Consider the following 137,705-nt stretch of genomic DNA (forward strand, 5'->3'; position numbering starts at 1 on the left):
TTATAATAAAAAACGCATTATATTTAATTTGAGTTATTTTTAACCTTAAATAATACTGCCAGCTGATAGGGCTGTCGCTATGTTTACAGGTTTAGGTGAGTTTTTTTTTTTCTTGAGAAAAATTAAGGCCTATCTTGTGTACCTAATATTTATCCAAATGAGTCAATATTAAAACCAAATCACAAGAATTGAATTGAAATCGTGAAATTTGTGTCAAGCAATAAAAAAAGAAATTGTACCTTGTAAACATTGTCACTAAACCTAATAAAATTCAGTTTAGTTACTTAAATGTTTAGACAATCACAATACACTTATTGTGATACAATAATTATATATATATATTTTTTTACATCCCCCCGATCGCATACCTAACCCCATGGGGTTTTTCCTATGGGGTTTTATAATGGCGTTACAATGTTTCACAGCGTTAATGTTCGCTGTGATTTCAATTTATGAGTAAAATAAAGCCTGTGGTAAACATAACTTGATGATACTTTGATGTTTTGTTGTACAAAGTACACTACACACACACTCATACCTCAGCTGTCTTTTCTAGTTAGCCTACTTATTAAAAATGTACGTTTTCAAAAATGAGCATAACTGTTTTAAAATTCACGTTTTCGCTATGGGTGTGTGTAATTTACTTTGTAGAACAACATGCCAAAGTATACTGAAGTTCTGTTTACCACAGGCTTTATTTTACACATAAATCAGAAAACTCCATTATAAAACCCCATAGGAAAATCTCGAAGGAACCATAGGCCGCTGTACGTGAGCTGTATCGTTCAGTTTCGTTCCGACAAACGGGGCACTAATTTTTCTTTTGCTCAATATGTTCAACGTTAATAAAAGGTATCCAAGCAAAAAGTTCTCCACGCATTATCCTGCAGGCTGCAGTTAATGAGAAATTGTATTGGCGCACTATATGGGCTCTATGCACGCATCACTTCCGCATTGGCTTAAGGATGTTTGGACATTTCCGGTTAACGGAAGAAAACATTAAACAGTGACAGTCGACATTTACGATGGCAGAGACGAAGTTCACAAGGTGTTTGCTGGAGTTGCCGAAAGTGTCTGTTAACGATATCCGGAGGATCGTCCGGGCATCCAGTACGACAACACGTAGAAAATTAGATAAAGGCTTTAAATTTTACGTTTCTTCATTTCTTTGCAACTTTGAAGGTAATTTGCTAACGCTAGCTAGCCAGAGCTAGAAGTCTAGCTTTGGTGTTTTAAGTCATGACTCCATCCTGCTTCAGGTTAATCATGCTTTAAATAAAGTTTAATTATATACCTCTCACTTCATGTGTTTGTACTTTTATTAAAGTATCAGGTAAAAACAGGGCAACAAATGAGATATCTGTGAGAGCCCACTGCTACCGCTCAATGAAGAAGCTAAAGCCACCACACCAGCTGAAAGTAGGACTAGATTAAGAGACACGTTCAAAGTTCTGTTGAACTTGTTTAAGGTTCCGTTCAACAAAAGTTTTACTCGTTTAATGTTACCACATTTCAGCTTTGATTACAATTTCTAAGAGCCACCTTTGTGGTTTTCACGAAAGCTGAACAGTGGTAGCCTAATACAGAACAGGGTAGCTGAGTGGGAATTGCCATGCTTTGTTGTTGGGTCTGTTAAACAAATTGGAGTTCGGTTTAAAATGTAAACAATAATGAGTTTACAATAATTACTACTTTTGCCTGACTTGATGACTGCAAAGACAGTAAAATATTCCACTCAGATGTTCTTCAAACTGCTGTTGTTCTACTCAAAACTGTCCTGTCATCTTTACTTTATTCTTTATAAACATAAGGCCCAACTTCTTTCTTTTGTACTTGATGTTTACACTTCAAGAGGAATTAGGAGAAAAAACCTGAGCAACTCTTTGCAACACTGCATTTCGGTCGTTGCTTTTACCTTACCTAAACAGAACTTACGTTCGTACATTTACCGAGACAGCACTGTGTTAAGCTCCCTGAAAGAGAGATGTGATTTGTTTTTCTTTAACACATACATGCCCAAATACCTCTCTATGAAAAGTAACTGAACAGACACATGAATTGTTGCATCATTGTACAATCATGTTAAAGTTTATTTTGTCTTATTTACAACATTTTAATATTAATCGTCACATATACAAATTGTAACATATCAAATTGTAAAATAAATTGTAATTGTAAATTAAATAAATGTAAAATAAGTAAAAATAAGTTTTGTACAATAAATCGTAAAATAAGTGATATGTTCATTATTGTGTGTATGTTTTGTATATTCAGTTGTAAGGCATTTACAATTGATTAGTTAATGATTAACTAATCATTTACAAAACATGACTATGCGGTTCATAAATGTTTAATACATTTTTACTTTTTTTATGTTTTGCTCACATCAGGTGCACAGTGGTTAAAGACTCCATGTGTGTCAGAGAAGACAGCTGTCTATACCCTCACCAGTCAGCACCTACACTGCAGTACACACTACCTGTTATAGATGTGTAAACACATGAATAAATCATTTACAACACTTTCTGCATCCCTAATCTAAAGTGTAAACTATTCATCACTTAAACATTTATGAACCGCATAATCATGTTTTGTAAATGATTAGTTAATCATTAACTAATCAATTGTAAATGACTTACAACTGAATATACAAAACATACACACAATAATGAACATATCACTTATTAATCATCTATGAACACATAGTCATGTTTCGTAAATAATTAGTTAATAATTTACTAATCACCTGTAAATGACGTTATGAATGTTTTGTAAATTATTAGTTCATCATAATCGGACGCTCGGTCCTTTTCCAAACTCCGGGCCGTGGGGCTGGCAGACTGAAATTGTTCCACTGAAAAAGCACTGGAACAGCTCCCTTCTTTAGACGTATGCGCCCAGCTGGAGTCGGAGGCTCTATCATGTCTTCACTTTGAAAGTATCGGCTGCAGACTCGTGTGTTTGTTGTAAGAAACTTGTCTCGTCGGATGTTAATCACCCACCGTTTATGTAATTCGATGTCTTTGGGAAAAGTAAAAAAACTCACTGAAGAATTGCATGTTGCAGACACTGTGCATTGCGGAACACAGCAGTGGTGGCTAGAAGAGCCGTCTTCCCGCCTTTGAAAGGACAATTTTGTACGTTTACATGTCATCGCGTTATCAGTCAAGACGAAGTACAAGTAAAAACATTAACATAAACAACACAACAACGACGAAAATTAACAGTTTTGGGTGTTTTGACGACAAGTATTCAATGGTAGCATAGGTAGCACTTCACTCGACAATAACCGGATGTTTACAACCATCCTGAGATTAAACCGGAAATACGTTATGCTCGCCAGTGCATACCGCCTATACATAGTTCCCACAGGCCAATTAATGTCACGTGACCTCCCCGGAGACGCCATCTTTGAGGGCAAAAGCTGCTGTGTTTACAATGTTTTACCATACTGTCTATGAGTTTTACAAGCAAATTTCGAATATTTCTTTCCATTTATAATGTTACGAAAATCATGAAGAGACAAAGTGACAGAGATTATAAAGAGACTCTATTAACACAAGACAGAGAGAGGTAGAATGCGAAAATTTCAGTCATAAATGGTGTGGATCCGTATGCGCTAACAAAGGAAGCACTGAGCACTGATTATGCAGCTTTGCCTCAGATACAGACAGTATTATCATGTGTATCATTATCTGGTATTGGCTAGGAGTTTTAATACATGTGAGCAATTCCGAGCCTGGAAATATGTGCATGAATATGAATATACACGGTATGAAAATAAATAAAACTCGCATGCAAATTAATTAATGTAATGCGGAACTACTTTATACGCGGGTTCTTTAGGGCCATAATCTGAGATTGCCGTGCTGGAATGTGTGTGTGTGAGTGTGTGTGTGTGTGAGAGAGTGAGAGAGTCGAGGGCGTGATCGAACAGTAGAAACAGAATGTTGTTTTTGTATGTTTTTAATATCTCGTCATTTTGTTCATACAGGACATAATTCAAACTGCAAAGTGTTAACTTATATTTGTGTACACTTGCAATAAAAAACAACAAATTCTTGCGTGTTTTGAGGGAGTTTCTTTCCTGTTTATCCTCGCCAGCCATAACCTCCGTCGTTGTTCTGACAAAAGCTTAGTCTTCTCACATTCATGAAGTCTAATGACGGGTATACTGTAAAATCCAAATTTAACTGAACCTCCGACACGATTTAAACATCCATTGACCCAGCAGGAGATCACCATTTTCACTTTTTATCTCGAAATTAACTCGCTTCAGCTTCTTCTTCTATTGTTCTGCCCACAGAAATGGCGCCGGGTCGGCAAATGCTAAAAAACTAAATTTAACTGAACCTCCGGCATGATTGGAACATCCATTGACCCAGCAGGAGATGACCATTTTCACTTTTTAATCACAAAATTTCCGTTTCAGCTTCTTCTTCTCATGTTCTGCATTGTAAGAATGGTGTGTTCTGCCCTCAGAAATGGCGCCGGGTTGGCAAATGCCCGTATGTTGTGACATCATGTGGGAACTATGTATTGACTGCGTATTGAGACATATAAAACTGTTGAGCTATATATCTATCTAACTAGTCTATCTTTCTTTCTTTCTAACTAATCTATCTTTCTTTCTAACTAATCTATCTTTCTTTCCTTTTTTCTTTCTTTCTTTCTTTCTTTCTTTCTTTCTTTCTTTCTTTCTTTCTTTCTTTCTCTCTAATCTATCTCTTTCTTTCTCTCTAATCTATCTCTTTCTTTCTTTCTTTCTAACTAATCAATCTTTCTTTCTTTCTAACTAATCTATCTTTCTTTCCTTTTTTCTTTCTTTTCTTTCTTTCTTTCTCTCTTTCTTTCTTTCTTTCTTTCTAACTAATCAATCTTTTTCTTTTTCTTTCTTTCTTTCTTTCTTACTAATCAGTATTTCTTTCTTTCTTTCTCTATTTCTTTTTTCTAACTAATCTCTTTCTTTCTAACTAATTTATCTTTCTTTCTTTCTTTCTTTCTACCTAATCTATCTATCTTTCTTTCTTTCTAACTAATCTATCTATCTTTCTTTCTAACTAATCTTTCTTTTTTCTAACTAATCTATCTTTTTCTTTCTAACTAATCTATCTTTCTTTCTTTCTTTCTAACTAATCTATCTATCTTTCTTTCTTTCTAACTAATCTATCTTTCTTTCTAACTAATCTATCTATCTTTCTTTTTTCTCTTTCTAACTAAATCTTTCTTTCTTTCTTTCTAACTAATCTATCTTTATTTATTTCTACACTCTAAAAAATGCTGGGTTAAAAACAACCCAATTTGGGTTATTTGGCAACACAGCACTGGGTAAATATTGGACAGAACACATGCTGGGTTATTTTGACCCAGCAGACTGGGTTTTTATACATTAACCCATCTGCTGGGTTGTTTTTAATCAGTGCTGGGTCAAACAACCCCCATGCTACACGTTATTAATTTTAGATTATAATAATAAAAAAAACGAATAAAAAAATACAAAAATATTAATAACAACTAGATGTACCGCATCGCGGTACAAAATATGACCGCCGCTCAGGCCTGCACTGGCTTTCCACAAAAATAAATGACGTGGAGTAATTTGGCTGTATTGCGTGTTTATGTATATACCTAAAAAAAGTAGTAGTATGTGCATGTCTGTCTGTGTGTGTGTGTGTGTGTGTGTGTGTGTCTGTGTGTGTGTCTGTGCGTGTATGTATGTGTGTGTACATGTGTGCGCGTGTGTGTTTGTGTGTGTGTGTCTGTGCATGTGGATTTGTATGTGTGTGTATGGGTGTGTGTCTGTGCGTGTGGATGTCAGTGTGTGTGCATGCTTGCGTTTGTTTGTATTCCTGCATGTGTGTGTGTGACAGTATCATCCTAAACCAGCAACCCTTCGCTCAACAGCACCATCTACAGGCCGATGAGTGTACAGTCACTAAATGTGCACATAAATGAATTTATTTTATACCCCCCCATGGATGAAATTCTACGAAACTTAGCAGAGGATACCCCCAGAGGATGTCAAGTTAATCATACACATGAAATATGGTGCAGTTCTGAACATCTCCACTGAAGATAGGCCCCCGGGGACCAAACGAAATTTTTCCGTAGAAGTCTAGTGGGGCTACATGCCCACCAAATTTCATGTTCCCCGGTGTTTCGGTGTCCCTGGTATCGTTGACGAAAAATTTACGGGGGCCCCAGCGCAGGGGGGAAGTGGCCCCCGGGGACCAAACGAAATTTTTCCGTAAAAGTCTAGTAGACCAACATACCATAAAAATTTCTTCATCCTCGGTGCCACGGTTCAGGTAGTTATTTAGGAAAAACTTGGGGGGGGCCCAGCGCGGGGGGGGAGTGGCCCCCGGGGACCAAACAAAATTTTTCCGTAGAAGTCTAGTGGGGCTACATGCCCACCAAATTTCATGTTCCCCGGTGCTTCGGTGTCCCTGGTATCGTTGACGAAAAATTCAGTAAGGTGACGAAAAAAAAAAAAAAAAAAAACTTTGACAATCCCTATATGACCGCTTTCGCTAGCTACGCTAGCGGCGGTCATAATTAATTTATTTTATACCCCCCCATGGATGAAATTCTACGAAACTTAGCATACCCCCAGAGGATGTTAAGTTAATCATACACATGAAATATGGTGCAGTTCTGAACATCTCAAGTGAAGATAGGGGCGATTAAAGCAGAATAATATTGCATTTTCATTTTTTATGGGAGGGGCGCAAATCACAAATGACTGATTATGGGCTAGGTTGATGTGGGCCCTTAAGAGCAACATACCATCAAAATTTCTTCATCGGTGCCACGGTTCAGGTAGTTATTTAGGAAAAAATGCATTTTTTGGGGTTTGGGGGGGCCCAGCGCGGGGGGGGGAGTGGCCCACGGGGACCAAATGAAATTTTTCCTTAGAAGTCTAGTGGGGCTACATGCCCACCAAATTTCATGTTCCCCGGTGCTTCGGTGTCCCTGGTATCGTTGACGAAAAATTTACGGGGGCCCCAGCGCGGGGGGGGGAAGTGGCCCCCGGGGACCAAATGAAATTTTTCCGTAAAAGTCTAGTAGACCAACATACCATAAAAATGTCTTCATCCTCGGTGCCACGGTTCAGGTAGTTATTTAGGAAAAACTGAATTTTTTGGGGTTTGGGGGGGCCCAGCGCGGGGGGGGGGGGAGTGGCCCCCGGGGACCAAACGAAATTTTTCCTTAGAAGTCTAGTGGGGCTACATGCCCACCAAATTTCATGTTCCCCGGTGCTTCGGTGTCCCTGGTATCGTTGACGAAAAATTTACGGGGGCCCCAGCGCGGGGGGGGGAAGTGGCCCCCGGGGACCAAACGAAATTTTTCCGTAAAAGTCTAGTAGACCAACATACCATAAAAATTTCTTCATCCTCGGTGCCACGGTTCAGGTAGTTATTTAGGAAAAACTGAATTTTTTGGGGTTTGGGGGGGCCCAGCGCGGGGGGGGAGTGGCCCCCGGGGACCAAACGAAATTTTTCCTTAGAAGTCTAGTGGGGCTACATGCCCACCAAATTTCATGTTCCCCGGTGCTTCGGTGTCCCTGGTATCATTGACGAAAAATTTACGGGGGCCCCAGCGCGGGGGGGGAAGTGGCCCCCGGGGACCAAACGAAATTTTTCCGTAAAAGTCTAGTAGACCAACATACCATAAAAATTTCTTCATCCTCGGTGCCACGGTTCAGGTAGTTATTTAGGAAAAACTGCATTTTTTTGGGGTTTGGGGGGGCCCAGCGCGGGGGGGGAGTGGCCCCCGGGGACCAAACGAAATTTTTCCTTAGAAGTCTAGTGGGGCTACATGCCCACCAAATTTCATGTTCCCCGGTGCTTCGGTGTCCCTGGTATCGTTGACGAAAAATTTACGGGGGCCCCAGCGCGGGGGGGGAAGTGGCCCCCGGGGACCAAACGAAATTTTTCCGTAAAAGTCTAGTAGACCAACATACCATAAAAATTTCTTCATCCTCGGTGCCACGGTTCAGGTAGTTATTTAGGAAAAACTGCATTTTTTGGGGTTTGGGGGGGCCCAGCGCGGGGGGGGAGTGGCCCCCGGGGACCAAACGAAATTTTTCCTTAGAAGTCTAGTGGGGCTACATGCCCACCAAATTTCATGTTCCCCGGTGCTTCGGTGTCCCTGGTATCGTTGACGAAAAATTTACAGGGGCCCCAGCGCGGGGGGGGAAGTGGCCCCCGGGGACCAAACGAAATTTTTCCGTAAAAGTCTAGTAGACCAACATACCATAAAAATTTCTTCATCCTCGGTGCCACAGTTCAGGTAGTTATTTAGGAAAAACTGCATTTTTTGGGGTTTGGGGGGGCCCAGCGCGGGGGGGGAGTGGCCCCCGGGGACCAAACGAAATTTTTCCTTAGAAGTCTAGTGGGGCTACATGCCCACCAAATTTCATGTTCCCCGGTGCTTCAGTGTCCCTGGTATCGTTGACGAAAAATTTACAGGGGCCCCAGCGCGGGGGGGGAAGTGGCCCCCGGGGACCAAACGAAATTTTTCCGTAAAAGTCTAGTAGACCAACATACCATAAAAATTTCTTCATCCTCGGTGCTTAGTTCAGGTAGTTATTTAGGAAAAACTGCATTTTTTTGGGGTTTGGGGGGGCCCAGCGCGGGGGGGGAGTGGCCCCCGGGGACCAAACGAAATTTTTCCTTAGAAGTCTAGTGGGGCTACATGCCCACCAAATTTCATGTTCCCCGGTGCTTCGGTGTCCCTGGTATCGTTGACGAAAAATTTACGGGGGCCCCAGCGCGGGGGGGGGAAGTGGCCCCCGGGGACCAAACGAAATTTTTCCGTAAAAGTCTAGTAGACCAACATACCATAAAAATTTCTTCATCCTCGGTGCCACGGTTCAGGTAGTTATTTAGGAAAAACTGCATTTTTTGGGGTTTGGGGGGGCCCAGCGCGGGGGGGGAGTGGCCCCCGGGGACCAAACGAAATTTTTCCTTAGAAGTCTAGTGGGGCTACATGCCCACCAAATTTCATGTTCCCCGGTGCTTCGGTGTCCCTGGTATCGTTGACGAAAAATTTACAGGGGCCCCAGCGCGGGGGGGGAAGTGGCCCCCGGGGACCAAACGAAATTTTTCCGTAAAAGTCTAGTAGACCAACATACCATAAAAATTTCTTCATCCTCGGTGCCACGGTTCAGGTAGTTATTTAGGAAAAACTGCATTTTTTGGGGTTTGGGGGGGCCCAGCGCGGGGGGGGGAGTGGCCCCCGGGGACCAAACGAAATTTTTCCTTAGAAGTCTAGTGGGGCTACATGCCCACCAAATTTCATGTTCCCCGGTGCTTCGGTGTCCCTGGTATCGTTGAAGAAAAATGTACAGGGGCCCCAGCGCGGGGGGGGAAGTGGCCCCCGGGGACCAAACGAAATTTTTCCGTAAAAGTCTAGTAGACCAACATACCATAAAAATTTCTTCATCCTCGGTGCCACGGTTCAGGTAGTTATTTAGGAAAAACTGCATTTTTTGGGGTTTGGGGGGGCCCAGCGCGGGGGGGGAGTGGCCCCCGGGGACCAAACGAAATTTTTCCTTAGAAGTCTAGTGGGGCTACATGCCCACCAAATTTCATGTTCCCCGGTGCTTCGGTGTCCCTGGTATCGTTGACGAAAAATTCAGTAAGGTGACGGAAAAAAAAAAAAAAAAAAACTTTGACAATCCCTATATGACCGCTTTCGCTAGCTACGCTAGCGGCGGTCATAATAATAACACTACTGTTTATTGATTCAATTAAAGTGTTTATTCCAGGAAATTAATATAATCATAAATACATTAATGTAAAAAAAAAATATATATATCTGCAACATAAACCCACAAAAATCATTTGTGCTAAAATGTTGGTATGTTAAAATATTATAAAATGGTAAGATTCTCAAAATTCAAAACTCTACACTTATAAACTGTAAAATAGCCTACAGCTTAAGATTCTATTCACAAAGAATACAATAAAAAACACATAAGTACATACATTGTAATTCACTTAAATAAGCAATCATTTAGTCCTGTGCAGCAAAAATGGGAGGCACATCTCTGCGTATAAACAGTAAGTACATACATTGCAATTCATTTTAAATAAGCAATCATTTAGTCCTGTGTAGCAAAATAAAAACATGAAACTATACCTATAAACTGTAAAATAGCTTAGCTAAAAATTATCTAGACTTAGACTTATCTAGAATAGACTTAAATGGCAACCAACTATCCCAATGTTCAAAGAAGGTTCAAATGTCCGTCTCAATGCAGCTTCAGAGTCTCTACACAATCCCAGTTGAGAAATAAGGGTCTTATCTAGCGAAACGATCGGTCATTTAAAAAAAAAAAAAACCAATTATATACTATTAAACCACAAATGGCTGATGGTTTAGCTATATAACACCCTTATTTCTCGACTGGGATTGTGTAGAGTCTCTGAAGCTGCATTGAGATGCACATTTGAACCTTCTTTGAACATCGATAGTTGGTTGTCATTAAAGTCCATTCTGTGTAGAATAATCCTGAAATGTTTTCCTCAAAAAACTTAATTTCTCTTCCACTGAAGACAGAAAGACATGGATATCTTGGAAGACATTGGGGTGAGTAAATTATTAGGAAATTTTCATTTTGGGGTGAACTAATCTTTTTAAGAGTTGTGAGAAAATGAAATGCATGTCAGATTCAAGCAGCAATAAAACGATTTATCGTGCAGCCCTACAAACAGGTGTAAAGAAATGAGCCTGCTCTTTTTGTCCCCTGTTGTTTTACTTGCCGGTTGTACATCAATGAATGAGGTTCTTGTCTCTTGAATAGTTGGCCGAAAGGTTTTGTGGCCAATCTTGTACACAGGCGGGGGAAGAATCACAGGCAGGATTGTAAGTGCTAGTATGCCTTTGGAATCTAAGAATAGAAAAATGACAAATTAGAACTTGTTCGTTCATCAGCTTTTAAATTAAGAAAAGTGCATTTCTAACTAAGGTCAACTTAGAATGAGTGAAATTAGCTTAAATATATAACAGTTAAATATGTACTCTGGTAATCTGAAAACATTTAGTGTTATTAAAGGTATAGTTCACCTTAAAATGCAAATTTACTCATCCTCATGTTAAATTTATTCGCCTCATTTACTCACCCTCATGTTGTTCCAAACCTTTTTTTGGAACTTTTTAGCGCAATTTTCCACCGGACAAAATTGCGCTTGTTAACTCATGATTTCTGTTCTGTGCGTCTGTGCGCACCAATCTTGCACTTCTATCTACTCCTCAACCAGACCACCTAGAGACTTCGGGTTTTCGGCATTATGTTAAGGAAGGTCTAATCTCGGGAACGCACAAAAAAAATCCAGGAAAAGATTTACTATCTCTTAGTGTTGTGATCCCATGAGGTGAGAAAATTGCGCTAAAACACTCACTGAGTTTTTATTACTTGTTTTGAAGTTTTTTTCTTCTGCTGAACACAAAAAGATTTTTTAAAGAATGTCAGTAACAAGATAGTTGACGGTAACCAATGACTTCCATAATAGGAAAAAAGTACTATAAAAGTCAATGGCTATTGTTAACTGTTTTGTTACCAACATTTTTTCTTTTGTGTTCGGGAGAAGAAAATCATTCAGGTTTGTAATACCATGAGGGTGAGTAAATGACGACAGAATTTTCCTTTTCAGGTGAACTATCCCTTAAAGCAGTGCTTCTCAAACCCGTCCTGGGGACCCCATACCACTGCACATTTTGTATCTCTCCCTCATTTAACACACCTGATTCAGCTCATTAGTACAGACTGCAAAATTTTAATTGGGTGAGACATCCTAAATTATGGGGGTCCCAGGACATTTGAGAACCACTGCCTTAAACCAAGAAAGGGGCAAACAAGCAAGGCTATCTATGAAATTACACTGACAACGACTAGGCACAGAAGTGGTACCCTATGTCGGTACCCTATGTCAGCCCTACAATGTAACTGATTTAAATTGTCTTGTCATGTGCTTGTACTTGGACAAGTAAATTGGCCATTCATGTTTTTGAGCTTATTGTGAATGGTGTAGCAAACTTTGTTAAAGGGATAGTTCGCCCAAAAATGTTATTTAAGCCATGATTTACTCGCCCTCAAGCCGTTCGAGATGCATATGTCAATCTTTTTTCAGACAAACACATTTTCAGTTATTTTAGAAAATGTCTTAGATCTTTCAGTGGTTATAATGTGAAGCAATGTGGTCCACCTCATTCAAGTCCCAAAATGTGCATGCATCCTTCACAAAAGTAATCCGTAGGACGTAGCGTAGAAAGCGTCGTGACGTAGAACGAATGTGACAGCGCAGCCAGAGAGCAGAGCAAAACAAAACTCTACGTTCGTTCTACGTCACGACGCTTTCTACGCTACGTCATACGCCAGCATCCATCTCCATGAACGCGCGTCGACCGCTACCGGAAGCCAGTTATTTTCGTTTATAAAGTTTTAAATATGTATATTTTTACGACAAAACCGCACGGATAACCCTCAGAAGGCCTTCGTTTATCCCCCTGGAGCCGGATGGATTACTTTTGTGAAGGATGCATGCACATTTTGGGACTTGAATGAGGTGGACCACATTGCTTCACATTATAACCACTGAAAGATCGAAGACATTTTCTAAAATAACTGAAAATGTGTTCGTCTGAAAAAAGATTGACATATACATCTCAAACGGCTTGAGGGTGAGTAAATCATGGATTAAATATCATTTTTGGGCGAACCATTGCTGTAAAAGAAAAGAAGGAAACATCTGATTAGTAATATCTTTACAAATTTAGCATGTCTTATACAAAAATATTAAAAAAATATTTTAGAAAATTACCTGTAGATAGCCTATTTCATAGAATATTTTTTATTCATTCCAATGTATTAGTCTATCGGTATAACAATTGCCCATTGCGCCCATTGACTTATTTGATTGCAGTTTCAAGATAAGTAAAAATAATAAATAAATGTTGTTAATGTTTATTCTTCCTGGCAGTTTTTTTTTTTTTTTTTAAATCATTCACGATTCAATGATCATCATAGTTATTTTAATGACTGTGAACCAAATTGCATGACAAACCAAAATAATAAATTGTATTAGGCTATTTAATACATAAGCTTGGTTCCTCCTAAGGTTTTTTTTCCCTCTCCATTCTGTCACCTGATGGAGTGTGGGTTCCTTGCCACTGTTGTCTCTGGCTTGCTTAGTTAGGGGCACTTAATTTTCAACAATATTATTGATTTAATTGCACTGACAATATCAGATGAGAACTGAATGACTCTTTTTTTTCAGAGCCGGTTTAAGACCAAATTGTACTTCAGTAACTACTTTGATTATCTTTACATAGTTTCTGAACGTAACTGAAGCAACAATGAACTGACTTCAAATGAACAATGACAGTTTTTGATAAGAAGAATTGTACTGAGCTGGACGATGACACTGTTTTCTGCAGAAATGCTTAGCCAAATTGAATTAAGGCACACGCACCCAAACACAGAGAACATACTGCAGCATAATTCAATATTTTATGTAAAGCTACCTTTCGAAAATGACTAACAAACACAGTTAAATAATAGGTAACGTTTGACTTACAGCTTCTTTAGCATATCCAGCCACTAGCCAGTGACGTTACACTGCATCCATCCAACACCGCCGAATCAAGTAACCCGCAACATTTCTGGAGATAAAACAGACACCAACAACTGTACTTAGACATTGTGACCGTGTTTTAAGTGGAATAATTGATTACAGACCGTGTAAAAATAATGAATGTTATGTGTAACGTAACGTTAACGTTAGCATAACGGTCGCTAGTTCGACAGACGTCGTCAATAATTCATAGTTCATTTCAACATAACTTCTTGTTGACTTTCTGACTTCTTTGACTAACGTTACTTAACATTAGGAAAGTAGTTGTAATAAAACAGGGTTGCTCACCTTTACACTCGCTCCTGCTTGAACCTCTCGTCCTCCTGTTGACAGTGATTTGAACAGTGTGGACAAAAGCGCGCGACTCGCGAGGAGGCGCTGGGTCAAAATTTCCAAAACAAACCCAAATGCTGGGTCATTGTCAGCTGATTACGGAGAAAATAACCCAGCAACATAGTCAAAATGCTCAACCCAGCATTTGGGTTGAAAAAATTATTCTTTCTCTTTCTAACTAATCTTTCTTTCTTACTCTTTCTCTCTTATTTCTTTCTAACTAATCTTTCTTTCTTTTTTCTAACAAATCTATCTTTCTTTCTTTCTTTCTACCTAATCAATCTTTCTTTGTTTCTCTCTTTCTAACTAATCGTTCTTACTAACTTATTTCTTTCTAACTAATCTTTATTTCTATCTATCTTTTTCTTTCTTTCTTTCTTTCTTTCTTTTTCTTTCTTTCAAACTAATCTTTCTTTCTTTCTAATTTATATCTTTTCTTTCTAACTAATCTTTCTTTCTTTCTAACTATTCTTTCTTTCTAACTAATTTATCAATCAAAATTTAAACTACTTTAAACCTCAAACTACTTCAAACTTCTAACTACTTTAAACTTCTAACTACTTTAAACTTCTTCAAACTCTCTGGTCCGGCTTTCTCAAGCCAACTTAAAGTTTGTCTCAAACTTTTTTTCTAGTTACACATTGAAATAAAGTGTTTTTTACTTTGACTTTGATTATTTGTCCCAGACTCATTTACTTTCCTGTTCAACAGTTCTTCTGTATTAGATTCAGTCCAAACTCTCTTTTGATGAAGATTCATAAAGTGATTCAGTCAAAACTGGACATTAAAAAGCAAACGTGTAAAAACAGTGAAACTCAGGGTGACAAACGTTTATCATGAATGAAAATAACAGTCAAAGATCAACAACTGAAGAAACATGTTCAGACTGAAACAGGAACAAGCGTTTATTGACCATAAACTACAATAACATGATTAAACTGTAATAAAACATGTGAATTAACAGTGAAATACTGGAGGTGACAGTAGATTAATGTTCATTTTACACTTATCTCTATGATTATATAGATGATGTGTTATTCATTTCACACTATTGATTATAATAATCCTGTGAGATCCAGCAGTTTTAATCAGATCATCTGAAGGATTTTAATAACACATTGTGCACAAATAAAGTGTGTGAAGATCAATAATGGTGATAATGCAGTAACACACATAATCAGTTACACAACTGGAGAAATGGCAATTTAGTGAGTGTGTGTGTTTATGTAATTACACACTTCTGCTTAAAATGAGAAATTGTTAAATGGCACCGCATTTTCTTTGTTTTTTTTTTTACAGTGTGTGTGTGTGTGTGTGTGTGTAAGTGTGTAAAGGTGTGTGTCAGTCAGTGTGTGTGTGTTGTTTAATGTGACACAGAGACACAGAGTTAGAAGAGTTAAGTCTAAATCCAGCACAGAGGGGTTCAGTGAATGTGTGTGTGAATGTGTGTAAGCGTGTGAGTGTGTGTGTGTCAGAGACGCTGTAGAAGGACAGAGTGCCGGCCGACACGTCCACAAACACTCCTGCTCTCTTACAGGATCCTGGACCAGCAGAAACAGCAGTGTAGTTATTATTGTGAAGCACATAGAGTCTGTGATTATAGGAGATCAGACTCCAGGACTTCTCATTACGTCCAAACACACAGTCTAAACTCTCTCCTTTCCTCTTGATTCCTTTATATGACACTGATATATCAGGATAATCTCCACTCCATTCAGCCTCCCAGTAACAGCGTCCAGTCAGACTCTCTCCACACAGAACCTGAGGATGATACTCAAATCTCTCTGGATGATCAGGATACGACTGACTCTCATACACACTCGACACCTTTCTGTTCTCCTCAGACAGAGCGAGTTGAGTATGTGCAGTGTTTGGATCCAGTGTGAGATCAACGGCATCTGAACACAAGAACACACATTACAACAGCAACATTTACAACAACACACACTAAAACTGTGTTTGAGGACTTACATCTGTGTAGTCTTGATGTCATCATGAACTCTTTAACTTCTGAACCGTGATCCACACTAGAAAACACACACACACACACACACACACACACATTAATCTTACTAGACAACAACAGTTCCTATATCAATATTTTAAATAATGTATAATTAAGACTGTAAAGCCTGTGAAAGACATTTCAGTAATGAAATATTTAGATATTATAAATTGATTGAAGTAAAACAGAAACATGAGACTGAAAAATTATTAGGGATGCACCGAAATGAAATTCTTGGCCGAAGCCGAATAATAATGAAATGCTTGGCCGAAGGCCGAAGGCCGAATACCGAACGCGGTGTTTCGCATTTTTTTCCATTTATTTTGCCAATTTTTTCACCATTACAATAATTAAATAGAAAAAATTAGCTTTTTACTATTTTGTGTTGCTTTTCAGAGAAATAAATCAAAGAACATAAATACAATTTCAAAATATTTATTTAACACTGAACATTTTTTTAACATTCCAGCAGATATTATACAAACAAAGCCAAATATATAACTTAAAATAAATAAATTAGTAAAATAAAAAAAATATTTTTATTTGGCCATCTTTGAAGCCCCCCTTCTTGAATAGCCTATGTTAGGCCTATAACTGACTGCTGAAAGTAACTCTGTATGTCTACAACAACAAATGTGCATTGAATAGTGCAAAAAAAATGTGGATGAACCCACAACAAATGAATAACTGTCCTAGACATAAGCCTACTTAGCCTACTTCTTCAGGAAAAGTGGCAGGTTCTTCTTTATAAAATAAAAAAGAATGGCAGACAGGGACGAAGATAAAAATATTTGTCATTATTTTCTTTGTTATTAAATATTAAGATCAAAGATACACATTACACATACACAAATTAATATACAAATTAAATAAACAGTGCTTTATGTTTTCAGCTACAGTAGGTGTATTTAACAGTATAGAAGAAAGTAATTAAATGAACAAATGAAAATAAAACAAAACGGACTTCACTGTATAAATTATACATTGATACTTATTAAAGCTACTATTAAAGTGTCAGTCAAGAGCAGTGAGTGATTTTCTCTTTGCATTTTGTTGTTTTATTAACATTAAAGGGATAGTTCTCCTATAAATTCAAATTGTCATAATTTGCTCTCTCAAGTTGTTTTAAACTCAAATAAGTTTCTTTCTTCTGTTGAAAATAAAAGTTACTGAGCCACATTCTTCAAAATATTAATATTAGAAAAATATTAGAAGGAAATTAATACAGGTTTGGAACAACATTAGAGTGCGTAAATAATGAGATAATTTTTATTTTTGGGTGAACTATCCCTTTAAGGATAAGCGGCAGCGTGTTTTCTATTCAGCTACTGTCTCTTTAAGAGCTGCGCGCGACGCGTCTAATATACACGCATTTGACAAGCAGATTTTCTCTCAATTTTCTCAAGTTTGCTTTCACTTTAGACATAACCGACTTTGTTTATGTAAACCTTGTGTATTTAAGACTCGAAAGATAACTTTGTCCAGTATCCAGGCACTGGTAGACAGGCTTTTAGTGCATGTGAGCTTCACATAACTTAACGTACGGACTGAGAAACGCGCATCAGCACGCAAATTAAATGTTTAACCGACAAGTCATTATTGCACATGCAAATTATGAACTTTTGCGAACTGCAGTGTCCCGTTCCGCTGCGTAAACATTTTATGTGAATATACGTCGTGTTGTTCAGTGGGACAAAGGCGCCAGAACAGCAACTGATAGAATGCACGATACTACGATATTACTTAAAAAGCAGATCGTGGAGACATTTTAATGGTCCACGATCAAAAATCGTCATATCGCACACCCCTACTTTCTCGTACTCTGCATGATGTTCGGGGTGTCTTGATTTTAAGTGATAAATTAAACTTGAAGTGCTGTAGGCTACGTTTTTGCAGATGCACCCCCTCTGGACAATTCAGCAGAACAGTGTCTGCAAACGGCCGTTTTTGCCTCTTTCTCTGACACTTTAAATTGCTTCCACACTGCCGACATGTTTGCTGCATAAAGCGCGCGCCTCTCACTCTACGCGGGTTACTATTTGATCGCGTCATTAAAAACGTCATTGTTCGGCAAATTTTATTCGGCCTTTTTACTTATTCGGCCGAATAATTTCGGTTGCCGAACATTCGGTGCATCCCTAAAAATTATAATTCAACAAAACTTTAATTAAAGTTTAATTACACCTATGAGTCGTATTCAATATCAATACAGTTCTTAATATTTCAATATCTTCAAAATCAATAGAGATTTTCTTATTTATAAGGAGGATCAAAGGCTTCAGGAAAAGAAATTAAAATTCAAAAGAATAGAATCAAATCTAAAATCAAAATTATGCATGTATCGAATCAAAATAATATTCAAAATCGAGAATTTATTTTCACTCACTCACACACACACACACTCTCTCTCTCTCTCTCTCTAGTATCCACGTGGCGAGTACAGGGATGGCATCGCACCTGGATGTGCGAACGCCGTCGCTGTCGCGCCGTTACAGAATTAGATGCATCTGTCACCGCTAGGGCCGAGAACAACCACCACTCCGGAGGAGCTACACCAACGAGGCCAGACAACGGCGTGATATAAAAGCTTGATTCCTTTCATTGAATACAAAAAAACTTTAAGAAAATGTCACTGACACAGGACTCCTCGTAGCGGCCGCTCGTTAAAACGGGTCAAAGGAGTCTTCAATGGAGGAAGACTCAGGCCAGCCTGCAGTTAGTCCTCTCCTTTTACAGAACAGCAGTGTGGGGGGACAAAGGGCATTAGCTTTTGGGTAAATAGCAGCGGAGGACTGGGTATCTCCGCTTATAGGACCACAGTGGGGAGATTGGACAGAGGACCAGGAGCTTCCAATGAAGAGCAGCAGACAACAGTATGTGGTGGGCAGAGCACAATTACCGTCAGATAAGGCGCAGCAGACAACAGTAGGTGGTGGGCAGGACACAAGGGACTACAGGTGGGTAGCAGTAGACAGTGGGCTTTCTCTTTTCACAGGCCAGCATCAGACAACTGAGTGGCACCTTTCTTTCACAAGGTAGCGGGGATTGGACAGAGGGCCAGGACCTTCCAATGAAGAGCAACAGACAACAGTATGTGATGGGCAGAGAGCAATAACCATCAAATAAGGCGCAGCAGCCAACAGTAGGTGGTAGGCAGGACACAAGGGACTTCAGGTAGATAGCGGCTGACAGTGGACTTTCTCTTTTCACAGGCCAGCATCCGATCACTGAATGTCACCTTCCTTTCACAGGGCAGCGGCGAATAACAGGATCTCTCTGTTCACAGAACAACAATGGTGAGTACAGAAGCCAGCAGTTAGTAACTGAGTCTTCTCTTACCACAGGACAGCGATGGCAGAATGCAGCGGCGGATAACAGGATCTCTCTGTTCACAGAACAGCAATGCTGAGTACAGAATCCAACGGTTAATAACTGAGTCTTCTCTTACCACAGGACAGTAATGGCAGAATGCAGCGGCGGATAACAGGATCTCTCTGTTCACAGAACAGCAATGGTGAGTACAGAATCCAACGGTTAAAAACTTAGTCTTCTCTTACCACAGGACAGTAATGGCAGAATGCAGCGCTTCACAACGACACACCGGGCTAAACGATCCCCGACAAAGATTTCAGAGTGCTGATAACGTCTAATTTTCCCTTACTCGTGCATGCATCAAACCACTGTAAATCCTCACACGTGCTCACTTCAAACTTCAGACACTGCAATGACACACCACTTTACAGTGAAAAGTATACCTTCACTCCCTCTTGTCGGGGCCGGCCAGTCCACCGTCGTGATCTGTATATCCAACAATGCTTGCGCTCGTTCCGTTCTCCCAGTCCTACTGGCCAATCTCTTGTCCGTTCTCGATCTCAATCGTACCCCGCGCCTCAGCCGCACTTTATCCTTCCCGTCTCCGATTCCGTGGCTGCCCCACCGCTTTTGCCTCTCTTGCTCTCGTGACTCACACTTTGATCGTGACCGCTATGCCTCTCGTGCATCTTCTTCTTCTTCTTCTTCTTCTTTAGGGTTTTATGGCGGTTGGCAACCAACTTAATAGGAGCATTACCGCCACCAACTGGGCTGGAGTGTGGAACAGGTAGATCGGATCAAATGAACAAAACAATAAAAAAATTAAATCCTCTGGGCTAGTCCAGTCTCTTTGAGAAACCTGAGAACAAAATGATATATGTGACTAGATGCCTTACCCAAGATGCCAGATAGACTAAAACTGTTGTGTTTTACTGTGCTTAATGACTGACAAAGGTTTCTTCTTTCCTCCTCATACTGTTTGCAATGAAATCTCTCGTGCATCTTCGAGCCGCCACTTTTAAATCCCCCATTGGAGACACGCGCTCCAATGGCTGCTTGATTAGCCACTGCAGCTGCCGCTTGTCAACGCGGTCGGCCATGACAGGCCGCCGGAACCGGCCTAGTGTCGCACCGGAAGTCTCCCCCCAGGGCAACTCGTTCCACTCCCAAAGTTCCTTCTATGTCACCCGGTGACACATCACTCAAGTTGGTATAACAGTTGAGGATGTGTTGCTGGATGTAGCTGAGCGTCTCGAATGAATAAGGCCGTGGTGGTCTTTTTGAAAGAGGAACTACTGGTCAATCGGTTGGTAGAGTTGTGCTCTAAGTGGAGCTTTTGTCATTGTTCAACCTTTATTATCTCCAACTGTAAAGGTAGTAATTTCAAATGTGCCGCCATTTATTCCTGATGAAGATATACAGCATGAGCTTTTGAGGTATGGAAAATTTGCAAGTGGAATTAAGATGGTAGCCTACTGCTTGGATGTAAACATGAGTCTTTGAAGCATGTGTTGTCTTTCAGATGGCAGGTGTTTATGTTTTTGAATGCCCCAACATTAAATGCGTCTTTTCGTTGCGTTTATGAAGGAAAATCATACATGTTGTATGCGAACACTGGATAAATGCGTTGTTTTGAATGCGGTGCTGTAGGACATGTAAGATTGTCATGCCCATAAAGAGAAGTGATGAATGAGACAAGTCAAAGTAAAGATACGAGTGGTAGTGTAGAGAAAACTGTGGAAGAAAGAGTGGAAAATGAGGATCAAAATGTGCATAATAACAAGGATTTAGGTAGTGTTGTTGCTGAGAGGGAGACTAATACTACTGAAGTGTCTAAAGTGGTAGAGAATTTTAATGGTGAGACACAGGTGATTGAGGAGATGGTGATGACGGAAACTGAGAAGAATACAGAGCAAGTGGAGAAGGTAGAAGTGATGTTAGTTGATAGAGATCAATCAAGTAATAGAAGGATAGTGAATTCAGAGGGTTAGAATTCAGAAGAGATGGTTGAAAATGAAGGAGAGGAAGAAAGTGATGATGATTTGTCACCAACTTTTAAATGCATTATTATATTCAAATTGCAAACACATGAGGACAGTCTCCATGAAAGACCCACTGGCAGATGAACGTGCAACTACATTTCTCTCCGAAACGGTAGGAAATTAAATTAGATTTAATATAGGATTATAACTGTGACAAGATGATTGACAGGGCAGTTTACATGATGGGATGCACGCGACAGATGCGTCCGATAAAGATGACGAAGTAGTATGTCCCAAAGTTGCCTACTTTTTTGCTACACATTCAAAAGTAAATACATTTTCTGCACAAAAAGAGTACATATGGCGTAGTGTAACATAGGCGAATTGGGACGCAGCATATGGCTTTACACATGACGATCTCTGATTGGTTTTAGGAGTTTTAGGTCTATCCAATTGCGCCCAGAGGCATTTGAGCAACGCCTGTTGGTGACGCCCCTTTGGAAATGAGTTATTAAAGGAGCTTTGCCAGACCATAACTCAGTTACTACTGAGAATGGTCTGGTTTTAACCAGGCTAAGGAAAACCCAGAAAAAAAGGGAAATTTAAATGATGTATAATTCACTAAGGGTGTTTCTATTTCTTATTTTCTCTCTGTCTTTCTTTTCCCTCCATTGGAACCTTATTATGGAGTTTGTAAGAGTAGGATCCTTAAACATTAATGGGGGAAGAGATAAGGTCAAAAGAGCTCTGATTTCTGAATTTATTAAATTAAATGATGTCAAAGTAACTTTCTTACAAGAAACACATTCTGATAGTAATAATGAATTGGAGTGGTTTAGATGGTTAGCCTGGTTGTACCAGACTCTCGTACATTTCATTTGTACAGAGAGACTGGCCTCTCTCCATTGACAAGCGTTAACTTCCTTGTAGGTGGGTACTCTATTGGATCTGCCCAGAGTCACTCTGGATCTGCCATAACCAATCGCTAACCTTTGGTCGTGACGTAACCCTACAACTCAAACTAGCGCACGACCTCAACGTCATTGTTCTCAGCCACTCCTTCTGTTCACTGATTGGATCGCCAAAAAAATGATCGGAGAAAACCAAAGAATACACCACAATCCCAGACGTAGTACTGAAGGGAAATAAAATTGAGCGGAAGTACGCAGGAGGGCGGAGCCAGGCTAATAGATGGTGGGAAGGAGAGTGTAAATTAAGTCATGGAACAAGTTTGAGTATGGGTGTTGCAATTCTCTTCTCAAAACATTTGGATTTAAAAATTGTGGCAACAATAGAGATAGAAAAAGGTAGAGTTTTATTAGTTATAGCAGAAATTAAAAGTGTTAAATTCCTTTTTGTTAATGTGTATTCTCCGAATATAGGATGGCATCGTGAAATAATATATCAAAAGTTAAATGATGCAATAAAACAATATGATGATGGCAGTACATGTGTTGTAATAGGAGGTGGTTGGAATTGCACAACACATTTCTTATTGGATAGGAATGGGGATGAGCCTCACTCGAAATCTAGTAAGTTACTACTTGATATCACAAATAATTTAAAGTTGGTGGATGTGTGGAGAAGTAGAAATAAGTTGGTGAAGCAATATACCTTCACCAGAGATATAAGATATTAGATTCTGTTGTGACAGGAGCGAGATTGGATAGGTTATATATAAGTAAATCAGAAATAAATAGAGTAACTACTACTAATATTTTACCAAATGGTTTTTCAGACCATCATATGGTTACTTTAGATTATAATGTTGTGAAAATTTCAAGACCTAAATTTTATTGGTGTATTAATTTTATTAATGTAAAATTATTACAGAATACCGATTTTTTTGGAGAAATTCTGTAGTTTTTGGGAAATTTGGAGACAGAGGAAAAATAATTTTGAAAATCTGACTCAATGGTGGGAGGTGGGAAAAGCACGGATTAAAGTTTTTTTGTCAACAATTTTCTTATAATGCTACTGCTACAGTGAAGAGAAATGTGAACATTTTGGAAATTGAGATTAATGAAATGGAAAATATCTTTAATTACAGAAATGGATGCTCCAACTGCTTATTGTTTTGGACTTGAACGGAAGGAAGCACAAAAGAAATGTATGCTTCAAGAAAAAATGGAACTATTACTTCAGATCCAACAGAAATGAGAACAATGGGCATTGAATTTTATAAAGAACTGTTTGTTAATATGGGCTGTGATGTTGGATCTATGGACCAGTTCTTAAGAGATCTTCCTAAATTAAGGCCTGAGGATAAAAATTCATTGGACATAATGATTTCTTTTGATGAACTTTCAAAGGCGGTCAAACAGCTCTCTACAGGAAAGTCGCAGGGATTGATGGTTTACCAGCGGAGTTTTATAAAACCTTTTGGGGTGTTTTAGGAGAAGATTTGTATAATGTATTTTATGAATATTTTAAAAGAGCTATCAAACAGCTGTCAAAGAGCTGTGTTATCACTCCTGCCAAAAAATGGAGACCTAGGCTTGTTGACCAATTGGCGACCAGTCCAGCAGGCGTAATGATGATATGACGCAGCACCTGAAAATAGGTCTAATAGGTTAGACAAACTTAGTCCCGGTCACGTTGGAAGTTATACTGAGCTGGGGACTATTTTCAGGCGCTGCGTCATATCATTACGCCTGCTGGACTCATGGTACTGCAGCAAAGTTTCTTGATTACTACGCAGGAATGAGTGTATAGTTCCTAGCCATATCAGCCTAGAAAATCACATATTTTCATTTTCCGTCGGTCTTAGTACACGATGTAACTACAGAAGAGTCAAGTTTTAAATAGGAAAAATATCGAAACTCTATGGTCATTTTTTTGAGAGAGATGCTAATGGTCTTGTCCGATTCAATGATCTATGCTAAGCTATGCTAAAAGTGGTACCACCAGACCCGGAGATCGGCTGAATGGATTCGAAAAAGGTAAAACTCAACTGTTTAACTCTGGGGGAGTTGTAAAATGAGCCTATTTCCAAAAAAAGTGGAGTATCCCTTTAATGTTGCTTGTGCTCTTCTGCGGAAAACATCTGGATTATTGTATGATAAACAGCTTTTTTTTACTGCAAAGTGATGAATTGGATTTGAAAGAGCTGACACCTTTTTATAAGTCAATGATAACAGCTTGGAGAAATACTTTTATTATACACAGAGATATTTTACAACCTGAGGACTGGATAATGGGAGAACCGCTGTTCCATAATCCATTAATAAGAACAAAGATGTTGTCCTCTAAATCTGTGGAAAGCTGTTTTGTGAAGGCTGGGTATGTCAAGTTGGGGTATCTGAGAAGTGGTGATGACTGGAAAACAGCTGAGTCTTTGCAGACTGTTACGGGGTTGAGATCTCTTCGACTTCTGAGACGAATAATAGAGGAGGTGTGGGCAGCTCTACCTGGTGCCTGCAGAGAGGCACTGTCACAGGACTAGAATGGGCACTATACATTTCCACCCATCAAAGTATCTGCTGCTGTGCAAGAGGAGATGGAGGAAACTGGACATTCGATTTTATCATTTGAGTACCCCGAGTTGGGGAGTTTTCAAGATATTAAGAAGAAAGAACTCTATGTAATGTGTGTAAAAGTTACTCATCAGACTGTGCTAAGAGGAGTGAAGACTTGGAGGTGGTCAGAAGTGTTTGGGACCAATTTTAAGGCTTGTTGGAGGTCTCTATTTAAGTTGCCTGTTGAAAAGCATACTGCAGACTTGCAGTGGAGATTGATGGTCGGGGCTATTAAACGTGGGGACAGGGTGTTTATTTTGTGGCTTAGAAGAAACGGTTAATCATTTATTTATTGATTGGTTTAGGTTGGAGGGAATGTTTAATTTTTTTAACACAAGTTTTTATAAAGTTTGGGTAGAATTTTTCTTATCAGAATTTTATAAGTGGTCCAATTTATAATTTTCAAGAAAGGAGGAAAAAATGTTTACTGAATTTTCTGTTGGGATCAGCTAAGTTGTTCATATGGAAAACTAGAAAAAATAAAATGTTAGGTATAGGTCCAATTAATGCTGAAATTAATTAAACTAAAAGGGATGATAACTGCTAGAATCAAGATAGAGTATACATATTATAAATTGGTCAGTGACATTGTAATGTTTTCTGAAATTTGGTCAGTGGGAGGGGGGGGGGGTACTTTGTCAAATTGGATTTTGGTAAGATTATTGTATTGAGGTAAAAGGACAAATGGTCTAATAAAGATATTGTTAAGCCTCTCTCTCTCTCTCTCTCTCTCTCTCTCTCTCTCTCTCTCGCACACACACACACTTCCCTCACTCTCTCTCAAATTCAACTGAGCTTTATTGGCATGACTTGTACAGTATTGCCAACGCATTGGCGATTACATAAGCAATGAACAAATAATCAATAAAGTCAATAAATAAATCAGTCAGTAAACAAATGCATGAATACCTTTATTTATACCATGGTCTGGGTGAATACTCGATTCTGATTGGCTGCAGGCTGTCCATTAAAAAGTGATAGAGGACACCTAATAAATAAACCGTCAAGCGTAACCAGGGAAACCAAGTTAATGTTTGTAAAAACTTTAGATTTCGATTGTAAAACTAATTAAAATATAAACTAATGTGTTATTTGGCAAGTGACCATGGTATAAGCGGGTTAATGCCCTTCGAGGTGTCCATTTTCATGTATTAATGGACTTCGGCGGAGGCAATCGTCCGACGCGCCGTCGTCCATTAATACCTGACAATGGACACCTCGTCGGGCATTAACCCTTACATAATGTGGTTGGGCTGGATTGTGTGGATGAGAGTGTCAGTGCCCTGCATGCGTTGTTCGGCGTGTTCCTCTGTACTCTTAGGATACTCTTACAGAACTCGGCATGCAGGGTTTCAATCGGATTTTTGTCCCATTTGTCAAATTGGTGATTTAGGAGAGGACCCCAAACTTCACTGCCAATGCAATTGGTTCTATGACTGATTGGAATATTTTGAGCCAGATTCTGATAGGTATTTCAATTTGGATAGATTTTTTGATGGCATAGAAGGCCCTTCTTGCTTTCTCTATCAGTTCATTCACGGCCAAATTTAGGTTTCCATTTGGACTTATTTTCAGCTCGAGGTATGTGTAGCTTGTGACACGATCAATTTTGGTCATACCGAGGGTGAAATTGTGTCCCTTTCCCTGACATCTGGGTCTTTTCTGAAACGTTAGTACTTTAGTTTTAGTTGGGTTGATGGTCAGGGCCCAGGTCTGACAGAACTGATGCAGGGTGTTCAGGTTCTGCTGTAGACCCTCTTCTGTTGGAGACAGCAGGACCAGATCATCTGCATACAGCAGGATCTTTATAGAGAAGTCGTGAAGTTTGAGGCCAGGAGCTGCTGATTCTTCTAGGAGTTTCACCAATTCATTAATGTAAATATTAAAGAGGGTCGGTGATAGTGGGCAGCCCTGTCTCACACCCTGCCCTTGAGTGAAGAACTCAGTTTGTTTATTGCCAATTTTAATTGCACATTGATTGTTTGAGTACATTGAATGTTTGAGTACATTATAATGCTGTATGTTTTGCCCCCGATACCTGATTCTAGAAGTTTAGAAAGAAGGCCTTCATGCCAAATCAAATCAAAGGCCTTCTGGAAATCTACAAAGCAAGCGAATGTTTTGTTTTGGTTGATGTATTTATCAATCAGGGTATGCAGGGTGAAGATATGATCTGATGTTCTAAAATTTGGTAAGAATCCAATCTGGCTTTTGCTCAGGACACTGTGCTCTGTAAGGAAGTGAACGAGTCTTGTGTTGATGATGCTGCAGAACATCTTCCCCAGATTGCTGCTCACACAGATGCCTCTGTAATTGTTCGGGTCTGATTTGTCTCCACTCTTGAATATGGGCGTTATAAGTAGAGATGCACCGATTACAATTTTCTTGGCCGATTCCGATTTCTGATTTTTCATTGAGTTTGACCTGCCGATACCGATTTTAACCGATTCCGATTTCATTTTTTCTAACCACTTTACAGCACACACAAATATTTATTTTCTATCTTTTCTTTAATAGAACATTTTGCATTGAACATAGAACATTTTTTTTAAAAGATAATCGGTATAAAATGGAACTATATAAATTACTCATGCAGTGGGAAATTAAAAGTTAATTAAAATTAAACCAAAAGAAAGCTTATGCTGTACATTCTGACTAGTTTACTCATTTCTTTAATTTTTTTTATAAAACACCTTATAGTATTTTTACCCAAACTGAATAATAAAAACAAGTTTGAATGGGTAGATTTTCTATTAATACTATTTTCTGACATAGCCTACTCCACTTCTTGTTAAAACACACTAGACAACATGCAAATTCTGTGCATTTTGGGCACTTTTTGCGTGAAATAATACTTATTTTGTCCATCAAAAATGTGCTTTCACTGTAATTGACCGTGAGCAGCAGCAAAATTAGACTCGGCGCCGAAACCCGTGCTTCACTGCTGCTCATGCGACGCTCCTGCTTACTCACGTGCTGCTCCTGTTCGCGGTGTGAATGCACTCATTGATTAACATGCACGCCGAAAAAAATACATGCTGCTCATGCGCTGCTCACGCTTGCAGTGTGAAATGGCCGTAATTCACAAGGTTTCCTATTGGGTTCCGTTTGCACGTGTGATGCTGATGTTGCGCAATGTTAATCATGCGGTGCCCGGGTGCATTTGACCGGCATAAAATCGGCATATGTCAGACTAACCGGCCGTTCGCCGGTCATGGCTGATCACATGAAAATCGGCCAATTCCGGTCACCAGCCGATCAATCGGTGCACCTCTAGTTATAAATCCTCTATTCCAGGTGTCAGGGAAATGACCAACACTCAGAACCAAGTTGAACAGTTTCATGATGGCCAATTTAAATTTGGGGTTTATATTTTTAAGCATCTCGTTAAGGATGCCGTCTGGTCCTCTTGACTTTTTTGTTGGCAGAGCCTGTATTTTATCCATCAGCTCTTCTTCTGTGATTGGGTAATCTAGTGGATTTTGGTGTTTGCCAATTATGTTTTCTATATGGTTTAATTTTTCATATATTTGTGTTTGTTTTATATTCATGTCTAATTTGCTATAAAGTTGTTTAGTAGTGGTTGTCGTCTGGTTGTCTGTGTTTTTGATTTGCAAGCTGTCTTAAATTTTTCTTTATTCTTTTACAATCCAAATCAAACCATTTTTCATTCTTTTGTTTTTGCTTATGGTTTTTCTTAGTGGTTTTAAGATTAGATATTGTTGCCAGATAATCAAATATGTAATTTATGTTTTCTACAGCCAGATTTACGCCATCTTCATTATGAGGATGGATAATCATAATCTATGAAGTTATCCATAAGTAAGCACACTTGGGGATGGTCAAATGTGGTCAGGTATTTTTCAGTGCTGTTTTGAAACCATCTGTAAAAAAAAATTGATGTTGTACAGCTTAGGGTTGTGGTTGATGTTAATATTTTCTTTCCTTTTTAGATACAGAGTAATTTGGATGTGATCCGATAGGGGTGTTAGTGGTTTGACGGTGAATGCTCTGAAAGAGAATACATCTAAGTCTGTGATCATGTAGTCAACTGTTGAGCAACCATGAAATGAACTGTATGTGTATCTCCCTATAGAGTCCCCTCTCACCCTGCCGTTGACGAGGTACAGACCGAGGCTTTGACAGAGCTCAAGTAGAAGCCTCCCGTTTTTATTCACCTGAGCATCAGAATTAGTCCTGGAAGTGGTTGATTTGGCTGTGGAGGGTCTCAAAGATGTACTCATTATAGTAAGGAGATTCAGAGGGAGGAATATAAAGAGCACATAAGAATATATCTTTTGTAGTCTGACTGAGCTGTTTATTGATTTTGAGCCAGATATGAGATTCTTCTTTTTTGATTAGTTGGATGTACTTATCACTTTCAAGTTTGTGCCAGATTTTGATGCCTCCTGAATCTCTCACACGTGTAACTTTTTCATGTTTTTGGGACGATATGATTATTTCCCGATACCCTGGGGGACAAAGAGTGACCTCATCAGTTCTGCGCCACGTTTCCTGTAAGATTATTATGTCTATACCTAAAACACTTTTCTTAAAATCCAATCCAGTTTTGATTTTACATCCAAAACTTGATGAGTTAGGCCTAATGCCTTGGATGTTCCAAACTGTGATTGTCAGTGGTTTCATGCGATCAATAAACAATTTTAACTCAACTTGAACCCATTTAAAATCTATGTGCACTATGTAAACATACATACTTTTACATATTTGTATTGTTAGTGTTTTTTGTATTATTATTTTTTTTTATATACATGCGTATACACATACAGTGCTATGCATAAGTTTAGACACCCATACTAAAGTTGACTAAAAAGAGGAATAAAAAATCATCTTTTGGAAACTGAACTTAATGCCTTAATTTAAAAAATTAGGAAAAATCCAACCTTTAAGGACACCAATTTTCTTTGTGAATGAATAATGTATCGTAAATAAATAAATGTTCTTCCTTAAAATACAGGGTGCATAAGTTTGGACACCCCTATGTTAAATTCCCATAGAGGCAGGCAGATTTTTATTTTTTAGGATACTATGCATCCTGATAAAGTTCCCTTGGCCTTTGGAATTAAAATAGCCCCACATCATCACATAGCCTTCACCATACCTAAAGATTGGCATGGTTTTATTTCAGTTAGCCTAATAGCTGGTTTGATTTGCATTGAGAGATGATCTTATGGAAAGTACCCCATGCCAATCTCTAGGTATGGTGAAGGCTATGTGATGATGTGGGGCTATTTTAATTTCAGGATGCATAGTATCCTAAAAAAAAAAAAAAAAATCTGCCTGCCTCTATGGGAATTTAACATAGGGGTGTCCAAACTTATGCACCCTGTATTTTAAGGAAGAACATTTATTTATTTACGATACATTATTCATTCACAAAGAAAATTGGTGTCCTTAAAGGTTGGATTTTTCCTATTTTTTTTAAATTAAGGCATTAAGTTCAATTTCCAAAAGATGATTTTTTATTCCTCTTTTTAGTCAACTTTAGCATGGGTGTCTAAACTTACAGTATGCATAGCACTGTATACACATACATATATACATATATATACATACACATACACACAAGCATACATATGCATATATATACACATACATACATACACACACACACACACACATATATATATATATATATATATATATATATATATATATATATATATATATATATATATATATATATATATATATATATATACAGTATAACTTGCTATTTGAGCAAATGGGAACAAAAAAAAATATATATTTAATATTCTCTCATTCACCGCTATATTTTTGAGCAAAAGGTTGTTGTTTTTTTTACCACCGAGGGCCGGTGGTCTACGAAATTTCCCGGTAGATTTTTTGGTCCCACTCCGCCCCTGACTACATGTAACGTGTAACAATGCCTCTGTAAAATGTAAAAAGTGTTACCTAGAGTTTTTATTAGCCTAGATTTATGTATATATTTTATAGCTAAACATTTTATATACACATTTGGCTAATGATTGTTCGCTGAAGTAGTGTTTTTGTAGTTGGAATATATAAAAAATAAGTACCAACTCAAACTAGAATCTTTTGTAGAATTTTTAAACTTTTTGATACATCAATATAGAAGAATGTTTAAATCACTTTAGAAGGAAGCAAAGACGTTACTGGTCCAACTTCTCCCTCTTTTTAAAGTGTGGAAAAGGGAAAAGAAGTTCAAAGATCGAGACTCCAGCAACACCTGTAGTAGGCCTATATGCAACAACTTTATTGAAGATTTTTTAATACTAAAGGTCTTAAGCTGCATAGTGGACAAAAACAGTTAGTGCTCTTTTAAAATTTACAAAGCATACAGACAGTAATAATGATTCTTTTTGTTTTTATCTTCAGTTTGATGTCAGTTTTGTCAAGTTTGGTTCTTTATAGAGGTGAAAAAATTGTTGAATTTTAAGAGCTAAAGTGAAGCATGACACTCTCTATCTCTCTGTCTCTCTCTCTCACACACACACACACTCACTCTCTCTCACACACACTCACTCTCTCTTTGTCTCTCTCTCTCACACACACTCACTCACTCTCACACACTCCCCCCCCCAATTTTGGTTGTAGTTCCACCAGAGTTTTATTGGGGTCGATCGCCCATGAGTGCAAAATGAATGGGAGTCTATGGTGCTAGACGGCTAAATTTGTCTCTTTCACCCGATTGCCGTTGAGAAATCTCAGATTTGATTGTAGGTTTTGCAAGTTCAACATGGGTTATAGGTCGAAAGTTGAATGAACGAGTACTTACTGTATGTCCTTTCGATTTCTTACAGGTTGAGTTGTTGTTGCCCATAACACGCTAGCATTCTGCTAATGAAGGCTGATTGGTCAGTGAAAGAGTGACTACGACCAGAACAACCCCTTGATGGCATCGTGGCATCCGAAGCGGGACCAGAAACAAACAAAACAAAAACTCTTCTAGCACATGTGTTTACCTGTGTCAGCTATGTTGTCGATGCCTCGAGAGAAAAGAAAGTACAGAGCGCGAAAAGCACCAAAGTGACTGAAGGATTGCCGTAAAGCAGTATCTCTGGTCGTACGATGTGTATGACGTCATTGACACTTTAAAAGACTTTTTAAAGCAAATAAGTGACTCTAAAAAAATCTAACACCCAGCAATGTGTAATTTCTTTGCATCTCCTTTCGAATACAATATTCAAATTACTAGACAAAAAATTATATCCTGAGAAAAGTGGATTTTGATTGGTATAGCGCCATAGACCTCCATTCATTCTGCACTCGTCCTGTGAGCGCCCTCATATGGAACCAGAGTGGAACTGCAAGCAGTTCAGAAGCCGGAAGTTTACTGAGAGTGGAAGTTCTCCCCTTATTAGACATTCTCTGGTATAGCCCTATATATAAACATATCAAGATGCTGTATATTCCCTGGTTGCTAGGTTTTTATTCAGACATAATTAGTTACTTTTTGTCAAAGTTGAGTTTATGTTGATTTAGTATCAGTTTTTCATTACATTCGAATCATTTTGTTATTCATACGAGTGCCGATCAGCCCTATACGCACACTACAGCTACACCATTAGCATGCATATGAAATATTACATAAAAAAAAAAAAACTGGACACTGGGCTTCAACACGGAAATGCACTGTGACGCTATGGGAATGTATGAGAATCGAGTCAGCCGAGCTGCTATATGTAACTGATTCTGAACGAACTCGTCTTTGAAATGAACGTTTTCTAACACATTTTTAGTTAATAAAATGTTAACACAATAGTACATTATAGGGGAAGCCGAGCTTCCCTTGGCCTGGAAATCCAGACCTAAATCTAAAAGATTAAAGGGGGGGTGAATTGCTGTTTCATGCATACTGAGTTTTTTACACTGTTAAAGAGTTGGATTCCCATGCTAAACATGGACAAAGTTTCAAAAGTTAAGTTGTACGTTTGAAGGAGTATTTTTGTTCCAAAAATACTCCTTCCGGTTTGTCACAAGTTTCGGAAAGTTTTTTTCGAGTATGGCTCTGTCTTACGTAAGATAGAGCGGAATTTCCTTATATGGGTCCTAAGGGCACTTCTCCGCGGCCGCGCGCGCACTCGCAGACCAGAGAGAGAAGAGAGCGAAAGCAGTACGTTACCTCAAAGCGCTCTGCTCGGCTTTAGGGTAGTCAATGTCACCAAAGAAGTGGGTTTTTGGTTGGCAGGGCAAGACAACCCTGCACAGATTCCCAAAGAACCCAGCGTTAAGGGAATAGTGGATGGAGTTTGTTTTTTCGAAGCATCAACGGAGGTTGTGCACGACTCTTTGTTCCCTGCATTTCGACGATGATTGTTTTATAAACAAAGCCCAGATCGACTTATTTGCAGATCGTCTAATGCTTAAGGATCGAGCAGTCACGGTGAGTAAACTACTTCAAATGTCTCTCTGTGTTGTTGTTAGATCAGTTAGCACAGCTATAGCACACCGCCCACACGGCCCGCCCCCAGCCGCTCGGTTTTTTCCGGAAAGACTCGGTACAGCCAATCTTTAACTTATAAATATAATAAAACTAAAGACGTTTTGGAGATATGAAGGATGCAATACTACTCTATAGGTACTCAAGATTAACAGGAGATTGAGTGAAAATGAGCATTTCACCCCCCCTTTAATGGTCTGGTGTCGGTCAATGAAAATCGGCCAGCTCGAGGGGCGGCACCAAGCATGCATTTGAAAATCTCACTGCACGCAATTGGATAACACTACGACCAATCACAACAATAAAGCCCATATGCTACCAGCGGAGCTACCTGGTAGATTAGAATTCTTACCGTATCCGGTCGGCAAAACAGCAAAAACGTCCTTCTTGCAAAGGAACGATTCTAGCGCCGTCTTCTGTTCCTCTTTTAGGGAAAAAGCCAAGTCTAACTCGTTCATTGTAGCGGCCAAAGCCATTTCAAACAACTGCTATGTTTACTAATGACTTCGACGTCACAGCGCTGTCGTCATATGTTTAGCTCGCCTCTGGCCCGCCCATATCAGATAACCCGATGTGATTGGTGCAGCTCAGATCGAGGGGCATATTTAATGAGCTCCATTGCTCGACGCCAGAGTAACTCACTGAGCAAATTCAACTTGTGCTCTCGCGAGAACTCTGGATTACCAGGGTAAGCTTCCCTTGCAGTCTTAAAGAAATCCCCACTGGTGTGTGTTCATTCCACACTACATTAGTGCTCTAGTACCAGGCCTTCATTCAAATCTGAATCTCTGTGGGCTTTAAGAGGTTTCAGCCCTGTTGCTCAGAGGTCTTTAAAAAGAGGAAGGTCTGCTTTAAGTCTGTGTTGTGTGATCAAACAACCTCTGGTGTTTTCTTTGTGGTTTTCCTTGTGTGAATGAATCACAATAGCCGCTTTCCGACCGGAGGAACCTTTTCACAGTTCCTAGAACTATTGGCTATAGTACCCGGATGTCGGCGTGTTCGCACCGCAGGAACTAGGAACGATTTTAGTTCTAGGAACTCCATTTGTAGGAACTAATTTAGGTCCTACTTCAGAGTAGGGTCTAAACCAGCACTATAGGAACTATCCGTGACGTTAGTGTTCACTGATTGACCGAACGCACGCGGAACACCAGCACCTGCCATTTTTAAAACAGCTAGAATGTAAACACACAGATTATAGCCTATATATTTACTCCATAAACTAACTATACAAACATGGAAAACAGTGATAGATGGGTCTCTAAACCTTAAATGCTGAAGAGAAAATCCAACGCAACTTTGAGGGGACCAAGCCAAACATGATTAAGTATGCTAATAACCTTTTTTCATATAATGTCTACTTTCTATAACAGTTCTATCTAATAACATGTTAAACAGTACTGTTAGACAGATCGCTAACTAATAAACACAGAGAATGCGACCATTGTTTGCTCTGGCGTTCTCAGCGCCGCCAAAATAAAGGTCTGTTGCGCCGTCAAAATAAAAGTCACCGTGTTTGCGTCACTCCCTTACCCCTCCTACCAGTTCCTATGGCCACTTGGCCAGTGCGAACGCAAACAGCAAAACCGAGTTTGGGGGAGAGTAGTTCTTAGAACTGTTTAGAAGTGGACAGTTCCTAGAACTAAGTTCCTAGAACTACTTGGTCGGAAAGCGGCTTTTGTCTCGTACTTTGTTTTTTTTCTCACTGTTCTGTGTATGAACCTGGAACCATTCATCTTCACACTCCGGCTCTAAAATGCCTATCTCCTCTCGTCTCCTCTGCAGATTTCCCCTCTTAATGGTCCTTGCCTAGTTATTTCTTTTTTTTTTTATGCTGTAACAAAATGATGTGTTGTTCCATTTGTTCATTTCTAAATACAACTTTTAAAGGGGTCATATAATGCCATTTTTGTACAAGCTAATATTATTCTTTAGGGTATAAATTAAAAGTTTGTAATATACTTTAATTAAAAATTCTCATTAGTATTGTAAGAAAACACTCATTTTACCTGGTCAAAAACAGCTCTGTTTTCAGCACGCCGTTTAAGTGCATGCGTCTTTAAAGGAACACTTCGACTTTTTGGGACTTTAGCTTATTCACCATATCCCCCAGAGTTAGATAAGTCCATACATACCTTTTTCATCTCCGTGCGTGCTGTAAGTCTGTTTGACGCACCCACCGCTAGCCTAGCTTAGCACAAAGACTGGATGTAAATGGCTACAGCTAGCATACTAATCCCAATAAGTGACAAAATAACGCCATTTTCATTTGTATAGTCACAGTGTGTACAAATTAAAAGGACATATGAGACACTCTGAGAAAATAGTTCCCAGTATTTAAACGTTTAAAAAATGGCTGTGTCATATGACCTTGTTATTTGTACACACTGTGACTATACAAATCACAACATGTAAATAGGAAAATGTTGCCATTATTTTGTCAAGTGCAGCAGGAACACGAATAGTTGGTGTTAACAAAATCCTATTTTCAGGAACAGCTTCTTAGCAAAACCAGCTTTACTGACCCTCATTTGTAAAGCTGTCTGGTGTGAAATGATTCGCGCAAACATGAAAGCATGGACGTTGATCGTGGGGAATCCCCGCGAGGGAATCCCCGCATCAATGCTTTGGGAATATTCCATCAAAACATCAAAATGACTGCTGTGTTCCTTATTACACCCAAGAACAGAACGCCACAATCGCTTAGACGCCATTCTTCTCCAGCATATCAATGCACTATGATGACAGACAGCTCGCTCACGAGCGAGGGCGGTTCTGTGTTGAAACGCTGCTGTCAATCACAATCGTGAGAGGGGCGTCGATTTTGTGACATCACAAAATCGAACGGCTTGATTTCAGAGAGTGTAGAACATATATGGAGATTAAAAAAAAAAAACACTGGATGGATTTTTATCATTTTGTGATGGTTGTGCACAGGCACTGCCAACACACATTTCAGTACAATCAACTTGTAAAAGTGCATGTACCATTATATGACCCCTTTAAAGCCTGTTTTGTAATTGTATTGTCAGTCATTGTATTCAGTCTTGCCCAGAAGATTGCAACTCAAAAATGTGTAATGGTAAAAATTACGACAAATCTTTCATATTTGCATAGTGTCTTATCTGACTGCCATGTGGTGCAGCGGTTTGAGCGTGCTTGTTGGCTCCTAAGCATCGCGCCAGCCTCAGGATCTCCCACTGTTTTACTGCCTGATACTCCGATTGACACGCTGGAGCGAAAAGCAGACGAAGTGTCTTCACTACATCGATTTGTTTGTTTTATAGGCTATTTTATTTCATTTTATTTACAGAATATTACAGAATATCAACATTTAAGGATGAGGTCTTTGAATTTGCATCAGTGAGAACTGCAAAACAAACAAAAAACTTGTTCAGGCAAAGAACAACATTTTATTTTAATAATTAAAATTAATAGAAATTAGTGCATGGGGTTTTACCAATCTGTGACTCTACCAGTGGCCGTTAAAAAATCAACAATGGTACGGCAAATCCAACACAAATGGACTCATATACTGAATTTAGAGTGTGAAATTGACAGCATTTTAATGATTAATCAAAAATATTAAAATAAAAGAGAGGACACGGCAATATTTTATACTTAGTTGTTTGCCAGTTTTTCACACAAACATCTAATGCGAAAGATGGGAGCTATAGGACATTAATTACTTGGTTGACACAACTGTAATTTCTACATAGACCTTTATCAGAATATCGATCACAAGTAGCCTAATAATAATGATCTACAATAACAACAATTTGCAAAAAAATGAAAAAAATAAAAATAAAATAAAATAAAATAAATTCAAATAGATAAGCCTAGGCTATAAAACAAACAAACTGATGTAGTGAGGAATCTTCGTATGCTTTTCCCTTCAGTAAAATATCAGGCAGTAAAAGTGAGAGATTATAGCAACTTTCACAGTTCCTAGAACTATTGGCTGAAGTACCCGGATATTCCTGCGGTGCGAACATGCCGACTAGGAACGATTTTAGTTCTAGGAACTCCATTTGGAGGAACTAATTTAGGTCCTACTTCAGAGTAGGGTCTAAACCAGCACTATAGGAACTACTCGTGACGTTAGTGTACGCTGACCGAACGCACGCAAAACACCAGCACCTGCCAACAGTTATGTAAACACACAGATTATATATTTACTCCAGAAACTAACTATACAAACATGCAAAACAGTGATAGATGGGCCTCTAAACCTTTATTCTGAAGAGAAATAAAGTTAAAGTTTTAAACATATATATAAAATAACCTCTCTCACACACTCACCGTGTCATAAATGGGTTCACAGACATGTTCGAGAAGGTTATCTGTTTGGGTGATCAGTGTAAGATGGAGGTCTCTTAAAGAGTATGTTGGGAAATGGAGGAAGTTCCAGTACTACGTCTTTGTGAAGATTCTACAGCTTCTATATTATCAGAGTCTATACATTATTTTCTCAACACATTCTCACTAACAACTTGTCTGGATGCTTTGTCAGGACTGCTTGGTGTCACTTTTTAACACCCTGGGACCCCTTCAGTGTTCAAAAACTATTAAAAACTCTCAGTCTCTCTCACATACACACCAGCAAGGATGATTCTTACTGATCCACTTACTTGAGTTTGTCCAGTGTGCAGTCTGGATACTTCATTGTATCAGAGAGCAGCTTCAGTCCTGATTCTCCTGGGTGATTGTAGCTCAGATCCAGCTCTCTCAGGTGTGAAGGGTTTGAACTCAGAGCTGAAGCCAGAGCAGCACAACCTTCTTCTGTCACCATACAGCCAGATAATCTACAACAACAGTAAGTGTTCATGTCAGTGAATCAATTATCACCTAACGAAACTTCCCAATTCACATAATTAACGGAATGCATAGCTGATATAAAAAATTGGATGACTCGTAATTTCCTACATCTAAATTCTGAAAAAACAGAGATTCTAATTATTGAACAAAATACTTCCTCACGTAATAACCTAGAATACTGTCTAACACTTGATGGCTGCTCTGTCAAGTCTTCGTCGTCGGTTAGGAACCTGGGTGTGCTCTTTGATACCAATCTTTCATTTGAAAGTCACGCATAGTATCTGTAAAACCACATTTTTCCATCTTAAAAATATATCTAAATTACGCCATATGCTCTCATTGACAAATGCGGAACAATTAGTTCATGCGTTCATGACCTCAAGGCTAGATTATTGTAATGCTCTACTGGGTGGTTGCCCTGCACGCTTAATAAACAAATTACAGCTGGTCCAAAACGCAGCAGCTCGAGTTCTTACCAGAACCAGGAAGTATGACCATATTAGCCCGGTTCTGTCAACACTGCATGGCTGCCTATTAAACATCGCATAAATTTTAAAATATTGCTGATTACTTACAAAGCACTAAATGGTTTAGCTCTGCAGTACTTGAGCGAGCTCTTAACGCATTATAGTCCTTCACGTCTATTGCGATCTCAAAATTCCGGCCAGTTAATAATACCTAGAATATCAAAATCGACTGCTGGCGGTAGATCCTTCTCCTATTTAGCACCAAAACTTTGGAACAGTCTTCCTAACATTGTCCAGGAAGCAGACACACTCTGTCAGTTCAAAGCTAGATTAAAGACACATCTCTTTGACCTAACATTCACATAATACATTATAGACTTCTATAATTCAATGTTAGGCTGCATAGATTAGGTCAGTCGGAACCGGAAACACTTCCCATAAATCCTGATGTACTCGTTACATCATAAGAAGAATGGCATCTACACTAATTTTAGTGTCTTTGTTTATACCGAGGTTTTCCCGCAGCCTGCCGGATCCAGGCCATATCCAGATCTGACGAAGGACCTTCGCCTGGACCCGATAACAACGCAGTGCTGAAGTGCCAACTAGTCTCTCCCTATGGAGAATCCCTTTCCCTCTCTACAGATAAAGCGTTGTTGGGAAAATTCATTTCGCGTACCTACCCCGAAGTGACAAAATAAAATTCTGTGTCAAAATTTATAAGGAAAGACCAGTACTTTGTTTAGGCTTGGTTTGTAGGGAATTACAAATCTGCGCACATATATTCAAACGCACATAACTATAGAACCAATTCTTAATACGCATGTGAACGCCATCAGCATTTATCACAGGTTCGCGTTTAAAGTCTGTGTAGAGAGAATGGTGTCGTCTTGGGGGCCCCTAATTTAATAACAAATGATCGTTGCGACGGAATCAATCAAAACTAACTTTAGCTGGAAAATAACTTTATTAAAGAACCGCTATAAAGCCAAAACAATCTCTGTTACCTTAAAGGGATAGTTCACTTTGAAATTAAATTTTGGTATGTTTTAGCTTACCTCAAGAGCATCCAAGATGTAGGTGTCCGCAATTTTTTTCCGCAGTAGTTTCAATTTTGATATTTTTAGGTCAAACCGTTCTTGTCTGTCATTTAATGCAGGTCTGTGGTCACTGTCTCAAAGAGCATGCACAGAGTCCAAATTAAACAATTCCCCATCGTCCAAATTAAACAATTCCCTATCGTAAGTACACATTGATGGCCTAAGACACGAAACGAGCAGTTTGTGTGAGAAAACTAACAGTATTTATATCGTTTTTACCTCTTGTACACAGCCACATCCAAGTGATCTGAGGGCGCGCGCGCTTCCTGGTGTGTGACGTGTACCAAGACTGGTGCATAGATATATACACTAGATGCCGCCTTGGCTACGACAGTTCATTGGAACGAGGCGACATCTAGAGTATATATTTATGTACTAGTCTAAGCATCAGCAGTGTCGAAAACTGTGGCAGGTCAAATTTATAGCAGCCATAAACCAGAGTGCGCAGCGCCGTTGTTTTATCCATTAAGCACAAATAAAAGCCTGACACGGCTAAATATTCATTTTTCTGATAATATAATTGACATATTAAAGTGTTGCAGTAAATTAAATGTAATAATACTAATAGTAATAATTCCAATTAAGTTGTTTGATGCAAGAAAATGGTGCTCTAATTATTTTATAGTTTTAATAGTCTTTATATGGCAGAATATATGATCATGTAATATAGGCTATAGGCTTATATTTATAAAATAATGTTATTAAATGGACTTGAACCTCCAAAAACCCGTCTGGGTTCAAACATTACGAAATGCAAAGTGAAGCATTCACTTGACTAAAAAAAAGTGAGGCTTCGTTTTTCGTTGGTCACATGTTTCTCTGAAATCAATATGCGTTCCGACACGGAGCTTCATGAGAAATTGCACGGTGTACTCGATAAGCGTTTTGAAGCTTCCCTGTCATATGTAACATCACTAGTGAGTACCTCCATTGTTCCTGGTCATTCCACTTCATGTATAGAAGTAACTGTAAAGATAATGTTCTCTATGAATACCATCATTACTACGGCCCTACTTGACTCGGACCCTACTTGTGTGTAGTTGGAGTTCTACACACAGAGCAAACATGCTTTTACCTCAACCATTCCCCTCACAATCCAGTCATCATTGGTCTACCTTTTCTTCAGAGACACAAATCACATACATTAGTAACTGTCAGTATTGCACACAGCAAAAAATTGTGGACAACCCATCTCAGGCCTTCTACAGCCACTACCCATTCCTTGATGACCTTGGTCACACATTGCTATTGATTTTTTTCACTGAATTCCTGGCCTCCCAGGGTAACACCATTATATTAACAGTCATTTTTCTAAAGCAAGTCGATTAATACCTCTACCCAAGCTCCAAACAGCTTTCGAAACAGCAGAATATCTCTTCCACTACGTGTTTCGCTATTATCAACTACCTGAAGATATTGTCTCAGACCGGGGGTTTCCAGTTCATATCTCGGGTCTGGACAACCTTCTTCCGCCAGCTTAATTTAAATATAAACCTCACATCAGGATATCACCTACAATCGAACGGTCATACCGAATGCCTAAAACAAGAACTCACAAGGTTTCTTATAATGTACTGTCAGCAGAATCAGTCGGACTAGAGCCGCTTCTTACCCTGGGCAGAATATGCTCAAAATTCCCTTCAGAAACCCTCCACTGGCATTACCCCTTTCCAATGTGTCCTGGGATTTCAACACCTTTTATTTCAGTGGTGAAGGGTTAAAATTTAAGAATCTATTTCAGATATGCTTCCTTACATAACATCACAGTGAAGAATACTGATTTTAGCTTTTAAGGTTAAGATCTCAGCAAAGTTGTAATTCCTGTTTTCTTTAATGGCTCTTCGAGCCCCAGTTTCACTCAGACTGATGGGATTAGCACACGAATGATTCACTGAGAATCTCACCTTTTGTTCTGCAAATGGCTTTCAGACCCAAATGGCTCTTGGAGCCTTATGCTAATTAAATTAGGATTGGCCAGACCCTCGCAGGGTGTTACCTTAACCTGTATACTCATTTACATGCTTTGTTTGAATTTGTCTCCACCTTCAAAAGTCCCTCCTCCTAAAATGCCTATAAGATAACATGTAAAGTTATGTTAGATCAGATCATGTTGGAAGTTTCTACAGCCGCGTACAGAGGAGTTCTCAATAAAGAATAACTTCCGTTGAATGCGATCCCGACTGTCTCACTGGTCTCTGCTTTGAAGAAAGAAAAACTTTACAACAGTGGTCAGGGGAACCCTCTGAGTTACCGGCCGTTGATGACTGGCTCTGACGGAGCGAGACGGTATGAAACCAAGCACACATCCAACTTCTGGGTAAGGCGGAGTGAACTGCGATGCTAATCGTGTCTCATGAATGCACAGTCATGCACAAAACACCAGAAGCCAATGTCAGGATTTTCATTAAGTAACTAATTCAATTTCGATTTGTTTTTCACTAAAAACTATCATATACCCCTAGATCACTTGGAATATATGACACGTCACATGGGACCTTTCTGTGATACTTTTGCATCTTTTTTTAAAGTTAAAGTGGTCATATAATGGTACAAGCACTTTTACAAGTTGATTGTACTGAAATGTGTGTTGGCAGTGCCTGTACACAACCATCTTAAAATGATAAAAAATCCACCCAGTGTTTTTTTTTTTTAATCTCATGTTTTCCCGTCTCAAATCGAGCCGTCTGACCGTGTGACGTCAAACGGTTGTGGTGTTCTGTTCTTGGGTGTAATAACGAACACAGCAGTCATTTTGATGTTCCTAAATCTGAACCGCTGAAGACGCAGTGGCTGAGTTTTGTTTTTGAAGGGAATATTCCCCACGATCAACGTCAATGCTTTCATGTTTGCACGAATCATTTCTCACCAGACTGCTTCATAAACGAGGGTCAGTATAAAGCTGGTTTTGCTAAGAAGCTGCCCCTGAAAAAGTACTTCAGGCCTGACAGTTGAACCTAAACCTGCATAGATAACGTTACACATCACTGACAAGCCTACATTTACCGAAAAAAAGTTTTTCATGACCATTAGCTGTAACATCAATCTGTCAATGAACTAACGTATACATCAGTAAACACTAGGGGTGGGAGAAAAAATCGATTCTTAGATGCATCGCGATGCGGACGTGGATCGATTCACAAATATCGATAAAATATATGAAGAGTTCAGATGCAAAAGCCTCTAAGTGCCATCTGAAATTTCCTTCTAGAATGATAATTTTTATCAAGCTTGTACATTTATGTTCACTTATTTCACTTTAATGTCAATGGAAATTACCTATTAATTGTCATTAAAGTGAAATTACTGAAATTAAATATACAAGCTTGATAAAAATACTAATTTTAGAAGAGAATTTCAGATGGCACTTAGAGGCTTTTGCATCTGAAGTCTTCATATATATATATATATATATATATATATATATATATAATTATTTTTATTTTTTTTCTAATAATGTAATATTGACGGAACGCAAAAGGCGGAACTCTAAGCGGACGTGCAGTGCGCGTGCAGTCTGTGGCGCGCACATAACAGAGACGCATGATGGCTGAGCGCCAAATTCGAACGGCACCCTCTTCGTTAAAAGCTAACGTATTGGCAATTTCATTGTTACCTATTTAGTATTATTTTGTATGAAAGCTGCTTTCAGTATTTAGTTTTCACATCAACATGCTGTAAACCGATCTGTTATACGTAAGTTACGTTATACTGCCCTGCAATATGTGCAATGCCAGTCACAAAAAAAGTTACATTTTGACTGTGCTCTCTGCAGATGTTCATTCACTTTTTTTGTATCAGCTGTTTTTGATTGTGGTATACAGCAAACATTTCAAGTCATAACTCTTTATTATTTAGTTGTGTATAAGAGCGGCTTTCTATGTTACTAATTATTCCGAATATGCGTAAGTCCACAAGCATTATATGAGAGCTGTTGGTACATCATTCTATATTTTTGAACGAAAACTGTTTGCGAATTTGCTACAGCAAAATGTTTTTTTTGCCTGAAGGATTATATTGCTCATTGGAAATAACAAGAGGATGTTGGTTAGAAGTCTATTATTAATTGCTAGAGATTCAGAATATGCTGAAGTTTGTATTAATTTACTACAAGTACGCTGCTAGTACAGGCACACATTTATTTTCCTGTTGGTTCTTTGCAATGTTCAAATCACTTCCATTTGTTTTATTAATAAAATTAATATAGGAAGATGGAAGTAAGTTCGTTATGGGTCATCATAAATACTTTGCTTTAAAAGTCCCAAGTAAGTAAAAAAAAAAAAAAAAATCGTTAATAATCGATAATCGTTACCCTCTGAATCGGAATCGAATCGTGAGGTGCCTAGAGATTCACACCCCTAGTAAACACATAGCGTTCGTATCTCACTACTCTACCCTGCTTGTACACACAAAGATAACCAACCATTCAGAAACGTCCTGTTCGAGCCTTAATTGTCGAACTTCTTCGGGGCCGTCATCTTGTTCTGGGTCCGACTCCGGTTCCAGATACGGTTGCACAGATTGATACGGTTGCACAGATGTGTCCTCAGAGACTCCCGCTGCCATTCTTTATCCAAAATATACCCTCAACTGTTGTCAAGGTAACACTCCACGTGTGTTGTGTCAAAAGGCCCCACAGAACAGAGGAGCGGGGTGAGTAAAGCTCATTATCATTTAAAGACACATGCACTTAAATGGCGTGCTGAAAACAGAGCTGTTTTTGACCAGGTAAAACGAGTGTTTTCTTACAATACTAATGAGAATTTTTAATTGCAGTATATTACAAACTTTTCATTTAGACCCTAAAGAATCATATTAACTTGTACAAAAATGGCATTATATGACCCCTTTAAGCTTGATTCTGGTCACTATTCACTCCCATTATGTGGATGAGAGTGAGCGGGATATTTTATTTTAAGTCTCTTTCTGTGGTCCGAAAAAAAAAGGACATACTGCATTAGAAGAACACCAAGGTGATTAAATTATGACTTTAATTATTAACTCTTTCCAAACCATTACGCATCTTCTGAAAGTTCTGAATCTCCTGAACAAAACACAAAGAAGATTCAGAAACAAGGGATCTCATATGTAATCAAATGCATATGTGAAATAACGCGATCACTAACATTAAACAGCATATAAATCAAAACTTAAATGTCGATTCAGGATGAGCTATTGGCCTGTACAAGCATTAGGGGTGTTGATGGACTTGATCTACTCCATCTGTGTGTTGATCATTGTTCTGAATTCGATCTGGATGTGGTCTTTGACAAAAACGTTATCGTAACCCCCCCCCTCAGATCTGATAAAATCAGAACCAGAGCTTCTGCTCCTGTATTGTATGGAAGCATATTGGTAGCAATATTCAATTTGAAACGTAATGTGCAAAATGACAATGCAATATGTAAAATGGCAATGCATTTCTGTATATAAATTTACATTTTCCATTACATTTGTGCAACATTTGGTGCAAAATGAAAATGAAAATTCAATTATATAATTTACATTTGCCATTTAATACACTAGGATTAATATGTAAATTGAATGCATATTGTAACGCTTTATAAGTTGCAAAATTAAAATGTATCACAGAAATGATAAGATTTGTTTAAGGCAAAATTTGTAGCAACATGATCATTTAAATGTTATTTCTCTTAATTGCATTTACACTCGTAGGTAAGACACTTGCGATTGCATTTTCATTAAATGTCAATTAATGTAGCAAAATTCAATGTGCAAATTGAAAATGCATTCCGGGCCAATCCCACATCCCCGCCCCATCCCGCCCTGTCAATCACTGCATCAAGGAGGGGCTCGGCAACAGGTAAACATAGGCAAATGTTTGTGTGGGAGTGCGCAGACGTGCTAGTGATGGGAAGTCCGGTTCTTTTCCGCAAGCCGGTTCTTTCGGACAGTTCGTTTCAATTAACCGGTTCACCAGTTCTTTTACGTCATCACGTAATGACGTCAATTCTATCATCCCGGCGGATAAATATACATTCAAATAAAGGCATTTGTAATCATAACTTCAGTTAAATAATAGTACTCATCGTCATAATCAGTAAGTTTCTTAAATTTACGTTTTGAAAATGAACCCTGTAGTAGGCCTAAGGCGATGCGCAAACGCAGATGTTTTACATGTCTTAAAGATCTAAAGTGAATAAACTGGTCTTCGTCATTTTTATTTTATTTGTAATTAAATAAACGTACATTTCGCCGAATTCGGTCCCTCATTCAAGTCCTTGGTTCACCCGTGCTCATGTATCAGCACAGCATCAGTTGGCCCAAAGAAAGTTCGGTTCAGAGACGGTGCCATCACGCATGCGCAGTCTCTCCAGCTCATCGGTTCTCCGTATCGAACGTGTCCGAAAGAAACAGTTCTCGGTTCTGTACTGGTGATCCGAGAACTGCTGCAACAACCAGTTCTTGACTCGAGAACTGTAGCATAGGCCTGTGTGTGCTGAGCTGAGAACTACAGAAACCTTACTAAAGCCTACAGTCGACAAAACTAAAAAGTCGATGCATGTCTCTAGTATGTTTAACAAGTTATGTTTTGATTAACACATTATAAACATTTACTTTGCACCCTTAAAACACTGGCAAGAGTTTACGTCAAAAATGTATGTCAACTTACTTAGAAATTAAATGATCTGTTCCTGAAAATAATGTTTTAGTATAATAAATGTTTAATTTTACAATCCATTCATTGTGTTTCCAATCTTTAAAATAATACAGTGAAAAGACAGTAGCCTATGATAAGCATGTTTCTAACATGTTTTATTTTGTTACACTTATTGATGTTCAACAAAATAATTAAGAAACATGCATTTCGTCCCTCTGAAAAAATTGCACGCATGCTCAGCTCATCAGCTCATCGGTTCTCAATATGTCGAACACGTCCGAAATAAACAGTTCTCAGTTCTGTACTGGTGATCCGAGAACCGCTGTACCTGTACGTTCGGTAGTGCGCGCATGCTCAGTATCAACTGCTTGTGCTCATCACTTCTCTCAGCACAACATGTCTCAGTTCAGTGAACTGTTGTATTTACTGGAGTAACATATAGGCCTACTCCGGGATATTGGTTTATTTCGAGTCGAAGGGACTGTCAGGACTCAGGCATGTCCGAAAGTGAGTAACTTTAGTACCTTGTGGATCAGTGTTGACGCAAGACACAAACTGTTTTGAACGATTCAGTCCGATTTATTGTACTGGTTCAACCAGTTCACTAAAAAGAACCGGTTCAAAAAAACGGTTCGTTCACGAACCGGACATCACTAGTTAGTGCAGAGAGGAGACCCTGAAGCGGAATGAATGATCATCATCAGAAGAGCCGAGTGGTGCTGTAAAAGAGGTTTATGTTTTAAAGAAAAACGTCCATTGGACAAGCTAGATATTGCGGGGAGCATACAAATGCCTGTATGGAGCAGAAATGAAACATTTATGCTGTGCTGTTGTTGTCTGATGCTGGATTGTGTAAATGATGGTTCCGTTTTTATATAAAATATTCTCATTGTTCGATGTATGCTCATCTTTATTTAGGCCAAATTTAGGACATTTAGGCCAAAGTGAGCGAAGACAAAAATCTTAATTCAGTCAAGAGTAGTGAGTGATTTTTCTCTTTTGTTGTTTTATTAACAATAAAGGGATAGTTCACCTAAAATTGAACATTTTGTCAACATTTAATCACTCTCAAGTTGTTTTAAACCTGGTGTTTTTAAATTGAATATCATTTTTTTTTTAAGAATGCGGATAACCAAACAGTTGCTGGTCCTCAATGACTTCTAAAAGGTTTTTTTTTTTTTTTTTTTTTTTGTACTATGGAAGTCATTGGGGACCAGCAAGTGTAAATACTGTGTCCACATTCTTCAAAATATCTTCTTTTTGAGCTAAGCACAAGAAAAAAATTAATACATGCTTGGAACAACATGAGAGTGAGTAAATCATGACAAATTATTTTGAGGTGAACTATCCCTTTAAGGACAAGCAACCGCATGTTTACTAGGTCACTTTAAGACCTGCACGCATCTAGAAACAGACATCAGTTAAATCGAAGCCGATTTTCTCTCAACTGTTTCCATTCACTTTAGACATAACCAACTGTGTTTATGTAAACTTTGTGTGTATTTGGCAGTATTAGCACAATCAGACGCGAAAGATAAAGTCCAGTTTGGCGCTGTTTGACAGTCCGCACACGCTTCGGGCTTCATCATATCAGAACAGAACGCCAATGAAATGTTTACCTGGCAAAGCTTTAAAGCACGAGCCAATAATTTGTGACAACATTTGTGATTGCGAATAAGTGCAGTGTCCAGTGAGTGTAACTCTACTGCTGCATTAACATGTGATGTGAATGTACGTCGAGTTTTACAGTATTGGGACTGAGGCACCAGAACTGCAGCTGATAGAATGTGCTGTATACTACACAATACTATCATATTTCTTCAAAAGCAGATCGTGGAGACATTATGTCGCACTGTACAGCCCTGCTTATGCTCATGCAAAGCCTCTTTGATGTAATATTTTTTATTGCAATGTTTTATGTTGAAATGTTTTTATTATTTATTAAAGAAAATTATGCAAATCATAACAACCTACTGTAAGCCTATTTAATTCTTAACAAAGAATGCTAAAACACAAATGCTGCCGACTAACATCGGTTAGCAAGTCCTGATCAATGTTTTAATTTTACGATCATTTAATTTTATTTATTTCACTGTTATGTTTCAGTTAATAAATCTATTAACAAATTGAAATAACATGAAGTATAAGACACATAATCTATTGACTAGGGATGCTCTGATCAGCATTTTTTGCCTCTGATACCGATTCCGATATATGGGATTCAGTATCGGCCGATACCGATCACCGATCCGATACTAAAATAAAAACAGTGCTGAATTACCTAATAAACATTATGCCTCACTGTGTGGAAGAGACTGGGATCATTCTTTTGTGAAAGGCATCAGGCAGGCTTGACTTAAACATTACTTTCTTAACTTTATGGGGGGTGCTGGATGGCTAAAATACACATAAATTGCGCAGATATTAACATAAATAAATACATGATATTCAATAAAAATAAAAAGAAGCATGGATAAGATTTATTCATGTTTCTTTTTTATTCATTTTTAAGATTAAATCACACATTTTTTTCACACATTATTAAAGTTACAAAAGTTCTTTAGTCAAGAGCAGTGGGTAATTTCCTCTGTTCCCTTTGTTCTTTGATTAACTTTACTGACAGAAAGCTTCATTGGCTACTGTCCCTTTAACCCCCTGAGGTCGGCTATCGCGCCGGTGCGATAGGCTCGTTTTTTTCCTTATCAGTGAAAAAAAAAAAAAAAAAAAAAAAACTTTTTATCTTATATGCTTGTGTTATACATCAATCGATCCTGTTAAGTGTGTATTATTTTTGTGTATACTCACAATAAAAACAAAGTGTTGTGCTTTTCGCCAAATAAAGAAAAGTAAACATGATGCGAGTTCTGCCTCCTCTCTGTCAGTTAAGTCCATTCTGAAACGCGTCCGAAAATGAACCATAACTCAGCGAATACTTAGTCAAACATGCATACAGACACACAGGCATGAAGCTTGAATTCTCTTCTTTTAAATGAAGTATTTTTTATTATAAAAATATATCTCTGTTTATGTAATCTTTATGAAAAGAGAGAGATTTCAGTCGTTCTCATCTCAGCTCATTACGTTGTAATCTGCCCCGCCCACGGAGAGCGCGCGCTATTCAAACGCAAATGAATGAGGCAATCCATGCAAACTGTGAACGCCCCCATATCAGCTCAAGAAAACACATCAAGTTTATTCAGATCATTGTACTTGTTTACACTGTCGCGCAGCGCTGTGAGGAATAATAATAATGGAAAATGTAACTCAGAAGTGCTGGTATTTCGAGGAGCAACGGATGGAATACTGTAGTAAGTTTTTTCATTCTCAAGTAAATCGCGTTTCTGTGTGAATGAATGAACAGCAGAGATGCGCGCTGTTTACCACAACTCGCAAAAAGACGGTTTAAATTTGAATTGCGTTTCTGTGTGTGAATGAATGTTTCGCTTTTAGCAAACTATTTTGCTATAAAAATTGACTGAAATATGTTGAAATAAAATGTATTTGTATAAGCAACGTATTAAACTGCAAATTAACATTTATATTCCTTATAATAAAAAATGAAAGACGTATGTTACTAACATATGAAAGACAACATTTCGTTGACTAGTTTTGGATAGATTACACATTTTTACTGTAAAATATCTGCCACCTCAAATAAGCTTTTGTTTGCCAATTTTTGCTAATATGTTAAATATAGTATGTTTTGTCAATGTAGGCTATATTCAAAGTAATGAATCCTTAATTTTGAAATATGTATGATAAAATGTATACTTTAGTTTTTACAAAGAAAGATTACATTTGAATTGTTGTTGTAATTGTAAACTTTTTAATAAAAAAAATATATTTACAAGGTAGATGTACACAAATTTTAAAAGGTAAATATAAGCCTTTTCTTTAGATCATTTTTATTGTGTTTTATTATTGACAAATTTGGGGAGAGGATACATATTCCAAAACTGAAAATACAGTATGAGAATTAACTGCACAATTACTAGACATGTTTTCCTTGGATATTATACAATTTGCAAGCACAATTTGTGAAAAAAAAAAAAAAAAAAAAAATTGAGATGCTTCCAAATGTGAACCAATTTGGTAGATTATATATATATATATATATATATATATATATATATATTGCTCTTGCATTCTTTCTTGTGGCTATAGGTGACACACCTGAATGAATGGCTCATTAAGTATGCGGGCCCCATTGTCTCCTCAGGTGTGAACCACTAAATATGCATGATCGTTGACGCCCCTTGCGCATATTGCCTTTACAAACAAAAAGTGTTTTACAAGATTTAAATCAATGTATTGTGTTATGTCAATGATTAGGCAGGATGATTTTCACATCATTTTGAAGAAAAAACTCTAGGCGACCACATCCATTAGTAAAAAGTCTTATTGGCACATATTTAGTATGTGTTTTGTGGCCTTATTTCAGAAACTTTAGTTTTTTGTTTTTTCAAAAACTATGCATAATTATTATTCTCTCAAAAATACAAACATGTACATGCAAGTTGTTCACATATTATGGTAGCCCTGTTTGTGCTAAATAGAGTGAATTTACACCTTTGCCATTAATATGTTTATAAGCAACTGAAAAAAGCACAAATGTCAGGGCATGTCAGAACATCTCAAGGACCCCAAAAACCCCTCAGACCCCAGAGGGTTAAGGTCTGCCGCTGCTGACAGAGACACGGATCTCACACGCGCCTCATTCTCTCACAACTTTTTACGTTCATTTAAGACTTTATTTCACTCATTTAAAGCAGAACTTGGTAACTTTTTTAACTTAATAAAACTGTCTAGAAATCATTTGGATGGTTAAACAACCTGTTCTGGTGATATTGGTGACTTTCCCCGCTCCCCCCAGCGTTCCCAGGCGGAAAATCAACCTTGCAACTTGGGGACTACCGTCCCGGCAGATAGAAATTGGAAGTCTCCTGAGAAGCGAGAACGAGAATGAGAACGAGCGCGAAACACAAATTGCTTTACGGCAATGTCAATGTTCTATGATAATGTGTATGATGTATTACCCACTTGAATTCAAGCTTGAATTCTCTTCTTTTAAATGAAGTAATTTTTATAAAAAACACCCCACCCACAGAGAGCGCGCACTATTCAAACGCAAATGACGGAGGCATCCATGCAAACTGTGAACGCCCCCATATCAGCTCGAGAAAACACATCAAGTTTATTCAGATCATTGTACTTGTTTACACCGTCTCGCAGCGCTGTGAGGAATAATAATAATGGAAAATGTACCTCAGAAGTGCTGGTATTTCGAGGAGCAACGGATTCGACTGAGCTGAGGAATACTGTAGTAAGTTTTTTTAATTCTCAAGTGAATCGCTTTTCTGTGTGTGAATGAATGAACGGCAGAGATGCGCGCTGTTTACCACAACTCGCAAAAAGACGGTTTAAATTTGAATCACATTTCTGTGTGTGAATGAATGATCCGCTTTTAGCAAACTATATTGCTATACTGAGATGAGTAAAAATCGACTGAAATATGTTGAAATAAAATGTATTTGTATAAGCAACGTATTAAACTGCAAATTAACATTTATATTCCTTATAATAAAAACGAAAGCCCTATGTTACAGACATATGAAAGACAACATTTCGTTGACTAGTTTTGGATAGATTATACATTTTTACTGTAAAATATCTGCCACCTCAAATAAGTTTTTTTTTGCCAATTTTTGTTCATGTTAAATATAGTATGTTTTGTCAAAAATAAAGTAATCAAATAATCAATCAAATCCTTAACTTTGAAATATGTATGATAAAATGTATACTTTAGTTTTTTACACTTGATTACACTTGAATTGTTGTTGTAATTGTAATCTTTTTAATAAAAAAATCATATTAACGGCACTATTTTTTTTAACGCTCGATTAACGCAGCGCGTATTTTCTGTTTGACCCGTGGCCCAAAACCTAGTTGGAGAAATGGAGATACACAGTGTTGCCAACTTAGCGACATTGCAGACCCATTTAGCGATTTTTTTCCCTTCAACAAAGCGCCCAAACCTTATTTAGTTTCTGAGAATCTACCGGTACCGCCGGTACTGCTCTCCCAGCACGCGCGCGCGCCTCTCTCTCTCTCGCTCTCTCTCTGCGTCTCGCGCTGGAGAGAGGAGCAGAGCTTTAATTCAGTTAAACACAGATATGATGTTGCTTCTCTAATTTTACATGCAAGTATAGCCGAAATCGCAAAACAGATATTGTGTTTATCTTATGTGTATTTGATTTCATCAGACGACGGCTCGATTATCAGGATTATTGTGCAGATTAACATCTTGGAAGGGAGAGCTGGTTATGTCTTAATGGGTCGCGTTTCAGTCACCATTTCATATTCATTCCATTGTTTGACAACAGAATAAACTTTTCTTTAAATAATTTTTATTGTGTTTTATTAGTGACAAATTTGGGGAGAGGATACATATTCCAAAACTGAAAATATGAGAATTAACTGCACAATTACTAGACATGTTTTCCTTTTCCTGGATATTATCCAATTTGAAAGCATAATTTGTGAAAAAAAAAAAAAAAAAATTAGATGCTTCCAACTGTGAACCAATTTGGTAGAATATATATAGATATATATATAGTATATATACATATTGCTCTTGCATTTTTTTCTTGTGGCTCAGTGAATTAATGGCTCATTAAGTATGCGGGCCCCATTGTCTCCTCAGGTGCGAACCACTAAATATGCATGATGGTGTTGGATCGTTGAACCCCACACGCATATTGCCTTTCCAAACAGAAAGAGTTTTGCAAAATTTAAATCAATGTATTGTTTTATGTGAATGATTAGGGAGGATGATTTTCACATCATTTTGAAGAAAAAACTCTAAGCGACAACATCCATCCATCCAAAAGTCTTATTGACACATATTTAGTATGTGTTTTGTGGCCTTATTTCAGAAACTTTAGTTTTTGTTTTTTTCAATAACCATGCATAAACATTATTCTCTCAAAAATACAAACATGTACATACATGTTGCTCACATATTATGGTAGCCCTGTTTGTGCTAAATAGAGTGTAATTACACCTTTGCCATTAATATGTTTATAAGCAACTGAAAAAAGCGCAAATGTCAGGGCATGTCAGAAAATCTCAAGGACCCCAAAAACACCTCAGACCCCAGAGGGTTAAGACTGCTCAGTCTGTGCTTTATGTGCGTCGTGTGTGTGTCTTGAATGGTTTAAAAGCATTTGCATGAATAAGAGCGCATCATATAATGTGACGCCAGCCAAAGGATGACCGGAAAAAATGGATGCTGCGTTAATTCCGTTAAATATTTACCACTGAGTCTTCTCCTCCCATTTCTACCAGTGACGCTTATCCAACTTCCCAACTACTACCTGCGCAGACGTCAACAGCGCAACTGGGTTGTAGGTTGCCAAGTTGAGCTCACAAATGGGTTGAAATTTGTATGAAGTGTTGATTGTGTGAGTAGGATACGTTTAATACAAGATCTGGCAATCGGACAACCTTGGAATAATAAACTGATGTGGTTATTCATATAACGAGGTTTGGGCCATACAAATTACGGGAGTTTCACAAGAGAAATAACAAAACGGGAGGGGGGTGTGAGATGGGTGTGAAATACAGCAGACTCCAGGGGAAAACAGGAGTGTTGATAGGTATGCACGTTAGCTTGTTTGAATTGAAAACTGTTTACCTGCCGCCTGTGTTCTGCGAATGTGATGTCACACACTTGCACACAGCATAGAATTACCGCGAGAGCGTTTAGAGCAGTGGTTCTCAACTCCAGTCCTCGGGACCCGCTGCTCTGCACATTTTGTATGTCTCCCTTATTTAACACACCTGAATCAGATCATCAGCTCGTTAAGAGAGACTCCATGAACTGAACTGAGTGTCAGATAAGAGAGACATACAAAATGTGCAGAGCAACGGGTCCCGAGGACTGGAGTTGAGAACCACTGGTTTAGAGAGTAGACTGCTTTGTAAGCTTTCAAATCGCTCTCGCTGTAATTTGATGACCCTATGGATCGGGCCCATTGTTACGATACCCGATCTAAAATTTTATTCCATATCGGAGCAGCATAGAATTACCGCGAGTTCAAAAGCTTGAAGTAGAATTCAAGCTTTTGAATCGCTCTCGCTGTAATTTGATGCCCCAGCGTCAGATTACGTAATAGAGATAATAAACTGACACTTTTCAAAGTCTGTGATTATAGCGCCACTTAGCGGTAAAAAGCAGCAAATACACATCCCCAATTTTACCGCAGCGGGAAAGGCGTATTATTCTGGTTGAGTAACAACTGTACTTTTAAGAATTCCATGTGCAGACCCAAATCACTCTTTGCTATAGTTAACAATCTCACTAATCCACCACAACATGTTATTTCTGGCTCTGCAGTGCTTGTGAATAGCTTTTCTCAATTCTTTTCAGACAAATTGAAGTCAGTTGAATCCATTACCAAAGACACCAAAGTTACTCAAATGTTCATTTGATGAAAGCTGATTCAGCTCATTCAATAAACTCTCTCTGCTTTCACTCTGACTACCTTTGCTGCCATACGTGATCTAATTATGAAGTCTAATTCCACATCCTGCCAGCTTATATCTAATATCTAATTTACCATTCTTAAGCAAAACACTTGAAAAAGTTGTGGCTTCACGACTGAGATCATACTTGGATCCTAATGGTCTTTTTGAACCTTTTCAGTCAGGATTTCGCCAATCTCATAGCACTGAAACTCCTCTTCTTGGGGTGGTTAACCCTCTGAGGTCTGAGCTGTTTTCTGGGCCCTGGAGGTGTTCTGACATGCTCTGACATTTCTGGTTATTTCTGTTACTTGTGACATTTTCATGGCTAAAGTCTAATTACACTGTATTCAGCACAAACTCTGCTACAAAAATATATCAGCAGCATGTATGTAAAAGTTTGTAGTTTTGAGATAATGACATTTATGCGTAGTTTGTGAAAATACAAAAAAAAAAATTCTCACTGAAATAAGGCAATGAAACCCATACTGATTATTTTTTCACAAGACTTTTGAAAATTGTATGACGTAGCCTAGAATATTTGCTGCAAAACTATGTGAAAATCACCCTGACTGCTCATTCAGATAAGATAATATATTGATTTAAAAATTTTACGACGTGTTTTGTGTTAGAAAGCTTTATGCGGGAGCTCATTAATATGTAAGCTTTTCTCACCTGAGAAAGACAAAGAACCTCCCCTAACGGCCCTATTAGGAGCTATCAGGCCCTTTCATTCTGAGCAACCTTGCACAATACTGTAAATGAGGAGATTTAAAAAAGAATGGCTTTCAAATTGTTTGGATTTATTTACAACACAACATAATCCAAAGATACACAACAAATGCCAAAAAAGCACTTCAAAGACAGAGACCTTTGTGCCATTCCTAAAAACATTGTACATACCTTTCATTTCCAAGATTTTCACTTTACCGTGTTCACGTACAGAGACTCATGTGAATGTTGAAGTCCTCAGTGGCATCTGGGCCCTGAAAAAAAAAAAGTGAACATACTGATATCAAGAGAAAGGCCTGCACGATTTTGGAAATAAATATTAGATTTTTCTGGTTAAAATTGCTTTTTAAAATTCCTTTTTAAAATTCACAGAATACACACACACACACACACACACACACACAAATGTTTCCAACAATATATAATATAATGAACACCAGGTTTGTTGTGCCTTGTAGGCATAAGGTATATGCGCAGTGCCGGATAAAATAATAATAACAATAAATAACCTATAGCAGTATAAATCTTCCAAAAGATTTCAGTAACAACTAAGCTAGAGAAAAATATATTGATTATCATGTTACTTCAAATGTTTCCATCCGTTATGATAATATGAAATGAGATAATAATAAAAACATGAAGCCGTTTGGTGCGTTTTGCTTTCATCCAAAATATGATACAGTACATTCAAACGCGATCGCGCAGCAAAATATTAAACATTCAAACGTGATCGCTATCAAAAATATGATACATTCAAACGCGATCACTATCAAAATACATTCAAACGCGATTGCGCTCAAATATAAAACATTATGGTTACCATATACATATCTACGTTTGAGCAGATATCCACAAACACAGTAACAGTAAACACGGGTCTAAATATTATAATATTCCCCATATATCTAGCAACAGTTCAACTGCAACGTGACATTTATGCAACAATAACAAACTAATATGTAAGAATTTCTTACCTTACATCTTTCTTGTCTTCAAATCGCGTTCTTCTTCTTCTGAGGTAGCCTAAATCCAATGTAAGCTCAGGCACGTCTTTCAAACTCGACGAAAAGTGAAGTGAAGTGTTTTGTTGTTGAGGTAATGAGCGAGTCCGCGTTCCATGTGGAGATTTGCATGTGAATATCTTTTGCGCGAGTGGGCGTGGCCAAATTAACTGTAATGAGGAAGCGTTTGAGAAGCTGGACATCTTGTTGGTTTTATACAAATTACTTAAACAGAGAATATTTGTTTTCGTTTTGAATCTGATCATTTAAAAGTACACACTTAAATGTTTATAAAGGTATATGGCTCATAAATGTGTGACAAGTATTCGCTGAGTTTTGTTTCAGTTTATAGACGTGCTCAAGAAAAAAAAGTTCACCGCGACAGAGAGGCAGAACGCACACCCTGTTTATTTTCTTTATTTTACAAAAGCACAATGTTTTGGTTTGATTGTAAGTGGACACATACAAAAGGAGAAATATCACAGATTCTTTTTTTATATTTCTTTTTTCTGTATGACTATAAATGACTGAGTAATTTAAGTTTATAGTGCTACAATGTGGAGAAAATCCAGCAAAACGTGCCCGCGCGTTTGTCGACCTCAGAGGGTTAATGACATTCTTCTGTCCATGGATTCAGGGTTAATAAACAAGGGCTGCATTTGACACAGTCTCCCATTACTGGTTCAGTTCTTTCCTGGATCATTTCCTACATCAGCGACAGAAAGTATTATATCACTATAGGTCACTGCTCCGCTTACACTGGGAGTTCTTTAACCCTCTGGGGTCTAAGGTGTTTTTGGGGCCCTTGGGATGTTTTGACATGCCCTGACATTTGTGCTTTTTTTCAGTTATTTATAAACATGATAATGGCAAAGGTGTAAATTCACTCTATTTAGCACAAACAGGGCTACCATAATATGTAAGCAACATGTATGTAGATGTTTGTATTTTTAAGAGAATAATATTTATGCGTGGTTATTGAAAAAAAATTAAAATTAAAGTTACTGAAATAAGACCACAAAACACATACTAAATATGTGTCAACAAGACTTTTGACTAATGGATGTTGTCGCTTCGAGTTCGCTTCGAGTTCATCCTGCCTAATCGTTCACATAAAACAATACATTGATTTAAACTTTGTAAAACAGTTTTTTTGTCAGAAGAGGTTTATGCATGGGAGTGGTAATGGCCTATCAATATTAATGAGATTCAGACCAGGGGTGTGACATAGACACTCCCCCAATGGCTAATGGGCCATCAAGTGAAGCAGCCTGAACAAAGAAGTAGAGGAGATTCAAAGGTTTCTGTAATCTGTTTTATTGTAATTCCTCTAGGTGGAGGAACTAAATGTTCTAAATTTGCTCTAAGCAAATCAAATTTGAGCAAAATAAAAAAATAATCAGTCTGCTATAAACAAATCAATTGTGAGCAATAAACAAAAGTAAAGGCAGGTATCTCACAGTAAATGCTTATGCCCCGTTGATGCGGGCATAAGCATATCCATAAGGAAATATCTATTTATGAGCCATAGACTTAAACTTGTGTTTTCTCGAGCTGATATGGGGGCGTTCACAGTTTGCATCGATTGCCTCAGTCATTTGCGTTTGAATAGCGCGTGCTCTCCGTGGGCGGGATCACATTAAAAATAATTAGATGAGATGAGAACGACTGACATCTCGCTCTTTTCTTACAGATTACATGAACTGAGAATATTTGTTTTTTATATAAATTACTTCATTTAAAAGAAGAGAATTCAAGCTTCATGCCTGTGTGTCTGTATGTCTGTTTGACTGAGTATTCGCTGATTTATTTTTCATTTTCGGACGCGTTTCAGAATGGACTTCACTGACAGAGAGAAAGCAGAACTCACATCATGTTTATTTTTCTTTATTTGGCAAAAAGCACAACACTTTGTTTTTATTGTGAGTATAAACAAAAATAATACACACTTAACAGAATCGATTGATGTATGAAACTTGTTTGTAATATCAAAGTCAACAGAGCAAAATTAATCTATTTTGAACTGATAAAAAAAAAGCGAGCCTATCACACCGGCGCGATTGTCGACCCCAGGGGGTTAAGGATCAGTTCTTGGCCCACTACTGTTCATCATTTATATACAGTATATCCACTTGGTGACCTCATATACATGCCAATTTCATTGCTATGCTGATGACATTCAAATTTACCTCACCACCAGTTCTAATAGAGCATCCCTGCCTGACTCACTTACTGCATGTATCAGGGATATCAAGTGTTGGATGTCCCAGAATTTCCTCAAGTTAAATAATAACACAACTGAAATATTGATGATTGGCTCTGCTGCCTCAGTCAAAAGGATGGACCGGTCCTTTGATATTGATGGGGTTCATGTTAAGCCTTCATCCATCTGTAAACTTGGTGTTGTATTTGACTCAATTCTTTTTGCTCTCATATTTCTTCTGTTGTTAAAAACTTTTTTCCATTTTCGTAATATTGCACATCTTCGATCTTCTCTAGCTGATGCTGACACCTTAATTCATGCATCAATCGATTACAATATGTTCTCACATCGACCAGGCATTCTGCTCACATTACTCCTCTGCTCATCACTGGTTACCCGTGGCATCACGTATTCACTTTAAGATATTAATTCTAACATTTAAGGCATTAAATGGTCTTGCACGTCCATATCGATCTGATCTACCGTATTTTCCGGACTATAAGTCACACTTTTTTTCATAGTTTGGCTGGTCCTGCGACTTATAGTCAGGTGCGACTTATATATCAAAATTAATTCAGACTGAGATGAAAACATTACCGTCTACGGCTGCGAGAGGGCGCTCTATGGCAGAGTTGTTCAGAAGCGACACCAAGGATGAAGAAAACTCAATGGATTCAGTGATGAGATCGCGGGAGCTTGGTGAACTTGTTGGACTCGCTGGTTTATGTTAATTTAGCCTATTCAGCCTCCCAGGTATATGTTCTTTTATATGCTCTGCTATTGTGTAGCTGAATAACTGTTGATGTGGGGTGCGTTAACATACCGGACACCTACTCAGCCTGTTGTTCTGTGTGCTACTGTGTAGTTGAATAACTTGCCTTTCCAGATTAAATGTCTGTTCTTGGATTTTGTGAAATAAATTTCGAAATAAATGCGACTTATAGTCCAGTGTGACTTATATATGTTTTTTTCCTCTTCATGACGCATTTTTTGACTGATGCGACTTATACTCCGGAGCGACTTATAGTCCGGAAAATATGGTACTTTACTCCTACCACCCTGCCCGGTACCTTAAATCAGCTGAACTTGTTTTTTTTTGTCCACTGTAGGTCTAAGTTCATTTAGTGTTAATGCTCCTAAATTATGGAATTCACTACCCCTTACACTTCATTATATCTCATCTATGGCTACCTTCAAGACTCAGCTAAAAACATATCTATTTAACATGTACTTTGGATAATGTGGCTATATGTATCCTTATGTGTTTGCAATGTGTATGTGGGTGTGTAAATGTATTGTAATATACAATGTAAAGCGACCTTGAGCTATGGAAAGGTGCTATATACATAAAACTTCTAAGTACCTCAAAATGTTGAGTTGACAGTTTGGATTCTTCAGTCCAGCACAGAGCACCTTCACTCCTGAATCCTGCAGGTCATTGTTCGTCAGGTCCAGCTCTCTCAGGGAGTTTGATGACTGTAGAACTGAAGCCACAATTTCACAATGCTGATCAGAGAGATTACAGGCTGTTAATCTGAAAAAAGAGAGGACTCAAAGGTTGTTAAAAGGTTATGGTCAGTCAAGAGCTTTTAATAATGGAGAAGCGTTTGCGTACTGGAGAGACGTTAGAGAGCGGGAAGGCCTGGGTTGCACTTTAATTTTACATTATATGCACTTACATGTTCTTACAGTGTACTTACTCTAAAAAGTACTGGGTAATATAAGGTAACTGCATGGGTTAAGGTTAGGTTTAGGGGTAGGTTCATGGTTAGTACCCAGTTATTGTAATTACTATAATAACATATTAATTAGTTTATGTAATAAGTACATAGTATGTACAAGAGGAAAAGGACTCTAAAATAAAGTGCTACCAAGGCCTGATAACGGATGCCGAGGTTGCTTTGTTTCTGCTCGATATGCAAATAACATTGTTTTTTTTCTGTTTTGAAGAACCAAAGTATGATGTTGTTGTCGCTGAAGCACAGCCATTTCATCCATTTTTACTCAAACTGTCTGATGCACCAACTGTTAGATAGTTGCGTGTGTACTGTAACCAGATTTCTCTTGGCGGTATACAAGATGGGATGGACAGGCAACCTTTTTGGCAATTTTTGTTACATAAAAAAAAGAACAAAGCAAATGACAAACAATAGGACAAATACGATAGTGATACAAATTTAATAAACTACTGTAGGTTTATTTAACATGTACACCTTTATTTAACATCTTCTGTTGTTTGATTGAAATTAATGACACAGACAGTTATTCTAGGCTGCTGTCACTTTAAGACCGAATGCTTCTAATATACTGACACGTATCCGGTTTTAACCTAGCTGTTTGTTCACTTGAGCCATAATTGACTGTTTTTACGTGAGATACGTGGCTTATTATGGCTAAATCTTACTAACCACTTTTGCTAAATGGGTTAAGCACAGATGTGTTCTAAGTAAATTATTTGTTATACACCGATTCAGACAGTGACGTCTCATGAGCTCAGAATTGGACAGATCAGTTGTTTTAACCATTCATTAAAATAAATTGGTTCAAATGAGTCATTAGGTCGCAAACCAGACATTAGTGGACGTGTTGTGTGCTAATCCCCGGCTGTTAGGACATCGGAAAGGATTTGTCTCAACACAGAAAACACTTCATCACTGAATAGGATTTTTTTTGTATATTGAGAGTGTGGTTTATGTCAGCAGCATGTGCGGATCGCTTGTCTGAGAAGAGGCAAAGTTTTTTTTTTTTTTTTAGCAAAATTCACACCCAGCGGTAATTCAGAAAAAAAATGTCTGAATGTGCCACGTGCAAAATGGATTCGGTCTTCCGACCTTTTACCATTGTTGATTTTGATTGATATGTGCAGGGGAGAGAAAACAAAGACAGTGCTTAGTTTGAAGACAGAGAGAGTGTGTGCGGGGGGAGGGGCTCTTTGCTCATTCTCTCTCTTAGTCAACATGCGCCCTTCACAAATAAATCACAATAACTGATCAAATAAGGCTTTGGCAAGACAAAAATTTGTTTGGGAGGCTGAAAAAATATGTTCAATGTACGAAAAAACCCTGATTTGGAATTGCGGCGCTGTCTGAGAGAGCACTTCTGGTGTGTCATTCAGTGCGATACCACATTGAGTTTTTTTTTTTTTTCACAACTTACTGTGCATAATAACTGGATAAACTCTTTTTGAAGATCCTTCTTAAATGTACACACATGCTAGTTTGACATCTTGACGTCTGACTTGATCTCCTTCGCACTCTCTAATATCCCGCCTTCACCAACTGCAAATTACATTTACATTTAGTCATTTAGCAGACGCTTTTATCCAAAGCGACTTACAAATTAGGACTAAATTAAGCGAGTCATCATGAAGAGGCAAAAACAACGCAAGAAGTGCTCAAAATACGAAGTTCTGGCATTATTCAGAGTAGCATAAGCCCGATAAGTGAGGTTTTAAAGGGAAAGGGAAGGTTTTTTTTTTTTTTTTTTTTATGCGGTTAAGTGCTCACGGAAGAGATGGGTTTTCAGCTGTCTTTTGAATGTTGTCAGGGATTCTGCATTCCGGATGAGGGTGGGGAGAGCGTTCCACCAGCATGGAACTGTGAATGAGAATGTTCTGGAAAGTGATTTTGTGGCTTTCTGTGATGGAACCACGAGACGTCGCTCTTTGACCGATCGTAGGCTTCTGGTAGGGATGTAGACTCGTAGGAGTGAGTGAAAGTAGGAGGGAGCTGAGCCTGTGATAGATCTTTAAGCAAGCGTCAATGCCTTGAATTTGATACGAGCAGCGAGAGGTAGCCAGTGCAGAGAGAGGAACAGAGGAGTGACGTGGGCCCTCTTGGGCTCGTTGAAGACAAGACGAGCTGCAGCGTTCTGGATCATCTGTAGAGGTTTGGTTGCACATGATGGAAGTCCAGCCAGAAGAGCATTGCAGTAGTCAAGCCAACATCTTCCTGATGTTGTGCAGTGCAAACCTGCATGATCGAGCTGTCTTTGAAATGTGATCTGTTAAGGTCAGCTGGTTATCAAACGTTACTCCAAGATTTCTGACCGACTTTGATGGGGTGATTGATAATGATTCTAGCTGGATAGAGAAGTCGTGTTGTAGAGATGGATTGGCAGGGAGGACGAGAAGCTCAGTCTTTGCCAGGTTGAGCTGCAGGTGATGTTCCTTCATTCATGTCGAGATATCCGCCAGACAGCTTGAGACCCGTGCAGCTACTGCGGGATCATCTGGTTGAAATGAGAGGAAGAGCTGTGTGTCATCAGCATAGCAGTGGTAGGAGAAACCGTGTGCCTGTATGATGTGTCCCAGTGACGTGGTGTAGATGGAGAAGAGGAGGGGACCAAGAACTGAACCCTGAGGAACCCCTGTGGTCAGTTGATGTGCTCTGGATACCTCGCCTCTCCATGCGACCCTGAAGGACCTACCTGTGAGATAGGACTCAAACCAGTGGAGTGAAGTTCCTGTGATGCCCAGTGATGAGAGGCTGGACAGAAGGATCTGATGATTCACAGTGTCGAAGGCAGCAGACAGATCCAGGAGAATGAGGACTGAAGATTTGGAAGCAGCTTTTGCGATCCGTAGGGCTTCTGTGACCGACAGTAATGCAGTCTCAGTTGAATGCCCTTTCTTGAAGCCAGATTGGTTGACATCCAGCTGGTTGTTTAGAGACAAGAAGGATGTTACTTGGTTGAAAACAGCTCTTTCAAGTGTTTTCGCAATGAATGGTAGGAGAGAGATAGGTCTTTAATTCTCTACAAACAATGTGTTTAGTGTTGGTTTTTTAAGCAGTGGAGTAACCCGTGCCTGCTTGAATGCTGTAGGGAAAGTGCCAGTATGGAGGGATGAGTTGATGATGTGTGTGAGTGCTGGTAGAAGTGTGGGAGAGATGGCTTGTAGAAGGTGTGAGGGGATGGGGTCTAGAGGGCAGGTGGTAGGATGACTGGAGAGGAGAAGTGTAGATACTTCTTCCTCGGTTAGCGGAGAGAAGGAGGGGAGAGGGTTATTGGCTGTGGAAGTGGTTGGTCTGGGTTCCTGTGTGTGTGGAGCTGAGAACTGACTGCTGATAGTTGTTTTGTTGGTGAAGAAGTTCGCAAAATCGTCAGCAGTTAAAGAGGAGGTGGGTGGTGGTGGAGGTGGACAGAGGAGAGAGTTGAATGTCTTGAAGAGTGATCGTGTGTTGGAGGAGCTGTTGATCTTGTTGTGGAAGTATGAAGATTTTGCAGCATGAACATCGACAGAAAAGGAAGAGAGGAGAGATTTATACATACTTAGGTCAGATGTGTCTTTTGATTTGCGGCATTTCCTCTCCGCTGCCCTGAGTTCGGTCCGGTGTTCACGAAGAACCTCAGACAACCAGGGGTTAGAGGGAGTAGCGCGTGCTGGCCTGGAGAAGAGAGGGCAGATATTGTCTAGAGAAGAGGTTAGAGTGGAGCATAAGGTATCCGTTGCGGTATTCACATCCAGAGATGAGAATTGTGAGGGTGGGGGAAGAGAAGATGACACGGCAGAGGAAAGATGGGAGGGAGAAAGTGAGCGCAGGTTTCGCCTGAAAGTGACTGGTGGTGGGGTTGGTGGTGCAGGGGTGAGGAAATTATCTGAAACATGGAGAGGTCTCACCAAAATGTTGTCTGTGATACAGTATTTCTGTGTAAACCAGGTCCAGTTGGTTGCCTGATTTGTGAGTACCTGTGGTGATGAGTCGTTTGAGATCGAAGGAGGCTAGGAGAGAGATAAAGTCTGTTGCATGCGGCTTATCGAGATGAATGTTGAAGTCACCGAAGACTAGAAGTGGGGTGCCGTCCTCAGGGAAAGAGGACAGCAGCACATCCAGCTCCTCTACGAAGTTACCCAGCTGACCTGGGGGGCGATAAATGACTACAATATGAATCTTATTGGGAGTTGTAAGTGTAATAGCATGATATTCAAATGAGTTGTTGTTGTTGCATAGAGAAGAGAGCGCTGAGTATTTCCAGTTGTTAGAAATGAGAAGCCCTGTACCCCCACCCCTCCCAGACTGGCGAGGGGAGTGAGAGAAAGAGAAATTGGTAGAGAGAGCAGCAGGGGTTGCTGAGTCTTCTGGACGAATCCAGGTCTCAGTCAAGCCCAGGATACTAAGAGTAGAATGAGATGCAAAGGCTGGAATAAAGTCAGCTTTATTGACTGCTGACTGACAATTCCATAGACCCATGGAAAGAGAGAGAGGTGTGTGTGAGGATGAGAGAATGGGACGCAGATTAGCAGTATTGCGCTGCCTTTTGCGCGTGATGAAAGGGCGTTGCCGAGAGATAACAGGAAAGTATTGAAAGCACATGTTGAGTAAGGTGAAAAATAAGATAAGAAGTGGGAAGGGAAAGGGAAAAGGAGATACTTAAGTGCCTTTCTGGTGTCCTTGCTCGCTGGAGTCGCGCAGGTAGAGTCGCGCAGGTAGAGTCGCGCAGGTAGAGTCGCGCAGGTAGAGTCGCTGGTCTTTACCCGAGTCGGTCTTCACATGAAGAGGCTGAACACGAGAGCTGAACGCTTCCGCTGACGCTTCCACAACAGCGCGCAAATTACAAAGATATAGATATAATGCTTTCACCGCTTGAGTGAGGACAGCTGTTTCGTCCGGCAATTAAGTCAAGAAAGCGAAAATGGTCGAAATCGAAACTGCTAGGAGCCAATACTTAAGTGCAATTAAATAAATGCAATAATAATTTTCACACACGGCTGTTTATTAATGTAGCAACGCGGCTAAATAAAATACAGAATTATGTGAAGTTAAAAATTAAAAAATAAGCAGAGAATCGAAGATAGGCTTACCTTGAGTCAAATACAACACTGAAATAACAGGAGAACTGAGTATTCTGAAAAACCACTTGCGCGCTCTTGCCGTGCGTCCTCTATGCTGACCGCTGGTCCTGCATATTAATCGATTACGATTTGTGAAAGGATGGTAATTTTGTTCTACAAATTGACGAGATTGGCTGCCTTTGATAAGGCTATTCTCGCGTGACAGACTACTATTCACTTTTATGATCATCTAGAAAAACCAATTTAGGAAAGAATAAATATGGAACAAAACATGATTTTCTCATAATAAGTTGGTACACTTTAAAGAGAGATGAAATACGGGGCTGTCCAAGGAAAAACAGGATGTGTGATCACCTTATGCATGTGTGATGCATACCGTGTTCATTATTTTCAGGGGCGGAGCAATGAAGGGAGGGGTGTCGATTTCAAATATTGACAGTGATTCACAGAAATCGCTTTCTGCTACTTTACAGAATGAATGTGAAACTCAAACCTCAGTATGTTGACGCCACAGTTTGGACTCTTCAGTCCATCACAGATCAGCTTCAGTCCTGAATCCTGCAAGTGGTTGTTACTCAGGTCCAGCTCTTTCAGGGAGAAGTTTGATGACTGTAGAACTGAAGCCACAACTTCACACTGCTGATCACTGAGATTACAGGCTGTTAATCTGAAAAAAGAGATGACTATGGTTAAAAGGTTATGATCAGTCAAGAGCTTGGTCCTGTGTTAATAATGAAGAAGCTTCTGAGCACTGGAGAGATGTTAGAGAGCGGGAAGGCCTAGGTTGCACTTTTATTTTACATTACATGCACTTATATGTTCTTACATGGCTTTTCACACTGCAATTAACCATTGGTTATAGTCATTCTAAACTCCGCTTTTAACCCTGGGTAAAGAAATATTTCACACTTGTAAGTTAGAAGTGGGTTAAGCAGGATTAGAGCCGCTTCTGTGCTGTGAACCCCGCATTGCAGTGCCAAACTTGCACAGTGTGAAACGATACAATGTTAGAATTAGAGTTGGGGTACTCGAGTCCTGACTCAAGTCCAATTTTGAACGAACTCGGACTTGTCACTCACTCGGGTGAACTTGTACTCGGACTTGACACAGACTCTGACATTTTAGACTCGGAGAATGTTCTAAGTACAGTCAATTTCGGGCACTGGAGGACACAATATTATTCAAAAACGAAGCAAAACTACTTGTGTCGTTCCAGCATTGAGCAGTGTAGCCAATCACAGACAATTATATTAAGCGCATGAACGCAGAGGCATCAGAGGCATTTCAGAGTCACCATACAGAGAATTCACTCAAAATGTATGTTCAGAATCAGCGGAGCTTTATACTTTTTCAAAAATCCCTTCATAAACAACAAAGTCTATGTAAATGTAGAGATTCACTGTGCAGATGCGGACAACTTCAGTGTTTCTGACGAGAGTTTTAGTGAGAGTGCAGAACGCGGTAAGTAAGTTATGGCTTAAAAGGGAGCCCTATTGATGATCTAAATAATAGTTTTGTTTTTCATGCTTCTAGAGGACCAGTGGTTACGTTCACACTGTAAGTGATAACTGCATTTAAATGTGAGAGTGTATCCGCTAAATTTTAGTCCTGTGAGTCATGAAATTGCGATGATTGACATAGCAACATTTTGGCTTCTAATAATGTTATGATTTTTGTTACATTTACACTTTAGTCATAAGTTTACAAAACATCTTGCAGATTGCTACAGAACGTTATAGAAAATTTTATTTTCATTTATTTTATAATAAGAAGGATCATAAAAATATTTATTCTATTTGGTACTGCCCTGAAAAAGCTTTTTCACATAACAGATGTTCAATAGCCTAGTCCACAAGACAAAATACAAACACAAAATACAAGACAAATTACATAGGCTTGATTTTTAATATGGTGTGTCATTACCTGAATGATCCACAACTGTTTTTTTGTTTTGTTTTTTGGAATGGTTGTTCATGAGTCCCTTGTTTGTCCCGAACAGCTAAACTGTCCAATGGTCTTTAGAAAAAATCCCTCAGTTCCTGCACATTCTTTGCTTTTCCAGAACCTTCTGCATATTTGACTCCTTACTAGCAGTGACTATGATTGTGAGATCCATCTTTTCACACTAGTGACAACTGAGGGACTCATACACAACTAATACAAACACTGGAAACATTTAGTGATGCTCAAAAAAGAAGCATCCGTTAAACTTTGGAACTTGATCGTTCGTGTAAATTGTTCTAATTTGTTTAAAAGTTAATTCATTAATTTAGTTCTGCACTTCAGAGGCCAAATAAGATATTAGCATGTAAAACAAAATAAGAAAATTTAAACCACCATCATCTTGCTCAAAAGTTTGCCCCTAGCTCTTAATGCACCGTGTTGCATTCTTCAGCATTACCTTGCAGTTTCTGAAAGATGTATAATAGGTAAACATATGACTGCAACTATACATTGCAATCATTTTGTAAGGGTTAACATATTAATTTAAGAGCTCAGTGTTGAGACCTTTCACCGGAATTTAATTGAGAGGCGACCTGACCAATCATAATGCAGATATCCGCCATTTTTGTCCAACAAACAAACCAAACCAGTTAGTAGATTAAAGTCTAGTGGACTTGAACTTGAAAAATGGTGTGTATTGATTTCTTTTTGCAGTTTTGATGTTCATTCATGTTTAATTTGTGCTATAACTAGAAGAGATAATCAGTTCATGTGCTGCTTGAACTGAGGCGCTACACATTAAAGTGTCAGTCATGTTTGAAATTACTGAGACTTTATTTCACACCAAAAGTAACCTGCTCTGTCTTGTCTGTTGGTGCATTGTCAGTGTCCTCTTTGCTCTGCAAAATATTTTTCACTGTGTGAGAACATGATAGTGTTGTCACGATACTAGAATTTCTAACTTCGATACGATACCTTAAAAAATATTGATATTCGATACCATTTTCGATACCACGGAGAAAAAAACTGCCACAATATTAAGGGGGTATTTTTTTTTATTTAAAGCTGAATATAACAAGTCTAGAACATGATAATGAGGTATATTTTACAAAAATAGTTCTATCTGTTAATATTTTTTCATTGGACCAGAGCTATATGAGCCATTGTATTTGTATTACCTACTGTTATCAAAGATTAAAATATACTGTAACAAATGGATTGTTTATCGGTCATAAATGCTGGTTAATACATTAACATTATTTGATGAACAGATTTAAACACACGTGCGTGCATCACACGCAAAAACAATGCTCACTGGATCGACATGTAGTCAAGTCAAGTCACCTTATTTATATAGTGCTTTTAACAATAAAGATTGTGTCAAAGCACTTAACACTATCAAATTGGAGTGTCAGTAATGTATAATAATAAGATTAAACATTACATTTTCAGGCATATTATTATTGAATTCAGAGATGTCATTGTCTAGCTCAGTTTAGTTTAATTATATCTGTGTAATCAAATTGATGATAATCGCAAATTTAGGCAAATTGCATAATTAAATAATATATTTTTTAATAAAGTTAAATAGGCACAAGTTAATTTACATTTGACCACAGTTCAAATATTTACTTTTAAGATTCCTCAGTCAGATTATATTAACTTTAAGAATTACAGTGGAAAAACGAAACAACACACTCATAACAACAATACTAGGCCATCTTGGTTAATGTTTCAGAAAAGTTAAAATGAGAAATTACAGAGGAGTTACAGTTAGTTATAGGGGAATTCAGAAAGAGGTGACCCATTGATGATGAGTAGCATACAGGTACATGTTGCTAAATGTACATGTCCCCCTGGAGCTTGTTCGTTAAGTCTGTTTTCAGAATTTAAAAAAATGAGTGATGTGAGGGATATTGATAGCCAAACAATCTTTTGGGTGCCCGCAGCCTGCTCGCAGTGTGAAGCCATAGACTGTAAAAAATATGGACAAAGTGTCTGTGACGTCACCCATAGACTTTCTGAAGAACGGGTTTGAAGCCGTTTATGGGGGGTATGGGCGGCGCCATCTTGGAAAATCTTGGGAAATCCTAACCCCGCCCACCTTCTAACGCAGCGCACGTCACTCAGCTCGCTCTGCTACTCCGGTTATCTCTGTGTATATTTTAGGCAACGAAATATGTTATAAAACACCATACTAACTCTTTTCGTTTTCATTTAAAGAAATCTTACACATTATAGCCACACAAATGTTATTCACTGCACATAACGTTTGCCTATTTATAACAAAACGAAAAACACAAAGCTGCCTCTTTTCGTTTTAAATATAATATAAAAATATTAAATATTTTAATATGGCCCAGGCAATATGTGCATTTGTACTAAACAACGTCTCGGTTACATATGGTAACCCTCGTTCCCTGAGGGAGGGAACGGAGACGTACGTCGTGGTGAACGACGAATAGGAATCTCGCTAGAGAGGCCAATCTACTTCGAGTGAAACTAAACGAGCCAATGCATATTGGCGTGCAATCATTTGCATCAGCTGTGCAGCCTCGCAGCGCGGGTATTTAACGAGCAGCTGGTGCGATTGCACTTCAGTTTTTTGCTGAGGAGCCGAGCCGGTGAGCTGGCTGCCCCGGCGGGTCGCAGCAGATGTGTCGACGGGACGTACGTCTCCGTTCCCTCCCTCAGGGAACGAGGGTTACCATATGTAACCGAGACGTTCCCTATCGTCCGGTCACTACGACGTACGTCGTGGTGAACGACGAATAGGAATCCCTACTAAAGTGCCACAGCTGCTGCACCCCATCCAGCGCCCTGAGCAAGCCTCTACACCTTCTTGCCTGGAAGGACGATAGGAGAGGGCTTACACCAAGAGTATCCACACTGTTGTTCCGTGATAACCCATACAGTGAGATATTGGATAACACTGGGAAAGCGTGCCCGAACTGAGGGAGGGGAACGCTGCGGGAACCACATTCTTAAGAAGAGTTATGTGGGAAAACACATATGGACTAACCCAAGGGTTGTACTGCATATGAATAATGGGTGACTTAGCCCAAGGGAAAGACACAGGCTTCCGTTTAGGAGCAGCCGTGGAAGATATACACATATGGGATCCCTGTAGGGTCACACATATGGGACCCAGCCTAGACCCGGTTCTCAAGGATTCAGCGGATAAAGGCCTGGCACCGGACGCTCCGCCACGTCCGGGCCGAGGGTGTTTGGAGGACTCGACAGGCTTTGACTCTGGAGCAATAAGGGTGCACAGTAGGGTGCAGCAAGCTGACAGAGCCGGTACTCAGTGCCTCTACCCGTTTAGGGTGAGAACACGGGAGGACACGGGCTCTACACGTAGGCTATAGTATCTAGCGAACGTGTTAGGTGTCGCCCAGCCCGCAGCTCTACAGATATCTGTTAGCGAGGCGCCACGTGCCAGCGCCCAGGAGGATGCAACGCCTCTCGTGGAGTGTGCATGCAACCTGAGCGGGCAGGGCACGCCTTGAGCTTCGTAAGCCAAGGCGATGGCATCCACTATCCAGTGGGCCATCCTCTGCTTGGAGACAGCCTTTCCCTTCTGCTGACCTCCGTAACAGACAAAGAGCTGGTCTGAGGTCCTGACGCTTTGGGTTCTGTCCACGTACATACGCAGAGCGCGAACGGGACAGAGCAAAGCCAGGGCTGGGTCTGCCTCCTCCAGGGGCAGCGCTTGCAGGTTCACTACCTGATCTCTAAAGGGAGTGGTAGGAACCTTGGGCACATAGCCAGGCCGGGGTCTCAGTACAACATGGTTGTCACCCGGCCCGAACTCTAGGCACGAGTCGTCGACCGAAAATGCTTGCAGGTTCCCTACCCTCTTGATCGAGGCCAGTGCAATCAGCAGCAAAGTCTTCAAGGAGAGAAGCTTTAAGTCTGCTGACTGCAAGGCTCAAAGGGAGCATCCTGAAGTGCTCGGAGCACCAGGGAAAGGTCCCAAGAGGGTATAGAGGGGGGACGAGGAGGATTTAATCGTCTCGCCCCCCTAAGGAACCTGACGACCAGGTCGTGCTTCCCAACTGTTTTGCCATCTAAGTGCTTTAAGGGTGGAGGGAGACAGCCTTCGCTCCAACCCTTGCTGCAAGAAGGAAAGCACTGACCCTATCGAACATCTTCAGGGGTCCTCTCTGCGGGAGGAACACCACTCGACGAACAGGTTCCACTTCAAGGCGTACGCACGTCTCGTAGACGGCGCTAGCGCAGAAGTGATGGTGTTAAGTACCTCTGGGGATAAGTCACCTAGAACCTCCGCGTCCCATTCCAGGGACCAGACATGGAGTTTCCAGAGGTCCGGACGCGGGTGCCAAAGGGTGCCCCGTCTCTGAGTCAGAAGATCCTTCCTCAGAGGAATGGGCCAGGGAGGGACTGCTACGAGGAGCATGAGTTCTGGGAACCAAGTCCGGGTGGGCCAATAGGGAGCCACCAGAAGGACCTGCTCCTCGTCCTCCCTGACTTTGCACAGGGTCTGTGCAAGTAGGCTCACTGGGGGAATGCATATTTGCGGAGGCCCCGGGGCCAGCTGTGTGCCAGTGCATCCATGCCGAGTGTTCCCTCGGTCAGGGAGTAAAACAACCGGCAGTGGGAGGTTTCTGAGGAGGCAAACAGGTCTACCTGAGCCTCTCCGAACTCTCTCCAGATCAGCTGAACCGCCTAGGGGTGGAGTCGCCATTCTCCCGGGAGCACAGTTCGTGATAGCTCGTTGGCCACACGGTTGAGCACACCGGGGACATACATGGCTCGAAGCAACCTCAGATGCTTCTGACTCCAAAGGAGGAGATGGCGGGCGAGCTGCGACATGCGACGGGAGCGTAGACCACCTTGACGGTTGATGTACGCAACGGTCGCAGTGTTGTCCGTACGGACCAGCACGTTTCTGCCCTGTAGCGGCCTTTTTAGGCGGCTCAGAGCGAGACGTACTGCTAGCAACTCGAGGCAGTTGATGTGCCAGTGCAGTTGGGGGCCCGTCCACACCCCTGACACTGCATGCCCGTTGTACGTGGCACCCCAGCCGGTGGCAGAGACGTCTGTGAAAACCACAGCATGCCTGGACACCTGTTCCAAGGGGACTCTTTCCCGGAGGAACGAGGGGTCTGACCACAGACTGAAGGTCTGGCGGCACTCCGGTGTGATTGCCACCCGGTGAGTGCCGTGATGCCACGCCCATCTCGGGACTCGGCCGTGAAGCCAGTGCTGAAGCGGTCTCATATGGAGCAGACCGAGCGGAGTTACCGCTGCAGCCGCTGCCAAATGCCCCAGGAGCCTCTGAAAGAATTTCAGTGTGACCACCGTCCTGCCCTTGAACGTGTTCAAGCAGTTCAACACCGACTGAGCGCGCTGCTCTGTGAGGCGCGCTGTCTGAGCGACCGAATCCAACTCCATACCGAGAAAAGAGATCCTCTGCACGGGGGCGAGTTTGCTCTTTTCCCAGTTGACCTGAAGGCCCAGCTGGCTGAGGTGCCTGAGCACAAGGTCCCTGTGTTCGCATGACTGATCTCGAGAGTGTGCCAGTATGAGCCAGTCGTCGAGATAGTTGAGGATGCGAACGCCTTGTTCTCTCATGGGAACAAGGGCCCCCTCCGTGACTTTCGTGAAGACACGGGGAGACAGGGACAGCCCGAAGGGCAGGACCTTGTACTGATATGCTCGACCCTCGAACACAAAGCGCAGAAACGGCCTGTGTCGAGGAAGAATCGAGACATGAAAGTACGTGTCCATCAGGTCAATCGCTGCAAACCAATCTCGGGGACGGATGCATTCGAAAATGCAATTCTGCGTGAGCATTTTGAACGGTAGCTTGTGAAGGCTCCGATTCAAAACTCACTGGTCCAAGATTGGTCGTAACCCACCACCTTTCTTGGGTACAATGAAGTAGGGACTGTAGTGCCCTGACCTCATATCGGCTGGAGGGACCGGCTCTCTCGCGTCCTTCGCCAGTAGGACTGCGATCTCCACACACAAGACATGGGCATCGGCTGCTCTCACTGTAGTGGAGTGGATGGCCCGAAACTTGGGGGGACGCCGGGCGAACTGAATCGCATAGCCGAGCCTGATGGTCCGAATGAGACAGCGAGACGGACTGGGGAGCGCTAGCCAGGCTCGCAGAGACCGTACAAGCGGGACCAAAGGGACCGTAGGCGTACCCGGAGCGGGGCAGCGAGGTGGAACACAGGGGCTCGGCTCGGAAGGCTCTCTCTGGGAGGCGGCCCGTAGCGGAGTCTGAGTGTGCTGTGCAACACTTACCTGGTTCCACAAGGCAGGAGGTGCAGGAGGCGGCTTGGTTGCGTTCTCGAACCGCACACTGCTGCCTGCTGGCGATAGAAGAGGCGGATGAGAGTGGTGAGGATTCTCTCCTCCCACTGCTCTCCTGGTCCTCTTCAGACCCAGGGATAGAAGAACTGCTCTTTTTTTTTTTTTTTTTTTGAGAATTTAGGTACCACTGTGACTCCAGTGGTGGAACACTCAAAAGATTCGTACCCCGGCCCTCACCGGGTGAGAGCAGCTCCACCCATCTCCGGGTCACCCATCTCAGGGGTGATTGCCGACCACTTAAACAGTGGCTGAGACGGGCGGTGTCATCCTCCTGCAGCGGACACAGTAGAGCAGGCTGTGCCGGAGTGTTTTTTTTTTTTTTTTTTGCAGGGGATGACACCCTTGGCGACGAGTAGACTGAGGGGCAGCCAACGAGGCACTCTGGTGGTACATCGGGGAAGCGCTTCAGTCTGCTGCTAACTGCGGAGAACTGCTGGGCCAATTCTCAACAGTGTCGCCGAAAAGGCCACCTTGTGAGATGGGAGCATCGAGAAAGCGTACTTTGACGACGTCTCACACCTCTGCAAGGACAGCCAGGGGAGCTTCTGGACCACCAAGGTGGACATCGTCTGGCCGAGGGCCTGCGCTGTGACTTGAACACGGTCAGTCGACAAGCGCAGCTCAACTCCGGCTCAGAACTACCCTCGTGCAATAAGAGTGCCTTGGCCTCGCATGCAGGGCAGAGGTGGCTCGCCAGGGGCAGAGCCACCCCACCCTCGAGGGTAGCGAGAGAGGTGAAAACTTATGCAGAATTTGGCACTTTTGGCGTTCCATATTTTGGCACCAATATAGCTCCATACTCCTAAGTTTTCAATGCACATCCGAGAAAACCCCGGGAAAGCATGGCTGTCAGTTCTGAATCTGATTCAGCATAAGCACACACACTATTACAGTGGGACTCAGCATACCCTCATTTCCAGAACAAAACAGGCCCTCTCTCCGACGCAGCAATCGACATCTGCCCTCAGCTGGAGCCCTGAATGAAACGCTAGGTTCCTCCAATTTTGAAGGACCAGCAATCCCATCCAGAAGCTGCACAACTTGTGATGCGCTAGAGAGGGAGGGGCCCTAGGGGGTTGGTTCCCCGAAGGAGAAGCCCTCAGCTCTCAGATCACCCAAGCCATTCTACTGAAGTAGACCTCTCCTGGTGGCCACCAGGGAGGGCGCTACAACGGAGAATAGACAAGGAGACCGCGCACCTAGAGCGCCGAGCGAGCGTTGGGTTGCCGTGACAACCCGCGCTGCAGCCCGGCAGCTCGACGGCACACGACACGCTGAGGAGCGAGAGATCCGTCGGGTTTTCCCCGCGGAAGCTCTCGCCGATCTCCACGGTCCCCCAGAGTGTCGAGCAGACCTGCAGCTGTGCTTACACACAAGCAGCGGCTGGCCAACAACAGAGGGGACTCAACTTTCCGGAGAAAGAAGAGTTGACCGGCGTGCCGACGTGGTCATGTTCCCGTGCGAGAACATGAACCACCCACGAACACAATCTCACATGTTTCCCAGGCATGCAAGACAGTGATCGTGGCCGTCAGTGAGGACAGGAAACGACCGCAACCAGAAACACACGGGTGGAATGTCATCTTTAGAAAGACGCAACTCACACCCATGTAAGCTCTTTCAGGGAAATACTCTCCTTGGTACTGAAGCACGCAGGGGAACGGTCGCAGCGGACACAGACAGGAATATGCACCTGTCGTGCGCTGTCTCTCTTCACGGCAGTCTTACCAGCCATAAGAACGGCTATTCAGCGCTCTTGGCGCACCGTTACCAGCTGTGAAAACAGCTTTTTTGTTTTGCTCAGTAACACATAAACAAAGAGAGAAAAAGAAAGTCGACCCCGCTGCTGCGCTGTATCGCCCGCACCAGACACGAGAGATCATCTTGAAGAGCTTGCTCGTTGTTTGATCACTCAGTAGATTAAACAGCATCGAAACGCTCGGCTCCGAAGCAAAAAGCTGAAGTGCAATCGCACCAGCTGCTCGTTAAATACCCGCGCTGCGAGGCTGCACAGCTGATGCAAATGATTGCACGCCAATATGCATTGGCTCGTTTAGTTTCACTCGAAGTAGATTGGCCTCTCTAGCGAGATTCCTATTCGTCGTTCACCACGACGTACGTCGTAGTGACCGGACGATAGGGAACAGATGTTGCAGTAAACAACATTACAGATCACATTCGTTGTATTAAAATTTAAAATGACAAAACTCAACCCAGTCTCTTTTTGTTAAATTTCAGTTTTATAAATATTAGCTATTATAAAAGTATAAGTAAAAGGTAAAGTTACAAGAAGCTATACAAATAAAGCAAACAATTCAGTCAAACATAAAAAGTCAGCGCTCGATCTAGTCTAACCATACAACGGTACAGTTAAATAGCTTATAAAGTTATGAAACTTCCCCTCAGCCAAAACGATTGGCCAGGGAACAAATTATAGATTTACGTTACGAGACCAAAAATCGCCCGTTAGATATACACAAGACGAATTATATCTCATGTTTAACCACTACAGAGACGCCAGAGACAGCGGCACCTCAGAACTTCTAGCCGAGGAAAGGCTGTTCCAGGCGGGGTACATCGCGCTGAGCGCCCGGTCATCGCTGGATCTCACAACTGGATACAATTTTCATAAATCTTTATAAATAAACCACAGATTTGAGCTTTAAACAACTACATTCTCGCCTGAAAAACTCTTAAAACTACATTTCAAATCATGATACAGAAACAGTAGTATTATATGTCAACTGTATTAAAAAATGGCGCTTCTTATGTTGTCATTCTCCGTGGCGCTGCCTTGTCAGCTGTCAATCAAGCTGTCAATCAAAGTTAATCACGCCCTTATTGTCATACATTTTATATCTAAATACGATCTAAACTAACGAGTTAGAAAACAATTCACAGCCCTCATGGTTGTCAGGCACTCAGAACCTATCGAAAAATACAATAAAAGTCCATGGGACCAACCTAACATGAATTTATGCTGTGAAAACGGACATTTTAACATGGGGGCTATGGACATTTGCTCCCTTTTGGGACCTTCCCCTAGCGGATTTTCGATGTATTGCAGTTTTTCGCACTTCCGGGTAGGCTTCATTTTTCAGATCAGAATGTTGCCGCTTGTGTGAAGCGCGTGTCCGCGCTATTCTCCGACATGCCCGCTCGCGGTGTGTTTTTAACGCGTCCACGCTTTTCTCCGACATGCCCGCTCGCGGTGTGTTTTTAATGCATGTCCGCGCTATTCTCCGACACGCCAGCTCGCGGTGTTCTTTATCAACCAAAGTCGGTCGCAAGGGCGCCGCACTCGCCATTTTTCCATTCACTTCACTTTTGCTATTTAACCAGAGCGAATGAGACGAGTGCGGTCACGTGTGGTGTTAGTCAACGCGCCTTTGGAGAGAAGTTAAAGTGACAGCTCGGCTAGTATGGGAGTATCGATACTTCGGGACATTAGTATTGGTACCGTTCAGATATTTCAGTATCGATATTTATCGAAATATCGATATTTTTGACAACACTAGAACATGATGTGTGGCGTGAGTGCGGAATGGCTTGTCGGACGTAGCAATAGTAACTAAGAGGGGCGTGTCTTTGTTAAAGGTCAATTTCAAATTATTTAAATCTTTGTGGACTCGACTCAGACTCGGACGTTAAGGACTCGGACTCAAGTCCGACTCAGTCCTCTTTGGACTGGGACTTGGACTCGATTGTTAAGGACTTGAATTTGACTTGGACTCGACAAAGGTGGACTCCGACCCATTAACTACAATATAATTTAATATATAGAATGCGAAAAACTGTACGTTCAGAGTAGTTTGTCTGAATACATAGTATTTGAAAAACAGTCAGCGAAAAGTCGCCGGATGACCTACTACTTCTGGAAAGATTCTGAAGTGTGCATACGCTGGACACTTTACTATCCCATGAGGCCAAGGAAGAGGTTTTATGAATGGCAGTGAAGCGACGTAACTGACGCTTGTAGGTCACATAATAATGACAACATGGCGGATGTAGTACGTCCAGATTCCATTCATACTAAACACATTCATACTAGGGCTACACAATGTATCATTTCAGCATCAATATTGCGATGTGCGCATCCACGATAGTCATGGATTGATGGATAGCCTTGGATTATTTGCTAAATTTAACCATCATAGAGTGAAAGTTTATAATGTGCATGTCGAGTCAGGCATCAAGCGCAAGAGTATGTATGCCATTTTCTTTGCGCACACACAAAGCCACGCAGACAGCACATGAACACCGAATTCAGTTCCCTTTCTCTTTTTTCCGAGCTTAAACGGACACGTGCACGTAAAATTAAGTTACATTTTATTATGTCCGTCTCGGCGAGTATCCTCGTAAACACAGTCGGTTGTGTGCTGTAAACAATTGAGAAAGAAAACGGATGCGTGTCATTTATATTAGGTCCAGGCATTCATCTTAAAGGGACAGCAGCTTAATGTACCCGCAGCTGTTTCTGATACCAATGGTGATCAAACAACAACAAAAAAAAGAGAAAATTACTTTTGTAGCTTTAACAAAGATAAATTGTATTAATTACGGTAATTAATTATATTAGTTATATTTCATTTATACATTGAAGACTTATTTTTACATTTCATTATTCAATTTCTGTACCTGAATACTGTTAGATTTACCGGAAAAACAAAGCATTGCTCATTTCAATTGTATCTTTCTTCTATTGTATTTTTCTATGCTCATAAATTATTTTCTATGCAGATTCACTTCCCTACAAAATCACCCCAATTATTCTAGACTGATTAATTCTATTCAAATAGAGCTTATAAATCAACTGGTGCAATTGTTTATTTATATATTGCAATATATATATCGGAGAAAAACTAAATATCGCAATGTTAGTTTTTTCCAATATCGTGCACATCATTCATACATCTCATCTAACGCACCATGATGAGCGTTGTGTAAACAGTTATTTCAGCATTTAATGGGAAACATTTTAAATGGCAACAGAAAACTCGCCAATTGGAGTGAAGAAGAGACCTTTTCATTTTTAACTTTACTGTCCAAAAAGTCCATATAGAGAAAAAAAAAACTTGATAGTACTTGGTAATATAATATGAGGATGCGCAATGCAAGAGCCTTCATGTAAACAGGTTGCATGCAGCATTCGTCCAATCAATGAATCTAACACCGCAAATATGCAAATTAGAATGTTAACCAAGTGTTTAGGAGTGTACAGCATGAAACATCAGTTTATTAATACCCAGGATTAATTGTTAACCCTGGGTAAATTATGATCTGTGTAAAGGTTTACAATGACCTCGGGTAAATTTCAAGTGTGAAAAGCCCTCTTGTATGTCAATAATTAGTTATAAAACAGATAGTTCTGGATCTTGATTCTGAATGGTTGAGCCGTGTTCTAAGCCGTAGTAAATTACTCTAAAAGGACTTAAAGGACAAGTTTGGTATTTTACACTTAAAGCCCTGTTTACAGATCGTTTCTGATGAAATAGAACGGTTAAGATTAAAATTTTGACACATGCTGCTGTCTCGAGAATTTTAGGTTTATTTCGCTTCCCCCCCCCCACCTACAGAATGGCTGCATAGGTGAACTCGAACATATCCTTCCTAAAACGCATTAAACTTTCGTTTACAAAGAGATGAAACTCACCGAGTGGTCAGGGGTGTTCACTGATATACTCAAACAAAAATCGCTGCAAAATATGCTTTCCAACAGGTTTTATCGTAGTTTTTGTCCAACTCCATTGACTTGTATTGAAAGAGCTGTGTGAGGTACGGTATTACTCCGCCGCTTCTTCTTCTGCTTCTTCTGTGTATTCAATGAAATGCCAGTGGTTTGCTTGCAATTGGCAAAGGTGCATTATCGCCACCAACTGGGCTGGAGTGTCTATTATTCAAGCTCTCAACGGAAGAATCTACGGGTGTGAGGCGTTTGGAAAAATAGATCCACAGTTTTACAACGAATGGTAAAACACCTGTTGGAAAGCATCTTTTGCAGCGATTTTTGTGTGAGCATATCAGTGAACACCACTGACCACTCGGTGAGTTTCATCTCTTTGTAAACGAAAGTTTAATGCGTTTTAGGAAGGATATGTTCGAGTGCACCTATGCACCCATTCTGGAGGTTTTGGGGAAAGTGAAATAAACCTAAAATTCTCGGGACAGCAGCATGTGTCAAAATTTTAATCTTAACCGTTCTATTTCATCAGAAACGATCTGTAAACAGGGCTTTAAGTGTAAAATACCAAACTTGTCCTTTAAGCCATCCAAGCCACATAACGTTTTCTATGCTCCTATCACGGTTACAGTACCATAGCATTAAGGCCTGGACTAGCAGGCTCAGAGACAGTTTCTGGTCAGTCCTGTTCCTGGAGTACCCACAGCACGGCACATTTTCAAATTCAACTCATCAGCTAGTTAGTAACGACTCCAAGACCTCAAATATGTGTGTTAGATAAGAGAGACATTAAAAATGTACAGTGCTGGGATTGAAAACCACTGACCTAAATCAAGATATTTCTTATTTAATACATCATCACCGCAACTAGATATATGAGATAGACTAATTTTAAAAGTGTGATTTCTAGACCAGGAAAATGAATATGTTTTTCTAAAAATGCTTAGGCTAAACCTTATCCAGTAAATTATGAACAATGGAAAGTTCATGAAAATTCATTGGTTGAAAAGATATTCAGCTTTTAAAACTTTAGAAATGTAATTACATGAATTTTAATTATAATTACAAATAATTATTTTAAATATTTTAATCTGTAGACACTTCAAATTTATGTAAATAAAAAAGTCATTAAAGCGCATTTATCTAAACTATTAGCCTACATAACTCAGTTGATATTATGTTCATATTTTCACACTCACAGAGCTTTTCTGCAGTTCCTCAGAGCAGGTAACAGTCTCCTTAGACCCTCTTGTGATGATCTGATGTTTTTAAGGTCAAACTCATCTATCACCTCCTCTGACATCAGGATCAAGTTTGCCAAAGTTGAACATTGTGCAAGAGAAAGGTGTTTGTTTTTTGTTCCAGATTGTAAAAATGCCTGCATTTCTTCAACAAGAGAACTATCCTTCATCTCAATCAAGCAGTGACACAGATTCATCCATCTTTCAGGACTGACATTGTCTTTTGGACTTTCTGTGTTTTCGTGTTTTTTAAGGTTTTGGATTATTTTATATATGTTCTTTGGGTTGTTCTCTGTCTGAATTAGCAGATCCTGTAAGAGTCTCTGATTGGACTCAAGCGAGATGCCATGAAGGAATCGAAGGAAAAGATCCAGGTGTCCATTTTTACTCTTCAAGGCTTTTTTCATTGCTCCCTTCAGAAACACATCCAGAGGAACATTCTCACACCAAGCTCTGGACTTTCCTGTCAGGAACATTTTCATAACTTCACTGTTCTTCTGTAAATAACAGAGAAACACATACAGTGCTGCAAAAAACTCCTGAAAGCTGAGATGTACAAAGCTGTAAACCTTCCTGTGATAAATCACAGATTCCTCCCTAAAGATCTCAGTGCAAATCCCAGAATACACTGAAGCGTCAGTGACGTCTATGCCGCTCTCAATCAGGTCCTCCTCATAGAACATCACATTGCCCTTCATCAGCTGATTGAAAGCCAGTTCAGCAAGTTTCACAATCACTCCTCTGTTGGACTGCAGGAGTTTCTCTGGAGCTCTCTCTTCATACTTCTGGTTCCTCATACTAGTTTGAATGAGGAGGAAGTGTATGTACATTTCAGTCAGAGTTTGTGGGATTTCTGCACTGAGATCTTGTTTCAGGATGTTTTGAAGCACAGTGGCTGAGATCCAGCAGAAGACGGGTATGTGGCACATGATGTGGAGGCTTTTTGCTCTTCTGATGTGTGAGATGATTCTGCTGGCTTGATCCTCATCGCTGATTCTCTTCCTGAAATATTCCTCCTTCTGAGGGTCATTGAATCCCTGAATTTCTGTCACACGTTTGATGTAGTTAGAGGGGATCTGATTGGCTGCTGCTGGTCTGGTGGTGATCCAGATGAGAGCAGAGGGAAGCAGATCTCCTTTCATGAGGTTTGACATCAACACACCCACTGATGAAGACTCAGTTACATTAGAAACTTTCTCACTGTCTGAAAACATCAGTGTAATTCTGCTCTCATCCAGACCATCAAAGATGAACACAACTGTACATTCATCATAAATCTCTGAGTCCAGATCTTGAAGTTCAGGATGAAAGTCCAGCAGAAGTCTGTGAAGACTGTACTGATGATCTTTAATCAAGTTCAGCTCTCTAAATGGAAGAACAAACATGAAATCTACATCCTGATTGGCTGTTCCCTCGGCCCAGTCCAGAATGAACTTCTGCACAGAGACGGTTTTTCCAATTCCAGCGATGCCTTTAGTAAGAACAGTCTTGATTTTGTCTTTCTTCTCTCTTCTCTTCTCCTCATATCCTAGTTCAGGTGAAGGATCAAAGATGTCATTGCAGTTGATTGGAGTGTCTTGGAGGGTCTTGTAACTTTTCTCCATCTGTAACACCTCATGTTCTTCATTCACCCCTTCACTCTCTCCCTCTATGATGTACAGCTGTGTGTAAATCCTGTTCAGGAGGGTCTGATTCTTTTGTAGTTTGATTCCCTCAAATAAGCTCTCATACTTGTTCTTCATGCTGGTTTTGTGCTGGTCTTTGACTCTCTGCAGATCATCATGCACTGGCTGGTGAGAGTCGAGCTGCAGGGCTGCTTCTGTGTCATGATGACTGATGTGTTTCTGACAGGAGGAGGATGTGCTGGTCTGACAGGACACATCTCTGATCTGGTCAGCTCTCACACCACTGAAAACACATTAAGATGAACAGAGATACAAAAACCTCAGTTAAAATAAATATGAAAATCATACCACATGAAGAAACTGTCTTCCTAAAATATATCACATGGAGATCCTCAAAGTTCCTGAACAGATTTTGATTTTAACCCATGTTTCCAACAAACTGTAAATGAATTATTCACATCAGGCATTTGGGGGCAGATAATGACCTGCATATTAAAAGTAATGAGACATCAATATTTCAGTAGTCAAAATGTTCGAAAAAAAGAGAAAGGCGGCAAAAATTCTTGACAGAAGGTTTTACCAGAAACCATTACTTTAAAATATCACAGAAACACTGAGATGAAGAAAAAGCAGTGTTCATGTGAAATGATTACATGTAATTGATTTACTTGTAAAAGGGGACTGATGACGGATGATAATTAAATATAAATATAAATATAATTAACATCATATAATACAACATAATAAAAACATTATATCGTATTAGGTTGGGTGTCCAACTTAGAGATAATCCCCATATTTATAATGAAATATATATATATATTAATCATATAATAAAATATCACAATTATTGTTACTACTGTAAAGACAATATAATTTTTATGGGATCTCCTTCAAAACTTTCAGAATCTTTAGTGTTTTTTTTTTTAAATGAACAGTTTAATTTTAATGACAGTATATTATTAAACAAAAATGCATTTCCTTTATTTATTAAAATAAACAGAACTAAAGTGATTGTTTTGAACAAGTACTAACTTAGATATTATGCAAAACACATTACTTTATTGCTAAAGTATTTGTATCAATACTGGGGGCCTTTTGTCCCATCCTGGTGAGTCTTTTAAATCTTATAAATATATGATGTGGCAATAAGGTTGTTTTTTTTTTTTACCCAGACTCTGGATAGATTTTACGCAGACTATAGTCTATAGGATAGTCTGGGGTAAAAGGCCTAAAGGTTATTGCCGCCTCATACATGTATAAGACTTTTTTTTACCAAAACAAACCACTTTAATGATTTATTTTCCCACTAAATGTCTTGATCCATCAATATTCAATAAAAAACATGTATTTTTTTCTGCAATCGTATACTATGCATAAAGAGCAAATGGCTCTGAATAGAGAGCAAGATTCCAGAGACAACCAGAAAAACATACTCAGTTAATATTAGATCAATACTATTATTAAAATAGTATTGATCTAATATTAACCTGACCAGACCTGAGTTCACCTTCACTGCACCACAGTTTGACAGTGTTTAGACCCTCAACATAACAATAATCTCAGACAGCAGCGTTTGATCAATATCATCAGCTTTGTCGGCCTAGAGAAGTTTTAGATGCTGCTCTGATCAGACTCTTCACTGATGGCAACATCATTCATCTGAACCTCAAATAATATTGGCATTAATCAAAATAATTATGCTGTTTTGTGTATATATGATACATACAGTACATCTTCTGTTAAGCTGCTTTTAAACAGTTTATATTCTAAAAAGTGCTAAACAAATAAACTGTGGTAACTATTTCGATGGTTCACTTTAGAAATTCTACTAACAAGAAGTTACTTTGCAACTACATGTGAACTACAAGTCATTAGAGCAGTGGTTCTCAAAGTGTGGAATCACTGAATTTCGCATGTAAGATCAAACCGGTGTGATCTTTTACTGTATATTATTGTGTGCTCAGTCTTGGCTGGTCACTGGAGCGTACGATACGATTACACCGGTGTGAGTAGAACTGCCAGTGCATCACGTGATCAACTGCTAAATTCAAATCGTGCTTTCGCAGTTGGCTGGCGCTGAGCCAGAGACGGACGCGCGCCACTCAGGCGCTGTCAAATATCACAATTATTCAGTGTTTTTAACCACATAATGTTTATTTTAGGTTTCAGACATTTAAATTCACCCAAGTACTAAAAAAACAATACATTTAGAATTTGTAAAATACACACTGATGTCTATGGAAGCGGAAATAATAATAATTTCCATTATAATTAGACGACACATTTTATTCATATCAGATTGTGTAAGTTACACATTGTGTTAGTAACTTTAAAGTTAACTCTATTCTTCTCCCAGTTCACCGGCCACTTACTTTCATGTATTTCGGGAGAAGTGGATGAATTTACGTGCTGTAACAATCCAACAGATCCGATTCTCTGAACAGCAGCACAAACTAACATGATGGCTAGCTTAACTAACGCGATCGTTATAAAGGTGTTTAAACAACATAACACTTCCACTTGCATATATTTGACAATCGGAATATCAAATATCAAAATCAAATATTTCATGTCATAGCTAACAAATTTGTGAATATTTTGAATAAAAAAATTAAATAAAAGCAGATCATTAGTCAGTCAGCGATATTGTGGCTGCGGTGTGTGTGACAAGCAATGACGCGTCACCATGGAAACAATAGACCCTTTTACAGTTGGTAAACATGGTGACGTATTTGTGTGGGCGGGGTTTAGCTGGAGGCAGAAAGAACCCTCTGGCTGCTTCACTAACGTTAGTTTGCCAGTTTTGTTAGCTTGTTTTTTAACAATGACTAGAGTAAATCCAATTTTATCTTAATGTGCAAGGTCACTCACTGTCCAGGGCCGCGATTGTTATTTGCAAAAGTTAATTTTAACGGACGAAACCAGATGACCGTACACGCTCAGTCTATGGACTATCTGACAGGATTAACGTTAACGCTAGCTCCGGTTGAGTGGCCTGACTTCTACACCTACTCGATAGAGAAACCGAGGGTAAAGAGAAACGTCTCGGGTTATGACTATAACCCTTGTTCCCTGAGAAGGGAACGAGACACTGCGTCGTTGAAAACGACTCTTTGGGCACGCTCCCTTAGCGTGCGCCTCTGAAGTATGAATGAAACTAATCCAATCCTGATTGGTGTTGCGTCATGACGTAACATGTGACGGCATAACCGGATGCATAAAAGTGACGCTGGCACACACACACATTAGCCTCGCGATGAAGCAAGCCGCTCTCAGGCATTGAGGGGCGTGGCAGGACGACGCAGTGTCTCGTTCCCTTCTCAGGGAACAAGGGTTATAGTCATAACCCGAGACGTTCCCTTTCGAGGGAACTCGCACTGCGTCGTTGAAAACGACTCTTTGGGGAACGAATGCCCACTAGGCCACACACCGAGAAAAGGCCTGCCCTAGAGTGAAACTGAACTCAGGCACCCATCTAGGACGAGAGCACATGTGCGCCAGGCGTACTAGGGAGGTGCAGACTATAAAACCTGATAAAAGTGTGTGGGGTAGCCCAACCGGCTTGCCTCACAGATCTCCTGGAGGGGCACTCCCAAGAGGAGGGCTCTAGAGGACACCATGCCTCTAGTAGAATGAGCCCTTACAGCCAAAGGTGAAGGCAAATTGCGCACCTTGTAGGCCTACTTATGGTTTGTTTAGCCGGGAGCCCCTCATTAGGTGACCCGAAACACACTACAGTAAGTCCGACCTCCTCCAAGAAGAGGACCTCTCAAGGTAATACTCGGAACTCTGACTGGCAGAGCAAGGAACCTCTTCTCTTCTGCCGACACATGTGGTGGAGGATGAAATGCTTGCAGGACCATGGACCTAGCCATATTAAATTGCACTTAAGGCACATAGCTGGGTCTCGGATGCAGGATGGCCTTAACTCCGCCGGGGCAAACCCCAAGCAAGCTGGCGTTAATGCCAGGGCTTGGAGGTCTCCCAGTCTCTTTATAAGAAGTAGCTAAGAGAAAGGCTATCTAGAACGTGAGGTCCTAGGCAAAGCCGACTGAAGGGATTCGAAGGGAGCCAGGGATAGCCCTTCGAGAACCACCGCCAGGTACCAGGAAGGAACCCTGGACCTGACTGTCAGTCTCATCCTCTATGTACCAAGGAGAAATAGTATGACCAGATGGTGCCTCCCCAAAGGCCCAATATTCAGTGGTGCATGGAACGCCGCAATGGCATCCATGTGCACCATCCATGTGGACGGGGAGAGATTCGCAGAGAACGATCTTGAAGAAAATCCAGAACTGAAGCCACTGGGCAGTTAACTGGGCCTAACTCATGTTCTCTATACCAAGTGGAAGAACATTCCACTTAAGGCCATATAATCTCCTAGTAGACGGAACCCCAGAGATAAGTATGGTTCCGTGCACCCCAAATGATAGAACAGCATTTAGGTACTGAGCCCCCTCAGAGGCCAGACCCACAATTTCCACAGCTCTGGGCGAGGATGGAATATAGTACCCTCCGCCTGAGATAACAGATCCCTCCTCAGAGGAATCTGCCATGGCGGAGCTATCAGGAGTGAAATTAAATCCGAAAACCATACTCGGGCCGGCCAAAACGGGGCTACCAGAAGAAGACTGATGCCCTACTGACGGACCCTCTCCAGGACTCCCGGGAGCAGAGCGATCGGGGGAAAAGCGTACAGGCGAAGCCTCGGCCAGGCCTGTACCATGGCATCCAACCCCAACGGGGCTGGATGAGTGAGGGAGAACCAAAGTGGACAGTGGGACGTCCCTTGAGACGCAACAGATCCACTTCCATTGGTCCAAACCTCTGCCATATCAGCTCCACCACCTCTGGATGGAGTCTCTATTCCCCGGGCCTCAGCCCCTGCCTTGACAGGATGTCTGCTCCCTGATTCTGAACCCCCGGGACATATATTGCTCTTATAGATAATATTTTCCCTTGGGACCATAAAATAATCTGATGCGCCAATCTGGATAGAGGGCGCGATCTGAGTCCCCCTTGTCGGTTCAGATACGCTACCACTGATGTATTGTCCGAACGTATCAAGACGTGGTAACCTTTGATGTCTGGGAGGAAACTCCTCAGAGCCCTGAACACAGCCAACATTTCTAGGCAATTTATATGCCAAGAATGATGAAGGTCCTGCCACAGACCCCTGGCAAAGCGCCGATAACCGCGCCCCAGCCAGTGAGGGAAGCGTCTGTTGAAATGGTTTTCCGGCGACATGACGCCCCTAATACTGGCCCTTGGGACAAGAACCAAGATTTCTTCCATATTAATAAGGAACGAAGGCATCTGCGCGTAACCTTTATTATACGGAACGGATTCCCCTTGGGGGAAAAACCCCTTGGCTTTGAGCCACCACTGAAGGGGCCTCATGTGAAGAAGGCCCAAAGGAATTATGTTGGATGCCGCTGCCATGAGGCCCAGCAGTCTTTGAAATTGCTTTACAGTGATGGCCTGGCCTAGCTTTATCCCTGACACCATGGTCAGGATGGATTTCGATACGTGCGGGAGACATACGTGCCTGCATCGTAACCGAATTCCATACTATGCCCAGAAAAGTAGTTTTCTGAGCTGGTTCTAACACACTTTTCCTAGTGTTGAGTCTCAACCCCAATTTCTGAATGTGGCCAAGAACGACATCTCGATGCCGAATTGCCATTTCTCGAGACTGGGCCAATATGAGCCAGTCATCGATATAATTCAGAATACGGATGCCGTGAAGCCTCAGTGGAGCCAGAGCTGCATCCATACACTTAGTGAACGTGCGGGGAGAGAGTGCTAGGCCGCACGGAAGAACCCGATATTGGTACGCTTCGCCCCCGAAAGCAAACCTCAGGAACCTCCTGTGACATGGAAGGATGGAGACATAAAAATAGGCGTCTTTTAGATCTATCGTGACAAACCAATCCTCGGATCTGATTTGATTCACGATGATGGGAACAGTGAGCATCTTGAACCTGAATCTCCTCAGAGAACTCATTGTGGCCCGAAGCGCACTTTACGGCGGGATACAGATATCGATTTCCTGAGGGCTCCCCCAGAGGGGAGACTCTTTGGGTTTCGTTCTCGACACCCTGAAGCGGAGGACCGGCAGGGAATAAATCGAAAACAGTTCCGATGGGCGAACGCGAACACTGGCCGCAAGCCTTTTGGGCGCCTTTTACAGCGTGCATTCGCTGAAAACCGATGTGTCCCAAAGCGCACTTGAAGCTGGATACAAACATCGATTTCCTGAGGGCTCCGCGGAGGAGCGATTCTCGCTCATACCTCCACGGGGGGGGACAGCCATCTTCGTCTCGTTTTCGATACCCTGAAGCGGAGGACCGGCAGGGAAAAATCTTAAACGATTTTTGACGTTCGCTGCTCATCATTTTAATTCTTCAGAATTAAATGCAGCCAAAAACACTCGATCAATCAGAGTAATCAATTCCATCATATTAATTCATAGAATTGAATGCAGCCATAATCACCAGACAATAGGGGTGGGCGATATAGCCTCAAAATTATATCACGATATTTCAAGAATATTTGCGATAATGATATTTATGACGATATAAAAAAAAAATTAGACAATTTTTTTTATTACATTTATCTCACCTAAATGTTTGCTCACTCATTGTGTTTTTACAATTGGGTAATTTTGTATTTCAGAGTTTACACAACACAAGGAAGCTTGATTTCAATCTTTGAATTAAATTGAAAAAAGTAGCAAAACATATATACAAAATAATAAAGATACAAATAAAGAGAAACGTTTTTGGGTAGGTCTAACACTATTCAGAAATACTACAGAAACTGAATAAGGTAATCAAATGTAAAATAACACTAGTCCTGGCTAAATTAAATTAAAGGCTATTAATTCTGATTCCTTACAATGAAAGCTATCTTTTGTTGTTTTGACGACAACATTAATGACAGACACATATGGCTGCTGTCACTTTTAGAGCTAGTGCCCGGATCCATTACTGTTATACTGTCTGTCACACTGTCACGCACGTTTTATGGTTATTTCAGACATAACCGACTGTTTACGAATATACTAACCATGACAGGAATTTTTACACAATTTTGCATGTTTTTTCCCCCGTTAAAGCAATATAATCCGCGAAATAGAACTTTTGTTACTCGCGAGCTGTTTGTGAGGCGGCTTTACTGTATGCACGCAGAGTAAACATCTCTCAGAGAGCGCGCAAGAGTACTGAATAGTTTAAAATCGCAAATGTTTAAACTGATAAGACTTAAAAAGAAGTGAAAATGATAAACTTTAGTTACGATGCAAGTGACAAAAGACAATCCCGTCATGTCCTGACTGCTAAACACAAGAGTGTGGTATCGACGCTTGACTTGTGCAACCCATTTTGAAAGCGAGAGAGAGAGAAGACGAGGCACCGCTAAAAACTCACGCGGTTGGTAAAATCAATATTTGCAGGGGAATTTCCCGCATTATAAGTGGTAGACCTGCGGGAATTATTAAAATACTATTGAAGTAGCTCCTTTTTAGGTACTAAATCGTCATTGGAGGCTGACTTGCTGCTCTCGCGCTCAGACAGGTGTTGTTATTGTGCGTGCTAAGGAACGTAATGCGCCATACGTCATTGCGTCGCTATATCAGTGATATCGCGATATGACACTTTTTTATCATGTAAAAATTTATACCGGTATTATCGTGGACGGTATGATATGGCACACCCCTACCAGACAATACTGTTTTAATATTTATTTATACGGTCTCGTAATCTACACGCTGCCTCGGCAAACGCGAGATTCGAGCCGTTACAATATATTTGGCTTTCATCCCTCGAGAAGAAAGTCATCAGGTGCGAGGTTGAAACATCCGACAGCGCACGGATTGCACTCGCGCCGATATATTTCTCAATGAACACTGCCAGCACCCTCAGGAGCTGATTGTGAATGCCTCGCACCCAAACAGTATTATTTCACAGATCGCGTGTGTCCCTTTTATTGCTGACTCGTAATCTAAGCGCTGCCTCAACAAACGCGAGATTCGAGTCGTTCACAATATATTTGGCTTTCATCTCTTCGAAAAGAAAGTCAACGGGCTCGAGGCTGAAACACCCGAAACGCACGGCTGTGTGCGTCGAGATATTTCTTAAAAACCACAGCCAGCACCCTCAGGAGCTGACAGTGCATGCCTCGCACCCACACAGAATCTTTATTGCAGAGTAGCCGTCATCTACGCGCTGCCTCGACAAACGCGAGATCCGAGCTATAGATTCTGTATTGCAATGTAGTGGGACAACTTTTAATTTTTATTTTGGGTTACAACAACACCGGCGAGTGTGACTCATGTTCCTCGTCCCCGATGCTGAGCACATCCACTTCCTCAGAAGCAGATAGCTCGAGCATCGGGCACTCGTCACAGGCAGAAGAAGCCACATCGCGGGCTTCTGCGTCGTGAGCGAGCGTTATAGAATCTGCGGATGATGAACATGAAAGTGCCTCGGCAGTCTTGTTCTCATCCGCGAGATCCTTCTGCGATCCCCACGATCCAAGCCACCGCGCCGCCTCAACGGACGCGGGACCCAAACCGCGGGGATCGCGAGCCAAGTGGGAGCGCAGCACTCTATAGTACTTTCACAGTGTTCACAGGCAGCCCCCTCGAGAACTGCCTGTGCGTGCTGCGCTCCTAACAGTGTACACACAACTGATGCGTGTCTCCACCCGTGAGAAATATAGGGCAGGGGTGCACACACTTAGTGTATCTTTCACTCGCCATAATATAGAGGATTTCACTGACAAACAACATCAAATAAGACAGACAGTTTCACAGAGAGCGCTTGCTGAAGAGCGAAAGCTAATGTGTGTGTGTGCCAGCGTCACTTTTATGCATCCGGTTATGCCGTCACATGTTACGTCATGACGCAACACCAATCAGGATTGGATTAGTTTCATTCATACTTCAGAGGCGCACGCTAAGGGAGCGTCCCCAAAGAGTCGTTTTCAACGACGCAGTGCGAGTTCCCTCGAAAGGGAACTGAGGGCATATATATATATATATATATATATATATATATATATATATATATATATATATATATTTAGATGCCTAGAACTATGTGCTGATTTGAATGGTCATGTAAAGAATTGTGTAGTACGATCCGCAGTTCTGCCTAGCCAGCGCCAAGTCGACAATGTAAAGAGTGACACTACGGTGCAATTTTAATGATATGAATATTTTCTAGAAAAAAAAAATTCCAGATACAGCATACTCATTTTTCATCGATTCTTGCACCCAACAACACAACAAGATGACATTTAATAATAAAAAAAAAAATTTAAGCTCCTTATTATGTAGCCGAATCTGTGCTGGTTTGTATTGGCCGTCTCCAGTTTTCCGTTTGTTTTGCCTCCACTAAGGGAACCAGCCCCTCGAGACTGACCTCGGGTGTTTTTCGTGACATACAATGATCAGTTCTAAATAATGATCGCCTTGAAAAACTCACAGGGGTTAGCCATAATATTTTAAATGTACGTTTTAAAAGGTTAAATATCAATACACAGCCTGTGTTTTTTTTTTTTATTAAGTACAGTACTTTTTTTTACTTAATATTTTAAGTACAGTAGGCTACAGTTTTTATTTCACTTTTAGGTGCAATACATTTTAATTGAATCATTATTTAAGTTTTTTTATTTACCTGTAGGCCTATGTAAGCAGCACAGTGCAATGATAATGTTCAAACTGTGTTTTTACAATGTTTAATGTGGCTGACAATAATAAATATTCTTATTAGAAAAAATTAAGCTGCCTCATTTTTGAGCTGTACACATAACTGTAGCTGAATAGTTAGGCCTACTACGCTACTGTATTCATATTGGTCATTATGGTGGTACTTGGAGAGCCAAATATTTCCTGAGGTGGTACTTGGTGTAAAAAGTTTGAGAACCACTGCATTAAAGTATGAGTAGACTGTTTAAAATCTGCTAAGACTTTATTTTAATGATCCTCAACAGACATTTTATTGATTATAAGCAACTTTACAATTACATGTCAACTTATTCTACCCGAACCCTAACACCTCACCCTTACCGAACAGTCAACTTACAGTCTACTTACAGTCTACTTACAGTCTACTTACAGTCTAATGAGAGTTAGTTGAGTTAAGTTACGACTGGGCTAAATGTCTAAAGGCACTTTTCCACTGTGTGGTACGACTCGGCATGACTGGGCTCAGCTCGGCTCTCTTTATTTTTGGCTCGGTTTGCTTTTCCACTGCAGTTTAGCACCGCTTCTAAGTGATTGTAGGCGCGGATCTCATGGTCAAGCACCCACAGAAAAATATATATTGTATTGATTTTAACCAATAAAAATTCTATTGCAGTTTTCAGACACGGTTATCTTCACCTTTTTATAGTTTATTTGAGACTGTGTCTATGGCGTTATTTTAATGTCAAATGTCGAGAGCTCATCCAAGTAATGCGAGAGCACAAATCTCTCTATTCGCAGGCGGATCTCCTTCACTCTCACACAGAATTGGACGCTCGTTCTCAAATATACAGTCTCAGGCTCTTGTCTGCTCTCGCTCAGATATTACGTGTGCATGCTCAAACTCAAAATCTCTACTTGCTCTTTCTCTAGAATGTTCTTCTCTCCTGGATTTAATGTTGCCAGAAGCTTTCAACCACCAGACTTTCACGATGACTGATGAAATAACACGTGTACCTTTCAATTATAAAGAAATTACGGATTCGCCTTTATTTCATGAGATAACATTTTCAAGCTGATTTTAGTCAGCCAGGTCTCAAGTAATTTTATTATTTAATAGTTATTTTTGAGTTAAGTGCTTATTGTAAATAGGTATTTATTGAATTATTTTTTTTAGTGAACCGCTACGGATCATCAGATATCAGCGATAGCGCGACTCACGGCAACACTCATGGAGAGAATGTGCTTTTGTTTGGTTGGTAACATAGGCGTAACTTGCAGGTGGGACATGTCCTCACCACTTTTTGTGTATGGAGTGTGGGCACCGGCAGAAACATAAACCAGTGCCTATGGGTGGGATTATAGACTGATCATTATAGTTGTGCCACCACCTCATCTACTGGCCACAATACACACATTTATTTTTTCAAGATGCGTGCGACGTCGTTTAAAAAATTAGTGCGAACAAATGATCCTGTGGTGGGGGTTGATGACTATTTAAATTGGCGGGTTTTGTGTCCCATGTCGCAAATTCAATGACGCTGCAGTTAAGATTCTCTCTGACCAAATTAGTGATCTGCAGTGTTCAGTGATCTGCACGTCACATTTTAGTCTTGGTACGGGTCGTTGGAACCTCAACCGAGGGGGTACTAAAAAAGTACCAGGTACTAGGAACTTTACACAGTGGAAACTGGCCTTAGTTCTAAGCTTTAATGTCAGAGGTCATACAGATGATTTTCAGCAGGCATCTGAAAGTTTAACTGGTTAGGGCCCTCACAAGCACACTCTGAGTTTGACATGTTTTCTTATAGAAATGAAAATAAGTTTACTAATTAAAAGTTTAACAGTTGTTCAATGGTTTCTGAGATTAGTGGGTTTGTTGTTCAACAGCAGAGCAGTTTACCAGTTATGAGGAGCTCAGTTCAGCAACAGTATAAGCAGATCAACAAAAGATAGTGTTGTTTTCCAGCTCAAGTCAGTTAAATGTTGATTCAATTCAGTTCAATAACTGTGTCAATGTTCCAGAGATTATCAAATTCAATTCACCTATAAAGCAGGTTGTTAAAGACCCACTCCGATGAAAATCATGTTTTTCTAGGTGTTAACATGTTCTTGTGGCATTTTTCTGATGTTAGAGGACATATCTTGAGAAAAATAAGCTCAAAGTTGTATTTCTGAGTATTTCTGCATTCAAATGGCTGTGAATCAGTAGCAGGCGCTAAAATGCCAGCTAAAATAGACTGGAGTTGTGACGTAGTAACTCCACTGGGTGGGGCCACAAGCTCATACTCCCCTCCGCCCCCGCCCGCTCGCGATATTTTTTTTCCCAGGATGGTAGGGAAAACTCATGAATATTAATTAGGGAAGTCATCCCTGATTGGTCTGATGACCTACTCCTGACCCCACCCCTAAACCTACCCGCCACTGGGAATCTGATGATCTACTCCTAACCCCGCCCTAAACCTACCCGTCACTGGGGTTAAGACCAATCAGGGATGACTTCCCTAATTAATATTCATGAGTCTTCCCCTACCATCCTGGGAAAAAAAATATCGCCGCAGTATTGTCATCATCCAGCTCAATTTAGTTTAAGCTTTTGACACTGCAATTAAATCAATAATTCTATCATTTAGGGCTGTGCTATTAATCACAATTGATTTTTCGATTTCGGCTTCCAACGATGTGTAAAGCCAAACATGATTGGTTGTAGCGAGAACGTGCTACGATTGTTCAACTCAGTGTGGCTGTTATCTGATTGGCTTAGATAAACGGTGAGTGGAGTCCATTTATTTGTGGATTTGTCTGCACGTCGACGCTAGAAGTGTTTCAAAATCCACAGATGCCCAAGGGGATTTACAAATGCACAAGAAGAGATTCACAAATGTGTGCAGCGATTTACAAATGCACAGAAAGCGGTTCATAAATAATAGGCTTGCTACGATAGTCGGTGTTACCGGTGTTCAGTCGCAACATCGGCTTCATCACTTGCCCACCGCGGCACCGCAAAAAAAGTTTTAAAGGTGCCCTTGCATGGATTATTTTATTATTTTAGAATGTTTCCTGGGGTGCCCTTATAATGTTAGTATGTTTTTTAGATCAAAATTTGTTATAATTTAGAAATAAAAGGCATTTTTCCTAGCCTGATTTTAGCCTCTGATTTGAACATTCTGTTTGAAGGGGCGTGTCTGCTGTGAGACGTCAGTGTAAACGCCCACTGCTGTGATTGGCTGCTGTGAGACTTCAGTGTAAGCCTGTTGATCACGTGAATGAAGATCTTATCATTGCCATGCAGTTTCTGCACTCTCACTAATGATTTCACCAATGCAAACATGATGTACGTACAGTAAGAGCTTCGTTGTGCAGTGTAACAGCGTCATTGATTTCATAACGAGTTTTGGCAAGTGTCCAGATAAACTCGCGCTGTGTGATTGACAGCTTGGGCGACTGGAAAGGAATTGTTCTTTGATCGCTATCTGTATATTAATTTAGTTTAAGTAAGATTAGTTTAAGTAAGATTATTTTCATCCTACTAAGAGAAACGACGTGAAGTTGATCGTTTAGTCACTGACTTGATTTACAATGCATAAACAGTATTGAACGACTTTGAGAGAAAGATTATCTGTCTGAACCCATGGTCTGAACTTGAACAATTACACATCAGACATTCACATAACCCACTGGTTCTTCAGAGGCTCGGATGAAGGAACTAAAAAAATACCTTTGTGTTCATTTGTACATCCAAACACTGAGCAACTGCCATGCTTCGCTCGTTTGCAAGCCATGATGTCTCTCGAAGAAAAATGATTCGGACGATGATTCGGTTGCGCAGTTCCGCCTGGCCTTGAACATGGGCTGGCATATGCAAATGTTTGGAGGTGTACGTATTAATGATCCCGACTGTGTTGTTATGTGAAGTTCGTCTATTTTTAAGGGGTGTTTTCTGTTTTTCAAAAACGAGATTTAAATAATAAGGAGAAAACAATGGTGTTTGAGACTCACTGTATGTCATGTCCATGTACTGAACTCTTGTTATTTAACTATGCCAAGATAAATTCAATTTCAAATTCTAGGGCACCTTTAAAGCGTTAAAAATATTTAACGCAATTACGCAGTATCCATTTTTTTCTGTCACCCGTTGACTAGCGTTGTATGATCAGGCTCTTATTAAAGGGATAGTTCGGCCAAAAATGATATTAAACCCATGATTTACTCACCCTCAAGCCGTTCGAGATGCATATGTCAATCATTTTTCAGATGAACACATTTTCAGTTATTTTAGAAAATCTCTTAGATCCTTTAGTGGTTATAATGTCAAGTTATGGGGTCCACCTCCTTCAAGTCCCAAAAATGTGCATGCATCCTTCACAAAAGTAATCCATCCGGCTCCAGGGGGATAAATGAAGGCCTTCTGAGGGTAATCAGTGTGGTTTTGTCGTAAAAATATACATATTTAAAACTTTATAAATGAAAATAACTGGCTTCCAGCAACGGTCGACGCGGGTTCACGGGAGATGGATGTTGGCGTATGACGTAGGATGTAGCGTTTTGTTTTGCTCTGCTCTCTGGCTGCGCTGTTCTACGTCACAACGCTTCCTACGCTACGTCCTATGTCATACGCCGGCATCCATCTCCCGTGAACGCGCGTCGACTAAAGAGACTGCGCTGTAAGTCCTGCCTATTTTACACCCACCCACAGAAAAGACGCGCGTCAGTATCGAGTTCTCTTTCGGGCTTGAAAAAACCATAACACACACAGATTATGCCAAAATGTCCATTTTGTCGAGTGTCCTCATAAGAGCAGTCTTAAATTATTTAAATAAAGTCGTAAATGAACGTAGAGATTTGTGAGAAAATGGGACGCGTGTCAGATCGCGTTTCTGTCAGCAGCAGCTGGTCTTAAAGTGTCATTAATGTTAATCAAAGAACAAAGGTAAGAGAGTAAATTAGGATTTACGTAAAAATTTATACGAATTTTTGGTAGATTTGCAATGCTTATAACCAATGGAAACATCATTACAGTCTGTAAATATCTCTTAACAACACAATGCAATCACTAGTAAGACTTCCTGTTAATAAAGTATCTGGTAAGAATCTATTCTATATTAACAATGCATTAAATCACATTACACTTTAATATAAATAAATAAAACAAATTAAGTGATGTCTCATGTCTGAAGTCAAGGACAGGCGTCCAATCACATTGTAACCAATGATATTTGAGGTTATTAAAACAGTAAGTCCCACCCTTCGACTGCCAAAAATAAAAGTGTTCGAGCGAGCAAAAGCAGCAGGCGAGAGGAGATCAAGCGCCAGAGCGTGGGAAATGATCATGCGCGCGCGAGGGCTTGTATTGCATGCAGAGGAGATGTCATGCGCGCGCAGGGTTTGAATGAGCTCGCGAGTTCCCATTTCCTCGCGTGTAGATCTGTTATCCTTTCACGAATGTCATTTACTGCGCGCGACAGTTGTGCGCTCCGTTAATTTTGTCATTGATTTGCCGCCATACAACGGGCATAGTTCAAATGACTGTACGCAATTGGATAGTCCTTCAACCAATTAGTGATAGGGCTGTCAACGAATATTCTAAATTTTAATATATATTTGAATAGTTTTAGGTGAAAATTAATATTCGAATGTGAATTTCAAATGTGGAAAAACACGCCTACGGTAGCAGAGGCGCGGCTGTCTGCTTTGCGAGCGTTCAATGTCAGTTCTATATACTATATACTGTAAAACTTCAATTAATGTTAATAATATTTGTTTCAATCACTGAATGAAGCCTGCTATATTTGGGACAAGAGTCACGACCTTAAATTGCTTGCACAAAACTCTTGATCAGCACTTTACATGTAATCGCATTTAAATCGAGATGGCTTATATGCGGTTAATCATTCAGCCCTAATCAACATTTGTTTTTAGAGGGAATATTCGCACGTCATATTTGACAGCCTCAGCGACACAAAAACTCCAGGCAGGAAATGTGTTCACAAACGTGTTGGTTTAATAAGACACACAGAGCATTGTTGAGAGGTTAAATGGAATTGGATTGACGGTTGTGCGAGAGACGGGTAAATCAGAGTGTGCTTGCTGTCGGCTGTCGCGTCTCTATCGTCGTTGGGTTAAACCCGCCAATAGCGCGCCATGTGGATAAGCCAGTTTGTGATTGGTTCCCGCAAATTTGTAACCGAAGCAGCAGAGATAAATGTACAGGTTTCCAGCCTGAGCTGCAGGGCGAAATCAAAACGCCCCAGATCAGCCTGGGTTTACCCAGTCTAACTGCTTTCTCCATTTCTGTAAATCCGTTTTTATGAATGAATGAGTCTCTCATCCGTTGCTCTATAGTTTTTTTTTTCCAAAAAAAAAAACAGCCGCCTGTTTCAACAGCCGCTTGCACCCCCAGCTGGTGAGGTCGACTAACAGCTATGGAGATTATCAATCGGCAATCTACTGATATTCCTGCCGTTCCCGGATGTCAAATGTTGAATTTTCTGTCAAATTTGAACCACTGAATTTGTAGAAGCGGATTTGTAAAGCAAAATAAAATGGACCGAAAATTGCCTGTTGAATCTAAAAATAAAATGCTTTATAAATGCAAGCAGGGTTTAATGCAATGCATATTTTTTCAAGTAGTGCATATCAACAAGCTTTTTTGTTTCAAAAACATTTGTCATTATTTTACTTCCATACTAATGAGACTAACTAGATACTCACACAGGGTCAGGGGTCACAGCAGGTCCATCACTGAGTTTAGGGGGATCCATCATGGAGTGGTTACTCTTCATAGACACACAGCTGAATCCTGAAGATGGTCCATCGCTGAGTTTAGGGGGATCCATCATGGAGATGTTACTCTTCATAGACACACAGCTGAATCCTGAAGATGGTCCATCACTGAGTTTAGGGGGATCCATCATGGAGATGTTACTCTTCATAGACACACAGCTGAATCCTGAAGATGGTCCATCACTGAGTTTAGGGGGATCTATCATGGAGATGTTACTCTTCATAGACACACAGCTGAATCCTGAAGATGGTCCATCACTGAGTTTAGGGGGATCCATCATGGAGATGTTACTCTTCATAGACACACAGCTGAATCCTGAAGATGGTCCATCACTGAGTTTAGGGGGATCCATCATGGAGTGGTTACTCTTCATAGACACACAGCTGAATCCTGAAGATGGTCCATCACTGAGTTTAGGGGGATCCATCATGGAGTTGTTACTCTTCATGGACACACAGCTGGATACTGGAGATGCTGCTCTCTGAGTGTGAACAGACGCCTCATCTTCTCTCTCCTCACACACACTCATTTTACATGTACGGTTCTCCTCCTCCTCTCTCTCCTCACACACACTCATTTTACAGGTACGGTCCTACTCTCTCTCTTCACACACACTCATTTTACAGGTACGGTCCTCCTCCTCTCTCTCCTCAAACACACTCATTTTACAGGTACGTTTCTCCTCTTCCTCCTTGATGTGACACTTTACTTAAAGGCCTGTATGTGGACACAGAGGACATGCACAAAACACAATTTAATTTTGACACATTTTATTTAAATGTCATTTAATTAATTTTAACTTAACGTCAACAGTTTTTCTGCAGTTAATAGTATTTTTGTAGAGCAACATGTCCGACATGTCGGCCACACTTTCAAACACAGCAGCCTCGTTTAAATAATGAATTCATCTTCACTTTAATGACACTGCTGAACTCTTGCAGGTGTTTTTCACAATCCGTTTTTCGTCTCGCATTAAGCAAGTATGATGTTATTTTTATGTTTATCCTATGACCACACTTTCTTTCCCCAATATTACTGCGTCACTCAACACACATTATAATATAGATTATAAAAATAATAAAATACTAAAGTCAACTGAAGATTTCAACATTAAACTAATATTTTCCTGTTAAAGGAAAAAGTAACTGCAAGTTTAACCATTTTCGGCCATTTTATGAGTATTACAGTTAACGTGTCGTGAACTAGGCCTAGACTTTCAACTTTATCATGTGTTTGAGTTTGAGTTTGTGTGTAAAGATAGTTTTGCGGTTTGATATTCTGTATTTTTTTGGCTATTGTCCCGCCCGTGCGGTGTCGTAGACATGCAAATAATATCTCATTTCGTTATTCATGATTTGTGAATTTGTGTGACGCGGTCCTCCGGTCCGAAATACGTGTATTTTTTTATACTGACTTTTATTTTTAAATTGCGTATAGCTCCAAAAGTCGGTCACTTAAAAGACTGAACCCAGTTTCATCTTGACCTGCTTGATTTGTGAATTTTTTCACAGCAAAGCCCCGTAAACCGTTTGGTAAGTCCGCTAGACAGGAATTTGGTAAATAGCGTTCTTCACGTTTAACATCAATTTATGATAAACACACAGACCGCTGGATTACAAAAACACTTGTTTTATATTGAGCTTGATTTGTGAAAACTTTCACAGTGCAGTTTGGGTCAATTAAACTTTCCCTGAGTGTTTAAATGAACCATTCTGATTTGTGAAAGGATCTGTGAATCACTTAAATGAACAGTTTTATTAAAATGTCAGTGTAACAGGGCTGAGAAAGCAGATACACATAGCTTGTTATGATTGAGAAAAAAAAAGTTCAGTTTAAAATTATGTACATATAAGGTTTATTCATTCTTAATATTTGTTATAGCTAACACACTTGGACAAGACATGTACAGATAATCTTTACTTTTACATTTTCAGTTTTCAAAGTACTTTCTCTTTCACAATAAGGCATGAAAACAACACTGTCTTTATTTGAAACTTTTGTTAACAAAATAGTGTATCACTTTCCATTACAGCATCGTATCATGTGTATATTGACATCATTCCAAAATGTAAAGAGACATGGACTTTGGTTATTGACTCAACCTCCTTCAGGATCAGATTAGTACATTTTGTATATGCCCAGAGCAAGCAGCTATCACACTGGATCTGAATAACATTGTAATAAGAAAATGTATCAAATATTTTACACATTATTTAATTTTTTGTTATTGTTGTGTTTATCTAAAAATATGCCAGACAGACATATTAATAACTTAATACTCACCCACAGTGCATTCTCAGCGAGCTCTTTGCAGCCACACTTAGTAATAATTACTTAGTGTACTAATAAATGCTTCATTAACATGTATTTCAGGGTTAATTCAGGTAGTTATAAAGCATTTAGTAGTGGTCAGTTAACTATTTTTGTGAGCTCATCTAAAGTGAGGATTATGCCTTGTAAAGCATTTACAAAGGAGATTTAAAGGCTCAGTAAAATATCTCTATGTTCTGTATTACTGTCATCCTTTTGATGAGCTCACAAAAATAGTTAACTGACCACAGCCAAATGCTTTAATACCACCTGAATTACGCATATATTACAGTAGAAATACATAATAAATAATTTACTTAAACACTAAGTCACTATTAGTATATGTCTGAATAATAAGATGTATGACTATGAATGTACTTTTAAATAGTTTGTTAATCATTTTCTTACACTTTATAAGTGATCTTATGATTCACTGACAACTCCTAAACAACTGGTTTGAAAATAGTGCATTACTTCTTTTAGACATGATAAATTTATCATTAATAAAGTATGAAAATACAATTATTAAACACATTATAGATATGCTTATAAATCAAGAATAAATCATTTATAGCTGTATTTATTAACTGCTTATTAATGTCTGTTAATACTTTATAAATGATGAATTAACAGTTTACTACCTTTCACAAATCAGAATCTGTAATTTAAACCCTCAGTGAAGGGTTAACTGACCCAAACTGAACTGTGGAAACTTTCACAAATCAGAATGGTTCATTAAACACTCAGGGAAAGTTTAATTGACCGAAACTGCACTGTGAAAGTTTTCACAAATCAAGCTCAATATAAAAACAAGTGTTTTTGTAATCCAGCGGTCTGTGTTTATCATAAATTGATGTTAAACGTGAAGAACGGCTATTTACCAAATTCCTGTCTAGCGGACTTACCAAACGGTTTACGGACAAGAGCTTTGCTGTGAAAAAATTCACAAGCAGGTCAAGATGAAACTGGGTTCAGTCTTTTAAGTGACCGACTTTTGGAGCTACGCAATTTAAAAATAAAAGTCAGTATAAAAAATACACGTATTTCGGTCCGGAGGACCGCGTCACACTAATTCACAAATTAATAACGAAATGAGATATTATTTGCATGTCTACAACACCAAACGGCGGGACAATAGCCAAAAGAATACAGAATATCAAACCGCAAAACTATCTTTACTGTCTGTTTAGACCACAGTAAATGTTTAGACGCAAATACTCTATCGATATTACAGCTATGAAAAGTTTAACGAACTTACTGTCACATGTGAAGCGATTGCTGATTTTCTATCTTCCGAAATGGCGTCTTTACAGTCATCGACTGCTTTCGGTTTCACTGTGAGACAGGTGCATGTCACAGGTAAATGTCCAGCAGCTCCTCCTCGAATGGACTATTTTCACACTTCCGGGTTTGAAACGAGGAATTAAATTGCAGCTGTGCCATATAAATGCGAGACCATAATATATACACAAACAAAAATGGAAATATACACAAACAAAAATGCTACAATTTAGAATTTTGCTAAGTATGACCAAACTACTACTTTTGAACATTCTGTTGAACTTTGCACGTCCATATTATTCATTAGAGTAGGGGAGAGCAGGGGCGAAAGTACCATTTTTCAGAAAAACATAATTTGAAAAGATGATGTTTTAGACAGAGATATATTTGCTGTGGTCAGTCACTCACAAGTGTGGTCTATCAGTCAGGTGGTATTTTGTAAAAATGTAGAAGGTATAATTTCACTTTGAACTTAAGACTGCTCATGTTACTTTCGACTCCATCAGTTGGGACAAAAGTAACACACAGTTGGGTCAAAAGTAACACAACAATACAAGCTAGATTTTTTGTGTTACTCTTGTTTTTTTTTTTTTGTTTTTTTTTTATTAGCCTAAATATACCTGAGTTTGACCTTGTTAACATGTAACTGCAAACATATTTTGGCCTTTATATTTGCAAAAAATTGTTAATTTACATTTTCATTTTAAATTTCAGTTTCATGTTTCAAAAATAACCCGAGTGGCCTACAAACTTGAATTGTTAAATTTGAATTAGAATATATATATATATATATATATATTATGATTGGCAATGTCAATCTATTTTATAAAATGTGTTTTCAATACGAAAATTAAATTAAATTACCATAATATAAATTCTCAACATAATGTAACAATAGTCATGTTTCCATCAAGCTGTTTTTATGCATAGCCTACATTTAAAATCTGCATAAAAACATCAGGATGGAAACCCTGCAAATTCATAGGTGGAGGTGGAAAAGCCATAAGGTATGGCTAAAACCTAAATGTGACTAGGGTAAATGGAAACAGATTGAGTGAAAAAAAATGGTGACAGAAATCAGCTGATTTAAATGTGAACGCCCTCTCATAAACATCTGACTGAATCAGACCTCTATCTGTCTTACTGACCCTCACTCTTCCCATGTTCTGTTGGTATAATATGACATAAACATGTTTTAATAAATGCTGCAACACAGAGAAAGTCACCACATTAGCAGCACGACAAAAGAAACACTTGTTTTCACTATAGCAGGACACAAGTAACAAGTGTTACTTTCGTCCTGACAGGAACTCCTGACATTTAAACCTGATTTACTTATATACTGAAAAACTCTGACAAGGCAAACTTCAGGATGTGTTAAAGCACTTAATAACCTGTAGATTGATCATTACTGTGTGACACATGAAACGAAAAACACAACTTGTAATTAGAAAAAAAGTACCGCTTCAGTACTTATCGAACTCGAAAACTGCTTTCCAGACCTAACCGCGAGAAACGATGACGAAATCACGTGATATTTGGCAGCTCCGTCAAGGGTTGCGTACTAAACGTGCTGTCATAGCTTGATATGCTAATATAGTCATGGCTCTGAAAAAAATCGCTTTGTTACTTTCGCCCGGTTCTCCCCAGTAGACACACAGCAAAATCCCCAGAGTTAAATTAACTCTACTCAGAGAACATTTGGTCCCTCTCTACAGAGAGTTAAAATAACTCTGAATCAGAGTTAAAGTTAATGAGATACTTAAGTGATTAATTAAGTGATGATTTGGCATTAATGATGAACACCTGCTGTCAACATGCAGAATCGCTGAAGGAAAGAGAAACAAGAACAGAAAAAAAGAGAAACACAGGAACTACAACTGACTTCAGACACAGTCTTCGATGAAATCAACTGAAGACAAAATAAGACATTAAATCTCTCAAGATCTCAGCAGAGGAGGATTAAACAACTCCACAAACAGCATTACCAGCTTCACTTATTACTAACCAGACTGACTTTATTTCTGTCATACGTTTACAGAAGTTCTTATTGAGAATTAACAGAGGTTTAGATGTTGACGATTTATTGAAAATGGTTGGTCACCATATTGGTGATGAGTGTTTCCTTTAGTTGGGCAGTTTGACTCATAGCTTATTTTTTTGTGAGTTTGTGTTTTTTTGTAACAGTTTTTACCAAAACATGTAATTTGTTGCAAAGAATGCCAGAAGCAAAGATGTTCAGGTGATCTAGTTTTCATCAACAAAAAGTAGAGTGATGCACTTATATCATCACTGTCCAAAAGTGGTCATTTGATGTTAATAGATTATATTCACTAACAATACTCTCTTGCCACAGATTGGACATTTTGAATTTTTTAAATACATAATAAGGGAATTTATTTTTCTAAGACAGACATCAAGAATGTTTCATGCCGCAATGCATCCTGGGAGCCATGAGTTTTATACTATTGTGGCTCCCAGCATGCATTGCAGCATGAAGCATGTCACCATTGTTGAGATTCATATGCTGATTATTGATGTCTTTGTTTAAAAAAAAAAAAAAAAAAAAATACCTATAATGTATTTTAAAAATCTAAATTCAGAATGTCCGATCTGTGGCTAGAGAGTATTGTTAGTGAATATAATCTATTAACATCAAATAATCACTTTTAGACAGTCAAGAGATAAGTGCATTTTTTTACTATCTGCTGTTAAAAACTATATCACCTGATCATCTTTGTTGTTGGCTTTCTTTGTAACAAAATACGTGTTTTGGTAAACACTGTTACAAAAACCACAAACTCGCAAGAAGAGTCAAACTGCCCAACTGAAGGAAACACTCATCACCATACTGGTGATCATACATTTTCAATAAATCGTCAACATCTAAACCTCGGTTAATTCTCAATAAGAACTTCTGTAGACGTCTGACAGAAATAAAGTCAGTCTGGTTAGTAATAAGTGAAGCTGGTAATGCTGTTTATGGAGTTGTTTAATCCTCCTCTGCTGAGATCTTGTTGACAGCAGGTGTTCATCATTAAAGGAGAACTCCGGTCAATTTTAACATTGAGCTAATTTTTTTGTACATTTGGAGTGCTGTCAATACAGAGAACAACGACAAAAATCGGTGTTGCCTACACCGAGTTATTCTATTTTTAAAATTTGCACCCTGTTGACTTCAATGGGGCAAGTACTAAACCTGCTTTTAGCCTCTTAACATCCTTGATGTGTCATTACAAGTGCACAGAAAATGTGAGTGATTCCTTCTGAGTGAACACTAGTGAATCTGACTGCAGTAGATGTGAAAGATATGTATAAAAATGATGTTATTTAAGCCAGCGCAAATACCTGTGTTTACATCCTGTTTTCGGCCGAAGTCCAAAGTAATCGATTGCCGAGTTCACGCGCGTGATCATAGGTAACTAAACCTATGCGCATGAACTCGGCAATCGACTACTTTGGACTTCAGCCGAAAACAGGATGTAAACACAGGTATTTGCGCTGGCTTAAATAACATCATTTTTATACATATCTTTCACATCTACTGCAGTCAGATTCACTAGTGTTCACTCAGAAGGAATCACTCACATTTTCTGTTTCAAATTTTAAAAATAGAATAACTCGGTGTAGGCAACACCGATTTTTGTCGTTGTTCTCTGTATTGAAAGCACTCCAAATGTACAAAAAAATTAGCTCAATGTTAAAATTGACCGGAGTTCTCCTTTAATGCCCAATCATCACTTAATTAATCACTTAAGTATCTCATTAACTTTAACTCTGATTCAGAGTTATTTTATCTCTCTGTAGAGAGGGACAAAATGTTCTCTGAACAGAGTTAATTTAACTCTGGGGATTTTGCTGTGCAGTCTGCTTAATATCTGCTAACACTTTATTGTGATGGTCCTCCAACATACATTCTACTGAATAGGCTATAAATGGGGAATAAAGGGGAATAACATAATAGAAGGGAATAAATAAATAAATAACCTCTTTTAAATAAAAAGAGTCAAAGAGTCTCTAATTCTTGCGTCTTCTGTCAACAAAACCATAAAGTCTGGTATTAGTAAACGTGCATTTGAAATGGTTCATGTAAAAATTGTAAACCTTCATGGATGTATTATATTGTGGTGGGAGGAGCAACAACAGATCGACACAGTTGGTGTGGCGTCAGGCCTCGGAGACACATAATTTAACACATTTGGACATTTAACATAAAATCCAAAGAAGGGGAATAAAGTGTCCATGGTGATAAAAGTGTCCAAAATAAATCAAGTGGTACTTCTCAAATGACGTCCAGCTCCTCCTCTCTGGACGTCTAATGGGGTGGTGCAGAAATTACATCACTTATAAGCCAAAGTGGCTTTGGTTCCCAAAATAATTTTTAAATGGGATTTTGGTTAAATGGCAGAAATAAGGTCAGTGGTGAACACAAGCTCAAGATACTTTCACGTTTTATTCTACAACATACAATTCATCACTATTACCCCACTCGTGATTGTTTAAGCTGTTATGTGTCTTGTTGCTAACAAGTGGCTAAATGTGATTATACAGAGTCTGTCGAGAAGATTACATGTCATCACGCTGAACAGGTAAACTCAGTCCGCTTTTACAGCATTGTTATGGTTATAATTGTGCTCTTACAAACTATTCTAACTCAAACGTTCTGGCAAAATGTAAAAACTGAAAGAGTTGTTGGAAGTTTAGTGATGGTGACGTTGAAGTCGTGGGACTGTGGTAGTTCGTTTATAGCAAAACTAGCTTTTTACTTCTGGCAGCTGCATTCAGGCTTCGCAATTCATAAAAGTTGTGTTCATCTGTGATAATTATCATGATGGGCAATTATCTTGATTCTCATCTTATAGCTGCAGTGAGTATAAGTTAATTTACTGCCTTCACCACGGGAGTTTATAATTAATATTATTATGCCAACATACATTTTGGCAAACTTATAAAAATAAACGCTTTAAAGACGCTCACGGTCAAGACTTGATGGTGGCATTTATCAAAATGTATAAAAAATATTACGTGTACTACAGTAAGTACGTCTGAACTAAGTATGTCGCCTTACAAGATGCAGGCCCTGTCTGGTCAGGACTTTTAAGATGAGATGCTTTTAATTTGCACTGCATGTCTTCTGTACGTTGGTTTCAAAAAGTGGTGAGACATCACATCCTGAGCAAAAGTGTCCATATATTACATTTAACTGAATAAACCTGTGTGGTATTCTTGATTTCTTAAAGGGGGGGTGAAATGCTATTTCATGCATACTGAGTTTTTTACACTGTTAAAGAGTTGGATTCCCATGCTAAACATGGACAAAGTTTCAAAAATTAAATTGTACGTTTGAAGGAGTATTTCTGTGCCAAAAATTGTCCTTCCGGTTTGTCACAAGTTTCGGAAAGTTTTTTTCGAGTATGGGCATGTGTGACGTCAGATGTAACGGAATTTCCTTATACGGGTCCTAAGGGCACTTCTCCGGTAAGATCGCGGGCGGGCGCGCACTCGTACACCAGAGCAAGAGAGCGAAAGCAGTACCTCATCTAAGCGCTCTGCTCGGCTTTAGGGAAGTCAGTGTCACCAAAGAAGTGGGTTTTTGGTTGCCAGGGCAAGACAAACCTGCACAGATTCCCAAAGAACCCAGCGTTAAGGGAATAGTGGATGCAGTTTGTTTTTCCGGGGCAAAAACGAGTTGAGCAAGACTGTTTCCCTGCATTTCGACGATGATTGTTTTATAAACAAAGCCCAGATCACGGATTTGCAGATCGTCTAATGCTTAAGGATCGAGCAGTCACAATGATAAAGGTCCGCAGTCGTGCGTTGGAACCGCAGGCGGTGAGTAAAACTGTTGAACAAATGTCTCTGTGTGTTGTTAACGTTACTAGCTCGGCGCATTAGCACAGCTTTAACACATCGCCCACACGGCCCGCCCCCAGCCGCTCGTTTTTTTCCGGAAAGACTCGAGATATGAACGATGCAATACTACTCTATAGGTACTCAAGATTAACAGGAGATTGAGTGAAAATGAGCATTTCACCCCCCCTTTAAGGTTGTAATGGTAGCGCAGTCATTTAACTTCATCAACACAATGAGGAGGTATGGAAGCCCATTTTTGCCATATAAGGAAAAAAACATGCTCTGGTAAGTCATAATTATGACATAGAAAGTTGAATTTTTTTTACATATTAAGTCATAATTATGAAATGAAAAGTTTAAATTATTACTTAAAATGTAAAAATTATGGCTTAAAAGTTATAGTTCACCCACAAATGCAAATTAGCCCATGATTTACTCACCCTCAAGCCATCCTAGATGAATATGACATCAAGTATATACATCGTCTTTTTTCAAATGAAAACATTCAGAGTTAGCCTATATAAAAAACAAATGTGTCAAGCTTTATAATGGCAGTGAATGGCCGTTTCTGTTTTGAAGTCCATCAAAGTCCATCTATCCATCATAAAAGTGCATCTATCTATCATAAAAGTGATATGAAGTGAAGCCATGCGTTCTGTAAGAAAAATACCCATATTTAAAACTGTATCGACTAAAATAACAGGCAGACAGTCTAGTAAATCGCATCGTAGGCTACGGCGTCTGCCAGACACTAGTTACATTTGTCAAAAGTACCATTTAATTCATAAGGTGCTAAAAATCTTGCCTCGAATACAGTACATTTAAACTGCACAGTTTAACAGCCTCAATAACCAACCTTAGTTGTAACTGATTAAAGTAACAGGAGTCACTGGCAGAGACAGCGCTGCTGGTTCCTTCGAGATTTTCCTATGGGGTTTTATAATGGTGTCATTTCAATTTATGGGTAAAATAAAGCCTGTGGTAAACATAACGTGACGATACTTTAATGTTTTGTAGTACAAAGTACACTGCACACACTCACACCTCAGCTGTCTTTTCTAGTTACTTATTAAAAACACAAGTTTTCAAAAATGAACATAATTTTTTCAAAACTTACGTTTTCGCTTAGTAAGTTATGTTTATCACAGGCTTTATTTTACACATAAATCAGAAAACCCCATTATAAAACCCCAAAGGAAAATCTCGAAGGAACCAGCAGCGAATTAGACTTTCAGGTTCAGTCATATCTGAACCACTCTATTCATACGTATATATACTCGACGCCAGAGGGCGCCCTTGCACAGAAAGTACAAAGTAGACTCATAACAGGTAGACTCATCATCAGGTATTTTCATAAGAATAAAGTGTTTAGCTAATCCCAGCTATATTTGTTAATCGAAATAGCTTTTATCATAGTAGAATACTACAAAATAATGTATTGTTTGCCTTAATCTGTATAAGAAACCTAATCAGATCATAAAAATGATGCATGCTTATAAGTAACTATTATTAGCATTTTAGTCTCCTCTAAACAAGATCACATGGCATGGTGTAAAAATTTTAGAGTTATCCTCAGATTTGAAATAAAACATGATCAGAACAACATTAAGCTGTAGTTATTTTATCATATGCTCATGAATATTCTTGTTGGAACCCAAAACAGAAAAGTGTGAAAACAGAACTCCAGATTTGAACAGAAGCTTTTTTATAATTATAAATACATTTTGTTTTATATTTTATTATGGGTGTTTTTCTAAACGAAGAAAAAAAATGGAAATATTTAAGCTGTTATTGTAGTAGTTTAATAAATAACAGTGAATGAATAAAGCGGTAGAGCCAGCAGCAAAGAAACTCAGGAAAATGTTTGAAAACCTCATTGATTTAAGAATTGTGCATGACTTGTGTTAAGCTTGTCCGCTCTCTGTGAAGGGTGGCCCGATTGTGGTCATGCTTTTAAAAATTTCTAGATCCGCCACTGCAAGGAGTGAAGTGTAATATTGTATTTTTCTGATGAATCAAAGGGTGACACTAACATTTACAGTACAAGAAAAAGATAAAACCACACATATTTCACTCACTCACAAAAAAGACTGAAGAAAGAACATGACTGAACAGCGTTCTCCTGAAAGTCATTAGTTTAACAGGTGTCAGTGCGAGAACTGATTGTTTCTGAGTGAGTCTGTGTTTGTGTCTCTGGTTCTGTCCAGCACTCAGTGCTCCCACAGGGAAGAGGCATCCACGCTTAACCCATCGCCCATCAGCGTGCCTCCCTGGTCTCCACGCAGGTACTTGCCATTCTGACCCTTGATGCCAACCCGTCCATACTCCACAAACTCAAAGAAGAAATCCTCCGGTTTGTCCCCATCTGTGCACACCAGACCACTGCCGGAGACATACCAAAACTTTTCATTTCCACCTGTGGTAGAAAAAAGAAAGTACGTGCATCAGGAATTTTGCGCAGAAGTGCCCAACAGAGTCAGTGTTGCTCAGTGAAACTCTCGTCAGTCTCAGCTCACACGACATGACTCACTTTTTATATGGTATGCGCCATCGCTGAAAAGCAATGAGAAGATGTCGTAAACAGAGCGACTGGCGTCCAGTGTATTGGAGTTCTTGTGGTGACACACAAAGCCGTTCTCCCCACGCAAGACCAGGATAGGACGATTAATCAGCTTTAGCACAAACTGCTCGTCCTCCCCTGCCGAACACATGAGAGGATTTATCTGACTCGTGTTGTATCCAGTAGTGGAAGTTTAGTAAAAGGTCAGAGAAGAATCAGTGTGCACTCACCCACAGAATCACTCACAGCTGCAAGCTGTCCATTTTTCTTTGTGCAGACATATTTTCCATTGTTCGCCCTCAAAGCGACTCGTCGGCCCAACCACTCAATGTCGAACATGGCGTTTTCTTCTCTATCAGTTACAAGAACACACATATTCAAGATCATTGGTATGCATATTATATATTATATTATATTTACATGTTTAAGTGATAGTTCACCCCCAAAAGGAAAATTCTCTTGTCATTTACTCGCCCTCATGTCCTTCAAAAACAAGAAGTAAATGGTCACCAAAATGTTTTTTTATGATTCACAGAAGGAAGAAAAATGAGTATGAATAATGATGACGGAATTGACATTTTTGGGTAAATTATCTGATTTAACAGTTTTTGCTACACATTATTTTTTTTCAAACAGCAGCCATGTAGTTTAAAATGAATCATTTGAGGAAAAAAATGCACTCTATAGCAGACATGCAAAAAACATTTTTGCCGGCATGATTTGAAATTGTTCTAAAGAGAAATGTGCTTCAGTGAAAGTATCAAAATTGTCACAAAAAATTTGCTTATGTTTGATTATTTAAATAAATACTACAGAATCTTTTTTAAATACTACAGAAAACATTTTTAAGTTTAAATAGTTCATGTTTCTCAAGTTTTACCTTAGATGTTTTATTTGTTTATTTGTTTGTTTTAATGAGATACGTGTATAACACAACTCCTTACACTTCTGTGGCTGAAGACAGAATCCCTCCGTGAGTAACGAGTGTCCAGTAATTTCCGCCGCTGGTTCTGAACATGCACTTCTTAGTCTCTTTGTCAATCTCCATCTGAAATGTCTCCATGTCTGTCTCATCATCCTGATTAGCTGAGATGCTAACACCTGGAAACAAAAGACATTTATCATGGCAAGCTTTCTCAATGACTGAGACTTGGTTCCTTTACAAAATTACAAAGCAAACAAATAGTACAGCAGATTTATAGTTCTACAAATGCATTAGGTTGTCGACTGGTAAACTCCAACTGACGGCTGTTTCTGGATTATTCTGTTTTTGGTTAGTTACATGCACTTTCTGAGAATCTACTTCGAACAACCTCGAACAACTCATGATCTGAGGTAACAGACGGCTTAAATACACTGGGAATGAGCATTAACAAAACAGGGAACAGGTGTCCAACAGAGGCAGGAAAGATGAGGTTCCAGAAGAGGATGAAGACTGGCGAAGGGAAACACCACAGTGGAGATGATGAAAGAAGGAGCCAGGAGCCTGATTGACAGAAATTAAGTCATGAAAACTGGAGACCCAGGAGGAGCTGAGGAGACAAATACTCAGGGAGATGCTGAAGGTCAAGAGGGCCAAAGTGGAGGAGCAGGCATGTGTGACCAAGGCGGAGACATGGGCATGGGAGACCTGAACAGAGTTGGTAACTGAGGATGATGGTGGAACCAGAGGGAAGGAGGAGCCCGGCAGACCCAGAGAGGTGGAGATCCGGAAGTCCAAAGCAACGCCAGAGCGACGATTGACCAAGGTGGAGCCAGAGTGACAAGCGAGCCGGCGTATCCTGAGGGATGACAGACCATGGTGGAGAGCCAAGTGAGCATTGACCCAAGGTGGAGCCAATGGGTTGGGGTGGCTCTGAGGCTCGAGCTGAAGCTGAGGGATCCTTAGACCATGGCGGAGCTAATGATCCGAAGGTGGATCCAAGCTGCTGGGTAGAACCACTGGAGGAGCCGAGGGACTGAAGGGATACAGCAGAGGCGAGGCCGAGGAACTGGATGGCTTTGGCAGAGGAGGAGGGAGGGGGACGCATGACTTGGCAGAGCCAATGCAATGAAGGTGATTCGGTGCTAGACGACGAAGGAGACTTGGTGCTGTTCGAAACCAGCAGTGAAGAAGAAGACTTGACGCTAAACTGAACCAGTGGTAACGGAGAGGACTTTGGACTGGGCTCTAGTGGCGACAAAGATGATTTGGGATTGGACTGAACCAGTGATGAGGAAGATGACTTGGGATTGGACTGAGCCAGTGGTGAGGAAGACGACTTGGGATTGGACTGAACCAGTGATGAGGAAGACGATTTGGGATTGGACTGAACCAGTGATGAGGAAGACGACTTGGGATTGGACTGAACCAGTGGTGAGGAAGACAACTTGGGATTGGACTGAACCAGTGGTGAGAAAGACGACTTGGGATTGGACTGAACCAGTGGTGAGGAAGACAACTTGGGATTGGACTGAACCAGTGGTGAGGAAGACGACTTGGGATTGGACTGAACCAGTGATTAGGAAGACGACTTGGGATTGGACTAAACAAACTTGACAATTTGGGATTGGACTGAGCCAGTGGTGAGGAAGACAACTTGGAATTGAACTGAACCAGTGGTGAGGAAGACGATTTGGGATTGGACTGAACCAGTGGTGAGGAAGACGACTTGGGATTGGACTGAACCAGTGGTGAGGAAGATGACTTGGGATTGGACTGAACCAGTGGTGAGGAAGACGTCTTGGGATTGAACTGAACCAGTGATGAGGAAGACGACTTGGGATTGGACTGAACCAGTGGTGAGGAAGACGACTTGGGACTGGACTGAACCAGTGATGAGGAAGACGACTTGGGATTGGACTGAACCAGTGGTGAGGAAGACGACTTGGAATTGAACTGAACCAGTGGTGAGGAAGACGATTTGGGATTGGACTGAACCAGTGGTGAGGAAGACGACTTGGGATTGGACTGAACCAGTGGTGAGGAAGATGACTTGGGATTGGACTGAACCAGTGGTGAGGAAGACGTCTTGGGATTGAACTGAACCAGTGATGAGGAAGACGACTTGGGATTGGACTGAACCAGTGGTGAGGAAGACGACTTGGGATTGGACTGAAGCAGTGATTTTGCGAAGCTCCTTTGAAGACCTTCCACGGCACGCGTGCCTTCGACCACTCATTGAGGCAGGTGTTGTAAAAGACTCATAGAAAGCTATCAGGATAGTGAGTGAGGCACACCAGATCCCTCGTGTGATCCTCAAGGGAGCAATTCCCCTGCTTGAGGAGATCTGGAATTCTGGAAATCTTTTTTACTTCCTAAATTTAAGAATTGTATTTTAAAAATCATTCTAAATTAAATTATAAAATGAATAGTTTAATAGAATATGATTGGCTAGGTTGCGTTCACTGGCACCTTTGATTCAAAGAGTTTTTGCTAATCCAATGGCAATCCACTGGTAACACCTCAGTACTCTGCGCTCCTGGCTGAGTCCCACTAAACCAGTAATCATGATGTTTATCTCTGTCACTCTCTCTGAACCTTTGGTTTAAATAACATTACCAGCAAATGTCTATTCCAACTAGTCAAAGCGACCAGATTGTGTAGGTTGAGGTTCAAATTAGATGCTTCAGAAATATCCCTTGACTGTCCATAAGCCTTTTACTGGAGTAATCCCTAACACTCACCCTAGCAGGGCCTAATAAGCACTTGGTGCCTTGATCCATCCTATTTCAGCTTAATATGCAGAGACAGAAATGGAAAATTATTAGAAAATTATGTTTTGCAGTGTGTTTGTTCAACCATCGGAAACCGATCAAAGAAAGCCATCTGTAAGGATGTCTGACTACAGAAATAATTCAGACTACCCGGCTAACAAAAATATGTTCTAAGCAATATTTTTAATGTTCCTATAAAGTTGTAATAAAATTATTTCAGAATGTTTTTTTCTGAATGTTATTTCTTAACGTTAGTTAAAAAATTATGGGAACATTCCATTTCATAATTTTGCAAACATTATGGGAATGTTACTTTTGAATATTTTACAAACAGACGTCTAACTCAAATGAACATCCACAAGTTTCTCATGAATGTGCCAGTGAAAGCAAGGGAAGTTATCCCTGTTCTTGGAATATCGCACGCAAGTCAAATGCATGTTTCTCTGAAAGGCCTTGTGCAGAATTTTTCAACCCTCCTCCTGGGGACTCACTGGATGCTTCTCATTTCTTATTTGTGCATCCTCGTTTCCTTTCTTTGCGTCTCAGCTCCACCCCCTGTAGGATGTGAGGGAAGGCTGCAAGGAAAGAAAATGAGGACAGAGGAATCGAATGAAAGCTTTTTTATACATTGGAATACTTGATCACTCAAACGTCACTTCAAAGCATCATCAGCTGCGCTCAAAGGATCTGCCTTTATGTTGTTGAAGTTTGGTTATTTAAGAAATTCATAATAAATAATAATAAAGCAAGATACCCTGTTGAAATATGTGAGATGTGTGGTTTATATAAACCACTACAAGGTAGTACAAAGGTAAAGTATAAATTAAAATGATTGTGACCGATGTGAAGGGGGAGGAGAATTGATACGTGCGTCACGTTTAGTCTATAAAACTCTTCCGCAAAGGATACCGCATGTGTATCCTCGCTTACGACTCATGAAGCCTCCTCACTCCTCGATCCTCGCCTCCTCGCAGTGCAATTAGAGAATTGAGATGTCCTTAAAGAAGGCTGAGCTCGATCGGTTTCCGGGTCATAGAGGAGGACAGAGGAGAGAGGAGACGAGGAGGGATATTGAGAAGCACCCACTGTTCTGCTCCAGTTTAGCTCCAACCCTAATCAATCACAGCTGAACCAGCTAATCAAGCTTGTCAGGTTTGCTTGAAAATCGCAGGCAGGTGTTCTGAAGCAGGTTGGAAATAAACTTTGCAGGACAATGGGTCTCCAGGAGCAGGGTTGATGACCTCTGCCCTTGTGGGGAGAAGAGGATGGTGACATTTGATACAGAGGGGAAAAGGGCAAGCTTTGAACACAACTGCACTTTTAGCTATGAGTCATTATATGTTTAATGCAGTTCATTGTCATAGTCAAATATTTGCAAACTCTTACCTCTATTATCATATAGTAGAATACATGCATTAAATGGCTAACAAAATACGTCATTAAATAGATGTCAGTGTATGTTTTTTCCACTGCTTGGTTATAGAATCAAGAAGATGTCCATGCAATTGGTCTACTACCTATGTATGGGAAACAACATAATAGGATGTAGCAGGAACTGTTCAAGGCAAGATTGACACTTTTCTTAGTCACCAAAATGAATTAATGAATATTGCAATGTTTATTATAGATGATTTATCCATGCACATAATTTCTTTTAATTAATGTGCCTCACGCAATGACATCTCTTCTCTGAAGACTTGTGCACCAGAGTTAGGGCAGGCTATAGTCCTTCCCTTACAACATGAGATCGCAGCAATTAGCAAACAACAATAACTCAACTTTCGGTGGAAAAAAAATCAAGTCCTGCCCTACATTTTTTACTCGTTTGATAAGGCATTTTACTCAGATAAATGTCACAATAGGAAAGACGTTAAAGTAGGGGTCTCAAACCCTGGTCCAGGTGAGCTAGTGTGCTTCTCACTTCTAATGTGTGCATCATCGCGTCCCTTCCTTGCATCTCTTAAAATTTTTGTGACAGATGTGAAGGGTGAGAAGTCAGGTTTCTCAACAAGAAAGACTTCGGCACAGGATGCACCTGTGTATCCTCGCTCATGACTCCTCTGGAAGCTTCCTCACTCCTCGTTCCTCACCGTGCAATTAGAGAATTGAGACATCTGGTCCCACATTATATTAAGTGTCCTTAACTACTATGTTCTGCTATTGAGGAGGGATACAGGTAAGGTTGGGGAAAGGTTTGGTGGTATGAGTAGATTTAGGGGGGTTTTGGTGATTTTTGCCTTTTTATTGGGATAGGACAGTAGAGAGTTGACAGGAAGTGAGGTGGGAGAGAGACAGGGGATGGGGGATGGGAAAGGTCCATGAGCTGGGACTCGAACTCGGGCCACCTGAGCGCAATGACGCTACATGTCAGCGTGCTGACCACGAGGCCATCGGCGCCAACAGAGTAGGTTTAGGTTTAAGCATGGGTTAAGGTGTAAGGGAATAGGTTAACGTCTTTCATATTGTGTCATTTATCTGAGTGAAATGCCTTATTGAACAAGTAAAACATTTAAGGCAGGACTTTTTTCCACCGAAAGTTGTTATTGTTGTTCACTAATTGCTGTGATCTCATGTTGTAAGGGAAGGACTATAGCCTGCCCTCGCTCCGGTGCACACGTCGTCAGAGAAGAGATGTCATTGCAAGGGGCATATTAATTTTAAAAAATTATGTGCATAGATAAATCATTTATAATAAACATTGCAATATTCATTAAAAAATCCTTTTGGTGACTAAGAAAAGTGTCAATCTTGCCTTGAACAGTTCCTGCTACATCCTATTATGTTGTTTCCCATACATAGGTAGTAGACCAATTGCATGGACATCTTCTTGATTCTATAACCAAGCAGTGGAAAAAAACATACACTGACACTTATCTATTTAATGACGCATTTTGTTAGCCATTTAATGCATGTATTCTACTATATGATAATAGAGGTAAGAGTTTGCAAATATTTGACTATGACAATGAACTGCATTAAACATATAATGGCTCATAGCTAAAAGTGCAGTTGTGTTCAAAGCTTGCCCTTTTCCCCTCTGTATCAAATGTCACCATCCTCTTCTCCCCACAAGGCCAGAGGTCATCAACCCTGCTCCTGGAGACCCATTGTCCTGCAAAGTTTATTTCCAACCTGCTTCAGAACACCTGCCTGTGATTTTCAAGCAAACCTAAAAAGCTTGATTAGCTGGTTCAGGTGTGATTGATTAGGGTTGGAACTAAACTGGAGCAGAACAGTGAGTCCCCATGAGGAGGGTTGAAGAATTCTGCACAAGGCCTTTCAGAGAGAAATGCATATGACTTGCTTGCGATATTCCAAGAACAGGAATAACTTCCCTTGCTTTCATTAGCACGTTCATGAGAAACTTGTGAGCTGGATGTTCATTTGAGTTAGACGTCTGTTTATAAAACATTCAAAAGTAACATTCCCATAATGTTTGCAAAATTATGAAATGAAATATTCCAGAAAACGAAATAGTGGCACAAGACACACAAATCGTATCTAAACAGTCGTGATACACAGTGTGGACAGTGAATAATTTTAGATCAGATTCCAGTTGGATACACAAATAATTGGATTTGGACTGACAGTATGAAAGCCTGAACTAGCTAAATAAGATCTTCATGAGCACTTAATAAGTGTTTTTGATTATAGTTGGAACTGAACTCTGCAAGTAGGTAGATATCCAGGAAAAGGATTGGGCACCCTTGTTTTAAACCAATAATAATGACCATTATATATCAAAACAAATGCACAAACATTGGTTACCTTGCCGAATAGACACAAATCTTTTGTTGGCTGCCTGGAAAACAACTTGTGGGTGGCTCTCCTCCAGATCAAACAGCTCATCTTTCCCTGGCCGTGAACAGCGGCCGGACTTCAGGGAGCCGGTGGGGCCGGTTGGTGAGAGGTACTTGCCCCCACAGTCCTTAAATGCCAGCTTCCCAGACTTGAGCTCCAGGGTGAAATTGGTGTTAGGCCCGTTCTCCTTTACCAGCTTGCCATCGTTGCTGAGAAAGCGGCTGTCACAGGTCTTCAGACTGTACTTCCCATCCATGTAGACCAAGGTGATCAGGGAGTCCACACCCCAGGGGATGTTGCTGTCCATGGAGAGCTCGTCGTCTGCGATGGACAGGTGAGCGTAGCGCTTGCGGCCAACACTCAGCAGGTTGGCCTGCGGGTGAAGGGCGAGATGCATGGCCCACAGCTCAGCATCTCCAATGGTCTGGGCAAAACAGGACAGATATTCTGCAGAGCCTCCAAAATAACGCAAGTATGGCTCAGACTGCAAGGCCCAGCGTCCATCTGACTGCATCAAAATCAAGAAACGGCAGTCTGTGTTTGGCACTTCCTCCTCACAGCTTACCTTGCCATCTTTATCGGAGGCCAGATAACGTCCGAGGTGACTGCGCAAGAAGACCACCTGGCTGTCCTGGTCTTGCTCCAGGGTCCAGATCTGTTTCTTCTTCATGCTTGTTCCGGATGCATTCACCTTGAAACCAAATGTCTCTGCTGTGAGGTAACGATTTCCGTAATTAATAAGTCCGAACTGGAGCTTTAGAGCCATGCTTATTCCGTTCGTGGACATCTTGATCAGGCGATTCCCAACGGATTGTGTTAGATTAGTTTAAAAATGCTGGAAAGGAAACAATATGCCCTTGACAAATAAGAACCTCTCCTCGGATGCTATTAAAAGGTAATTTAAAGCTTCTTTGCTGCTCAGAACTTAAAGTTTCTTGCCCGTTTCTTCTTCTTTTTTGTCAGCTGTGACTCAACTACAGATCAATGCTGTTCTCCTTGTGAGTTTCCTTGTGTTGGATCCTTAATCATTAGAGCAGCAGTCCCAGGCTACACTAGGTTATCTTTAGCTACTCCTCTGCGTTCACACAGGTGACTGCTTGCTTCTTCCTAATCAGCCTGGATTAAACTCAGCAGGACACAGCACCTCAATCCAACAAGCTGCTGACATCACACACCCAGCCTCTGACTCCTCCCTTTTGTCCTCTGCCAGGTTTATAACGCTCTCTCTCTCTCTCTCTCTCTCTCTCTCTCTCTCTCTCTCTCTCTCTCTCTCTCTCTCTCTCTCTCTCTATCTCTCTCTCTCTCCCTTTCTCTCTCTCTCCCCCCCCCTCTCTCTCCCCTCTCTCTCCCTCCCCTCTCTCTCTCTCTCTCTCTCTCTCTCTCTCTCTCTCTCCCTTTCTCTCTCCCCCCCCCTCTCTCCCCTCGCTCTCTCTCTCTCTCTCTCTCTCTCTCTCTATCTCTCTCTCTCCCTTTCTCTCTCCCCCCCCCCCCCCCCTCCCCTCCCCTCTCTCTCTCCCCTCTCTCTCTCCCCTCTCTCTCCCCTCTCTCTCTCTCTCTCTCGTTTTATACCTTCTTGAATATATATTTATTTTATGGTGACGAATAATACAATACATGTTTTCATATGTTGTGCAAGTTTGTTCTTTAATTCTTGCCTTTATATGGTAGTTTCTGGGGAGGTTTTCAAACTCTGCTTATTTTACCTTCCTTATTTTCCAGTCAAATCTGTTTTCTTTAGCCTGCAGGTACAGATGATCATGACGAATGACCTCTCGCACCTACTGATCTTTGTCCTTATAAGGGTATTAGTGACTGTACTACAAGCTTTCAGAGCCATACAGTAGCAATGGGTGTACTATTATTTTTTTCAGTCCTATTACTGTATTTAAACAGGCTCACATCAGCGAGCAATAATCAGATATATAAAAAATTTAACATTCCACAAAATTGGGACACCCAGGATGTAACTTAAAAAGAAAAGTGATCACATGATTTTAGGAAATTTAATAACAAATCAATAACAAAACAAAACATTTGGAGTCAAACTAGCAATCTATAGGCTAAACAACAAATGGTCCAGTCCACATTACTGCTTATTATATCCAGAAAGTGCCCACTTAGACACATTTAGAGAGTAAGAGACCATCTGACCTGCATGAGATGTTTAATGGGAAATAAAGAGGTTTACTTGAAATAAAAATATATATATATGGTAGCACTTTAGTTTGGGTCCAAATCTCAATAATAACTAGTTGCTTAGTATCATGCATATTAGGATATTGGCTGTTTAGAAGTACTTATAAAGCACATATTAATGCCTTATTCTGCCTGACCATATTTTACATCCTTAATCTGAACCAATACCTAAACTTAACTTACTAACTATTAAGAAGTAATAAGGAGTTCATTGAGGCAAAAGTCTTAGTTTATAGTGAGAATTGGACCCTAAAGTCTAAAGTGTGACCAAATATATATATATATATATATATATATATATATATTTTTTTTTTTTTTTTTTTTTTTTTTTTTTTTTTTGAATAATGGTATTGTGATCTATTGAGTGATGTAGAAAAGGTACAGAAAATACAGGTGAAAAGGACAAACAAATCGATCTTATGGTCTGTCTGAATGTAATATGCACAGACTGTTTCACAAAACTCGGTTCTGATTGTGGATTGCAGTTTATTTGATATACGACTAACCTGGTGTAACGTTTAGTCAGGCAGGAAGATGACGAGAGGCAAATGGATCTAATATGCTTCAACCTTAATATACAAATCATACAAAAACACAATGAGCAGATAATCCAGAGACGGCAACACAAACATAACAGTGTGTGATATACACAAAACAACACCGACAAAGAACTGAAGATAATCCTGACACCTGGCAAAATAAGATACAATGCAAGTGTGCAAACTGCATTTGAAATCTAATTTGAATATGATACAAAGTAATGTGCAATTTTATGATGTAAATCCACAAAGATTTTTGAAATTCTTATGACCACACTGCCTCAAAACGACTGTCTGCCGTCCAGAATGTTTGCATTTCATTTGCATAAAGCTTCTAAACAATTTGGCCCTCACCACTTTCTGCTCTCCACAATCAGCTCCCTTAGAGAACGAGCTGAAAACACCTGCTGAAAAACACATGCTTATCATCATTAAAACAAGATACATTTATCCCTGAAGAGCAAAATGACACGGACTTGTTTTCAGAGAAATGTAACAAAATTATTGTTAAAAATCTGAAAAAGAATAAGAAAAAAAAAAATCTTACTGTAACATTGTACTGTATGTAATATTCCCCCTACCCATTCACCTGCATTTTTTTTATTTTACCACCAGAAACTTTGTCATTTGTGACCCTGGATCACAAAACCAGTCACGAGTCACACGGGTATATTTGTGGCAATAGCCAATAATACATTGTATGGGCCAAAATTATCGATTTTTCTTTTATGCCAAAAATCATGTGGATATTAAGTAAAGATCATGTTTCATTAAGATATTTAGTAAATTTCCTACCGTAAATATATAAAACATGTATTTCTGTGAGTGAATGCAGCACAATCGCCAACATAAATGAACAATTTTAAAGGAGATTTTCTCAATGTTTAGATTTTTTTGCACCCTCAGATTCCAGATTGTCTCTCAGTCAAATATTGTCCTATCCTAACAAACCACACATCAATGGAAAGCTTTTTTATTCAGCTTTCAGACGATTTATACATCTCAATTTAAAAAAAATGACCCGTGTGACTGGTTTTGTGGTCCAGGGTCACATTTCATTAATATGTAATGTATAATGTACAGTCAGCTGATCATTATCTCCAAATCAACCTAACCAATCTGATCATGACCCATTACAATGTGCATGTACATCATCTTAAATAAATAAATCAACATGCAGTATGTATTGATTTGTGTTTCAATTATTTGATTATGTGAGAAGAAAGAGAATGTGAAGTAAACCTAGAGACATAAATCTAGCTCTATAGGAAACATCTGTATTTATGCTGTGGATTATCAATCAGAATCGAGTGTTCCAGATACCATATAATTTGTAATTAATGTTTATTTCTAAAACAATAAAATCACACAAATCAGGGTTTTGAACAGGCTTGCAAAAATTGTGACTCGTATAAAATGTAGATCCTCAATCAATGCTCAGCGTACTGTGCTGAAACCAGGAAAACTCCCCACATCATAGATATTACAGTTCATTTAATAATTCATTCATATTTAGATGAGAACAAACTATATTTTGAAGGTTAAGCTCCTGATTTTACTGAAACTTAGAGAAAGAGAAAATAATTTTGTTTTGTTTTTTAAGTGTAAAATAGTCAAATGTTTATTTTGTGTGTGTGTGTGTGTGTGTGTGTGTGTGTGTGTGTGTATACCAAGGGATTTAAAGTGCATTACATCAAGGAATATGTAAATATTTGTGTCATTAAGAGACCAAATCCTGACTAATCCACAGGTTACGCAGAGCTACAAAACCACGCATACTCCATAAATGGGTGAGGACCATTTCTATTAAAAGCAGATTTTATATTAGACATTAGGTGAATATGTAAATATTTTATATATATTTTGGTTACACTTTATTTTAAGGTGTCATTGTTACAGTGTAATTATATATTTAAGTGCTGAGTAATATTACTTAACTACATGTACTTACTATTGGGTTAGGATAGGATTAGGGTTTGGTTGAGGGTTAGTTGCATGTAATTATGCATAATTTACTGTTATTACTATGGTAAGTACATGTAACATATGTAACAAGGACACTGTAAAATAAAGAGTTACCTATTTTTTTATTCAGGAGATATACTCTTTGTGTGATATTGCTTATACATATATATATATATATATATATATATATATATATATATATATATATATATATATATATATCTGTTGACCTAGTGGATTATTTTATTATTATTATTATAATTACTATTATTAGGATTTCTCTTTATAGATGACTCACTTTTCCATGAATGGGGTACACAATAGTATACAATCTTTACCACCATTGGCCACAATTCTGACTAATAAGCTTGATCAATATCTGAAAAATGTACGATCATTATTGTGCTGTATTTATGTATTTATTTTAGTCTCTAAATCTTGCACTCCAAAATTCATACAAAACCTTAAAAAAATAATTCTGAAATATGAAATCCAATGATAAGACTATAGATTGGCACTCGTAAATGAGGCCGATTAAAGAGGAATTTAGCTTTTGATATCTTTTGCATATAAAGATTTTGCATATAAATTTGCTTATTTGCTTATAATTTTATGATGATTGTCTACTCACTTTTGAAATTATTTGCTGCTGAATTTGATTGACGACTGGTGGCCATTTTTGTTGATTTGTCCAAGTGTCAAGCGGTTGTCAAAATCAAACAATTTTGGAGTTTATGGTTTTTATTATCACTGAAATATGGCATGCAACCTCAAATTGTCCTGTTGTCAAGACAGCAAGTTTTGTTAAGGTGGAACTTTGCATTCAGAAGATAAAGGTCGATTAGTCAGTTTAAGTCACACCCAGAAACCCAGAAAGCAAAAAAATTGCAAATATGGATATTTTTGCAGTGTATTTCATTCGGCACACATGTTATTCAAAGGCTCTGAGGGATTTAAAGTTTTTTCTTCCCCAACTTATATGGTTTTGGAATTTCTTCACCTCTGACTGTGTGTAAATAATGTGATGTGATGTGTAAAAAAAATAGCATAAAATAGATGGTATAAATGCTTTGTAGAAAATCACTTTTCTGCTATTGATACGATGTGCAACTTCCAAAAGTGCACATGCACAAAATGTCAAAAGGCTATTTTCACACATTGCCAACATTGAAGTTGTTATGGTTGTACTAATGCTATATTTGCATGGCTCGCAGCTCTACCATGACGGAGATTTTCTGTCAGACTTATGGAAATCATGTGTTTCTGTGCTCTTTTTGAATTCCCCCCTCAGACTGAAACTGAAGAGATTAGGTAACCCTAAAATTTGGGTATTAAATAAAATATACACCCTTTTTTACTGTATACAAACTAACATTTTGTAATATTATGCTGTCATTTTGTCTGTGGAGTTCAAAAGCAGAATGATTTTTAGCAGTAGAAAAATTCTTAACAGCTCTATTCAACAACATTTAATAATAACCATTTTGTAATTTCATTTTCTGCATTCAATCATGATCCCAGAAAGCATATGACACACACAAGAAGCAATGAAGCTCACCACCATACATGAACAGTGAGTAAACAGCAGCCTGTGTCCTGAACTCATCATCTGGATTAATGTGGGAAAGGCAAATCAAAGATCATTAGATGATTTAGGGAAAAGTTAGAAAACCACACGTGGCATTGTTCCTAAAGTCTTCAGTTGGACATTCAAATTATTCCTTTCTGATTCCAAGGATTAGATTATGGAAAACAAATGACAATTGTATGTTTTTTTAAGTCTCTCACCATGGCTGCCCAGTGTTTGACACTTCTCATTTGCATAATTTGCCAATTTTAAAAATATAAAAAAATTAAAAATAAAACTCCATTTAAAATGCACATCCATAATGCTAATCATTTAACATTATATTTGATTACTATATTATCACAAATTTGGGTTACACTTTGTTTTCGATGGTCTACTTTAGACATTGTACTAACTATAAGTAACTTTGCAACTACATGTCAACTAACTCTCAATAGAGTATACATATACAGTTAGTGTTAGGGTTAGTAGAATATGTACTTGGAAAGTTACTTATTGTAACATGTATGTTCTGTTCTTGTTTTGCCTGTGTTCCCATTGCTAGTTTATTTCCACGGTTATTCATTGAGTTTGCAATGAATCCTCCATCTATTTAAGCATGTGTTTCCTCAGTTCCTTTGTCCAGTATTGTTTGTATCTTAGTGGTTGTTTAAAAGTTTATTTTCTGTGTGTTCTGTTCGGATTAATTCACCTTTATTTATATATTCATTAAAGTCTCGCCAATAACTTTCTATTAATTAAAGACTATTTTTGTTCTTACTTTGTCGTTGTGCGTGCTTCTCTACAACCTACCGTTAAACTCATAAGAAGAATGTCTGTTGAGGAGCATCAACAAAATGTCAGAAGACAGTCTACTAATAGTCTTATAAGAGTAAGTTGTTTACTCTTATAGTAAGATATATATAAAATATATCAGTTTAACTCAATTGTTTGTGACCCTGGACCCCAAAACCAGTCACGAGTTGCACGGGTATATTTGTGGCAATAGCCAACAATACATTGTGTGGGTCAAAATTATCGATTTTTCTTTTATGCCAAAAATCATGAGGATATTAAGTAAAGATCATGTTCCATGAAGATATTGTGTAAATTTCCTACCGTAAATATATAAAACATGTATTTCTGTGAGTGAATGCAGCACAATCGCCAACATAAATGAACAACTTTAAAGGAGATTTTCTCAATGTTTAGATTTTTTTGCACCCTCAGATTCCAGATTTTCGGCCAAATATTGTCCTATCATAACAAACCATACATCAATGGAAAGCTTTTTTAATCAGCTTTCAGATAATGTATAAATCTCAAATTAAAAAAAATTGACCCATGTGACTGGTTTTGTAGTCCAGGGTCACAAATGAGCAAAATCATTTGAATAAAGATTCATTGATCAAACGCTGAACAAGATCATTCGAGAGACTCAGTAAAACGATTGGATCTTCCCTTCACTGTTTGGCTCTTTAAACTGTCTGGGAGTTTCTAGTAATCCTAACAACCTTGATTAGTTGGTTCAGGTGTGTCTTATTAGGCTCTGAGCTAGTGTGCATCTGAAAGATTAGGCAGCTCTTATCACGCAAAGACTGTGCAAGCAGCGTTTGCGCACGAAGGTACCTCACAAAACTGATTTCAGACAGACTGCTGAGACAGCGCCAGCGTAACGGTTTAATTACCATCATGTGTCCTGGCATCACAGACCACATCTCTACCTGGCTCCACCAACAATGAAAATCAAAGTTAATATTAATAATAATAATAAACAGCATCCAACATGGAGTTTTCATTTGTGCGTGTACTGGCCCTTTAAGGATTTCTTGAGTCTTACATTTGCCTTCTGACCAGCAGGCCAAGTCAAATCCTGTGTTTACACTATGTGCTATAAGCCAATCAGCTGATTTCTTAAGATCTTGTTAGATGGGAGTGATTGACACGTTTCTGTAAAACTAATTCTGAAGGATTAAACCTCACATCATTGACAATGTTACAAGTCCAGGTTATACTCTTTTCGATAGTTCACTTTAGACATACAATAGCCTACTAACTACTTTGCAACTACACATCAATTAACACTCATTAACTTTCATTAGAGTATTAGTAGACTGTTAATTAAGGTTAGGCGGGTTCAAGTAAATACCTATTTATTGTCTGTCAAAATGACTGAAATCCCTTTGAAATATTTCCTTCATGTTTATTGGTTGAAGGGTGAGTAATAATGCAATCTCATTGTACTCAGTTTGCGTTCATAGAGCGAACCTTTTTGTTTAACGGAAGTTACTCCCATTATTCTCTCAAAGCGTCATATGTGTGGGGAAAAGACGGATACCAGTCAAAGCTACTTGAAGGCAAGCCTGCGACCTTAGCTGGAAAAAGTGTAATGCCTGCTAATGCTGGCTTACGCTGGGAAGGAGACAAGAGGCCATTTTTTTAATGGATGTCAATGGAGGCTTCACTGCGCTGAATAAACTGCTTTTGTGAGGAAATAGCTCATCATTTACCCAGATAGCACACACAAATCACAGAGACGTCTATTTGATGTGCGTGTTTACATCTGTAAGACGTATTTTTAAGAGTGTTTGCTCATCTGCAATACGTCTATAGGACGTTTACTGTCAGATGTCAAATAGACGTTTAGAAGATGTCTTTAAGATGTAATGATTTAGATAAACTGACATCTTAAAGATGTCTATCAGATGTTAGTAAACAGCAGATGCTTTCCAGATGAAGAGATCTTTAACAGACATCTTGCAGACGTACGTGCACGTGTGCTATCTGGGTAATGAATCGACAGACATGTAATGTTAATTTTGGATTTATTTATTTTAGAGTTTACACCAAAAAAATGCTATTTTAGAGAAGTCATGTGTGACGTGTGATTCAGTTTACTGCACTTATTTATATGGTATCCGCAAATAGTCTGTGATTGCCTGTCGCACACCTCTGAATGAAATTTAATGACTTCAAGGCTGTAATGTGATTGGTTATCAAGGCAGGCACACATGATCCAAGTTAGCCGTTACACGTTACACTTTCTCCACTGGTAGAGCCACGTACTCTCGTATCTCCCAGTGTATTAGGAGATCAGTGTTCCTCCCCCGCTAACAGGGATGTTCCCATACAAAACTAAACATTTGGAAAGTGTTTTTCGAACAAAAATGTGTTAGCTGGGTCATCTCTCAGTCTCTTCTGTTATGTGTAGTTATCTCTTTTAAATATAATTGTTCTACACAACAAGGATGATAACTATAACGAGGTTATAGTTATAGTTATAGGTTATAGGCTATTAATAGATAGAGCTCAAGCATTTAAAGTGCAGACGACAAACTTAAAATAAACAAACTTATGGCAGCTTATAACAAACAGAATTTATAATCAATATAGTTATTGCTCTTGGTGTGAATTGGGCTTAAATGTGACTGTCCTCTGAAACAACAAATGAAGTTTGAATTCTTGGAAAGTCAAATGTTATGGCTTGGCTGTACTACTTGTTGAAAGAAAATGAAACTGTACGACATATAGGCTACACACACAAGTGTACTATCTACATTGGGACATTGCATAGATTTATATTGCTTTTATGTACATATTGTTAGATATAACAATGTAACTTGTTATACTTAACCCTAACCCATATCACCAGAGGGTGACTGAACTGTGAATGACCAGTAGATGGCAGTGTTGTGGTATTTTTGAGTATTTGGGTATTTTAATGAACAGATAGGGGGCAGTGCAGCCTGTACAACCTTCAACATCAGGATCATCCTGTCATCATTTCCTCTCATTCAGCAATGCACTGGATACTTGACAACAGATATGCCATAAAAATACACAGAAATAGAAGTAATTTTAAAAAAAGAAGAGAAAAATACATACAGCCTGATTTAATATCGATGATGAGAGATTTAGAACAGGGAGTCTTAAAACTAGCTTTTTAACTTTGGTGAAAAGCATTCGACAAGGATCACATGGTTCAGTGCAAAATGAAACCGTCCGCCCAAAACAATCATTCTTCTGTTCGGTTTTTGATTACATCAAGGACGTCTTATTCCATTATGACCTCTTCTGCTCTTTATGAATGACTCTTAATCAACACACACACACACTAACAGCCCCCTGTGACGGGACACTTGCTTTGAGTTACTGCGGTGTTACAAGCCCTTTCTATAGCAATGCTAGTAAATGTCACTGGCAGATTAAATGACATCAAATGACACTTTCATTTGTTTACTCAGGTGCTAAAAGTCACAACAAACATGTGAGGAATACGTTTTATATCTGTTTGCCATTACATTGATATACTGTATGATTGATATAGGCCAAGCTTTTCTTTAAAATCTGCTCTTTCTTACAGGTATGATTGATCTTTAGAGTAACTTTCATCAAAAAACATAAATAATTTAGTTTATTTATAACAGTTTAGAGTGTTTTATCATGTGTATCATGACTCTCATTAGACACCTGACTGTACTGATGTTTAGACTGTGAGCATTAATACACAGGAATTCTGAATGGCATAATTATGCAATTAAATAATTACTTAAGAATCTGATGATATATCAGAATCTCAGTAGTTTGGTGTTTCCTTATAGAGACCCTATTAGAAGCCATAGACACGCATACACACACATTTCTATAAACAGAGTGTGTGAGAGACTCTAGAGATTTGATCAAGTAGGTTCTCTAAGGTTCTCAGGACACAGATAAATGTGTGTAACGCAGCCGCTTCATTTAGGTCTGTCCTGGACCTTTCAGATAAGGCCATTCTTCAGGCCGCCGTCCATTAGCACCACACACTCGCATCCATTAGGCTGCCAAACTCACAGCAAGCCTCATTTAAAGGGCCAGTGTACAGCTTACCTCTGCTAGAGATCAAACTCAGACACATTTATGTATATATTTATTGTACATTATTAAGTGTTATTTCATTTATAACAATATATGTTATAAGTGAGAAGGGCAGGGGAAGATTTGCAGTGAATAACTGGATAGCATGACTACTATTATAATACTTTTATGGTGTTTTTTTGATAGATGTTGTCAATGAACATTCTTTAAATTATCATTTTGCATTTGGAACGACTTCAGGCTGTGTAAATAATGACGGAAAATGTATGTTGGGGTTATTAAGGGCAAATGGGGCAATAATAAAGCAGATGTATACTTCAGTTATTGCTAATACAGTAAAATCATTAATAAATAATATATAGGATCTCTTTTAACTTCTCAGTGTGAGTTTTCACTTTAAGTTAATTTTTGTAGATAATGCACAGTTTTATTATTCCTAATAAAGTGCTGCAGGAATGACGTACTCTTTAGTCCAAAACCTGGAAATGATTTCCGACACTTACGATTTTTTATGTGGTTTTTTTTATGTGTTTTTGATTAAATGCTTGGAATAAGGTGTGTGGTGAACACAAGCTCAAGATATTTTCATGTTATTCAATGACATAAAATACTTCAGTGATTTTTTTAAGGCTTTTTTACTTGTTCTAGAAGCATCTAAATGGGAAAGAGATTGTCGGGGACAAAGTTGTTTATTTACTGTAGATTGTCATGATGAAAAAAACGTGTAAGAATCATAAACTTTTGAGAGCTTATTTTTGTTACGGTTATGTTTTGATATATCGGCTTTTATTTTGACATCTCTGCTCTGTTTAGTTTCCGTTTCCTTGGTTTCCCTCCTTTGTTCCTATAGGTATTCATGATGATCACCTGTGTCTCACTTGGTTCCTTGTTTGTGCTTATAAATACACTGTATAGCCCTGTGTTTTCCTTTGTGTTTGTAGGTTGTTGTTGACACATAGCATGATTTCTGTTCCTTGTTTCTAGAGGTTTCGATTGCAATAAAAACTGTTTATCGAAGACTCCTTGTCTCTCCTGTGCATGTCTAACGACACTTTACAGTTTTCTGCAATAATAGAAAAGCCACTGGAAAAATCCTATTGGGTTTTAGTCGAGGAAACTTCACTTTTAAAAAATTGTGGCCTTTCATATTTTAAGTACAATGAACTTGGATGTTTAAGTCATTTCAACTTAAATTACATTCAACTGACTTTTAAAAAATGAAAAAAAGTTGAAAATTGCTTAACTTATTTTTGTTAATGTAAAAACATATGTTGTTATAACTTATTGATCATATTTGTTTGGTTTTTTACAGTGTGATGCTCACTTGTGGGTTGACCTACAAAAAAAAACATAATTACTGCAGCGCTTTATAACAATGATCCTCTACAAGTTTCCATGTCGTTATCGACATTAACTATTTTTTTTGCATTATATATTTTAGTGATTTTTAACAAGCCAGTCCTTGACAAATATCAGCTCATATACGGCGTAGCTTTTCAAATCAAGCCTACACCCTTGATTCATGTGTGTGAAATAAAGGGTTTCTCCAGGTGTGTGGATCACAGATGCGCTAGAGACTAATACACACATCTATAGCGCAGAGAGACACAGTGTGTGTGGACTGAGGCGGATCGCTGTGTCTCATTCAGACTGGACTGAACCCCTCATATTACTCAGCACGCATAGTGTGCCACCAACACTTCCTCCATCATAAAGCTGCAGACATCCATGCACACACACACACACACATACACACACACACACACACACACACAGACACACACACACACTGCTGCTGTCTGGCTGTTCTGTGTCACGCTTCACCTGTTCTAATAGGCGCTTCTGGCAAACAAAGTCATGGCCGTCATTAGAACAAGCCACTGTAAATGTCACCTGTTCAAAGCTATAATAATGCCGCCTACAGTCCGATCCAATTTCCCCTTTCCTGTTTGTATAAAACAAACTGTTTGGGGTTTGCCAGCTATTGGCGCTTTTGTCCATGTCGACTCGTGAAATTGTCCAATGCTTCCAAAGCGAGTAAAAGCGCAGTGAGACAAACAATTGCCTAAAATAAAAGTAAAAGTTGAATGGGTTGCATGATGGAGAAAGGGAGGAAAGAGAAGGGGAGGCACTGGAAGAGTGACAAGATACTTTCTTCCCGTCCCCCTTCTCAAGGTCTCCGCTGGAGTCGGGTGTCCAAGATCCTTCCCACAATCCAACGAGGCACTATAAATTCCACTCGACCGCACCGGATGCGTTTCTCTCTCTGACGACTTTTACTGCGTTCCCACACACTGAGGTGGTAAAAAACCGATTGATTTACACACTTGATGATAAATATGGCAGGCTAGTCACACTGTGGGCAGTTTTATCCACCATGGCCAGACCGGGATCACATCTCTGACGGGCATCCCGAAGGAAATTGCTGACAAACGCATGGCCAGTGTTCCTGAACAAGTGCAATGAAGTAAAATTAATGTGCGCGAGTAAAGTGGGGTGAATAGCGAAGGATAAATGTTAAAAAGGTGTTACACACCAGTAAACATCCTGGAAAAGCAGGGTTCTTTGTATTGTGTTTGATACTGTTACATGTCTAGACGTGTCTTAAAGGCACGAAATTATTTTTTATTTCACCAAAAAATAAGAATTCTGCCATTATTTACCTTTATGACATTCCAAATTGTACTTATTTCGTCCATGAAATACAGATTGAGATGCGATGTTTACAATACTCTTTTCCATATTGTGATGGGTCAAGCTCCAAAAGGTTTAAAAAAACACACCATAAAGCACCGTGAAGTATAAAACTGGTGCACTTTGTGGTCATATGATGATTTTTTTCCATTTTCCATTTCCTTTAATGTGTAATGTATCTGTTTTTGCATGTATACGATCTGCAAAAGTTACAAAGCTCATAGTCTCCCACTATGGGAGTTATTATCTCTGATCCAGACCTGCCTAAATCACCTCGATCCGAGCCCAGATATCACTTCCTCAAAGGTCCACATCACAATGTAATATTAACATAATGCCACCCAAAGGACCAGCCATTTATGATCTGTCCATCACGGACTGCATGACTTCGGCACATTTATTTTTTTCTGCGACTAACTGACTAATACGATTTTATCTGACTAAGCCTCTAATGTTTAGTTGACTATTAAGGGGCAGCCCTAGTTTGTTTATTTGTTGACCTTTTAAATGTGTGAATATGGTGAGGGGTGTTATATTTCCAACACACACTCGAGGTGTTTGGCCAATCACAATGCACTGGGTCAGCTGGCCAATCAGAGCGCTCTGAGCTTTGTGGAAGGAGGGGCTTGGTAGAAATCAGCTCGTTTCAGACAGACTGGGAAAAGAGGTGCTGCAATATGTGAAAAATAATGTGTTTTTAAACATTAAAGCATGTTAGCCTACACTATTACACCCAATAAACAAAATAATGAACTTTTTAAAATAGCATCATATGACCCCTTTAAATTAATAATCTATTTAAAAGGTTTGTTCATCCAAAAATTACAAATCTTTGGTTACATGCTTCATGCTGCAATGCATGCTGGGAACCATCATAGAATAAAACTCAACCATGGCTTCCAGAATGCATTGCGGCGTGAAGCATGTGACCATTGTTGAGATTCATGATGTCGGTGTTATGTGCACATACAAATTATTTCCACAATATTGCTGGCTCTCTTGCCACAGTATCGCCAACACTCTTTTGTACGTCTTTGTATTAAAAACTTACATGCTTGAGAAATTGAACTATTTTCAACTCAACTAATTTGTATTGGACTTTTATAGTATATAAAATTATACTGTTGTCAATTATTCCTTAAATTGTTTTTCAATATATTTAAGCCATTTAATATATTGATCATAAATATATGGAAAGGGTTAGAATACATAATGACACATTTTTTATATTTGAGTGATTCCTTTAAATACCGTTAATTACTTTTCAATTCATGTATATAATTTACACCCATGAGGACGATGTGAATTCCTGGTATTAAAGTGAATTTATGGCTCTGTTCAGTTAGAGATGGAAAGGAACGTTAGCAAAGCGCTAGTCAGTACAGTGCACAACTGTCGCCGTGTCTGCTTCTGCTCTCATGTCTCTCTTTAGGGCTGTCTGTCTCTCGGAGGTTCACAAACGTGTTTGGCAGGCTCTCCTTCTGGCAGCTGGGCACAATGGTTTGGCATGTGTCTCAACCAGAATATGCTTCATTCTCCCACAGCCAGTGTAATTCTAATTTATGAGCTCCAGGGATCCATCATCTTCCCAATAAAAGCCATTTAACAGATGATTCCAGCTGTCTCTGATTGCATTCAAGTCAGGGGACAAAATCCAGGAAAGGTTTGGGTTCAATACAAGTCAAAATCCATCATCTGACGCGCTGCCACCAGTTGCCATAGAAAATAAGGTTGACTTGCCCTTTAGTTTGTAGAAATAAATACAAATCATGTTTACAGTAATTCACTTACAATGGAGGCCAGAGGAAAAAGGTTAAAGCAGAAATGTGAGGCTTAGAGCGATTATATTTATATTGCTGTACAAAATGTGTTTTGTGCACATAGATTGAGTGATACACTACCAGTCAAAAGTTTTGAATCTGTACGATTTTTAATGTTTTTAAAAGAAGTCTCTTCTGCTCACCAAGGCTGCATTTATTTGATTAAAAATTTTAAAGAAAATTAAAAAAATGATAAATATTATTAGAATTTAAAACAGCTGTTTTCTATAGTTAAGTGTAATTTATTCCTGTGATCAAAGCTGAATTTTCAGCATCATTACTCCAGTCTTCAGTGTCACATGATCCTTCAGAAATCATTCTAATATGATGATTTGATGCTCAAGAAACATTTATGATTATTATCAATGTTGAAAACAGTTATTTACTAGAGGTGGGCATAGATTAATTTTTTTAATCTAGATTAATCTAGATTAATTTTGAAATTAATCTAGATTAATCTAGATTAAAATGGCTCATTTGAATTCTGCCGAAGGCATTCAGAGTATGTGTGCTACCCAAATAATGACTATAAATGTAAGTCTTTGAGAACGGGTTTCTCAAGCCAGGTAGCGCATTAGACCAGGGGCTCATCTCCTGTTTCCAAAATGCATCACAGACTGCTTGAGAAAGCTGTTCTACTCATAGACTGTAAAAGGTTACTTCTGTACTGTTACCGTCCGTAGGCAACATTAGGTAGGCCTATGTTATTATCAACTACTATAGGCTATCAATTAGGGATGGGCGATATGGCCTAAAATCTATATTTTGATATACATTGCAGCCTCTTGCGATAACGATATTATAATAAAACCATTACAGAACAGGTTACACAGACCCTGCTAAACAACTGCTAATTTTTTTTTTTAAAGGGTATAGTTTTGAGAACATATATTGTGCAAAACTGTAAGTATACAACATAATTTTGCAGATAAATAAAATTTAAGTACACTAGCTGCAGAGATCTTAAGTAGGTCTAATGTTTATTATAGCTTTGAGCTTATGAAACCCCAAATTTAAAGTTATAATATTGTCTAACTGATGTCTTTTCAGTTAAAAAGAAACACAACAACGATTCTTAAAATCGGGCGTAGACAGAGATTATGTGTTAACGTTACACCACTAAGATATATTGGATTGAGAATAATACGCGCACGCTGGTATTCAGTGATATCAGTTTCAGTTTCGTTTTGAATTTGAGGTGGTAGAACGGATTAGTCGTGTGTTAATTTACCGAACCGTTACCCCACACACTCGGATAGTTTGCTGCTGTTTGTCGGACGGCTTAAATCCGAACCAAGTCCAAATAATGGATGTTGCAGCTTTCACTTTCAGCCGTGTTTACTTAAGATGACGACGAATATGCGTTGCAGCCGGGTTTACCTCGCGGCCGCGGGTAGATTGCGTCATCATAGCTTGTGTAGTAGAGCCATCTCCCAACCCAATTTGGGGAATAGATTAACGGCGATATTTTTTTTATCGCGCGATAAGAGTCTCGCGTTAACGCAGCGCGTTAACGCCGATAACGGCCCACCACTATTATTTACATTTTTATTTCAGGATTCTTTGATGAATAGAAAGTTCAAAAGAACAGCATTTATCTGAAATATAAAGCTTTTGTAATATTAAACTACCGTTCAAAAGTTTGGGGTCAGTAAGAATTTCTATTTTATTTTTTGGGGGGAAATAAAATAATACTTTTATTCATCAAGGATGAATTAAATTGATCAAAGGTAACAGTAAAGACATTTATAATGTTACAAAAGATTGTATTTCAGATAAATGCTGTTCTTTTATTTATTTATTAGGATCCCCATTAGCTGATGCAACAAAATGCATCCGCTACTCTTCCTGGGGTCCACACAAAACACATAACACATAATCAATACACAGATTAACATATTACAAAACATACACAAGCAATGCACAATCATACACTGAAACAACAAATTCTCATGAAATACAAATATACATATATACCCATATATATATACATACACACACAAATACACATATACAGTATATACATATACATACACACATACACATACGATATACTCTACTAACATAAGCTAACATAAAAAAATCCTTTATTTGTTTTTTAAACCAAATATTATTTTGAGTTTTAACAATATGACCTGGAAGAGAGTTCCTTTCAACCATAGCTCTATACAACACTGTACGTTGTTTTGAGTTTGTTCTGGATTTTGGAATAATATATTTACCAATACGGCATGCCTCGTGGGATATGTATGTACATTAGAACTCAGAGTAAGTTGCCTATACAGACAGTCAGGAGTTTTCCATAAATTAATTTTGTGTATAAAGCCAAGAAGTGATGCTTTTAACCTCCCATCAGCCGTTAACCAGAATAGTTTGCCGTGCTCTACTATTGACTAGTATTTTTTAATCAAATAAGTGCAGCCTTGGTGAGCAGAAACATCCAAAACTTTTGACTATTCGTTTGAACTTTCTGTTCGTCAAAGAATCCTGAAATAAAATTGTACACAACTGTTTTTAACATTAATAACAATAATAAATGTTTCTTGATCATCAAATCCTCATATTAGAATGATTTCTGAAGGATCATGTGACACTGAAGACTGGAGTAATGATGCTGAAAATTCAGCTATTAAATTACATTTTAAAATATATTAAAATAGAAAACAGTTGTTTTAAATTGTCATAATATTTCACAATATTACAGTTTTAACTGTAAGTGCAGCCTTGGTGAGCAGAAGAGACTTCTTTTAAAAACATTAAAAATCTTACCGATCCAAAACTTTTGACTGGTAGTGTACATAACATTAATATTATTCTGATTAATATGTGTCAACATTCATCGTTAAGCACTTTTCATTTACTCTTGAATGATGAACCGTGTGTGTTGGATCACCACTTGATGTCCAACATACAATCCAGAAAACCAGTGTGTTAAAGATTCATTCGGTTAATGGTTGCCGTTTCCATTTCACATAAACATTGTGTAGCTGAGCTGAGATTAGAAGTGGCCAATGAGAGGTCAAAGGTTAACAAGGGCACGTTTAATCCCTGAGCTGACTGTTTGTGCAGCTGTGCACGGAAAGAGGAGAGCGAGAGCTTGAGGGAATGAAGGACAGAGACAGAACGAGGATATGAGCGTCGTGAAGGTGCAAACAGAGAGTGTGACCTCTGACCCCTGAGAAAGAGTCACATGCTCATCTCAGCAAGACACCAGCCTCTTTCAGCACGTCCCCTTCACACTGAGCTTCTGGAGTGGCGACCATTCAGCCGTGTGCATTTTACAATAGATTTTAATCAAACATTTTAAATAATTTTCTTATTTTTGAAATTTCATGTCAATCTTCATTGATCTTTTGAGATAAAAGAGCTTCATGTACAGTCGTGTCATGCTAGACAGTTTTCCTCAAAATGATCCAAGAGTAGATAATGTGTGTGTATTTATATATAGAAAATAATTATACACAGCAAACACACATATAATATGTAAACACAAAGTTTTATTTTGGATTCGATTAATCGTGATATATATAAAGAATGCGGTGTGTTATTTCTTGATAACAGATCGCTGCTAAGTATAACACACCGTTGCCATGAAAAACAGAGCGTTGCTATGAACGCAGGATTCTAACCGTAGAGACAGAGTGGACTATTTTCTTCAGCGGAAGCAATACAATCGTTTTTAAATCAATAAACTCCTTTTTAAATTAATATTTTGTGTCAGATTATTGATTTATTTGGAAGGTAGCCATGTAATA

General features: G+C 39.4%; 2 protein-coding genes across 2 annotated transcripts; both read right to left on the minus strand.

Annotated features, from left to right (window-relative positions):
* Positions 1-14,660: 14,660 nt before the first annotated feature.
* LOC307167043 (NACHT, LRR and PYD domains-containing protein 3-like) lies at positions 14,661-102,455 on the minus strand. Its single transcript, XM_079885927.1, has 8 exons — positions 102,380-102,455; positions 98,739-99,528; positions 80,667-82,616; positions 65,989-66,162; positions 60,066-60,236; positions 37,868-38,041; positions 15,945-16,000; positions 14,661-15,871 (listed from the first exon to the last, which is right to left on the minus strand). The coding sequence occupies exons 2-8, from the start codon at positions 99,386-99,388 to the stop codon at positions 15,315-15,317; spliced, it is 3,732 nt and encodes a 1,243-aa protein (XP_079742053.1). The 5' UTR covers positions 99,389-99,528; positions 102,380-102,455; the 3' UTR covers positions 14,661-15,314.
* Positions 102,456-109,862: 7,407 nt separating this feature from the next.
* Positions 109,863-119,502, minus strand: fscn2a (fascin actin-bundling protein 2a, retinal). The gene is made up of 5 exons (XM_079887932.1): positions 118,280-119,502; positions 111,760-111,916; positions 111,046-111,167; positions 110,786-110,953; positions 109,863-110,671 (listed from the first exon to the last, which is right to left on the minus strand). The coding sequence occupies exons 1-5, from the start codon at positions 119,097-119,099 to the stop codon at positions 110,466-110,468; spliced, it is 1,473 nt and encodes a 490-aa protein (XP_079744058.1). The 5' UTR covers positions 119,100-119,502; the 3' UTR covers positions 109,863-110,465.
* Positions 119,503-137,705: the final 18,203 nt, after the last annotated feature.

Source organism: Squalius cephalus (assembly GCF_949319135.1).
Source record: "Squalius cephalus genome assembly, chromosome: 1".
Lineage (NCBI taxonomy): Eukaryota > Metazoa > Chordata > Actinopteri > Cypriniformes > Leuciscidae > Squalius > Squalius cephalus.

Coding starts and splice junctions, on each gene's coding strand:
- LOC307167043 (XM_079885927.1), bottom strand. CDS start 99,388: ATGAGTGTGTGTGAGGAGAGAGAGGAGGAGGAGAACCGTACATGTAAA. Junction 60,237..65,988: donor TGTGGCGTCAACATACTGAG/GTTTGAGTTTCA, acceptor CTCTTTTTTCAG/ATTAACAGCCTGTAATCTCT. Junction 15,872..15,944: donor GACATCAAGACTACACAGAT/GTAAGTCCTCAA, acceptor TCTTGTGTTCAG/ATGCCGTTGATCTCACACTG.
- fscn2a (XM_079887932.1), bottom strand. CDS start 119,099: ATGTCCACGAACGGAATAAGCATGGCTCTAAAGCTCCAGTTCGGACTT. Junction 111,917..118,279: donor ATTTGTGTCTATTCGGCAAG/GTAACCAATGTT, acceptor TTTTGTTTCCAG/GTGTTAGCATCTCAGCTAAT. Junction 110,672..110,785: donor TGGCGCATACCATATAAAAA/GTGAGTCATGTC, acceptor TTTCTACCACAG/GTGGAAATGAAAAGTTTTGG.